General features: G+C 39.7%; 1 protein-coding gene across 1 annotated transcript; it reads right to left on the reverse strand.

Annotated features, from left to right (window-relative positions):
- Positions 1-44,477: 44,477 nt before the first annotated feature.
- Positions 44,478-105,677, reverse strand: LOC121403683 (estradiol 17-beta-dehydrogenase 2-like). Its single transcript, XM_041591493.1, has 6 exons — positions 105,673-105,677; positions 98,203-98,299; positions 54,896-55,109; positions 52,289-52,474; positions 45,770-45,868; positions 44,478-44,572 (listed from the first exon to the last, which is right to left on the reverse strand). Exons 1-6 carry the CDS (start codon positions 105,675-105,677, stop codon positions 44,478-44,480), a joined length of 696 nt encoding a protein of 231 aa, XP_041447427.1.
- Positions 105,678-120,918: the final 15,241 nt, after the last annotated feature.

Below are 120,918 nucleotides of genomic sequence, written 5' to 3' on the forward strand. Positions count from 1 at the left end.
TAACCCATATTCCCTTTTGTAAATATAGGCAGATGTCTACACGTTTAAAACAAATTGCCTATGGGTCCTAAATATGTTTTGGGTTTAATTAGTCAACCAAGACTCTTAATCTCCTCTTTACCCTGAAAATCCATAGCTGTCTCTATAAAACAAAATAAAGAGCACAAAGGAAAGGAAACCCCTATGGCGATGCTTACTGTGATGAAATGGACATCATTGATGCCCCTTATTTTATTGTAAGGGTGTTGCATGGCTAACAGAGTATGGACAACCCAGACATACCAACTTGATTTTTAGCTGACCCTTTGACTCTGTCTAGGGATGTCAAAGAATTGTATTAGTAGTCACCCAGCCCAGCTGCTGCAACAATATTAATGTCTGACCTGGTCCCATAGCATTGCTGTTATCTCATGTAAAGTAACACATAGCAAATGGTCTTTTTAAATATTTTGGCTAAATAGTAGGAGAAAATAAATTGTCACAGTTGACCCAACTGAAAGTCCATTAGACTAAATACATGTGGCTTCCAAATATTTTAGATACTTTAACAAATGATGGATTTGTTTTATGCTACTGTTTCCAATTCTATATTTTCTTTCGTTTTGTTTAAGAGCTGAAGTAATGGGTATGGCATAAATATGACACAAATACTGCCCCACCCCCCACATACACACACACACTTCCTGCCATTGTCCAGTACTACAAGAGGTGAAAACAAGTGCAATCCTAGTAATCCATTGCACCCTGTGTGCATGAAGCTTTAACTAATCTTCTATATATATGTCGGGGGGCCTATCGGCTCCCAGCGGGGTAGTCCAGACCAAGGAAGAAGCTTTAGCACAAAGTCCAAGTTTGCGGTACAGACAAGGGTTCAGGAACAAATGTAGTCAAATCCAGCCAATCATTCAATAGGCAGGCAGATAAATAGCAAGGTCAAGGTACAGGCAGGGTCAAAGACCAGAAATCAGCAATAATCAGCAACGGAATATAGAAACACCCAGGAATGCACAAAACAAATCCTATAGTTGGGCATTGAACCGGCATCCTGGGCGTCCTTTTATTTTGAATTTGGCACCAACACACCGTCGTGACTTCATGCTTTTGTGTGCTGACATCAACGCGCCGATGCCCGAAACCACGCGGCAACCATTGCCGCCACCATTTTGTATTCTCCGTGGACGGGAGCAGGAGTGCTCCGCCACGCTCCTGACAGTATAAAAGCAAGTTGATTATTTGCAGTGCGTCAACAACAAATGTATGCATATTACCATACATCCCGCTGATTCCTCCTCTGCCTGATACATTGCATTTAGGTGCTGATTTTTATCCATCACAAAAACATATTTTTGCCATTTTGAAGTTAAATTAAAAATTGACTTCAAGCGCACGTGGCTATTTCATCTGTTTGTTACATTTATTTTTCATCTTACAGTTGAATAGCTATAAAGTTCTAATTTATAATGCATGCCTTATGGGATCCCATTCACATTTAACATTCACAAGAAGATAAAATTATTCAATTAATTTTGCAGAGAGCAAATGTTTGAATGGGGTTCTTAAATTTTTGAAGAGTTGCATCACATTCTCAGTTGATGTAGGATGCTGCTTCAAGGTTATTTGCCTTCAGCAACTCAATAAAGAATGCTGGCTTTTATTCACTGTATCAACATTTAGCTGCTGAATCGTGCTGCCTTTTACCATTCAGTTTTAACTGCTGACAGTGACATAACTAGATATTACTGGGCCCCACAGCAAATTATTTTTCAGGCCTGTTTTACCAATGTTTAGTCAAACTTCATATGAATTAGGACCTCGAATTGGGGCCCCTATACCTCCTATGCCCCCCTGCAGCCGCATTTGTTTTTAGATGGGGTCAGTGACCCCCATTTGAAAGCTGGAAAAAGTGAGAAGAAGAAGGCAAATAATTGAAAAACAATAACGAAAAAATATCATGACCAATTTAAATGATGCTTAGAAGTGGCCATTCTATAACATACTAAAAGTTTACCGAAAAGTGAACCACCCCTTTAAGTAAGTTTTAAGTGTTAATTATTTGGAACCATTTTTACCGGACATATAAGCTCATGGGCCACAGTAGAGAGAAATTTAACTCACCACACAAAGTATTGTGATGCCATACTGTGCATCTTAATAAAACACATTTTACTGGCCACTACTGGTTTTCTATAGTTGCAGCATTTTAGGGAATAAACAACATGGGAGTTACTTATCAAAATCCAAATTTATTTTCTGACCAAATCCACACTGACTTTCCCCCCTATTTATCAATAAATGTTCACAAAAAACTCTTGTGCAGGAAAAGACTTGATAAAATCATGAAAAAAATCCAAATCATACAATTTTTTCAGAATTTCAATTCAATTCAATGCCTTTTCTGGATTTGACCCCACAAAACCTGTGACTTTTTTCGGTTGTGACGCCCGAATCCAAAAAATCTTTGGATTATTGCACAAAACTCAGATCAGGATATCTTCAAAATGTCAACGGGCCATCTGTCATTGACTTCTACATGAACTCGGCAGGTCTGAGTTGGAGTACTTTTTTATTCTGACTTTTTACACCATCAGAGTTTAATAAATCTTTTTTTTTTTTAAAAGTCAGACCAGAAAACAAATCGGACTTAGAGATCCATGGATGTTATTTTTTACATTTAAGCAGTACACTATCAACAAGATAGCTGCTAATTGTAAAGGCTTGTTGTCCACTCTTATTGCTACTGAAGTGTTAACCATCTTTTTCTTTTGTGTTATGGAAAGTTTCAACACCATTGCAGGATTGTTCTCCTGAAATGAAATACATGTTGTTAACTGAGCGTGACTGCATTTTCTGAGTGCTTCACAACCAGGTCAGAGCTGCCTCTCTTGTGTCTTGGCCCACAGGGACAGTCACAATTGGAATCTAATCATGCATTTCTGCCTGAAGATCTCCAATTCTGGAGTAAATCAGATATTGTCTAGTTATCTTTCAATACATTTTAGCTTGCATAGTTAAAGTAGTTAATCATAGACCAGACAGACTATTACAGACACAACTATATGAAGAATAAACTTGGTGCTTGAAAATGAAGGGGTCATTTCACATGCTCTTTTTTAGAAATGGAACCCCATTACTGCAGATTCTTGTGGGAAGGACGTAAAGCTCCATGTGTACCATTTAATCATAAGCTCTAGGTGTAAAATACGGAGGGTTCAGTTAAAAACTCAAATACAGATAACTAGTTTGGATGCAAAATTGAGCGGTCATTGATGCTATTTTAAAAAGTAATTGAGCTCATGCAAGCATCTCTGCGTTGAGTGCCAATGCACCTCTTCAGCTTCTCTGATTAATTACCTGAGAGTGCATGCAGGGTTGCCTTAATGGGTTGTGTAGAATCTTGGCCCACACACACACACAGAAGGATTTGGTTGTAGTCTTTATTCAACAGACTGCAGAACTGCTTAGCCAGCTCCACATGGAAAGTGTCATAACCATAGAATCCTAGGATACTCTAGGATTCTCCCTGGACTGCTGTAGAGGGTGCCCTCTAGTGTCAGCAGTGCTGCATAGCAATAAACATAGACAAGGCATAATAAACATGTCCTTAGAAGGGCTGTTACTAAACAATACAGGTTGCATCAAAAACCCAAGTGTATTAGATGATAATGGCATTATTATTGCTATGCACCAGAAGTGACAACATCCCAAAACAAATGCAAAGGTAAAGCATGTGATATAACTTACAAGTGATTCCCCAAAGTGCACACTAATTTGCACCCATATTGATCACACGCAAGTTACTGTGGGTGTAGCTTATTGTGAGTGTGATTTGCATTGTAATTCTGGGGGGAAATGCTGCATTGTGGGTACAAAAACATGCCAACTTGTGTTGGATGCAGTTTGGCATGTTTAGATATAAGCTTTAATAAGATATTCTACTTAATAGTTTAGACAATTAAAAATAAAAATCCCCATGTTAAGAGACAAAAAATGCCACCAGAAATAACTGATTCCCCCCCCAAACCTCTGCCATAGATTCTTGGGTTTGTTATCTAATTCAGATACAAAAGCAATTCTCTGTATGAGTATCTATTTAGCTGATATGCTATCAGTGACTTCCAACAGGGTCAACTGAGTTTCTAGACCCACTCATTCATTTCTAGCATCACTCATAAATCACTTCACAGCAACACCATTTCAAAAAGATTATTTGGTAACCTCTTGGATGGTTCAAATAAATCTTAAGGTAAATCATAAATGAATTCTCTAGTGTTGTTGCCCTGTTTCAAAAGAGGAAGCTTTCTGTAACCCTTTGTAAACCTTAGTTTCCACAATTTTGTCATCATTGTTGCCTATTTACGCTCTGTAAAAGAAACCGAATTCGGGGCTGAATATGTTTATTGAGTTCCCTTGTAGGGATGTAGCGAACGTCGGAAAAAAAGTTTGCGAACATATTCGCGAACTTGCGCAAAAATGCGAGCGGTTCGCGAACGGTTCGCGAACCCCATAGACTTCAATGGGAAGGCGAACTTTAACATCTAGAAAAGACATTTCTGGCCAGAAAAATGATTTTAAAGTTGTTTAAAGGGTGCAACGACCTGGACAGTGGCATGCCAGAGGGGGATCAAGGGCAAAAATGTATCTGAAAAATCTGCCTGTGTGTGCTTGGAAGAGATAGTGTAGGGGGAGAGCTGTTAGTGATTTCAGGGACAGATGATAGTAAGTTTGCTGGCTAGTAATCTGCTTGATACTGCTCTGTATTGGAGGGACAGAAGTCTGCAGGGATTTGAGGGACATTTTAGCTTAGGTAGCTTTGCTGGCTAGTAATCTACTGTTCTCTTTAAACAACTGCCATACGTTGACCTTGTAGGCATTGTTTGCCCAGTTTTTTTGGACGCAGCCACTGAAGCACAGTTGCCAGAAAAAATATGCCATATAAATGCTGAAAATAGTCATTTTTCGCCATACGTTGACCTTGTAGACATTGTTTGCCCAGTTTTTTTGGACGCAGCCACTGAAGCACAGTTGCCAGAAAAAATATGCCATATAAATGCTGAAAATAGTAATTTTTCGCCATACGTTGACCTTGTAGACATTGTTTGCCCAGTTTTTTTGGTTGCAGCCACTGAAGCACAGTTGCCAGAAAAAATATGCCACATAAATGCTGAAAATAGTCATTTTTTGCCATATACGTTGAGTCAACGTATGGCAAAAAATGACTATTTTCAGCATTTATATGGCATATTTTTTCTGGCCTCTGTGCTTCAGTGGCTGTGGCCAAAAAAACTGGGCAAACAATGCCTACAAGGTCAACGTATACACTACTACAGCGGTGGATACGGATTACGTAAAATATATGAATGCTGCTTGAAAAAAAGTAACTCAAGTGGTTTTTCTAGAGACGATAATATTATCAATATTTAGACAAAATGTGAACAAGGTCACACAGCTCGATGGCGGGTTGAAGAAAACAGTGTGCAAATAATGCCTACAAGGCCAACGTATACACTACTACAGCGGTGGATACGGATTACGTAAAATATATGAATGCTGCTTGAAAAAAGTGACTCCGGTGTTTTTTCTGGAGACGGTAATATTATGGATATTTAGACAGAATGTGAACAAGGTCACACAGCTCGATGGCGGGTTGAAGAAAACAGTGTGCAAATAATGCCTACAAGGCCAACGTATACACTACTACAGCGGTGGATACGGATTACGTAAAATATATGAATGCTGCTTGAAAAAAGTGACTCCGGTGTTTTTTCTGGAGACGGTAATATTATGGATATTTAGACAGAATGTGAACAAGGTCACACAGCTCGATGGCGGGTTGAAGAAAACAGTGTGCAAATAATGCCTACAGGGCAAATAATGCCTAAAAGGTCAACTTATACACTACTACAGCGGTAGTAAAATAAAAAAAAGTAAAATAAAAAAAAAATGAATATTAAAAAAAAAAATTAAAGTTGGTGCTGCTGAACTACTAGGAGCAGCAGATTAGCACACCAGTCCCACTCCCCAACACTGCTAGACTAATAGCACTGGGCTCTTATAGTAGTAGTAGTAGTAGTAGTAGTAAAACAACAAAAAAATAAATAAAAGCAGTCCTTACAAGGACTACTGTTATTGCAGCAGTCAGCAGATGAGATCAGAAGCAGGACAGCTGCCCACTGCAGCTACATACAGAGCACTGCAGTAGAAGGTAGATTACTAGCCAGCAAAGCTACCTAAGCTTAAATGTCCCTCAAACCCCTGCAGACTTCTGTCCCTCCAATAACAGAGCAGTATCAAAACGATTACTAGCCAGCAAACTTTCAACTGTCCCTGAAATCACTAACAGGCAGCAGCTCTCTCCCTACACTATCTCTTCAGCACACACAGGCAGAGTGAAAAAACGCTGCAGGGCTTCGGTTTTTATAGGGAAGGGGAGTGGTCCAGGGGAGAGCTTCCTGATTGGCTGCCATGTACCTGCTGGTCTGGGGTGAGAGGGCAAAAAAAAGCGCCAACAATGGCGAACCCAAAATGGCGAACGTCGCGCGACGTTCGCGAACTTCCGGCGAGCGCGAACACCCGATGTTCGCGCGAACAAGTTCGCCGGCGAACAGTTCGCGACATCTCTATTCCCTTGTACTGAAAACACTGTTTACTGTGTATCATTCACATCAGATCCCATACAGTCATTATGCAGAAAGTTCCATATTACGGGAAATCCGTCTCCCAATAGAGTCAATTATAAGCAAAAAATTGTCCTTGATGGTTACTAGGTTGGATGAATCCATATCGTGGCAAACAATCATACTGGGTTTATTTAGTGTTTAAATGATTTAAAGCAAACGTATAGTATTGTGATTGAATTTACAGAAAGTTCCCTTATCTGGCAAACCCCAGGTCTCAAGCATTCTGCATAATAGATCCTATACCTGTACTAAAACACAATGCACACATTGTTACTATTGAACTGTATCTGGCTGCGGAACATGCACCCAGAGGCAGGGTTCCAGTAGATAATTACTGCAGCCACTGAAGTTACATAGCCAGGGCTTTTGTTATTACTTATTCAAAGGGCCTTATTTACTAAAGTGTGCAAGGTACAAAGTACTTGGTCCCATTGCAAAATCATTTTAGGTCTCCAAACCTTGTGCAAGATAATCTGTTTCACATATTGTCAGGAGCACTCCGTTGTGGAGAGCTCCACTTAGTGGATTAGATGGTGGCGCCTAGGACTGCGCACCGATGTCATCGTGCTGTGTTTGTGACGTCATCATGAAAACGGCATGACAATTCTTAATAAAAGAAATGCCAAGACATGGGTTCAATGCCCGAAATAGTTTGTTGGCATGCTATATAATTTGTTATTAACTGATTCTTGGACTTTAAATGTTCTGCATTGTTACTGACCACGACTGATTGCCACCTGCATTTGAAACCTTTTGCCTGAATTTCGACTTTGATCTTTCCTGATCCCTTGGCTACCACGTACTGAACATTATACCTAGTGCTTCCTCCTCGGTCCATACTTGTCTGCCTATTGAGCCGTAGGATCCTGACTAGGCAATATGTTGTCTGGATTTGCACTTTTCTGGTAGAATTTTATCAGCCTGCATTTGATGTCATGGGGACAGGGCAGTGATGTCATGGGGCAGGGAATGGGAGGATCAGAGGAAGTCTGTAAAATGTACACAGTGGGAACAGCGATGGATGACTTATTAGGCAGGCTAGGTAGAAGAGCAGCTCAGGAACAGGTGCAAAATATTACAAATTTACCAAGTACATTGCCAGTAAACTGTGAAATATTCACATATGCATATGTAAACTTAATTTCACTCCTGCAAAATTTGGATAAAATATGAATCAAGCTCGACTGATAATGGAGACCATGACAGAGAATGCACATAAGATGAATGAGGATGAGATGAAGTTGTAAGGGGCAAGTTATGTACTGTATACATGTATTAACAAACTCCATGATGGGGAGGAATGGGACATAAAAGTAGAGGCATATGCTTCATGCATCCTGCAATTTGAAGATATCAACACTCACCCAAAATGGGAGCTTTGAAACTATATTTGTACTTGGTGTTTTTATGTATTCCCTGTCTGGGAGCCGTTCAGAATTTATAAACTTGACTTTAAAATATCATTTTCCAAAGCAGCAGGCATGTGTAAATGATACATTCAATCTAGAGCATTCATACAGTATCTAGCAGCATGGGTAAAATTGACTGCAGCCCTTTAATCTATGGCTACCAGCAGTTGACTTTGTCATAATCAATCGGGTATTGTAGAATGATAAAAGCCTGTCTGGTTGCTATGGGTTACTTGCCGGGCTAAATTTTGCTCCTGCTACTTGCACTAATGCACTAAATTTGCACAAGTGCAGTAACCTATAAAAACAGTAATGTATTTTCTTTTAAAGAGGTGATTTAGGATTGGCTGCTGTAGGTGCCTAGACCTAGCAAATGCTGCACCTTTAATTACATAAACCCAATTGACTCCTATAACAGGGTTAAAACTGAATGTGAAGCAGACATTAATGATATTTCTTTGCTTATGTAGTGCTGAAGCATCTCTACTCTGTCCATAGAAGTGCTTAGAACTAATATTTGCATAGTCATGTCTTAAATATAAGCACAAAATCTGTTTCATTAATTATGTGTACCATATTGTCTCATATTAACTAATCATGTTTGTTTTGGCATGATAGATACACGTTGAGGATTCACTTATTTTCACAATAAAATATTAACAGTGTTCTCTCCTCCTGCATCTTAGCAGTATTTACAGTCATGGTGTCAGGAGGTTTCTAGTCTATAAGCAGTATGTGTTTACATAAGGTTATACAGTATAGGCACAGTATTATCATTCAGCTGGCTGTGCAGCCACTGCTAATCCAGTTATCTGCTTATTCAAAAAAATTGAGATCTGAAAGCTACGTGGAGGAAGCAGCTTCAGCATGATTATTTTTTCCCTTTTGTGTGAAAACCAATATCATTTCATGGTGTCCATTCGCTTCTAATTATCTGCTGGCGTGTCAACTGGGCAACTTATGGTCATTCGTTGGAAAGGAAACCATTAATTAAGTGTTGATGCAAAATATAAGCTTGTGTCATTCTCTAGTTGCTGGGAACTCAACCTGTATGATTTCTGATTGTGTGTTCTTTTGTCTATAATTAGCATTCAGGTATTGAATACATTTCAGCAGCCACATTTCACTTCTGGCAGAATTAGCGACTGTTACTAATCTACTTTTGTATTTTTATGATAATTGCCTTTTTTCCCTATTAATTTTATGATATATTCCTGCACATGACTTGTAAATTTATCAATCCAGTCGGAATATTACATTAACATTATTCCAATAAAATAGAATTTACATGTGTACTTTTATTTAGTATTCTGCAGCAAAAAGAGTTTGGTCTTTAGTAGAGGTCACACAAGACTCATAAATATCTTTATTCCATACTGTATGTATTGCTATTATAATTTTTCTAGATAGTACATGCAAGCAGTTGTTTGCTACTTGGGCACCAACATCCAGGAACATCCAACCAGAAGACTGCAAGTAGATTCATACTTTATTTGTGCCATGGTGATATCACTAATATATTGTACACTGGTCCCCAGTGTTATTATAGCATTCATAATAGATGGTTATAGCTGGAGAAATAATCTTGGAATATTAATTTTGTGTTATCAGAAGCTATTGTCAGTTGAAGTCCATTGTATGTATGTATGTATAACTTTATTTGTAAAGCGCTGTTAAGGAGCCGCAGTGCCGTACAATGCATAAAAGTACAATATAAATAAAAGTACAATATATAAAAGTACAATTTAAATAAAAGTACAATATATAAAAGTACAATTTAAATAAAAGTACAATATATACAAGTACAATATAAATAAAAGTACAATATATAAAAGTACAATATAAATAAGCGTACTATATATATATATATATATATATATATATATATATATATATATATATATATATATATATATATATATATATATGTACAATATAAATAAAAGTACTATATATAAAAGTACAATATATAAAAGTACAATTTAAATAAAAGTACAATATATAAAAGTACAATATAAATAAAAGTACAATTATAAAAGTACAATATAAATAAGCGTACTATATATATATATATATGTACAATATAAATAAAAGTACAATATATAAAAGTACACAATACAATAAATATACACAGTACACAGAGCTCATATAAAGACAGAGCGTGGAGCATACAGTCTAAGTGGGTGGGTGGCTAACATACAGGCACAAATTGGAGGGGAAAAAGTGCACAAGGTAAAGGCATTGTACAATAGTTATCAGGACTAGACTAATGTTTCAGTGCTCCAAAAGGTAGACTTTTCGTTTTTTCTTGAAGAGATTGAGAGAGCACTTCTTGAGGAGGAATTCAGAGATGGAATTCCAGAGGCAAGGAACAGCAAGATAGAAAGGTTTGAGACGAGTGGCAATGTATGAATATGTTGTGGAAGAAAAGGTGGCTCTAAGAGGAGCGGAGAAGATGATCAGGAACCTACAGTGGGACAAGTGAAGAAATGTAGTAAGGAGCAGAGTAGTGAAGGGCTTTGAATGTTAGCAGAAGGATTTTATATGCTACCCTTTGCTTAACAGGCTTCACATTGAGTGAATATATTTCAGAGCTTACATGAAAATAGGACAGATCAGAAACAGAGTCAGGAACTAATCATAAGAACAAGATATCATTAGGCATTAAGTCTCCACCAGTGATAAAGTACATTTAAAATCTGATTTGCATTAAAAATATACAAGAAGCAGCTCTGCCACATGTAGCATTTTCCCATTTTTTTTCATCTAGTCAGATTGTATTTAAAACTGACTCCTAAATGAAGGGACCTTTTAGTTTGCAATAAAATCTATTCTTACACCTTTAGATATTGCTATTGCTGAACTGTTGTTATATGGTGATGGCCTTCTTCTGTCTTGGTGCAGTTTTTGTTCTTCAGATTGGTGGTTATTCCAGATCTGGGAAGAAGAAAAAGAAGAAGTGAAATCAAAACACTATAAGTCCATAAACACTCACTTCAAAGCAAACTAGTTCAGTGTGGCGCCTATGTAGTATGATTGGCAAAACTGCCTAAAGTAAAACTTAACTTTTAATAAATTAGGCTAAAAAGAGAGGAGCGCCCACAAAAGACAAACCCACTGCTAAAAGCCCATAAGGCCGCAGTGCAGGAACAATATCCTTAAAAAACATTCATTTAAAAACCAGAAAATGGTGGAAACGGTGGTATCTTAATCAGCCAACAAAAATACTTCGACGGTAGTAGTATAAACCATTGGTTACAGTGCAAGCACTACCCGCTCCCACCCTTCCATTTGTGCCCCAAGATAGTCAGCAAGAACCTGCCTGTCTACGTAGGGACAAAGTGGGAGCTAGGCTGCCACCGTCCACCTATGCCGCCCAACGCGTTTCGCTGACTACATCAGCTTCCTCAGGGGCATAAGTGGTGGGCGCTCATCTTTTCAAAGTTTAAATAGGCATTCGCACCGCGTGTTCGCGCGAGATTATGCTGGGCGCGATTTCCGGGTATTGCGCATGACATCATCAAAGAACGTTGTAGAGACGTTAGTGCGTCTTTTCGCTGGCATATTTTCGCCTTATTATATTGCGCCTGCGCGCCTGACAAATATGCTGGCGTATTTTTGCACAATCATATGGCGCCTGCACGCCTGACAAATATGTGGGCGTTTTTTGATAGGAGGTATATATTTAACCCCCTATAAAACCAACAAAGGGTACCTAGGTGCAAAATCAGTTAAAGGTAAAATAACAACAAAAATCAAACGAATTAGAAACATAAAAAAATTTGAAAACTGTCACTCAATTGCGGGAAAAAGGGGAAAGCTACCAGGCGAATATTACTTGAAATACTTAAAGAAAGGGTTTAAAGGTGAAACCCTCATTGAGACCCGCAGGGGACCGACTGTTGAGCCAGTAGATCCACTTGGCTTCACATTGTAATAATTTGGTGTCAATATCACCCACTCTCGTAGTGGGTTGAAAATGTTCAACAGCAAAAAACTTCATAGTGTTGACATTTCCACCATGAAGTTCATTGACGTGAATGGCTACAGACGTGTTACGTTTGTTTCTAACGTCCCCCACATGTTCTAAAATACGTCTCCTAAATTGTCGTCGAGTTTTACCCACGTAAAGTTTGTTGCAAATACACCTCATAATATATACTACTCCAGGGGTCTTGCAATTCATGAAGTGCCTTAATTTGAATTCTTCTATGTCAGAGCGGCCTCTAATACTGGTAGTTTTTTCAATAAATGGACAGGCTAGACAGTTGCCACATTTGTAGCAACCCTTGGTCAACTCAGAGAGCCATGTGGGTTTGGTGATAGTAGTAAAATGACTATGCGTGAGGCGGTCCATAAGATTTTTACTTCTCCTGAATGTAACTACAGGACGTGCACCTATTACTTCCTTAAGGACCTTATCCTGTTCCAGAATGTGCCAATGTTTGTTAAGAATATTGAAGATCTGATTGTGTTCGGTGCTATAGTCACCAATGATCCTCATTGAGTTGTTAGATTTTTGTTTGTGCCGTTTCTGTTGATTTTTGGGCAACAGGAGAGTTGTCCTGTTGGATGTTAATGCTTTATGGTAGGCCCGTTTTAAACAATTATGACTATAGCCTCTGGCTCTAAACCTATCATACAGCTTCTTTGCTTTAATTTTGAAGTCATCCATGGTGCTGCATATCCTCCTTATCCGGAGATATTGTCCTGTAGGGATCCCTCTGATGGTACTCACAGGATGTTGACTATTTGCCTGTAATAGGCTATTAGTGGCTGTCTCTTTACGATAGACTGTAGTGTGTAAGTTGTGATTTTCACTTCTGTAAATTCGGATGTCAAGGAAGTTAATGCTATCTTTTTGAATTTCTGCTGTGACTTTGAGATTGATGTCATTGATGTTAAGTTTATTAACAAATGCAAAGAAGTCATTCTTGGTACCGGACCAGATTAGTATGACATCATCGATGTACCGCAACCAAAGTGTAATTGCCTGTGTATATTCCAGCAGTATGTCGCTAAAGACAAAATTACGTTCCCACCACCCTAGGTAAAGATTTGCATATGACGGGGCACATGTACTTCCCATCTCGGTCCCTCTTAGCTGGTGATAATATTTATTGTGAAAGGTGAAATAATTATGTGTCAAAATAAATTCCAGAAGTTCAATAACTAACAGGTTATGGGAACCGAACTGTTGGCCTCTCTGACTCAAAGTCTCTCGCACTGCTTGAAGACCCACCTCATGCAAAATGCTGGTATAGAGAGACTCAATATCTAAACATGCCAACCATTGGTCTTCCCCCAGGACGATGCCATCTAGGTGTCGAAGGGCATCACTAGTGTCCTGGATGAAAGAGGGGAGACCAGAGACAAAAGATTGTAAAATGTCATCGACATATATGCTTCATGGTTCTGTGAGACTTCCTATCCCAGACACGATTGGACGACCTGGGGGAGATTGTGTATTTTTATGAATTTTGGGAATAATATAGAAAGTGGGTATGATTGGTGTCTTAACTGCCAGAAAATCAAATTCTTCCTTGCTAAGAAGGTCATTTGCCTTATATTTTTTTAGAATGGTTAGGAGTTCAGTTTGGAAACCAGACGTAGGGTCACATGTTAGCGGTGCATAACAATTTGTGTCATTTAATAGACGTTTGCATTCCTGCACATATGCTGTACTGTCCAGAATGACTATATTGCCCCCTTTGTCACTAGGTTTAATGACTATGTCAGTATTATTTTCCAAGTCTCTTAATCCTTGTCTCTCTTTGTAAGTTAAGTTGCTACCCTTGTGAGTCTTCATATCTCTACTGTTGTCATGTAGGATTTTAAGGTCACGTGTACACCCCTCAATGAAAGTCTCTACTTTGGTGCAGATAGAGTTGGGGGGAGTGAAGGTACTTTTTGGTCTAAAATTAGTAAAAGGCCCTTTCATTTCGCTCCTACCCCTTATATTGTCCTCCAAAAGTTCACACATATCGTGTAAAGCACGTTTCTCTTCAGCCGACCACTGTTCTTGTGTGTCCGCTTTGTAGAAATGTTTTCGTAATAGAAGCTTTCTACCAAAAAGATGCAAATCTTTAATCCAATTAAATAAATTAAATGAGCACGTAGGTGCAAAAGACATGCCCTTTTCGAGGGCGGATGTCTGATGTTTAGTAAGTGTCAGTTTGGATAGATTAAAGATTTGCAGTGCAGCAACTTGTTTTACCGGTTGTACCGGCGACTGTACCCCCACCTCTTCCTGTCCCTCAATCTGTTTTTCGCAGGGCCCTCCATGTGGCGCTGCTCTAAAAAAGAGGAAGAAGTGGAGGAGGTAGGGGTAATCAGGGAAGTAGAAGGAAGCGGCTGTGTAGCCAAATTGTTGTTCCTATTCTGATAGAAAGGTGCCCTATTACTCTTGAAGGGGTCCAGATCTACATCTAAAACCTGTGAGCTCTTTCCATCACAGAGTGCCAAATACACAGATCGTTGTATTGTGCAGATAGAAAGGATGATGGCAGACCACACCTACCACTCTGATCATCGCAGAAACAATTTGTTCAATATACGAATGAATAAATTGAAACGTAGGGGCATTTCAATCATGAAGAAACATGAGAAAATACTTTAAAATTACATAAAGAGCTGTACTTCACCAATGTAAAGTAATAGATAACATTTATCTCTTGTAATGATGAACATAATTATATTTTTCCAGTGTCTGGACACTGGGCCACCAGGGCCCTTCAAAGAATCTGACATTGAGGGGCCACTCTAACGACAATTAGATTTAGAAGCTATGGGGGAAATAACAATGGACTGATGGGTATTGTATTTGGCTGGGACCCACTGAGAGATCATCTGCTATTCAGGCAGGTCTGTCTGACCCTGTATTTTTCCATGCATCCCCTATAATTTTGGTATTGAGCAGTTTGTCTGCTGCAATGATCATGGCATTAGCCAATGCTGCCTTCCTGTTGAGCTGTTAATCTTTGAGATGTTTCTATGAACATGTATTGTTGGTTGGTAATATAAAGTAGCATCAGAATTTTCTGGGGTTTTTCTGCAAATTATATTAACTGCTCAATACTGATCCTGGAAAAGAAAGAATATGTTCAACAGAATTAGACATAAATTAAATAGAAATTAATTAAATTCAACCAGTGCAAAAAAATGAAATAACATTTAATGAAAGAGGTGATATAATGTTTCTAGTTATGAGATAGTTTAGATCTCTTGTTGGCATATATCAACAGAAATCTTGGTATTGTCATAATAATTCCTAATAATATCTATATATCTATATATAGAGAGAGAGAGAGAGAGAGAGAGAGAGAGAGAGAGAGAGAGAGAGAGTCTATAGTGGTGCACTCGCAATACAAGCAACTGCCTGGGTGCTGGTTATAGCATAGTATAATAATCCAAAAAATATAAAACCGCACTCCAAGGTCCTGAAGGTCACTTCAGGAAGTGAAACACAAACAATTTTGGTCTTATGAGTGAAAGTCATGGTTTCTGATTTGCAGGCTATATTTTTAAATGCAGACATGTCAACTCACATAGATTTTTCAGGAGTCATCCTTTGCTGGCTAGGGATGTCGCGGACTGTTCGCCGGCGAACTTGTTCGCGCGAACATCGACTGTTCGCGCTCGCCGAATGTTCGCGAACGTCGCGCGCCGTTCGCCATTTTGGGTTCGCCTTAGCTGGCGCTTTTTTTTGACCTCTCACCCCAGACCAGCAGATACATGGCAGCCAATCAGGAAGCTCTCCCTCCTGGACCACCCCCACACCCCCTGGACCACTCCCCTTCCATATATAAACTGAAGCCCTGCAGCGTTTTTTCATTCTGCCTGTGTGTGCTTGGAAGAGCTAGTGTAGGGAGAGAGCTGTTAGTGATTTGAGGGACAGTTGATAGTAAGTTTGCTGGCTAGTAATCTACTTGATACTGCTCTGTATTGGAGGGACAGAACTCTGCAGGGATTTGAGGGACATTTTAGGTTAGGTAGCTTTGCTGGCTAGTAATCTACCTTCTACTGCAGTGCTCTGTATGTACAGATGAAGCCAGAATTGATTGTACGTTTGTCGCGCTGTAACTAATCCAGATAAACGCGCTGTTCGCATTAAGTGCAGGGAAACACGATGCCCCGTCGGTCAGAGAAGAAGAGAATTAAATTAAAATAGGCGCAATTCCACAATCGGCCACCAGGTGGCGCCTAATATACCGTTCATTTGCAATGCTCTGTAAGCTCTCGTGAGTCGTGACAGTAAGCAAACTACTGTAAACTTAATATTGATAAGACTTTAGAAACGGAGCCAAATGTAACCATTTGGGGCACACACAGTCAATCCAAGTAAATGTTTGGGCATTACATTTTTGACTATAGGCTTTACTTTACATTTTCTTCATTCCATAAACTTGGCCCTGTAGCTAGGTTTAAAAAGTGAATTAATTAATAAATTGGTAAAAATAAATGAATAAATAAAAACTAGCAAATGTTTGTCATTTTCTGTTAAGATTTATAGTATCCTTAGTACATCAATTTTAATTAAGTTTTTAACTGACTCTATCAGCCATAAGAGAACGTTTTGGAGCTAACAGTACATTACTGGCATTGGTAGCCTAGTGGTTAGGGCAGAGGGTTATCATATGGGAATTGTGGGTTTGAATCTACTCAGTTCATTTTTTTTTTTTTTTTTTTTTAGACTACCAGTACTAATGTTACTGTTTAGCTTACAAAACTCCTATAATATATACTGAAGCAGATACATGTTTGAAGGAGGCAGGACAAGATTCTTCTGATCATAGATTTTTACATGTATTCATTTTCTTCCCCTCCTCTTAGTGAGTTAAATGTATACAAGAGATTCCATGTAGAAACTGCTCTTTTAGTAAGGTTGCCACCTTTTCCGGAAAAAAATACCGGCCTTCCTATATATTTATATTTTTTCCCTATTAATAACATTGGGATCACTGACCTTCCTATATATTTTTATTCCCTATTAATAACATTGGGATCACTGACCTTCCTATATATTTATCTTTATTCCCTATTAATAACATTGGGATCACTGACCTTCCTATATATTTATCTTTATTCCCTATTAATAACATTGGGATCACTGACCTTCCTATATATTTATATTTTTTCCCTATTATTAACATTGGGATCAGCCATCATTTTTACTGGCCAGGCCAGTAAAATACCGGCCAGGTGGCAACCCTATCTTTAAGGCACACATACGTTTGTTTGGCACGGTTCATGCCATTGTTTTTAAAAAATCACAGTGTTTACCTGTGGGTCGGGTGGGTTTGGGACGACTGCGCACTGCTCCTGCTCTCCCCGCCCACCAACTTTTTAGTCTCACTTCTGCTCACCCGCCCCTTTTGTGACTTCATTGTGACGTCATCGTCGGGGCAGGTCGGAGCAAGTTTATATAAGGACCCCGGAAGTATGGGTACGGGCAGGCTTGGGCTGGAGCAGGACAGGTTAGGGTCAGGTGCTGGTCAGGAAAACCATGACCCACACATCACTAATGGCCACAGCTGCATATTATTTGAACTACAAAAAATGCTAAATTGCTGTAAGGGCTCTTACAGATGAGCGTTTCTCCATGCGCTCCCCTGCGCTCCGTTTGTCTGTGTTCAGCTGCAGGGGAGCGCAGGTCTAGACGCTGCTAATATCTTTCTATGTGTCTATACTCACACAGGCGCATGTAAGCGATGAACCATTGAAAAACGCAGAAAAATGCAGCATGCTGCATTTTTCCTGCGTTCAGCACTTACATGCGCCTGTGTGAGTACAGGCACATAGAAAGATATTAGCAGCGTCTAGACCAGATTCGTGGAGATTAGTCGCCCGGCGACAAATCTCTTTTTACCGCCGGCTAGAATGTAAATTGCCATCGGGTTGGCACTCCGATCGTTTCTCCCCCCAAATCTGCCTGTGTGTCTCTACCTTAATGTGAGCACCTTCAGCTTTTCTTCTCAGCAGAATCCACAAATCAGTGCATCAGTGCAACCTTTGTTATATTTAAGTAAGCTAGCAAGATCACTTGTACTTTTAACAAGGGCAGACAAAGCTTAAGCTCTGTTACACAAAAGTGGATCTTATTAAACAAAAAATGCCCTTTGCCTTAAAAGGGTTGTTCACCTTTGAATTAACTTTTAGTATGAGGTAGAGAGGGATAGTCTGAGACAATTTGCAATTGGTCCTCATTTTTTATTATTTAAGGTTTTTGAGTAATTTAGTTTTTTATTCAGCAGCTCTTCAATTTGCATTTTAAGCAATCTGGTAGCTAGGGTCCAGGTTACCCTAGCAACCATGCACTGATTTGAATAAGAGACTGGGATCTGAATAGGATCTGAATAGGAGAGGCCTGAGTAAAAAGATAAGTAATAAAAAGTAATAATAACAATACATTTGTAGCCTTACAGAGCGTTTGTTTTTAGATGGAGTCAGTTATGCCCATTTGAAAGCTGGAAAGAGTCAGAAGAAAAAGCCAAATAACTATAAAACTGTAAAAAATAACCAATGGAAAAGTTGCTTAAAACTTCTATAATTAGGGTTGCCACCTTTTCTGGAAAAAAATACCGGCCTTCCTATATATTAATCTTTTTTCCCTATTAATAACATTGGGGTCAACCATTATTTTTACCGGCCAGGCCGGTAAAATACCGGCCAGGTGGCAACCCTATATATAATATACTAAAAGTTACCTTAAAGGAGAACTCAAGGGCTTTAGCGCAAAACTCGCCGCCCCCATCCCCCCATAGGCCCCCCTCCCCCCTCCCCCCTGGCCTACCTCCCCCCTTGGGCAAATGCCGCTAAGTCGATACTTACCTCTCTGCGCAGGTCCTGTCCACGGAGTTCCATTTTCTTGCGTTCGGCCGCAGGGGAGCGCAGGTTGAGACGCATTCAATTCTTTTCAATGTGCCTGTAGTCACACAGGTGCATGTAGGTGCCGGACGCAGGAAAAACAGGGCCGTATTTGCCCTGAGGGCGCCTCGAGGCCGGCATCCTCCGTCACCCCCTCCTTCTGTAAAGAAAGCGCTTATGCGCATCTTGTTTGGTTGCAGAGCACTAGCCGTTCGGCGCTAGTGCTCCGCCAAGAAAACTGCTTGTGCGACTGGGCGGCATGCTGCCCCTCAATTGATGCCACCCTAGGCCAGGGCCTATGTGGCCTTGCCGCAAATCCGGGCCTGAAAATATACATATCCAAAACTAGTAGAACTATATAAAAAAAGCTCTAGACACAGAGCAATTACTATTCATTTTTTAGTATTGACATGTTTTACGCCCAATGCAGCATTTTCCCCACAATTACATCATCTGCCACAATTACATCATCTGTGTTCAAGCACATAGTTGTAATTGTGTGTGTTTTGTTTTGAATTGCACTACAATTGCTATAGAGCAGGGGTCCCCAACCTTTTTCACCCGTGAGCCACATTCATATGTAAAAAGAGTTGGGGAGCAACACAAGCATGAAAAAGTCGCTTGGAGTGCTAAATACAAACTGTGATTGGCTATTTGGTAGCCCCTATATGGATTGGCAGCCTACAGGAGACTCTACTTGGCACCATACTTAGTTTTTATGCAATTAAAAATTTCTTCCAAGCCTGGAATTCAAAAATAAGCTCCTGCTTTGAGGACACTGGGAGCAACATCCAAGGGGTTGGAGAGCAACATGTTGCTCAGGAGCTACTGGTTGGGGATCACTGCTATAGAGAATGTATTGTATGGACTGCATCATTTCCAGCTTGCAGCATTAACCCATTCATTTGTTTCTGTTTTGTTTTGGGCTTATACAATGTCTTTATATAAAACTTTGTTTTCTCATATAATCTCTGGGGTTGTTCTCTCCCAAATTAATCCATGCTACTCCAAGTGGGAAGCAACACCATAGTGCAGGGGTCAGGAACCTTTGTGGCTGAGAGAGCCATAAACATCACATTTTTTAAAATGTAATTCAATACAATATTTTTAAAACTAAATACAAGTATATTGAATATATCCACCAATTTAAGCAAAAAGTTCAATTAAATAGTAATTAGGCAACATAAGCAAATTATAAGAAAATAGTACAGGTATAGTATCTGCTATCAGGCCACCAATGTGGAATTCTAGAGCTTAGTTATATAGTATATATATATATATTTTTTTTTTTATTAAAGATTTAGCAAAGAGCCAGGTGCAACCATAAAAAGAGCCACATCTGGCTCCAGAGCCATAGGTTCCCTAACCCTGCTCCCCTGCCCCTGTAAAAGAGAGGTGCAGAAGGGAACTAAATACTTTAGCTCTAACATGAAAATCATGCCCCTGACTCGCTAGACTACCATTGTGACAAAACAAGGCATTAATCATTAGGCTAGTGCTGCTACTTGCCCCACACCCACCTCTCCACCTTATCACACTGCCTGTGCTATAAATTGGTGTAACAGGATTAGGGAAAACACAGCTGCTGGCTAGCAGCTTTCAGTCAGAGCAATGGGGGGATGGTTTAGAGCTAAGTGATCTCAAGTTACAGTTTCAGACAAGTACCTATAAGGCTAGGGGCACACGGTGCGATTTCGCCGCGATTCTGCGCTGGGCGAGTTGTCGCTGCGTTTTTTAAGCCGAAATAGCTTTGCTAACTTTGGCGCTGGTGTCAATGCAAATCGCGGCGAAATCGCTGCGCTAATTCACACGCGGCGATTCTTTTTCTACTGTCGCCCGGAAACGCCCAGCGAGGCAACTTCGGGCGACAATAGAAAACGAATCGCCGCGTGTGAATTAGCGCAGCGATTTCGCCGCGATTTGCATTGACGCCAGCGCCAAAGTTAACAAAGCTATTTCGGCTTAAAAAACGCAGCGACAACTCGCCCAGCGCAGAATTGCGGCGAAATCGCGCCGTGTGCCCCTACCCTAAAGCTGGTCAGGGGCTGATAAAAGCTGCTGACAGACTGAGTTGGTAGCTTATTGGCCTGTGCACGGGGCACTCTGACAGGCTTCTCTGATCAGCTGGCCGAGAGTTGGACAAATGCCGATCGGGCAGAGTTAGATCACGATCACATGTGTTCGTTAATGTGGTTCCGCAATCCTAATGCCTGCATTATGATCTAATTGTTGGGCTCTAGGGGCCACGATCAGATCAGCCTGATATTGCCCACTTTAATGTAGGCATAGGCATATCAGAAATCTGCTTGTTTGGCAAAATCACAAAACAAGCGGATCTCTACGTGTATGGCCACCTTAAGGGTGGTGGCACATGGTAAGATTAGTCGCAAACTGAGAAATCTCCTTGAGGCAGAGTAGGCACATGCCTAGGGTGCAAAGCTGGGGGGCGCCAGGCATGTACCAGCTCTGTTGCCTACCCCATGTCCAGTCCCCTCACCCATCTTGTTTTTGTGCCTACACGCATGCACACACCAGTTGAACTTGTGCATGTGCAAAGTGACACAGGCGCATATGCACATGCGCTGGCGTCACTTCGCGCATGCACGCTCTCAGCAAGTGCTGCGCCTGGACAGGTTGCCTAGGGCATGTATGTGTGCATCTGCCAACTATGCCACATATACATGGACGCCGGCACATATGCACCGAAGCCGGCACGTATGCGCCATGCACACCGCTGTGCTGGCCCACATATTTTGTTTTTTACATGGGCCTAGCCAAACGGGGAGGGTGTCCCATTCTGGCTCTGGGTGGCGGCTAGGATTGCCACATTTTCTGGAAAAAAATACCGGCCTTCCTATATATTTATCTTTTTTCCCTATTAATAACATTTGGTCTAACCATCATTTTTACTGGCCAGGTGGCAACCCTAGTGGCGGCAACTTGAGGCCAGAAGGGCGTTTAAGAAGCAGCGTTAGGGCTCGTACACACTAGCATTTGGCCGTGCGCTCCCCTGCGTTCCGTTTGGCTGCGTTCAGCCGCAGGGGAGCGCAGGTCTAGACGCTTCTAATTTCTTTCTATGTGTCTGTACTCACACAGGCACATGTAAGCGATGAACCATGGAAAAACGCAGAAAAATGCAGCATGCTGCATTTTTCCTGCGTTCAGCACTTTCATGTGCCTGTGTGAGTACAGACACATAGAAGGAAATTAGAAGCGTCTAGACCTGGTAGCCTAATGGTCTAGGTGTTGGCTTTACATAGCAAAGGTTATGAGTTCAATCCCTTTTTCCTCCACAAGTTTTATTAAGTTCACTGATTGGTATTGGAATGCAAACTTCGTTTAATGGCAGATTAAAGAGTTAAGGAATGAAAAGATATAGTGGTATTAACAAACTGATTATAATTCAGGGGTGGAATTTTATTGGTGGACTAAATGTCTTGAAATTGCCGGAGCTACCCTTGCACTGTTCATGGTGCCACTATTTCTTTTCAGTCTTTATGTGCTTTATTATTATGTGATTGGGCATAATTTGAATTAAAATGAACATTTTACTTTTTAATATAAATTAAAAAAAAAAAAAAAAAAAAAAGTATGTTCGGGGAATTGAACACTTAACAATATGATGAAAGTCTAACACTTAAACCACTAGGCTACAAACACCATACCTGAAGTAAACAGAATAAAATACATCTTTATCTACACTATGCTTAAAGTTGTAGCAAAAAAAAAAAAAACTTTATTCGGGAACAGTCCAAATATCAGTCTCACAGCCCAATATCACATCAAAATCAAACGCTGGGACACACCTATTACCCATCTGACCATGAAGATTTCTGCCTCCCCATGGCTCCACAAATTCTTGTGTGAATGATCATACACAAGCATACAAGTGATCAGCACCTATCTGTGACTGCAGCTACAGGCATTATATCAGCATGCAGACGGCACTGGACAACTAATAGACAGCAAGGAATGGAATGAAGGCAAGACAGTCCAAGTTTTACATAAGGGCAAATAAAATGGTTGCATGTTCTGAGCGTAAGACCCAATAGTTCTTCACAGGTACTTCTACAATTGCATGTAGTCGTTCACAATGCAATGTAAGAGTTTACCCCCTTCTGTAGATGTTAGCAGGAGGCCCCTCCAGTGCCCCATTGAAGCAGCCTTGTATTAAAATTAAGCCAATTCCTTAATCAATATGACATCTCAGCTGTCTGTTAGTTTACTCAGTAGCCAGAAAAATGTTCTTGTTAAATTTGCTGACGATTTCTCTCTCATTAATGCATGTATAATGCTACCTAATGCTTTAGCTAGCGCTTGGCGGCCTCTAGTGGCCACAGCTGGTATTGCATGTTGGTAACTGCAATAAACGCGACGAGGCAACTTGACATATCGCACTTGCTGCTGCTTATCTTGTGTTACAGCGCATTAAACGCACAAAAGAGAGTGGCTCCATCTGTAGCTGCTGTGGCTGGGCACTGATCTCTTCTGATCTCATCTGCTGACTGCTGCCTGTAACCCAATAGTCCTTGTAAGGACTGCTTTTATTTTCTTTTTTGTTTTTTTACTTTGCTACTATAAGAGCCCAGTGCTATTAGTCTAGCTGTGTTGGGGAGTGGGACTGGTGTGCTACTGTGCTGCTCCTAGTAGTTCAGCAGCACCAACCCGAGTATTTTTTTTATTTTAATATACATATATTTTTTTTTTATTTTACTTATCTTACTGTTCTTTAACGTGTCCAGTGCTGTTTGCTGTTCTTCATAGTAGTGCACCAATAGTAGTGGACTTGCAGGCATTATTTGCCCAGTGTGTTCTTCAAACAACTGCCATCTAGCTGTGTGAGCTTTTTCACATTCTGTCTAAATATCAATAATAATACCGTCTCCAGAACCACCACCCGAGTGACGTTTTTCAAGCAGCAATAATATATTCCGTATCCACTGCTGTAGTAGAGTATACGTTGACCTTGTAGGCATTGTTTGCCCAGTGTGTTCTTCAAACCACTGCCATCTAGCTGTGTGAGCTTTTTCACATTCTGTCTAAATATCAATAATAATACCGTCTCCAGAAACACCACCTGAGTGACGTTTTTCAAGCAGCAATAATATATTCCGTAACCACTGCTGTAGTGTATACGTTGACCTTGCAGGCATTGTTTCAATTTGTTTGCCCAGTGTGTTCTTCATTTTCAAACAACTGCCATCTAGCTGTGTGAGCTTTTTCACATTCTGTCTAAATATCAATAATAATACCGTCTCCAGAACCACCACCCGAGTGACGTTTTTCAAGCAGCAATAATATATTCCGTATCCACTGCTGTAGTAGTGTATACGTTGACCTTGTAGGCATTGTTTGCCCAGTGTGTTCTTCAAACCACTGCCATCTAGCTGTGTGAGCTTTTTCACATTCTGTCTAAATATCAATAATAATACCGTCTCCAGAACCACCACCCGAGTGACGTTTTTCAAGCAGCAATAATATATTCCGTATCCACTGCTGTAGTAGTGTATACGTTGACCTTGTAGGCATTGTTTGCCCAGTGTGTTCTTCAAACAACTGCCATCTAGCTGTGTGAGCTTTTTCACATTCTGTCTAAATATCAATAATAATACTGTCTCCAGAACCACCACCCGAGTGACGTTTTTCAAGCAGCAATAATATATTCCGTATCCACTGCTGTAGTGTATACGTTGACCTTGCAGGCATTGTTTCAATTTGTTTGCCCAGTGTGTTCTTCATTTTGAAACAACTGCCATCTAGCTGTGTGAGCTTTTTCACAATCTGTCTAAATATCAATAATAATACCGTCTCCAGAAACACCACCTGAGTTGTTGTTGTTGTTTTAAAAATAATGTCAGGCAAAGGCAGGCCGCCACGCAGAGGCACTAGGGGCCGTGCTGCTATGCTATCCTGTGGTCCTAGGAAATTGCCCAGTTTTAAAAAGGCTATGACCCTGAACTCCCAAAATGCTGAAGAGGTAGTTGACTGGCTTACACAGCACACCCCATCCTCTACCGTTTCTTTACCACAACATCCTCATCCTCCACTGCTATGGGCACCCCACGTAACACTTCCTCCACCACCGGCGCCCCTTCTTCACTGGAGTCAGAGGAGTTATTTTCACATGAGTTTCTTGAACTGAGTGATGCGCAACCATTATTGGCAGAAGAAGATGAAGGAGATGAGGACGTTACACCAGATTTAATTCTGGCAGAGAACACAACAGAGATGGACATAATGAGTGATGAGGAGGTCCCCGCTGCTGCTTCCTTCTGTGAGCTGTTAGAAGAAATTGATGCATCTGAGGAGAATGATGATGAGGAGATTGATGTTTTGTGGGTGCCCAGTAGAAGAGAGCAAGAGGAGGATAGTTCAGATGGAGAGACGGAGAGTCAGAGAGGCAGGAGGAGAATAAGACTTAGAAGAAGCAGGGAGGACAGCTCGCAGGGAACAGTAGGGCAACAACATGTATCGGCACCTGTGGTCAGCCGGCCAACGCACCCTCCATTGCCGCCAACGCTGCCAACTTCTACTGTTACCGCCAGATTGCCAGCTTCAAAAAGGTCAGCAGTGTGGGATTTTTTTAATGTGTGTGCCTCTGACAAAAGCGTTGTAATTTGCAATGAGTGCAGTCAGAAACTGAGTCTTGGGAAGCCCAACAGCCACATAGGTACAACTTCTATGCGAAGGCACATGAATGGCAAGCACAAAGCACTTTGGGAGCAACACCTCAAAGGCAACAGACAAACTAAAAGCCACCCTCCTTCTGGTCCAGCATCTTACTGCTCTACCTCTGCTGTCCTTGACCCGTCTGAACCACCCTCCACTCCGCCTTCCACCTTGACCACCAGTTCCCATTCCCAGTCATCTGCCCCCAGCCAAGTTTCTGTGAGGGCCATGTTTGAGCGTAAGAAGCCAATGTCTGCGAGTCACCCCCTTGCCCGGCGTCTGACAGCTGGCTTGTCTGCACTCTTAGCCCGCCAGCTTTTACCATACCAGCTGGTGGACTCTGAGGCCTTCCGCAAATTTGTAGCAATTGGGACACCACAGTGGAAGGTACCCAGCCGCAATTTTTTTTCAAAAAAGGGAATACCACACCTGTACCACCATGTGCAGAGCCAAGTCACCGCATCTCTGTCACTTAGTGTTGGGCCAAAGGTCCATATGACTACTGACGCATGGTCCTCCAAGCATGGTCAGGGCAGGTATGTCACCTACACTGCCCACTGGGTGAACTTGGCTGGGAAGCAGGGAATGTGTGGCTCAACAACAACAGTGGAGTTGGTGTCACCGCCACGGATTGCACGCGGTTCTGCCACCACCTCTACTCCTCCTTCGCTCTCTACCTCGTCTTCTTCCTCTTCTTCGTCCTTCTTGGGTCCTCCTCCTCCTCCACACCTGTGCACCCCCAGCTCCCCCTAGGCTATTTGACGTGCCAGGTACGCCGTTGTCATGCTTTCTTGGGGATGACGTGCCTGGAAAGCAAAAACCATACCGGATCTGTACTCCTGTCATCTCTGCAGTCACAGGCCGATCGGTGGCTGACCCCACACCAACTGAAGATCGGAAAAGTGGTGTGTGACAATGGAAGCAATCTGTTGGCAGCACTGAGACTGGGCAATTTAACACATGTGCCCTGCATGGCACATGTTCTGAATTTAATAGTACAACGTTTTGTCTCAAAGTACCCAGGATTCCAGGACGTTCTCAGGCAGTCCAGGAAGGTGTCGGCCCATTTCAGACGTTCCTATACAGCCATGGCACGCCTTGCTGACATTCAGCAGCGGTACAACATGCCAGTCAGGCGTTTGATTTGCGACAGCCAGACTCGCTGGAATTCAACGCTCCTCATGTTGGAACGTCTGCTGCAACAACAAAGAGCCGTCAACGAATACCTGTTTGAACTGGGTGGTAGGACTGGATCTGCAGAGCTGGGGATTTTTTTCCCCCGTTACTGGGTGCTTATGCGCGATGCCTGCAGGCTCATGCGCCCTTTTGAAGAGGTTACAAATATGGTCAGTCGCACCGAAGGCACCATCAGCGACCTAATACCCTTTGCTTTCTTCCTGGAGCGTGCCGTGTGACGAGTGACAGATGAGGCTGTAGACCAGCGTGACAAGGAGCAGGAAGCGCACGATTTCTGGTCGGAATCACCAGAACGAGCCCAGGCACCTGCTGCAACGCAGGGAGAGGTGTCAGAAGTGGAGTCAGAGGAGGAAGGTGGCTTTGTGGAGGAGGAGGAACAACAGGAGCAGGCTTCCCAGGGGGCTTGTGGTGACCTTTTGGGGACCCCTGGTCTTGTACGTGGCTGGGGGGAGGAGACCGTGGATGATGTAGTCCTTGATAACGAGGAAGCGGAGATGGATACCTCTGCATCCAACCTTGTGAGAATGGGGTCTTTCATGCTGTCATGCCTGTTGAAGGACCTCCGTATCAAGAGGCTTAAGGAGAAGGACCTGTACTGGGTCGCAACGCTACTAGACCCTCGGTACAAGCATAAAGTGGCAGAAATGTTACCAACGTACCACAAGTCCGAAAGGATGCTGCATTTACAAACCAGCCTGCAAAACATGTTGTACAATGCTTTTAAGGGTGATGTCACTTCAGGAACTCATCAACATTCCAGGGGCAGAGGTGCCAGTAATCCTGCCACGAGCGCACCTGCAAGGACAAAGCACTTTGGCCACTCTGTAACGTCAGACATGCAAATGTTTTTCAGTCCAAGGCAGCGCCAGAACCCTTCGGGATCCACCCTCAAAGAACGCCTCGACCGGCAGGTAGCGGACTACCTGGCATTAACTGCAGATATCGACACTCTGAGGAGCGATGAACCCCTGGACTACTGGGTGCGCAGGCTTGATCTGTGGCCAGAGCTGTCACAATTTGCCATGAACCTCTTGTCTTGCCCCGCCTCAAGTGTCCTCTCAGAAAGAACCTTCAGTGCAGCAGGAGGGATTGTAACTGAGAAGAGAACTCGCCTAGGTCACAAAAGTGTGGATTACCTGACCTTTATTAAAATGAACGAGGCGTGGATCTCGGAGGGTTACTGCACGCCGGAAGACTTGTTCTGACTCCCCATGCAGCTGTCCTTCTCTGCACGCCTCATGACTCCACACACAGCTGTCCTTTAGCGTCCTCCTCCCTCCGCCACCGTTACAAACTAGGGTGCAAACCCTACTGGTTTCATTTGAATCCAGGTAAATCCTGAGTTTTTCTGGCCTCTGTGCTTCAGTGGCTGCAACCAAAAAAATTCATATTTTCAGCATTTATATGGCATATTTTTTCTGGCCTCTGTGCTTCAGTGGCTGCGACAAAAAAAAAAGAATATTTTCAGCATTTATATGGCATATTTTTTCTGGCCTCTGTGCTTCAGTGGCTGCAACAAAATTTTTTTATATTTTCAGCATTTATAAATTAACCTCTGTGCTTCAGTGGCTGCGACCAAAAAAATGACTATTTTCAGCATTTATATGGCATATTTTTTCTGGCCTCTGTGCTTCAGTGGCTGCGACCAAAAAAATGACTATTTTCAGCATTTATATGGCATATTTTTTCTGGCCTCTGTGCTTCAGTGGCTGCGACAAAAAAAATGACTATTTTTAGCATTTATATGGCATATTTTTTCTGGCCTCTGTGCTTCAGTGGCTGCGACCAAAAAAAATTCATATTTTCAGCATTTATATGGCATATTTTTTCTGGCCTCTGTGCTTCAGTGGCTGCGACAAAAAAAAAATTATATTTTTAGCATTCATATGGCATATTTTTTCTGGCCTCTGTGCTTCAGTGGCTGCGACAAAAAAAATGACTATTTTCAGCATTTATATGGCATATTTTTTCTGGCCTCTGTGCTTCAGTGGCTGCGACCAAAAAAATGACTATTTTCAGCATTTATATGGCATATTTTTTCTGGCCTCTGTGCTTTAGTGGCTGCGACCAAAAAAATTACTATTTTCAGCATTTATATGGCATATTTTTTCTGGCCTCTGTGCTTCAGTGGCTGCGACAAAAAAAATGACTATTTTTAGCATTTATATGGCATATTTTTTCTGGCCTCTGTGCTTCAGTGGCTGCGACAAAAAAAAATTATATTTTTAGCATTCATATGGCATATTTTTTCTGGCCTCTGTGCTTCAGTGGCTGCGACAAAAAAAAATTATATTTTAGCATTCATATGGCATATTTTTTCTGGCCTCTGTGCTTCAGTGGCTGCGACAAAAAAAAAATTATATTTTTAGCATTCATATGGCATATTTTTTCTGGCCTCTGTGCTTCAGTGGCTGCGACAAAATTTTTTTATATTATTAGCATTCATATGGCATATTTTTTCTGGCCTCTGTGCTTCAGTGGCTGCGACAAAAAAAACATAATTTTTCAGGAAAGTACACATGCCTAATTTTTCAGGGTTCTGCAACAGTGGCAAAATCGCATCTTTTATGGTCACCGCAGGTGATCAATAAAGTAGACCAAAACTGGGCCCACACTGCAGAATCAGTGTTTTTTGGTTCACTTCACTGTACATTGAATTACCTCTGCCTGACCGTGCACGTGCGCACAAGCACGGTGACTGCTAAACACACCACTACAGAAATATTGCCACCAACAGGATGAACATCCTGGAGGTGACAAGCAACTAGTAATTCAAAACTATTATTTGCTCACTTGACGGTATCATTCATGAAAGCTCTTTGCGTTTTTTTGCGTTGCAGTAAGCACCGCGTTTCGTCTTTGCGTGTGAACAGGCTGTAACCTTTACACGACTTGATTGGCATGTAGACGCCGGACGTTTTAAAGCAGTTTATTACACAGGTTTAGAAATGTAGTGTGATTTCTGCCCTTTACAGCACAAAACGCAGCGCTGTGTCAACAATGTATTTTTCAGATACATTTTTGCCCTTGATCCCCCTCTGGCATGCCACTGTCCAGGTCGTTGCACCCTTTAAACAACTTTAAAATCATTTTTCTGGCCAGAAATGTCTTTTTTAGCTTTTAAAATTCGCCTTCCCATTGAAGTCTATGGGGTTCGCGACGTTCGCGAACCGTTCACATTTTTGACGCAAGTTCGCGAATATGTTCGCAAACTTTTTTTCCGACGTTCGCTACATCCCTATTGCTGGCCCCCCACCTAGCAAGTAAATTGAGACATTTTGTTGCATGATTGTAGTAAAATAACTGCATTTTCTCACCTTTTATAAAAATCATTTTAAGTAATAAGAGTAAACTATAGAGGAGACATGTTCTTCAATCTACATACATTATAAGGCCATGTACTAAAAAGGCCATATATTAATGGGTATATACAGTGAACATACAGAATTACGAAGTAGCCAATGCCTGCTACAAAAGGTGCCCAAAAGAGCTTACAAGCTAATAGGTTGAACTTTATGCAGATTTCATGACCTTTAATATATCTGCCCCTTAAAGGGCACCTGTTGGGTAAAAATGTTATCCCCAACCAAAGGTGTGGGATAGCAGAGCCTGCATTACGGTTGGGGATAACAGTCGTTTTTGTAATAATGCCCTGCGCCAGCGCTAGGATATCTGCACCGGGAGTGAGCTCCTGGTGCAAGCAGCCATGTATTGTCACTCGCATGCACATAACGCGCATGTGAAGTCACGCAAATGCGCATAGTGAGCAATTCGGAGCAGCTTTTCATCATGCGCATACGAGTGACCGGACATGGCTGCTCGCACCGGGAGCTCTTATCCCCAACCGGAATGCGGGCTCTGTTAGCCGGCACCTTTGGTTGGGGATAACATTTTTACCCAACAGGTGCCCTTTAAGGTCTCACGTCACGATAGATGCACCGTTTCTGGATATATGGTAGTCAGTAAATGGAAAAAGAGTATATAAACATTTTGCCACGGTTACTATATAGCAATGCATAATATAATGGTGTTTTATAAATACATGTTATTATTACTAATAATAATAATAGTCAGAGTGAACAAGGCTAATTGCTAGTTCCTCTGCATCATTCTTTAACATCTTAAAAAGGTTGCTGGGCAATCCCATGGATTTGCATTTGTCACAAATGGCAAAGAAACCTTTGGTAGACTGACAGACACTTTTTGGCACATAGGATAAAATGTTTTTTGTCTGCTCAAAGCTGGAAAACATGTTCTGTAAAAAAGTGATGGATTACTTTACTAGTGTTCATTTAGGAAATGAGGCCCATAGATTTAAACTGATGATATTCTGAACAACATTGCCCATATTTCCTTCTGTTACATTAATATTCAGAATAATTGAATCTGAAATGGGACTTAAAATATGAGTTGTTTAATACGTTACACGAAGGGCAACACAGACTCTACAACACTGACATGAAAGTACCAGTATAACAGAGCCATAGATGCTTCATTTCCTTTGATTTGTGCCTCATCGCGTGTACTGGCAACATGTGATACAGATAGATCAAAAGAGCTGCTACAGAAGGTTTGAACTATTCAAAGCACTTGAATCTGATCTGAGACATAAACAAATTATTTTTCCCCTGGATATGCATGTGCACTTGAAATACAACATTGTCATTTGTGGTAGCAGTTTTACTGATTTAAAAAATTTTCATGCATTAACACCAATATAAATTTGATACCAATCAAATACCAACTGTCATAAAGAATTAATAGCTATTGTAATCGTCAGTGGTCAATCCTTCATTCTTATCAGTAATTATTAATAGAGAAAAATGTTAAGAGAGTGAAAACCAGGCACACCAAAAACTCAATTGCTGAGGAAATGCGTGGAATTTACAAGCAATAATATGGGCATGAGGTCAGGGCTGCCATCAGAAATCGTGGGGCCCCGCACAACAATATTTTTTGGGCCCCCTTCCCTACCCATTAGTACAAAGGCTACACAGGCACAAGTCAAAAATTCAAAAATATATTCCCAGTCAATTGATGCTCCGCGGAGGCGGAGCATCAATTGATCAATTGGTCTGTATGCCTACTTTTCAATATATATGATGAATAAAAAGTGATTTTTTAATTTTGAGAATTGACTGGGAATATATTTTTGAATTTTTGATTTGAGTGCCCTTTGGAGTTGGGGGCTATATTCCAGCACTTTTGGCCCTTTTTGACAGGCCTGTATAGACTGCAGCAGTTGAGTAGTAAATTTTTTTGACACAGGCACAAGTGCTAAAACATTTAGGCCCACCTACAAGAAAATAATTGATGGCAACGGAGCACCCCCTACAAGTTATTAAAACATTAGTGGCCAGGACCCCCCTACAAGTTATTAAAAAAACATTAGTGCCTGGGCCCCTACAAATTATAAAAAAAAATAAAAAACAAAGTTATATTAAGAAATTCCTGGGCAAGGCACCTACAAGTTATATTAAAAAAAAAAACTGGTGGCGAGGACACCTATAAGTTATTTAAAATAAAAATTTGTGGCTGGCCCCTACAAGTTATATAGAAAAATAGTGGCATAGGCCCCTACAGGTTACATTAAAAAATGGTGGCCAGGGCCCCTATATGTTCTATAAAAAAATTGGTGGCCAGGGCCCCTATATGTTCTATAAAAAAATTGGTGGCCAGGGCCCCTATATGTTATATAAAAAAATTGGTGGCCAGGGCCCCTATATGTTCTATAAAAAAAATTGGTGACCAGGGCCCCTTTATGTTCTATAAAAAAATTGGTGACCAGGGCCCCAACAAGTTATATTAGAAAAATGGTGCCAGGGTCCCTACAGGTTATATAAAAATTGGTGGCCAGGGCCCCTGTAAGTTATTAAAAAAAAAAAGTGTACTTACTTCAGCTGCAGTTAGAAGATGCAGGCTCCTGCCCACTCTCCCTTCCGAAGTTTCCAGCTCAGTGACAGCGGGGCCAGCTATCCAAGCAGTATGGTCAGGCCCCGCTCAAATCTTAAAACCCTCTGGTCCCGGAACAACACTCCCCCCTGTCTTTCCCTGATGGCGGCCCTGCATGAGGTTACTGAAGATGAAAATTATCTCAGTATACGTATTTCCTTTCCCTCTTGGACACTGCAACAGCCAGTAAATAAAGGATCATTTCTGTGCAGCAGGATTCAACTTCAGTTTTCTATTCATCAGTTTGGGTGAAAAAATGGCACAGTATCCAGCTGATCAGTCTATGAGTTAATAAGTTGGATAATGTGCCATTTTTTCACCCACATTTTTCAATGTTGATAAGGTTATGCACTTTGGCAGAAATAATATAAATGCAAGTTATACACTAAATGGCAGTGTGTTGGGAGTTTCCTTAAATGAGAAGGATCTAGGGGTCTTTGTAGATAACAAGTTGTCTAATTCTGGGCAGTGTCCTTCTGCGGCTACTAAAGCAAATAAAGTTCTGTCTTGTATAAAAAAGGGCATTAACTCAAGGGATGAAAACCTATTTATGCCTCTTTATAGTCCCTGGTAAGGCCTCATCTGGAGTATGCTGTGCAGATTTGGACTCCAGTCCTTAAGAGGGATATAAATGAGCTGGAGAGAGTGCAGAGATGTGCAAATAAACTGGTTACAGGGATGGAAGACTTAATAATAAATATGAGGGTAGACTGTCAAGGTTGGTGTTGTTTTCTCTGGAAAAAAGGCGCTTGTGAGGGGACATGATTACACTTTACAAGTACATTAGAGGACATTATAGACAAATAGCAGGGGACCTTTTTACCCATAAAGTGGATCACCGTACCAGAGGCCACCCCTTTAGACTAGAAGAAAAGAACTTTCATTTGAAGCAACGTAGGGGGTTCTTCACAGTCAGGACAGTGAGGTTGTGGAATGCACTGCCAGGAGATGTTGTGATGGCTGATTCAGTTAATGCCTTTAAGAATGGCTTGGATGATTTTTTGGACAGACATAATATCAAAGGCTATTTTGATACTAAACTCTATAGTTAATATAGATATGGGGATATATAATTCATGTGAAAGTATGGAGGGATGTGTGTATGGATGCTGGGTTTTTATTTGGAGGGGTTGAACTTGACGGACTTTGTATTTTCTCAACCTGATTTAACTATGTAACTACAGTGATGTCACGCTTGCCCTGATGGGTTGATTGGCAATCCTGGGTTTTTTTGTTTGTTGGGTTTCAAATGGCTTTAAGAGTGGATTGGATGTACATGTGTATATATGCTTGTGTGTATATATATATATATATATATATATATATATATATATATATATATAATTTTTATTTATAAGAACAAACAGCAGCGAACAACAAGAATTTGGTTGTCACCATTCCTATTAACAATAGGAATTCTTATGTAGAGATTTTCAGTGTCAGTTTCTATCCATAGCATACAGTATATACAGTATGCATTTGGAACAAGTTTCCCTGTTTTGGAAGAATTGGCAAGTCTGGCCATTGCCTTTGCAATTTTGCCTTTGTGAGTAATTTATAAAGCTGTTTTATGTTCCATTTTTTAATGTTATGCTTATGCTGATGAATACGTTTAGTTTACAGGGATGTGGAGCAAGTGCCTTTAAAATGTAGCAATATCTTGAGGTATAGGATACAGCTGTCAGGGATCTCTCGTATAAGATGCAAAGCTCTAATTGAAAAACCAAGAATGTAACAGGAAAGCAGCAAGAGGAGCTGAAGGATCAGTCCCTACTATATTACATGGGGCTGCATGAGTGCAAGTTACAGTCTCACCAGGAATGAGAAAAGCAGGTCTCACGAGGAGCCCCTTAGAATTACCAGGAGAGGCTGAAAATAGTGTCCAATGGCAGAGCAATGAGAGGAGGAGAGGTGCAATGTAGGCCTACATTTTCTGGCCTCTGTGCTTCAGTGGCTGCGACAAAAATTTTTTATATTATTAGCATTCATATGGCATATTTTTTCTGGCCTCTGTGCTTCAGTGGCTGCGACAAAAAAAACATAATTTTTCAGGAAAGTACACATGCCTAATTTTTCAGGGTTCTGCAACAGTGGCAAAATCGCATCTTTTATGGTCACCGCAGGTGATCAATAAAGTAGACCAAAACTGGGCCCACACTGCAGAATCAGTGTTTTTTGGTTCACTTCACTGTACATTGAATTACCTCTGCCTGACCGTGCACGTGCGCACAAGCACGGTGACTGCTAAACACACCACTACAGAAATATTGCCACCAACAGGATGAACATCCTGGAGGTGACAAGCAACTAGTAATTCAAAACTATTATTTGCTCACTTGACGGTATCATTCATGAAAGCTCTTTGCGTTTTTTTGCGTTGCAGTAAGCACCGCGTTTCGTCTTTGCGTGTGAACAGGCTGTAACCTTTACACGACTTGATTGGCATGTAGACGCCGGACGTTTTAAAGCAGTTTATTACACAGGTTTAGAAATGTAGTGCACACCCTTCATAGACTTTCATAGCCCAAGTGTGCAGTAAGACAAAACTAGACAAAAGGTTCCGCTCTCATGCTGTAACACAAGAAAGACTTTCTCATTCACCTGAACACTTAGAGCATTTTATTTTATTTTGTTTTGCTTTGTTTTTCTTGGGGGTATAAATTATCACCTGTTCCTGACATTTCACTCCACTATATCTCTCATTTTGCAATTGCATTTTATATCTTTATATGTGTATGATAGAATAAGTATTATAATTTTATAATACTGATTCTGTTCATCCACAAAATGTCTAATACAATGATGTAGCTATTAGACAAACCATATTTCACTGCAGAGCAGTGTATTATGAGATCAGTGTTCCGGAAAACAGTGTCATGTAAATCACTATGGGTCTACTGACCATTAAATTGGCAGTTATCTGAACCTTTTATTTATACCAATTAGCAAATAATAGTATATTTCATAAAACAAGCAGATATTCAGCTCTTGTGGATGCCTCAGACTGACTGATAGTGGGCAGGTGTACTGCATACTGCATGGCTATAAACTTTTATGAGGGCATTTTTCTTGGGGATTGAAAACCAATATAACAGGCGGCTGGTGCCAAGCAGAACACTAACAGCGGAATCACAAACTCAGGTTACAACGACCTATTCACCGTACTTAAAAACCACAGTTATTCCATCAGAAATAAACCTGTCAATGACCTTCCAAGACAAATTGCTTTTGCCGCTAGATTTATTCATTTGGCATTGCAACGTTTTAAAAGTCAAAATATTACAGTTATTAATATAGTCTGTACACTGCTTCAAGGTTGACTGAATTCAGTCATTGCTGGTAACGTGGCTTTTATTTCTTGTTGTTTTGTTTTAGACATTACCTAACTCCCAGTATTAATGACAAAGTCGATTTGTCTAGGGCCACGCTGACTTAGTCCTTTTTATGAAAGATGTGGCAGGGAGACGTAATTCTTTCATATACATTAACCAGATAGCAAATGGGAAAATATGAGAGAGGTGACTCTATCTGTGTAGTCTTATGGGTCCCGAGAGAGAGAGAGAGAGAGAGAGAGAGAGAGAGAGAGAGAGAGAGAGAGAGAGAGAGAGAGAGAGAGAGAGAGAGAGAGACACTAAGAGCTGCATAGGTTCAGCAAATGCACTTACCGTATATACTCGCGTATAAGCCGAGTTTTTCAGCACCCAAAATGTGCTGAAAAACTCTACCTCGGCTTATACGCGGGTCAGCTAAAAAAGGTTGCCGCTTACTCACTGATTGAAGTCTGCAGTGACTCCTCCGTGCTGCCCATACTTCTCCCTGCTCGTGGCTTCCTTAGCACTCAGCCGCTCCCCTCTCAGCTCTCGTCACTCAGTACTCAGTACTGTGTGCGCATTACCGTATTGCGCGTAGGAGAGTAGGAGCGCACAAGAGTTTAGAAGAGGAGTGCTCGAGACGTGGATGAGGTGCGCGCTCACTCTGTGATACGAGCACACACCTGTACAGGGAGCGGAGGCGCGCGTCTTCTCCCTTTGTGATGTGCCCTGGGACGCTGCAGCCTCGTAATAGGGGGAAAGGAGGCGGCAGTTTACTTCTCCGTGTAAGTTTGTGAGCTACCATTGTCATTTGAGAGGGAGGACTGATTGACAAGAGCTGAGAGGGGAGGGGCTGGAGCAGAATTGCACACAATTATGTGTGCAGTAGACCATGTGTGTTAGAAAAATAATGTGAATATATAAGAACTAGGTATAATTGAAAGGTTAACAGTTCCAGTAATGGCCTTATTGCATGACATGTAAACCTTTTTCACCTTGACAGCAGCATGGAGGAGTCAGTGCATGCTTCAGATCAGTGAGTAAGCAGCAACGTTAAAGCTTTAAATTGGCCATGTCCTAAAATAATTTCTCACCCCTAGGCTTATACACGAGTCAATAAATTTTTCCAGTTTTCTTAGGTAAATAGGTACCTCGGCTTATACGCGGGTTGGCTTATACACGTGTATATACGATATTAGTTGCATGTAGCCTTTCCTGCACTGCTGCTGTGCTGGCACTTGTTTAAATGCGCAACACTGACAGTTGCAAGGGAGCCCCATTCTCCCTACCTTCTTCAATTTAAGGGACCACTATCTATCATGCATCATCTATCTATTATTCTACCGATCATCTATATATCTATCTATCATGCTATCTATCCATCTATCTATTATCTGTCTAATCATCTATATATACAGCAACGTTAAAGCTTTAAATTGGCCATGTCCTAAAATAATTTCTCACCCCTAGGCTTTTTACACGAGTCAATAAATGTTTCCAGTTTTCTTAGGTAAATAGGTACCTCGGCTTATACGCGGGTTGGCTTATACACGTGTATATACGGTATTAGTTGCATGTAGCCTTTCCTGCACTGCTGCTGTGCTGGCACTTGTTTAAATGCGCAACACTGACAGTTGCAAGGGAGCCCCATTCTCCCTACCTTCTTCAATTTAAGGGACCACTATCTATCATGCATCATCTATCTATTATTCTACCGATCATCTATATATCTATCTATCATGCTATCTATCCATCTATCTATTATCTGTCTATCCATCTATATATACTGTATCTAAAGCTGGCCATAGATGCAAAGATACGATCGTTCAAATCCTCGAACGATCAGACTTCCCCATCTCCCGACCTGCCACTAACCATTCAGATCAAATAGTAGTAAAAGACCAGATCAGCCGATGTTCTGCCCATGACAGCAATCGTACGAAAGTTATGTCCGAACAAAGCTAGTGACAGTCTCGCACTGAAAATCGTACAATCGCCAATACATGCAGAGATATTATCGGCAGCCGACAGAAATCTTTCAACCTGGCCGATCGACAAAACAACCGATCTCCGTGGGACGAAAAATGTCGGGACTCTCCACACACGGTCCAAAAATCAGATCTTTGTGTTTATGGCCAGCTTAACACAAGCATCATTTGCGTTCCAACACACATCAATTCTGACATGCACACGTGTGTCATGATGTAGTTGAGTCACTTTGTCTGTGTCACCAAGTTGGGGCACTTTTTCTAGCTCTTTAAAGGACTGAAACAACAGCCCAACATTGCTTGATTATCAAGCTAACTTGTGCCTGGCATTTTTCCTGTTTGTGCAAACTCTTATTAATGGTCTAAACACAGATGTATTATACTGATCAAGTTAGGGAGGAGTTATTATATTGTTACTTAGCGGACACCCACAGTCTTGGGATTTTCACTTAATGGAACAGCAGAGTCCAGTACTTCAAACTATAGAGTCTTTTTTTTCCATGGTGGTCTTTTATGATGACCCTCATTGAGTTGCTTGAGCCAAAGCAGCACTAAGAAATCTAGACCAAGGCACTCGCCCTGTGGAGGACTACACGGTAAACTTCCGATAATTGTAATCAGCCCTAAAGTACCAATGTCGCCTTGGCTTTTCTTCTGCTTGGAAAGATGAATTGTCAAGGGTTGGGGTTCCAGTTTCATTAGAGGAACTTATTCAGTTGTCTGAGCAGCTGGAACAGGACGAGAAGATTAGAAAAGACGGGGCCACTGCTCAGCATCTGGCCAACTTGTCTCTCTTCTCCACTTAATATTCTCCCTTTCTAAATCACAGTGCCGTTTTACTCCTCTCTTCAACATTTCTCTTTCACTACAGTGGGAGGAGAAGATACTGGTTCTGTTGATTTGGGGTCAAATGGTTATTTCTTGGACTCCAAGATTGCTGACTCTCACAGATTTTCACTCAGAACCAAGTCTTTCTGACATTCAGGTTGTTTCTCCGAAAAAACTCGATTCGAGTTTAGTCAAATTTTATCCGAATTCGATGAGTTTTCGGTTGGTAATATTCATTTGGGTTTTAGATATTTGATTTTTTTATTAAATAACCCCCTAATCGATTATATTCGAATTAATGAATTAATTAGAGTTAAAAATAATTCACATGAATTAAAAATTTGATCTTTGATAAATGTGCCTCCCCATTTTGATGTGGTGACCTCTCCTCTATTACCTGTTATCCTCAGTTTACTTTGGCTATGCAAGCATAATCCTGTATTTGATTGGGGAAATGGCAATATAACATTTTTGTCTAACCTGTTCTCATTGTTTTCTAGCTTCTTCTCTTGATATCCAGAAATTATATTGTGTTTCTTCTGCAAAACACTCTGAGGAATTTCCAGGCTTGTCCTCTGCGTATTATGAGTTCCAGGGCATTTTTTATAAAGTGGGTAACAATGCTTTATTGGGTTTGCAAACTTTTATAGAAAATTTGTCAGAGACTTTTCACAACTTTTTCTTCCCATCACTCAACTTACAAGTCCTAATACTAAGTTCCATTGGTCTCATCAATTGGTCTCATCAAGCTCAAGAAGCTTCGAAAAAATTCACAATTCTTTTTACTTTGGTACCAATTCTTCTGCATCCTGATCCAGCTAGACCTTTCATCATTGAAGTGGATGCTTTAGAATTTGCAGTAGGAGTGGAGATGTCTTTTAGTGGGCTGTCCATGTCCCATACCAATTAACACTGATCATAATAATTTTGAATATCTATATATTTGAAGTTCTATGAACTGTTCATGATTCTATTGGCAGGTCATCCTGGTATCAAGAAGACCATCATTCTGGCTAGAAGATTCTTTTTTTTGGCCAAAATTCACTACTGATTGTGTTAAATCCTTTGACATCTGTGCTAGATCTAAGGACTCTCATTCTAAGCCTATGGAGTTACTCCTTCTACTACCAGTTCCTTCTAGACCCCTAAATTCTCTTTCTTTGGATTTTATATCTGAGTTGCCCATCTTGTGGACAAAGTACTATTTTTGTCATCATTGATTGTTTAAACAAAATGGCCCATTTTGTTCCACTTCTCAAACTTTCTTAGGCCACCTGTACTGCCTGAAAATTTTATCGAGGAAGTTGTTAGAATCCATAGAGTTGTGGATAAAATTACTTCCAATAGGGGAGTTAAATTAACCACTCAAGTCTGAAGATCTTTCTGTCATGCTTTGCAAATCAAAATATCATTCTTCTGTTTATATATTGTTCTGCATTCCATCCTCAATCCAATGTGCAAACAGAGAAAACTGACTAAACTCTTGAACAATATTTAAGATGTTTTATGTCTTATTTTCAGGATGATTGGTTCTCCTTACTACCACTAGCAGGTTTGCTTATTATGATCACTTATCCATTAACTATGGAATGCATCCTGCTATATTTCCTTCACCTTCACAAAATATTGGTGTCTGCAGTTAAAGACAGTTTATTATTCCTAAAAGAAATTTTCAAAACCCAAAACCAAGGCTCAAAAAAAGATTTAGGTGTATGCTGATAAGAAAATGAGTACGGATCCCAAATTTAAAGTTAGCGACAAGGTCTGGCTGAAGCTTGGTCACCATTTTGTGGGTTCTTTTGAAATCAGATGAATCCTGTAGCTTTTCAATTAAAGCTTCCCAATTCTTGATGCATTCACTCAGTTTTTCAATCTGTTCTCCTTAAAACAGTGACTACTATTCCCTTTCCTGGAGTATAACTCCTCCTCTAGGTTAATGGTCAAGAAGAATTCAAAGTTAAAGACATTCATGATCACAGACTTAGGGGAAAACCCCATCAATATCTGGTCAAATGGAAAGGTTGCAGGCCTGAGGAAAATCCTTCAGAGTAATACTCATGTTCCTGAAGTCTTATGGACTTTCCACTGTTAGCATCTTTTCCAGAGTTGTGTTTGCACCCAAAGGCCGCTCCTGGGGGAGCAATGTATGATTTTGTGGGCTCTCCACAGTCCTGATCACGGTGCACAAGCTTAGTCAGGCAGCCGATCAGTCTATCTATCTATCTATAATCTATTATAGATCATTTTATCTATCTAATCTATTTATTTGGTTAATTCTTTTAGATTAATTCTTACCTTAACCCAGTGAATTAACTATGGGGAGGCGGGCCCAGGTGCAGACCGTGCATGCCCACCCACCTGCCACCGGAATTGTTTTTTTGGGGTTATTTCCCTTGCGCAAACTGCCGGTGGACTTGCAGGGGGTGCAGGCCCTGGTACAATTGCACCCCCTGCTCCACTTGTAGTTCCACCACTGCTTTGACCCTGGCCTGTGACCGGCTCCCCATGCCAACCATGGCCCTGCTCCACTTACGACATCATTTCAGTCTATCATTTCTATGTCTGTCTGTTCCTATCTAACTCCAGTTATAGGAAACCATTGTCCCAATGTTAGAGATATCCCCCATAGTAAGTTCACATTTTTCCATAATTAGTTGTCGGGCTGGGTGTGTCTACAGTACATTGTTTGAGCCTTAAAGGCTCCTTAAGTGGGTAAAGAAAACATTCTAATAATATATTAAAAGTTCTCTTAATATTTTCAAATTATTTGTTTAATTAAAACTGTCTGTAGAGGGCATCAGAGAAGTGCAATGCTGCAATAGCTCCACGCCGCAGTTTCACGGATTTAACTGTCAGTTGATGCTTTGTGCTGTGTCAGTATTTTATTGTTACTATTCCTTATAAAATCAAGATTAATTTCCTGAACAAAGCTGAGCATCAAGTAATGACTTGCAGGTTCAGCATCTATGATAATAAGTAAGTATGTAGATACAAATTAATAGGTTTTCAGATTTGAGGTGAGTCCCATGAGATATGAGTGAACAAGCCTGCATAGCCACCTTATCAAAAGGAATTCATTCTTTGTTAATTTGACCTGGAGTAATGGCATATTTTTGATAATTACAAGAACATTAATTACAGAGTCCTTTTCCTAGTCCTGGTTAGGGAAATATCAGTGAATAATTGAAACACAGGAGTTTTTTTTGTTGTTGTTTCGTTTTTTAAACTAAATACATGGAATGTATGTAGTTTAGTATAAAACTGACATTTTGTCACTTTTCATTTTAAGGGAAAAAGAAAGAAAGAAAGAAAGAAAGAAAGAAAGAAAGAAAGAAAGAAAGAAAGAAAGAAAGAAAGAAAGAAAGAAAGAAAGAAAGAAAGAAAGAAAGAAAGAAAGAAAGAAAGAAAATAATACAATGTGAAATGATGTCTAAAAAATGTGTTTTAATCCTAGATAAGAAATTTCATGTGGGTGTCACTCCCCTGGTATACAACTTCTTTCCTTAGACGGAAACTAAATTATATTCTCCCTAATTGTAATAGCACTGTCCACTGAACTATGTATACAATATTTGGGTGGTGGCTTGGTAGATTATTGTTCTTTGAACAAAGCAATGCTTTGGTATATGAACCTTAATAAATCAAAGCACCACTAACTACTTACAAATAACTAAGTACTCAAACATGCTTAATCACACTGCAGATTTTTTACTAATGATATTTTATATCTATACCAAAACTACAAATCAGCATCACTCTGTTGTCAGAGAAGTGTTAAACAAGCTGACAATGTTATTCCTATCTGCTGGCTGTTCCTCAGGGTGGCACAATATTCGAGTCACCTCATTTAATAGGCACCCTAACCCAGTCATTGCACTTCAGGGAAATCGAACTGTAAGCATGTCAGAAATGATGTAATACATACTTAAAGGAGAAGGGAAGGCATTTTCTACTTGGGGGTGACAAAAGTTAGGCACCCTATTAAGCTATTCTAAAAAACAACCAAGTTGTTCCTGTGTACCTTTTCAGATAAAAAAAATCTACAAATCTCATATAGGATTGAATTTGTCCTGAAAATGTGTGTTATTGAATATAAAAGTTTGCTCAAAGTATTCCATAAAGAAGCATAGGCTGGTGCCATGTTTGCCCCCATGATGCAGCCCTGTACATGCAGATACTTGCAGGTAAAGTTACTGTACCATGTTAGCCAGTAAAAACGTTACAGGGCAACCCTTTTGAAATAAGTAATAACAAAAGTGGTATAAAGGTGATACCTGGAAGGGTAGGAGCAAGGGGCACTTGAAGGACATAATAGGATGTAGTAGGAGAGTGTTGCCAGTGTCACCAAAAGATCACCTCGATCGGGTTATTGGCTCCTAGTCTCCAACCACAATAATAATCAGGCCAAAGAGGCCTTTCACATTTTCCAAGCCCCTTATATAAGTTCTAAGCCTTTGGACTTCCTGTTGTGCTGGAAATATCCAGGGGAATATTAACCAAGGTCAGTCCTCCTCTTAAATATATTTGTTTCAGATGCCATGGTCAACCGATATCTGACTGGCCTTGCTTTGGAAGAAAATGAGGTTGGTTTGTGAAAATCTCTCCAATGTACATTTTGTTTACATTTTTCTTTGAAAATCAATGATATTGTTTCAGGCTTTTTTTAAATGGGATTTGCATGTTGGTATTCATATTAGTGATGTCAGTGGTGATACAGATTTCATTGTAGTCAGAGCACTAACTGATTTATAGACCCTATATTGTTTTGCATTGATTATATTTGGTTTTGTCTTTATTTATTTTGCTTTTTTTTGTCCTTGGAATATGAGAACAAATAAGGCGGAGACGGTTTCAGCAAGAGAGAACACACAACCTTATAAATGAAAAAATAGTAGTTAAGGCAGTATCAGAAAATCAATGAATGGAAGTCTTTAACATTCAATGAAAAATGGAGATAAAATAACACAGCTGTAGCTGTATACTAAAAAAGCTTAATGGACAGAACATCTACAAGCTACAATTGTGCATCTTTTTTTGAAGGTAGACAAATTAAACTGGTTCTTATGTAAATCTCTGGCTCTGTTTATATACAGGTATGGAATGTATCATCCAAAATTCTCACAACTTGGTGTTTTCTGGATAAGGGGTCTTTTCATAATTTGCATCACCATACCTTAAGTCTACTAAAATCATTTAAACATTGATTAAACCAAATAGGATTGTTTTGACTCCAATAAGGATTAATTATATCTTAGTTGGGATCAAGTACAAGTTTAGGTCGTTTTTTTGGATTTCATCAATGAAACAGCTCCAGTTAACCAGCTGCATAGGTTTTAGCATTATCCCAGAATTGCCATGAAGGCTCTCAAGTATTGCTTGAGATTTTGAGAAATGAGCACAGCATTTTTGCCACAGAATACTGTGGATAATGTTTCTGAATTAAGTTATCAAAACGATTACACATAATCCAGGGGGGTTACAGGAGGCTTGCACTTGCCAGACTTCCCCATCAGGTAAAAGGTAAGTTTCTTAATTTGCAAAAGTCTGTTAGTCCGTTTATTTCAACCTTTCTAGTTACCGTTATTTGCTGTCAATCCCCTGTTGTTGCTCTTGTTCCTGTTTAAGCTGGCTGCTGGCCTTCTGAGCTCCAGGTAGAAACTCAGTAATGTTTATGCCTGTAATAGAGGCACTCATCTGAGACCTCAAATGCAGCTAGCAGCTGAATATCAAGAGCCTACATAGCCTACAAAATTATCAATACCGAGCGCTGCCCTCAGCTTTACTTTCTAGGTGTTATAGAGTCAGTTCATTGTGAAAAAAAGCTTCATTTCCCACATAGAAACTAATCTCAGTTCAGGAGCTACAGCTCCCTTCTTGCTTGGTTATGGTACTGTCTCATGTAATATTGCAAAATATTCAATAAATGAATTAATAAAATCAGCGCAGGCCTGTGTTTGCAATATAGACCAACAAAACCTCAGAACAGCCGGGCACCAGAACTAAAGAATAAAATTTGTATTTTTTTTTTTTTTGGGCTGCAACAATTTTAATTTTAAAATGTTCTAGTGCAGTGTCTATGCCACTGGATTCTGATACACGCTTGGTAATTACTTGGAGCAAACAAGTAGTTAATGCAGATGACATCACTGCTCTTTTACGACTTTGCTGTTTCCCACCTCTGATCAATAGCCTCTGCCCTGGAGCTGAATATAGCATAGTGTTTATTTCTCTTCACCTGCTCTGACTCCTTGGATGATATGGAAACAGCAAAACTATCTCCACACATCCAAACGAAGCATAGTTTTAGAAATGAAAAGCTTTGTCCTGCTGCAGGGATAGAATCTGTTAAAGAGGCAGAGTTTTCTGTGTGTGTGTGTGTGTGTTCTAACTTTGTTTTATGAAACTAGTGGTTTCTGATAGGTGGGCAGCTTGGGGAATGGTGTTAGGGTTTAATAATGCTGGTGATGATAGGAATATCATTAAACTAATAGTGTTGTCTATTAAGTTAGGAAAGAAAAGTGAAACAGCTTCTACTTCTTTTTGGTTTTACTAATTTACAATACTATAGGACCCTATCAGATGTAATATACTCAGGTAAGGAGCTTGATTATTTTGGTGGCTAGGAAGGGATCAGAGGAAATCTGAGAAACTGAAAATGTATAGTTAGAATATCAGGTCCGGTAACAAATGAAAATCATTAGCGCTTTTGCATCAAAGATATTAATCTATGCCAGACAATAGTATTATGCTTTATTTAAGTTATAGTTAAACACGTGACAATATAGAATAAAATAGTATGTTCTATTTTCCTGTTAATAATAGTTTTCTTCAGATTTTCATTCACCTTATTTGGCCAACTTCAGGTTTAATACCCAGAACACATATAAGGATAAATGGAGTGCCAGCATCAGGTTTAATGTCTCTAGAACACACGGCAGTAAAGTGCAGTCCCAGCGTAAGGTCTATTGTCTCTAGAACACATAACAGGATAAATGCAATGTCAAATTCAAGATTAAAATCCTCTGGACACATGGCATGATAAATGCAGTGCCAACTTTAGGTTTTATGTCCCCAGAACACATGCAGTAGCAGGATAAATGTGTGCCAATTTCAGGTTTAATGTATTTGCAGAGTAACAGTTCTGACAATTTTTTGTAGCTAAAACAATGTCATATAGAAAAAAAATTACTTTGATTTGCAGGACTTTTAAATAAAAATATCACAGAGAACAATATATCAGTGTAAGATTTGTTATGCAGTAAAATGAGAGAATTCACCAAGGGTCTTAGGGACAAATTTACTAAAGTGGCTAACGCTAGCCAAAATTCATCAGCGTGACGTCATTTCCTTACTTCGCCGATTTACTAACGGGCGCTGGTGTAAATTTGCTAGCGAAGTGGACCTACTCTAGAGCTACTTCGCACCCTTACACCAGGCGAAGTTGCGCTATGGCGAAGGGACGTAACTAAACTAATTCACTAACTAATTCATTTTACTGAACGTTACCTCTTGCGCCAGACTTGCCTTCGCCACCTCAGACCAAGCGAAGTGCAATAGAGTAGATAGGGCTTGCTTCAAAAAAAGTTTAAATTTTTTCTAAGTCCCAAAAAACGCTGGCGTCTTTTACTTTTTTAAGGGTGATAGGCTGAAAAAGAACGTAAATTTTTTGGGGGGTACCCTCCTTCCCCCCACAGTTCCTAACATATGGCACCTAAACTATACAGTGGGCACATGTATAGGGCAAAATAACAACTCTATTTTATTATATGAAGCTTTCCCAGGCTTGTTTAGTGAAATGTATTTGCTGCTACATATACGTCCATTGTACTTTAGCTTGGCGCCGTATGCAAATTGATCATTGCTAGCGTAATTTCGCTTTGCTTGACGAATTAACGCTAGCGCAAATTCACTACCTTTCACCTCTCTGAGAGCAGCTTCGGATTTTAGTGAATTAGCGGTGTCCTGGCGAAACTTCGCCTGGCGAAGTGTGGCGAAGCCAACACTGGCGCAACTTCTAATGTAAGTAAAATTGAGTAGTGCTATGCAATCAATCTCACCACGTTTTGTAGCGTCGGGTGCCGGCTGTGACTCTGTCTGCTCAAGTCCAGTTCCAATTCCAATACAAATTTCAGTCGTGAAAAATAATTTATTTGTGCAAGTGAAGCAACGTTTCAGGAATAACCAGCCCTTTATCAAGCTTAAAACCAGTGTAACATTCACTCCTTTAAATATCTCAGTAAGGGGAGGGGGAGACACATTTACTCCTCCCATCTAGTAACTCTTCATATTAACCCTTTGTGGCATGTGTAATGAATAAATACATAATAAATACATATACAAGTGTCTTTTGTTTATATAAAATCCGAAAGTGTCCAGTGTCCACTAAAAATCTGCAACTTGCGGAAATATGGTTTGCTTAACGGTAAACCATTTAACATGTATTAAAATCATTACTCACAATTTGTGTGCTCTATTCCTGGGCAAAAAATGCCTATGTATTGAGGAACACAGCCATTCCCAGAGCATGAGCTGCATTAATCTAAAAACAAAAGGATACAAAACTATGTTACACTTAGCACAAATAATTTTGGATCAATGCAGCTCATGCTCTGGGAATGCTTGTGTTCCTCAATACATAGGCATTTTTTGCCCAGGAATAGAGCACACAAATTGTGAATATGTTGAATATTGAATATGCATGCGTAATAATATAATTACACAGAAAAGCTTCCTTAAATCTGTCAGCACTTGTAATAATCTATTTCATTTAGGTGAAAAGAATTTAGTTCAGGGCTCCCGTATTCTATTCAAAAATGATTATACAATACTTAGCCAATGCAAAAAATAAGAAAAAGATTGCTCTAAACAGCAATGCTTTCCCTTTTCTAAATTTTAATGGTGTTTGAACTTAAAAAGCAGTTGGATATCCAGCAGAGGCTCAAGACTGATCATGGCAGTTTGAGGTGAATAGTATTTTTATTTTACACAAAAGTCAAAACTACTGAAATGTCTTTACAAATGTATTTTGTATAGTGTTGTCACCATTTATAATCAGAGTGGGAGATGCACCATTTCTTATTGTACATGAATGTTATTGTACACATAAGTAATTCTTTGTAATAAGAGTCTTTCAGCCTCTGTATAAAGGCACTGTAGCCTAACCTTCATATACACGTAGGTAGGGACTCTAATGTGACCACTTAAACTGCTTAAAGTATCCTTAAGAATTTCCGATTTCGCACCCATTCTGTTCACTATAATGAAACATTTGAATCAACAATGGCATACATTCTGCAAAGAGCAGAAGTTTGAAGGTTGACCTTCCATAAAATAATAAATAATCTGTGGACACTCACCTTAGGGAGGTCACTTGAATTTCATGTTAGAACTTAAATCTTACCTTTTAGGTGCTGGGAATTTCAAACTCCAGTCCAATCGTGTGGCACCAAAAGGATTATGCAAGAAGTGTACTCAAGGTCAGGACAGGCAGAAGATCAGGCCAAGCATCAGTAAAGCAGAAAGTAAACACAAAATAATAAAGCACCGGGAACTCACCAATATGAGACCAACAAATGGGCAAAGCTACTGGCATAAACTGAGTCACACACCTAGAACACCGGTGGTATTATTTAATGATATCACAATGTGTCACAGGGACAGTGACACATCTAATTTGCACAGACCAGTTCAACCGTACATACAATGTGTATCCACATTTCTGATGCAGTATCATTCAGTGGCCCTATATTACTTTAATCTGCATCTGACTACTACGACTTGCTTGCAGACAATTTTCAGCCAGATATCAGTCAGGTAAGGCACCATACATGGACAGTTAAGCTGCTGAATTGATCTGAGGAGCCCAAATTGGAAACTTAAATGTGCCCGTGTATGGCCACCTTAATGCTATTGGTCTAAATTTTTTTGCAGATGTCAAGTGATTTACCTGTCTTAGGGATATTAGAGATGTGTGCCTGTAGAAATTTGGGCTTAATGTGGTCCATGTCCATTATGTTTTGGAAAAGTACTAAATGGCGTGGGAAAGTTTTTTGTTATATAGATTTGTAAATCCATCTGGGCATGTTGATTTACCAATTTAAGAAGTATGAAAGAAGTAGCCTGTGCTACACAGGGCCGGATTTACAAAGCGGCCACCCCTAGGCCTGCTGCCGTTAGCCATCCCTGTCCTCTCCCCATCATTTGTGCACATGCACAAGTTTTCATCATCAGGAAGGTAGAACTGGGGATTGGTACATTGGAAATTTAAATCTAATCTAATGATCATCCCCAGAGATTCTGAACCAATGTTGGTGTGGATGGCCTTCATGCCACCCCCTAAATCCTGCCGCCCTAGGTAAGGGCCTTGGTGGCCTTTCAACAAATCCGTGCCTGGTGCTACGTCTTCCATGGTGATTGGGCCATTTAGTTTTTCCTTTTGAGTGAGAGTAGATCTTTTACATTGATAGTCTCCAATATGGTCCCTAGTTGTCTTAGGTTCATCTGACTTTGTGGATAAGTTAAAAAGAGGGCTATAATGGTCTGTAATTTTATTAGGATCTGTTTGGACTTGTTTAGCAGTTCATAATCATGTCCATTTAAATATGAAGTTGCTCTTAAAAACATGCTGTGAATGCAAATATTATAAGTCAATGCATATTTCTTGCGCTATTTCTGTGTATTTATTAATTGAAATCTGCCTTCATAATACATTATTGACATTACACTAATGGTACTAATTACAGTTGCATTGCATTGCACAAATGCAATTTGATCTTTTGCTGTCAAATATGAAACAATGGCCATGAATAATTACTTAATTTGGTGGTCAGGATCTTTGCATTCATAGATAAATCTTGTAATGACATGCTAATTTACATGAGTTCAGTAACCCTTGTACACCTGATCTTTGCTTTGTGATGTGGCCACAAGAGAGGTGAGGGGAGAAAAGCTTACCAATCTTTCTTGCATTTTTTTGCATCTGCTAAATTACACATCACTAAACAGTAAGCATTGTGCTCATTACATTTGTTTTCCTTACATTAACCGTATGATTAATGGCGCAGAACAAAAGTTGTGGCTCCACAAGCTTCAATCATTTTGTTCAGTTTAAAGGAAAAGTAACATCCAAAAATGAAAAGTGTTTTAAAATAATGAAAATATATGTACTACTGGCCTGCATTGTTAAAACGTGTGTGTTTGCTTCAGAAACATTGCTATTGTGTACTGTATATACAGTCATATGAAAATGTTTGGGAACCCCTCTCAGCCTGCATAATAATGTACTCCACTTTTAACAAAAAAAGATAACAGTGGTATGTCTTTCATTTCCCAGGAACATCTGAGTACAGGGGTGTTTGCTGAACAAAGATTTTTAGTGAAGCAGTATTCAACTGTATGAAATTAAATCAAATGTGAAAAACTGGCTGTGCAAGAATTTGGGTACCCTGGTAATTTTGCTAATTAGAATGCATGTAACTGCTCAATAATGATAACTGACAACACCAAATTGGTTGGATTAGCTTGTTAAGCCTTGAACTTCATAGGCAGGTGTGTCCAATCATGAGAAAAGGTTTTTTTAAGGTGACCAATTGCAAGTTGTGCTTCTGTTTGACTCTCCTCAAGAGTGACAGCATGGGATCCTCAAAGCAACTCTCAAAAGATCTGAAAACAAAGATTGTTCAGTATCATGGTTTAGGGGAAGGCTACAAAAAGATATCTCAGAGGTTTAAACTGTCACTTTCAACTGTAAGGAATGTAATCAGGAAATGGAAGGCCAAAGGCAGAGTTGATGTAAAACGCCACTCATCAAAGGCTATAGGAGGTGTCTAGAGGCTGTTACATTTGCAAAAGGAGGCCCAACTAAGTATTGATATATAATATCTCTGTTGGGGTGCCCAAATTTATGCGCCTGTCTAATTTTGTTATGATGCATATTGCATATTTTCTGTTAATCCAATAAACTTTACGTCACTGCTGAAATACTACTGTTTCCATAAGGCATGTTATATATTAAAAGGAAGTTGCTACTTTGAAAGCTCAGCCAATCATAAACAAAACTCCGAAGAATTAAGAGGAGTTCCCAAACTTTTTTATATGACTGTACTATAAGGGGCTTTTCGTCCTTGAAATATAAATTGTGTTTATCTGGTGAAAGGTTTTACAAATTCTGCATTAAACTGAACATATACAGTATGGAATTAGTGCATTTGAGAGACAAAAAGCTTTTGAAATCAGAAATATTTTATGTGTATACAAAATATCCATGATATATTTCTCTATATGATAAAACTTATTTAATATTTCTGGAAATACCCCCAAAAAAATGCAGATCTAGGAAGGATTTCTGTGAAAGAAATTCTTGCCTAACTGCATGAAACTCATTCTGCTCCAAACCTCCCACAAGCTTTAAAACAACAAGAGAAAAACATAACTTGTACTTTTTAGCAAAATGTCTTACATTTGTTGTATCTCATTTATAATTGAGTTATTTATGCATGTTAATTTTAAATCACATACAGAACTCATTAAATCATCAAAATGCTAATTACCTGGCCACAGCGAGTACATTTAGACACATTAATGAGTATATTCATTAATGGCAAATATGCAGTTCTTCCTTTAAAAACTCTGATACATCCTTTTATGATTTTATACGTTACTAACTTTGTCCAAACACTGCTGTGATTACTACCCTAGAGAACTAAGCTCCAAAATAAGGCTGCAGCTGTGTGTTTGATTTGAATATGCTGTCAGTCTTTTCTCTCCCACTGAACGTCATATCAGTAGAAAAACAATCCAATTTTTTTTTTAAATTTGACAATAGAGTGCCATATATGTCTCTTGTGTCCCCAATTCTACCACAACTATTTACAGTATATAGGCACAGGCCAGTTCCTGGGTAACAAAGCTTATTCATATTATATATGTATATATATATATACAAGATTGAAGTATTTTTTTTTATGATTTTACTGGGCCTGACAATTTTGTGCCATTTTGAGTTTTAAGTAAAAGAGTTTGCTCACATTTTAAAATGCAAGTTAGAAAAAAACACATTCACAGGTGTATAGGCGAATGAATTGAAATTCACGGCCAGCACCATAAGCAATGTTCATTGAGTTGCTGCCCCAACACTAGCCCCACACAATTTTAGCATTAAAGGATATTTGCGTAGATCTAGGAATATAACCCAGCATCTCTGCTCTGTGCATTGATATATAGCTATCAGTTAGAACAACAGCAATTGCTTTCCACTGAGTACAATATTGGAAACATTATAACAATGGATCAGTTTCAGAAGCCCATTGTCAACCTAAGGCTAAGAAATATGGCAAAGAGTGTTAGCAGAATCCGGCAGTGAAGTGTGTTTGTCATCGGCTTATAAATCTTACGTCCCATGCTGGAAATACTAACTAGCCTTCCCTTGGCTATCCGCAGCAATGGAACAAATGCTTTTGTAACCTGAACTGCACCAATGAAATGTACATCCATGCATTGCTTATATACACTGAAAGGAATTATTTCTCCATCAGCCACGTAACCAAGCAGCCCAGCATTGTGCACAACACCCCACGGTCCTGCAAAACACACAAATGTATGGATTAATCTATTTAACAATGTGTATATATACCACATTACTGAGGAATGGTATGAAGCATGATAAGCAGTGGGAAAAGCCAAGTAATGTGATAGTTAAGCCTAAAGATACAGAGATACTTATTCATAAGAACTGTATGTGATTGCAGCTTACAAGTGGAGTAACCATATACTATAGATATGTGTTTTAGTACTAGAATAGGCAATGTTCACTGGAGTCGTTTGTTGGACTTTTGAAAAAAAAAATTAGATTTTGTTTTTTGGTGAAAAAAACTCGAATCGAAATTCGATTTGAGTTTGCAGCTCGATCCTATTCATCCGTTTTTTTTTTAAATAAATTTTGATTGGTCGTTATTTTCTAATTTTGAGTTTATGGGAGTTGATGGGAGTTTTTGGGGCAAATTCACTAACCTACGAAAATTTGCCGGTGACGGCTTCGCTCACAGCGCAACACTTCGCCAGTCGTAGATTCGCCAGGACAACGCTAATTCACTAAAATCCAAAGTTGCGTCCAGGGTGCTGAACGCTGGTGAAGTTGCGCTAGCGTTTACTGTGCCAATCGAAGTGAAGTTGTGCTAGCATTGCCTAATTTGCATATGGCGGGAAGTTAAAGTTGAATGGACGTATAAGTTGCAGCAAATACATTACACTACAGAAGCCCAGGAAACCATAATAAAATAAAATAAAGTTGTTATAATGCCCTACACATGAGCCCAGTGTATAGTTTATGGGCGATATGTCAGGAAATGTAGGGGGGAAGCCGGGTACCCCCCCAAAAAATTTACGCTCTTTTTCAGCCTATCACCCTGAAAAAAGGAAAAGACGCTTGTGTTTTTTGGGACTTAGAAAAATTTTCAACTATTTTTTAGGAACTCCTATCTACTCTATTGCACTTTGCCTGGTCTGAGGTGGTGAAGGCAAGTATGGTGCAAGAGGTAACGTTCAGTAAAATCCGCATCTTAGTGAATTTGTGTAGTTACGTCCATTCGCCAGAGCGCAAATTCACCTGGCGTTAAGGAGTGAAGTACCACTAGAGTCTATCTCCTTCTCTAGCGAAGTTACTCCAGCAACCGTTAGTAAATCAGCGAAGTTCCAAAATGACATCACGCTGGCGAATTTTTTGCCAGCGTTAATCACTTTGCCCTTTAGTAAATTTGCCCCTTTGAATGCAAGTCTCCTATTCTTTGTAATGGTGGTGTGCCAATTCACCCATTTCCTACAAAAAGTTAGTAGCACCTGATGTACACCATGTTACAACCAGAATTGTTTATCAGCATAAAATAACACAGCAAATACCATTCATTTGAAAAATTCTAAAACAATAGAAGAATGTATGCTGATATGTGACCTGCTGGTTTACAAATATTTGCTAAATTGATGAGCAAATTACTGTGATGTAAATAATCAAACAGAAAAAAACTCTAAGCGTATTTTATGTCTATGTATTATTCCTTGAGCATAACAAAGCATCAGGAACCAATTATCTCCCGGACATGTGACTGGTCTCTTATCAAATGATTAACATGGTGATGAGCACAACATAACACATCTGTTGGGCACTTGCCGGTAATAGAGGTGAATGTCCTATTGATGTGTTATTTTTATCGAGTATTGAATCATTTAGGGGCACATTTACCTGGCGTCGAAGTAAAATCCTTCAACTTCGAATATCGAAGTCGAAGGATTTTGCGATATTCCTACAATCGAACGATCTAAGGAATAATCAGTCGATCGAAAGATTAAATCCTTCGAATCGACTTCGAAGGATTTTAATCCATCAAAGGATATTCCTGTGATCAGGAAATTGTTAGGAAGCCCATGGGGACCTTGCCCATAGGCTAACATTGGCCTTGGTAGGTTTTAGGTGGCGAACTAGGGGGTCGAAGAATTTTTTAAAGAGACAGTACTTCGACTATCGAATGGTTGCATAGTCGAACGATTTTTAGTTCGAATCGTTCGATTCGAAGTCGAAGGTCGTAGTTGAAGGTCGAAGTAGCCCATTCAATGGTCGAAGTAGCCATATTCGACCATTCGAAATTTGAACTTTTTTCCTCTATTCCTTCACTTGAACTAAGTAAATGGACCCCTTACTGTGCAAATATAGAATCCGGTTGATTTTCACCAGAACTGCCACTGTTCAATAAAAGATCACTAAACTGTTGTAGATGTTACAAATAATAAAAAATCTTTTTATTATATTTTCTTACAGTTCATATATTTACACATTTTTTTAACTGGGAGGCAATGACAAATGTAATTGACTTATTCTGGCATTAGCCAGCAATTTCCAATGCACTATTTTATGTAACAAACTTACCATTTTGATTCATTACAAATAAAGATGTTTGCCAAATGCAGATCCAGCTAGTTTGAATTGGTCTTTGGAAGTAAAACAGGATTACCTGCATTCTGCACATAACTGCTGATTTCCTTGTAGGCCTCCCTTATCTCCTCTGAATTGGTGATATTAAGTTGAATTAGGCAAAGATGTGATGAATAAACCCTTTTCAATTCTTTAGCACCAGGCCCTTTCTTATCCAGCTCACCAGCAAAGACATGAACACCCAGTTCATCCAGGTGCTTAGCTAGTGCATGTCCAAACCCAGAATCAGACCCCTAAACAATGAGAAATAAAAGCACAAAAATCAAATCTAACCAAAGTAAACATGACCTCAGGATAAGTTAGAAACCATATACTGCCACGATAACATTTCTGCAAGAAAAAAAGGATTATACAAGAAAAAACTGATTGAATAAAAGTGAAAATATTTGCAACGTCATAGCCTGTAGTAAATTTTAATTGAGTTTCCTAAACTAAAATCTTTGAGATTCTTCAGTCCAAAACCTGTGATTCTACAGAAGTCAATAGGAGGTGTACTTTCAACTTTCAATGTTTTTTTTTTACAATTTTTAAAAAATTAATAGATCAATGCAATTTATGTTGCAATTCACGAATGCCATGAAAGTTATCAAAAGATCCAAATATTTATCCAAGTTTTCAGAAAGTCTAAGTGACTAAAAAAAAAAGTCCAATAGGATCAGTGCAGCTCCCATTGACTTCTATGGGACCTTGGCTACATATTAGAGTTTTTCATGGTTTTTACACTTAAAAAATCAAAATTTTTTAGAATCCACTCTACCTAGTACACAATCTCCAATGGCCACTTCCCATCAGCAAACCAATTGCTGGACAGTTGGAGCAGCACCGCAAATCAGTTGTATTTAAAATGCCTTTACTGCACACTTAGGGTATTACAGCAATGTTTCAGGCAACATTAAAGCAACGTTTCAGGTCATGTGGCCTTTTATCAAGCTTGAAATGTTGTTGTAATTACAGGGGGCTGATTTACTACGGTTCAAATGGTAAATTCTAATTTTTTAATAGTTTTTTTGGTCAAAGCTCACAATTTTGAGTTTTTAACCATCAACTCGAATTCGAATGTGGGATTTATCACACCTCGACCATGTAAACAGCTCTAATTCGATACTTCGCAGCTTTGAACCGGCCTTGTTCATGTAGTAGTCAATGGCAGAGTTCTGTTGAACCATTTGGAGATGTTAATAGCTTTCCTGACATTCAAGTTTTCTTTTTGAAGGGAAACTCACTTTGAAGTCGATTCGAATTTTTCTGGTGGTTCCTATTCGATAGAATTTTAGAATTTCGAGTTTTTTCATAAATAACCTGAGTACATTCGAGTTTATTGGGGCAGATTTATCAAAGGTCGAGGTGAGTTTGAATCGAAAAAATTCAAACATTCGAATATCGAAATATATCATGTACTGTCTCTTTAAAACTTCGACGTTGACCATTCGCCATCAAAAACCTGCCGAATTGCTGTTTTAGCCTATGGGGTACCTCCTAGAACCCATCTGAAGTGAATTAGTTTTTTGTGGAAAAACGTTGAATCGGATTCGATTGAATGCACCCATTCCTTCGATTCGTACTATTCGAATTAGGCAAAATACGGACATATTCGACCCAAAAAAACTTCGACTTAATTTCGGTTGGTCTTTTTGAATTTGAATTTCTACGTTTTTTCAATTCGAGATTCGACCCTTGATTAATATGCCCCTTAATGAGAACGAGCAGCTTTCTGGCAGATGTATTTAGCCTGCCCCACATATACTGTATCCATCAGGCAGGTTAGAAATTCCATGACGTAAGTCCCATTATAATTCAATAGTTTGGCCTGAAGAAAATGCATTAGATGAGCTGGCTTTGGCCCAGGACATTGGTGGCAAAATCAGGCAAAGATCTACTGAGTTAATCTTGCCCAAGGAACTGATCTTTACATGTATACGAAGCTTAAGGCAGGCACACTCTCCCACTGGCTGTGCCCTGGTATCTACTTTACATGAATTTTACAATTTCTTAGGTTCCTTTCTCTTATAAAAGTATATTACCTCTTGCCTTAAGCTTGCAAAATGAACTGGCACTATAACTTTAATTTGTGTTTCACATTGCTCATATTGTGCTCATTTTGATATACACAGTATTTTAACTATACATCAACCTATATATTGATGCCCTGAGACTTATCTAGAGGCACACCTCTGTCCCTTTCCTTTCCCAAAGTCACCAACCAAGCTACCTTTATTTGTACTTCTCCAAAGTGATTTGCAAAGAGCAGTCAGATCACAGATTGTTACTTAACATAGTAACATAGTAACATAGTAAGTAAGGTTGAAAAAAGACACATGTCCATCAAGTTCAACCTTTTTTTTTTTTTTTTTTTGTTTATTAACTAACTATCTGCCAGTTGATCCAGAGGAAGGCAAAAAACCCATCTGAAACCTCTCCAATTTGCCTTAGAGGGGGAAAAATTCCTTCCTGACTCCAAAATGGCAATCAGACTAGTCCCTGGATCAACTTGGACTATGAGCTATTTCCCATAACCCTGTATTCCCTTACTTGCTAAAAAGCCATCCAACCCCTTCTTAAATCTATCTAATGTATCAGCCTGTACAACTGATTCAGGGAGAGAATTCCACATCTTCACAGCTCACTGTAAAAAACCCCTTCCGAATATTTAGGCAGAACCTCTTTTCTTCTAATCGGAATGGGTGACCTCGTGTCAGCTGGAAAGACCTACTGGTAAATAAAGCATTAGAGAGATTGTTATATGATCCCCTTATATATTTATACATAGTCATCATATCACCCCTTAAGCGCCTCTTCTCCAGCGTGAACATCCCCAATTTGGCCAGTCTTTCCTCATAGCTAAGATTTTCAATACCTTTTACCAGCTTAGTTGCCCTTCTCTGTACCCTCTCTAATACAATAATGTCCTGTTTGAGTGATGGAGACCAAAACTGTACGGCATATTCTAGATGGGGCCTTACAAGTGCTCTATACAGTGGAAGAATGACCCCCTCCTCCCGTGACTCTATGCCCCTTTTAATACAGCTCAAGACCTTATTTGCCCTTGATGCTGCTGACTGGCATTGCTTGCTACAGCCAAGTTTATCATCTACAAGGACTCCAAGGTCCTTTTCCATAATGGATTTGCCTAGTGCAGTCCCATTAAGGGTATAAGTGGCTTGGATATTTTTACATCCCAGGTGCATGACTTTACATTTATCAACATTGAATCTCATTTGCCACTTAGCTGCCCAGATTGCCAGTTTGTCAAGATCCTGTTGCAAGGATGCCACATCCTGGATGGAATTAATTGGGCTGGATAATTTTGTGTCATCTGCAAACACTGATACATTACTTACAACACCCTCCCCTAAGTCATTAATGAACAAGTTAAATAAAAGTGGACCCAATACTGAGCCCTGGGGGACCCCACTAAGAACCTTACTCCAAGTAGAGAATGTCCCATTAACAACCACCCTCTGTACCCGATCCTGTAGCCAGTTTCCTATCCACGTGCAAACGACTTCATTAAGCCCAACAGACCTTAGTTAAGAAAGCAGTCGTTTGTGGGGCACAGTATCAAACGCTTTGGCAAAATCCAAATAGATCACATCTACTGCCCCCCCCACTATCCAGAATCTTACTTACCACATCATAAAATGCAATCAAATTCGTCTGACATGACCTATCCTTCATAAAGCCATGCTGATTGTTGCTCATAATGCCATTCATTAGGACAAAATTTTGTATGTGATCCCTTCTACAAGCCTTCAAATAATTTGCCCACCACAGATGTCAAGCTTACTGGCCTATAATTGCCAGGCTGAGATCGTAATCCCTTTTTAAATATTGGAATAACATCAGCTTTTCTCCAATCCATAGGCACCATACCAGATGACAGTGAATCTGAGAAAATCAGAAATAAGGGCTGGTCTAAAACTGAACTAAGCTCTCTTAGAACCCGGGGGTGTATGCCATCAGGCCCTGGAGCCTTGTTTACATTAATTTGTATTAAAGCTTTTTGAATCATATCCTGAGTCAGCCACTGACTAGATTGAGCTGAACCATTCGTGCAGTTATTAAGTGAGCCTGTGAACCCAGACTCCTCTATTGTATACACTGAAGAAAAGAACTGATTTAACACATTTGCCTTATCTGTATCTGTTACAACCATACTGGTACCATTATTTAATGGAGCAACACAACCTGCATCTTTTTACTATTAATATATTTAAAAAACTTTTTAGGGTTAATTTTCACCTCCACCGCAATTAACTCTTCATTTCTTTTCTTAGCCTTCCGGATTGCTGATTTACAACATTTATTACAGTGTTTATATTCATTAAATGCAGCTTCTGTCCCTACAGATTTGTAGTTTTTAAATGCCTTTCTCTTCTTTCCCATTAACATCTTTACCTCTGTATTAAGCCACACAGGATGATTCTTAGAGCTTCTACGTTTAGTCCTTAAGGGAATAAATTGAGAACAGTAATGATTTAATATCATTTTAAAGGACAACCATTTCTGTTCTGTGTTTTTAGCTGAAAACCTAATGCCCCAATCAATGCTCTGTAGGGCAGCCCTCAAGGCACTAAAATTAGCTTTGGCAAAATTCATGGTTTTTGTTGCCCCAGTATATTTTTGTTTTTTGCACCAGACATTAAAAGATATAACATTATGGTCACTATTACCCAGGGGTTCAATGACTTGCACATTTGCTATAAGTTCTGGGTCATTTGAGATCACTAAATCAAGAATAGCATTTTTTCTAGTAGGCTCCTCAACAACCTGTGCTAAAAAATTGTCGTGCAATAAGTTTATAAACTTGTTCCCATTAACTGATCTAGCAGTACCGTTGCTCCAGTCAATATCTGGGTAATTAAAATCCCCCAAATGGTAATGTGCAAAGTGCACATTTTTGGCCAATTGCATTTGTTTAACCCACAATGCAGTGTTTTTCCATAATCCCACCATAATTGCTGTCACGAGGGGAGATGTGGCTGATGCCATTGAAGTGGGTGCATTCAAATAAGCACAAGCTGCACTTGCAGGTCAACGCAAAATGGCCACAGCTTTGCTGAAATCCTGCATTGTGGAAGTGCAAGGAGCAGATTTAGAAGCAAGTACAGGTATAGGATCCCTTATCCGGAAACCCGATATCCAGAAAGCTCCAAATTATAGAATGGCTGTCTCCCATAGACTCCATTTTATCCAAATAATCCAAATTTTTAAAAATGATTTCCTTTCTCTCTGTAATAATAAAACAGTACAGTAGTTGATCCCAACTAAGATATAATTAATCCTTATTGGAAGCAAAAACAGCCTATTTGGGTTGATTTAATGTTTAAATTAATTTCCAGTAGACTTAAGGCATGAAGACCCAAATTACAGAAAGATCCATTATCCAGAAAACCCCAGGTCCTGAACATTCTGGATAACAGGTCCCATACTTGTACATTTAATGAATGGGATTTTGTGCACAATGGCTGTGGGGAAAACAATTTTGAGTAAAAACCAAGTTGTTACTCATTAATGACCCCTTGTAAGTGCGTCTCAGCATTAGATGTTGAAGCTTTATATTATACCGGATACAGCTATAAAAAAAACATCTCGTAAAACGGCACTGAAATTTCCATTATGATTATAAAACACCAGTAACAGTAACTGGTCATAAGTCAATGTATAGATATGAGGAACAAAGTTCATGGCACATACTGAGGATCAAAGATCATAAGCACAAAGTAGGAACTATAAAGCAGTAAGAACTATAAACCAGACACAGAAACAGGCACATAGGAACTATAAACTAGATGCAGAAACAGACACAACAAGGCAGCACAGCCAAAAATGACTATGAATAAAGAATATGCTGTGACTATAAAGAACAACACTAAACTTGTTACACAAACAGATCACATAAATCCGCCTCCGAAATCCAACATAAAAGCTTTCATAAAATATTAAACTCTAAGGGTTGGATTGTTCATTGTTAAGAAGTGCTGAGCACTAACACCCATTGAAGATGAATGTCTTGACTGCTTAAAGCAATCCTTACAAACTCCTGGGAACTCTTTGCCCTAAAATGTTACAGAATGTGTCGTTTACTCTATATAAACTCCCTCCTATAATTAGAAACAGCCTGTGTTTTATATACTATCATAGGTAATGCACAGCAACCATTCAGATAGTTTCTTTAATTATATTATTTATTGTAGACTGGTCAAAACTCTAACTGGTATTTGGTTGATATGGGCAACTGCACTGGACCTGAGAACCGCAGCTATATATGCAATCGAGTTCCATTTTCCTTCCCAGTAACATCCAAAGTAAAGTAAAATAAAAATGTGTGCTGTACACATAACTTGTGGACTAAAGCACAATATATGCTGGGTATGTGCAATAAACACCTCAATGGATTACCACTATATGTAGAAAAGCTAGGTTACATTCCTCCTTAGCTTGTAATCTCTGCTGGACCAGGAATAAATATCAAAGCTGAACATTATTTGTAAAGTTTTGTGTAATATGGGGGCACAATATAATTTAAAATAATTTATTGAAAGCTGAAGGCATTATTCCATCATATGACATAGTATAGCACAGCACACTTTTGCTTGCAACTTGCAGGAACTTTCTAATAAGGGCTAAAGACATTTAACAATTCATAATGGGGACAATTTTTTTCTTAACAACATCTGCACTCATTTAAATCTTTTTCTTATTTTTCAAAGCAATACATGTTTCCCATGCTTGAAGGAATAAATATGTATTCAGAAGTAATTATTGTGCTTGTATTTTTTAATTTGAAACAATTTGGGTCTGAGCAAACCTATAGCTCTCATTTTAATTGTCGGTAAATGTTACGGTGTTCCGTAATGAAAAGCAGTTGCCCGGATATTAAATGGGATGGAATCTGGAAAAATATTGTTTTATAAGCCAGACACAAATGTAGAAAAAAAGTTGGAGAGCAACATAAGCATGCAAAATGTTCCCAGGATGCCAAATATGGCCTGTGATTGGCTCTCTGTAGCCCCTATGTGGACTGGCAGCCTACAGGTGGCTCTGTTTGGCAGCGCATCTGTTTTTTATACAACTAAAGTTTTCCTTTAAATCAGGAATTAAAAAATAATCATCTGCTTTGAGACCATTGTGAGTAACATGTTGCTCACGAGCCACTTGTTGGAGATCACCAGTATAAAAGCATTGGGATCTATCCGTTCAGCTGCAAGGAAACTGCACATCTTTCGATTATCTGACATTTTTAAGTGTTCATAAATATTGTGCCCGTAAAGGTGAAGAAGCGTCAACCATGCCTCATATACCCTTGCTTGTCTTTAAATCCTTCCTTCTGAATTACAAGAGAGAGACAATTTCACTTCCAGATTGTGATGCCAATGCCTCACTTAAAATGAGCTGGTTGCTAAATGATGTAGTTCATCTTTACTTTATCTTCTAAACTTTCCCATATATATAATTCCTATTGATTGATGTATTTAAACAACCCAATTAATGCTTGTACTTTTACACCACTGCCCCAGTGCACTGCAGTATATCATCAGGTTGCACTTTAAGATGTGCATCATCAATACAGTTCTACAGAGCCTGATTGAAATAAAGTTACATAAATATACAGATAATTTCTCAGGTTTTGCATTTTAATTGAGTATCTTTAGATTCGCCTTGAACTCAGTGCACTCTATATGGCAGCGGAAATCTATATGTTTAGACTGTCAAACAGCACTGAGCGTAGATGACAGCCAGCAGATTGCTGGTTCACAAAAGGAGCCTAGGGCTACAGAGCAGCCTGCACTGACAGTATTTCTTCCTCAGCACAGGTGGATTAATTATAGGCTCAGGCATTTTCATTAATTGTTCTTAAACAAGCATGATCTATTAATGGTAACCAAGAGCTGGAACTGCCTAATCCTTTTCTAACATACTGTCAGTGCCACATCCAGGCAACAGGGAAAAGAAATAAACATACATGCTGCCCTCTACAGTAGAGCCAAGGGAAATGTTCTTAATAACAATCATATTGCAGATCTACATTTTGGCACTGGAATTTTTGCTACGTATCCTAACATTCTAGTGCAATGACCCCTGTGGTGTATGTGATTTTTCGTCAGAAAATTGCAGGCCTGCGTTCTTCTATCCAAAGACAATCAGTTAAAGGAAACATTAACCTTTCATAGAAATATTTCTCCACCCACATCCATGGATTAATGCTTGAAGCTGGAATAGAGGCATGCAAATAAAGCCTATTATGAATTAGAATTATTAATGCAAGTGCTCTTGCAATTGAGAAGTAATAACTGCCATGAGGTTAAGCCTGTGGTTTGAATTTCCTATTAAAACACGCTATTTGATAGAGCTCTTCTAACTAATTAAGATGAGCTGTGCCATGTTAGGAACAGGAGCTACATCCTTTTGATGTTTTGAATTAAAAACTTCACTGTTAAATCGCTTCTAAAATGCTTCTGCGACTGCAAAAACTGGTGAGGAAGTTGTACAGCGACACATTGTAGGGCTGTTTCTTTATCAACATGGAATGGCCAATAGAAAAAGGAAAGGAATGGTGGCAGTTTATCTTGCCCACCAATTGTAATGGGCAAACTTGTGGGCCTAATTTTACAGCAGTCACAGGATGCCATGTAATTAAACGTTGTTCCCCTTCATACAACTAGTTGTTTTCAGATAGAGCACCAGAAATAACGACTTTTTCCAATTACTTTCTATTTTCTATGTGTGACCATTTCTCAAATATTGAAGTGTAAAGTGTAATTTTTCACCTTCTAAAGCAGCTCTGGGAGGGGGGTCGCCGACCCTGTATACTGTTCTAAATTGATAATTTAGTTGATACATTTCTTATCTTTGTCCCTGCTGAGTAGTCATGTGAGGGCCAACCTTGCACTCCTCTTTGCCACCTAAAACCTGCCAAGAAGCAGGTTTTAGAAACCTTGTAACCTTGCCTTTTGGGCAGGGCCCTCTTTAACCCTTGTATCGGTTGTTGGTTGTGTTTATATGTAAATCTGTATGTATGCACTTGTTTATTGACTTGAAATCAGAGAGAACAACAGAACCTTTAGGGGCACCAACTGAAAGGTGATGGGATGAAAACTGTATCTTAGCAAATGATACACTAACTAAATTGTAGAAGGGATAGGACAATAACTGATCTAGAGCACATCCACAGATCACAACTGAAGATTGTCTGCCAGTGTGTGGCTCAAAATGTGTAAAGCAGTTGAAAGATCAAACAATGAGTACATCATGGACCTTCTCTCCTTGGTAAAATGTGTGTCATTTGTGAGTATTGTCAAATCAGCTCCAGTTGAGTGTCCACAGCAAAATCCAAGCAAATGGTTGTCAGTCTTTCCCTAAATAGAATGAAGCTTCATAATGTGTATTTATCTTTATAGGATCCACCAGTTTAGGAAAATGGTTTACATTTAGGTTGGGATTCAAAGTTCAGTAAAACCTATGTATGTGGAGCATACTATTAGATTTAAATCGGGTTTATATTGGAGAGAATGTGCAGTTTTTATGGAATGTTGTCTTATTATACGTGTCTTTTAATGTATTCATTATAGTTCACAGCAACTGAGTTATCAATTTACTCTTATCCCAACAAGACCTCAAATTCAGCACTCAAAGGATAAGAAATGAGAACAAAATAGCGAGAAGTTGTAAAGGCATATGGTAAATGACACATTGTTGGGGGGAATAAAGAAAGAAACCACTTCCTCTGTAGAAGCAGAAGAGAAAGATTTTAGGCAGAGCAGGGATTTAAACTTCTGAAATCCACATTCAGATTTAAACTTCTGAAATCAAAATCAACAACATTATTCAGACACCCATTGACTTTAAAGCCGGCATCAAAATTGGTGCGAGTGACTTTTCGGATGTGCGTCACAAATTTTTCGGGAGAAATTCACCCATCACTAGTGATGAATATTCAAGAATAGGTACAAGACCTGTTATCCAGAAAGCTCTGGACTTGAGGTTTTCCGGATAACGGATCTTTCCGTAATATGGATCTTCATACCTCAAGTCTACTAGAAAATCATTTAAACATTAAATAAACCCAATGGGCTACTTGCTTCCAATAAGGATTAATTATATCTAATTTTTGTACAGGGCACTGTTTAATTATTACAGAGAAAAAGGAAATAATTTTAAAAGTCGATTATTTGGATATGAAATAGAGTCTTTAAGAGACAGCATTTCCATAATTCTGAACTTTCTGGATAACGGGTTTCCGGATAAATGGATCCCATTCCTGTATAAAGAAAATTTCACATGAATAAATATAGCAGTTGAATAAAACAGACCGAAGCCATGTTTGTGGATTTTAAAGTGTGGTTATACCTTTCCTTCTTCATTTTTCACTAAAAAAATAATACTGTATTAGGTAACTATTGCATTTCCTCCAAACAGCGAATCAAATGCAGCAAACACTTCCAACTAGGCAGACAATATGGGATCATTTCAGTGGGAAGTGCTTTTGGCTTGCGCATATTTTAACTGCATCCAACTTCCTTTCAACATGTTTTTCATAGGGCCTGTGACAGTGGATGGCAGAACTCCAGCAAAAGAGCCATATTAAAGTGTCTTTTGAATTAGACTGAATTGTGCCATTGAGTAGAATACCAGTCATCTATCCCATATAAATCCCCATAATGGACTGTGTGCAGCTATTGCCAGTCACACTTTTGCATGACCTCATTGTCTCTGTTCAATATATAAATGCAGCGTTATACTTCATCTTAAATGTTATAATTAATATCTAGCATCAGTAAAAAAAATTATTTCATGAACATCATTTACAATGTACTAATAGTTCACTTACAATAAATATTCATAAAAACTCTCTCCACAATTGAGTTGCTCTTTTGCATTGAAGTGTTTATAAGTCATTCACATCAGTCTCAGCCCCAGTGATGCTTTCAGTCTAAGATTCCTATTACATTTACACCAGCAGTGCCCATAATGTAAAGTCTACTTTTGGTCATGACTTCCCATTATGATCTACATCCATAAAAGCTGTGTTAGCATTCTGTTCCATGGAAAATATTACTTAATGGGATACTGTCATGGGAAAACATGTTTTTTCCAAAACACATCAGTTAATAGTGCTGCTCCAGCAAAATTCTGCATTGAAATCCATCTCTCAAGAGAGCAAACAGATTTTTTTATATTTAATTTTCAAATCTGACATGGGGCTAGACATTTTGTCAGTTTCCCAGCTGCCCCAGTCATGTGACTTGTGCCTGCACTTTAGGATGGAACTACTTCTGGCAGGCTGTTATTTCTCCTACTTAATGTAGCTGAATCAGTCTCAGTGGGACTTGGCTTTTACTATTAAGTGCTGTTCTTAGATCTACTAGGTAGCTGTTATCTTGTGTTAGGGAGCTGCTATCTGGTTACCTTCCCATTGTTCTTTTGTTTGGCTGCTGGGGGGGTGATATCACTCCAATTTGCAGTACAGCAGTAAAGAGTGATTGAAGTTTATCAGAGCACAAGTCACATGACTGGGGCAGCTGGGAAATTGACAATATGTCTAGCCCCATGTCAGATTTCAAAATTGAATATAACAAAATCTGTTTGCTGTTTTGAAAAATGGATTCAGTGCAGAATTCTGCTGAAACAGCACTATTAACTGATGTGTTTTGAAAAAAGAGAATGTATATTGCTATATTTAGCAAACAACTATTTTTTATGTAACCTTAACATAATAAATATCCGAATGAAAAGCATGAAACAGGAGAGGGATTTAGACAAACTGTTCTCAGTGGCTTGAGATCTACAGATCACCAGCTAAAGGTCTACTGGTATATCCCAATCTACCTTTTGTGCACCCCAGATTTACACTATACCTTAGGGTCAATATCATCCGTAGCTAATTAACCTGCCTGCATGTTTTTGGTGTGTGGGAGAAAAGCGGACTACGCAGTGGAACAACAAGCAGACACAGGGAGCACATATAGGTGTAAAGGGCCTGCAGGTAGAAACAGTTGCGGTAGAGGCAAAAATGGAGATCATAACTATTTACAAACCTAACAATTCTAAAAACAGACCCTTTCTTAGATGATTTTGTACAAAGAGGTTGCCTTTTTGTTTCCAGAAGGCCCAGAACTCTAAGAAATGTGTTATCTCCCTGTAGAATAGGGAATGCACAGAAACATACATGGTTGGAATATAAGGGTTCCTTCAGATGTGGAGCAAATAGGTGTATTACTTGCAATTTTATTACTATAAGTGATGCCTTTACGTCCCACACTACTGGTAAAAAATACAAAGTGAACCAATACATAAATTGTAATACCCACCATGTTTACTTTATTACATGTCAAAAATGTGGCATACAATACGTGGGTCAAACAAGCAGGACTCTAAAAGAGAGAGCAAGAAGAATAAAATGGACACAAAGGTAGCCACACATTTCTTAGACTGTGTCAGTGGCAATCTCGATTTCTTCTCTATTCAGGGTAGTCAAAGAATACTACCAGATCAGAGAGGAGGGGATCGTACTAAGAAACTATTATACCTGGAAAGAAAATGGATTTTAGTTCTGGCCACTGGATTCCCCATGGGTTTAAATAGCGAGTATGATCTATCCTGTTATTTCTGAGCTCACCTGTACAGTTCCTGTCTTCAGTATATTTCTAAACTTTCTCCTTTGCCTATTTCAAATGTGCACACTGTATTAGCATATTGTTTTATATTACACTTATTTTTTTGTATGTCTATTAATTGTGTTATAGGAGCAAAGTGTAGTTTTAGAAGCTCCTTAATACCATTTAGAGACATCCTCTTTTAAAACTTCAACTGTAGTTTTCTAGCTCAGGCACTCCATCCTGAATTGTTTCTATAAGTACTTTAAATTTATATCCTATTTCTAAGTGTTTTATGTAGATTCATTTTATCCTAATTTAATATATATATATATATATATATATATATATATATATATATATATATATATATATATATATACATGTATATATACAATTTTTTACACCATTGCACTTTTGATGTATTAATATGGCACAGTGTCACTTTAAATGTAGATGAGGTGTACCAATATGTTATCAATTTATATTCAGTTAAGGTGTACCAACATGGCGCCTAAAAAAAAAGAGCAAAGGGTGTACACTTGATCGACACCCACTGAAACTGAATAATGATTGGTGCATCTGGGAAAAGCTTTTTGATTGGTTGATATGTTAATTTAAGTATTGTTTTTGATTGGTGCACATTTGTTTAAATAGTTGAGGCATGGCTCTGTTAAGATAGCCTATGATTAAGGGGCCCATTTACTTAGCTCGAGTGAAGGAATAGAAAAAAAAAAACTTTGAATTTCGAATGGTTTTTTTGGCTACATCGACCATAGAATTGGCTACTTCGACCTTCGACTATGACTTTGACTTCGAATTTAAAAAAAACTTCGAGCCCCTACTTCGCCACCTGAAACCTACCGAACCTCAATGTTAGTTTATGGGGAAGGTCCCCATAGGCTTTCTAAGGTTTTGGTCGTTGAAAAATCGTTAGATAGATTGATTAAAAGGATTTAATCGTTCGATCGAACGACTTTTCGTTCGATCAAACTAATTGCGGTAAATCCTTCGACTTCGATATTCGAAGTTGAAGGATTTACATTCGGCAGTCGAATATCGAGGGTTAATTAACCCTCGATATTCGACCCTATGTAAATCTGCCCCTATGTGTTTGTAACACGAAATGCGTAAGGCTGTGGACACAAACTATTTTTCACTTTAAACTAATTGCCTGGTGGAAGTTTGCCTTCATTGAGTGCCTGCTACAAAGAATTTTCCATTTGTCCGCTCCCCATGCTGAGGGCTCAGGGTGGTGCACCTGGGCCACTTCCTTAATGTGGGGAGTAATCATTTTCTACTTGAAGACCCTAACCTCAGACTTATTATTCACAAGGATAAGCCTAGAGAGACGTCTATGGTTCAGCCAGGAGGACTGGAACACTGGCTAGTCTTTGCATGGCCCCTGTTTCTCAGCAAAATAGGTACTATCACAGAAAGATCATGACATTTTACTAAGGGTAAATAGCTACCATCCACAATCCTCAAATTGTACATTCCATGTCATTTTTTTTAAAATCACCAGAAATCCTGTCTCTCTACATGCAGAATTTGTGCCAAAGTCAGTTATTTTGTTTGATTTTGTCTGTGCTGGAATCAGTTGAATTAACACTAAAACAACTGCTAGGAAAGGGAACCCCCTTCAAGGATATATTAGATCTGTCAATCAAGATCTGACGTCCAACTCCTGCATGAAGAGGAATGAAGAGATAAAGTTGTTAAGAGACATAGTGAAGAGAAACTGGATTGTTTCAGAAGCAGTGCAAAATTTAGAAAGTTTATTTCAGTATGATGAAACTGCTATTTCATTTTCATGTGATTTGTATTCCACTTTAAAGGACATGTCAACCCCTAAATTATTTTTTTTTTTTTTTTTGATTATGAAAAGAAAACACAATTCTTAGCAACTTTACAATATACATTCATTACACATTTCCTATAGTTTTTAAGTTGTGTGTATATGTATTGCTACTGAAAGCAGTGTTTGTCTGTCCCTTTCTATTCTCTGCCCTGATGGTTTTGGCGTTTGAAACAATGTAACATAAACCAACAGATTGACAGACCCATCTTGCTGGAGGAGATTGGCTTTTGCAAAATTGTAAAAAAAAAAAGTAACAACCAGGAGTTGTTCACCTTCCAAACACTTTTTTCAGTTCAGTTGTTTTCAGATTGTTCCCCAGAAATAAAGACTTTTTTCAATTACTTTCCATTGTTTGTTTTTTTACTGTTTTTCCAAAATCTAGATTTAAAGTTGAATGTTACTGTCTCTGTTGTTTGAGTCTGGCAACTCAGTAATTCAGGTGGAGACTCTGAACTGTTACAATTTTCCAGTATTTAGTTGATACATTTCTCAGCAGCATCTCTGGAATATTAGCAACTATTGTATCAATTCTAACAGCTGCCTGTAATGAAACAGAGATTCTGCTCAGCAGGGACAAGGATTAGAAATGTGTCAACTAAATGTATCAATTTAGAACAGTTTACAGGGTCGGCGACCCCCCTCCCAGAGCTGCTTTAGAAGGTGAAAATTTAAACTTTACACTTCAATATTAGAAAAACTGTGCCACATAGAAATAGAAAGTAATTGGAAAAAGTTATTTCTGGTGATCTATCTGAAGGTGAACCACCCATTTACGCAAATGCTGCTTTCAGTAACAATTACATTCACAAATAACTAACAATTTTCAAACCATAGATTCATATTGGATTATTAGACAAAAAAACTTTTTTTTGGGTTGACATGTCCTTTATATACACCCATTTATTGTACACTGTGGAATATGTTGGGTTTCAAAAATTTGGAGTCACCTATGCTTGGAAGTGCCCAAATGGTGAAGGCTTCTAAAACAGATTTTATGATGTTGCATACTCCCAAGTGGGACAGTTATCTCCTCTTCATGGAGTTATTTTAAAGTGGTATTGTGAACAGTGGTTCTGTGTACTACTACTGTAGTAGTGTCCAGATATGGGGCTTTGAATCTCTGCCATGACTATGACATTGTGTTCTTGCATTTTCTTTACATTAGCATTTCCGCTCTTTTATATTTCTTATCATTGCTGTGCTCTCTAATGCCATCGTAGGGCACTAAGCCGTTTGTGTATTTCCACCTTGCCTGGCAGTTCATTCAGTATGACACACTTTTTGTACTTTTGGTGCAGTATCTGAATTGACAGTATCATTAACTTTAATCATTTTATAATCAATTTTTTCCTGTTTTACAGTGCATGCTGGAGATGTGATCTTCATAAATAGAAGACATAGAGGGAATAACCGTAAGAAATGGATGAGAATTACCGATCACAGAAGATTTTTGGAGAGCCTTAGCAACAATGTGCCCCGCGACCCCCCCCCTTATGAAAGTCTGCCTGCTGTTTCTGCTTACCATGTGTAAACTTTAATAGGTATCACTAAAGAGATTAACTGGCCCCTGCCAGTTATTTAAACCTCAAATTCAGACGAATCCCCTGTATTGTTCACACTTATTACTTTCTATTATTCACATCCCTAAAGCCTTGTACTGTTCACATCTGAGACCCAGGGGCAAATTTACTTACCCCCGAAAATTGCACCAGCGGTGGCTTTGCTGACATCGCAATACTTTGCCAGGCGTAGATTTGCCAGGAGAACGCTAATTCACGAAAATCTGAAGTTGCGTCCAGGGTTCCGAATGCTTGCGAAGTTGTACTAGCGATAATACGATAAGCCCACATTGTTCACCTGTTCACACCTTATTCAAAATGATAATGGGGCACCAGCACTGTGTCACTGTATGTAGTACATCTTAGAGTGGTCCTGGTGGGTTTCCCTGTCTCCTGCTCTGTTCTGCCCTATGTTCTCTGTGTGTGTCATACTCTGCCTTCCCTATGCTCGCTGTGTGTGCCATACTCTGCCTGCCATATGCTCCCTGTGTGTGTCATACTCTGCCTGCCCTATTGTCCTTGGGTGTGCCATACTCTGTCTATGTGACAGTCTGCTCCATGCCCTATGCTCCCTGTATGTGCCAATCTCTCCCTTCCCAATGCTCCCTGTGAGTGCCATACTCTGCCTTCCCTATGCTCACTGTGTGTGACATATTCTGCCTGTGTGTGACATATTTTGCCTGTGTGTGCCCTGCTCTGCCTGTGAAACATTAGCCTGGTATTTTTTCTAGGGGTTTGTTAGCATTTCAAAATTATTGTTAGGGTGTTTAATCATGTGCAGGGGGGTTGCTGTGTTATCCATAGGGGAGAAGGAGGCATATGGATTTAAGGGTATGTCTTAATATAACTTTTTTCACATATGAGTGATATCCCTGCAGTGAGCACTTCTGAATTCCCAAAATAAACTTCCTCAGTATAGCATTAAAAGTACCAAAGACTTTAGTAGGAACCCACATCAGGGAGTGCCACACTTGATACAGGACTTTTTGTATAACGTAAGCTGTATCCTACCTACTGGATCAAACCAACCAGATCTCTGCCTCCTAAACATTGGAATTAAAAATGATGTACCAGTGGCACGTGGACCATTGGTCACAAAGGCCCAATTCCATGCTAGGAGTCTGATAACACTGAACTGGAAGAGCCAGGGTCAGACTTGGCTGGCAGGACACCTGTAAAAGCCTGGTGGGCCCCTTGGCTCTTGTGGGCCCCCCAGCCCAGATCCACATCATGTGTTTCTTCTTCCTGTCACAACCTTCCGTCTTCAGGCTGGTTGCGGCAAAAGCACAGTGCACATAAGCGCAGTGCAGCGGGAAGGGCGGTCCTGAGACAGCAGCCCCGGGGGGCCCAAGGCCCCCAGTCCGACCCTGGGAAAATCAGTTCCCCACCCCTACTATTTCAGACTGGCACCAAGCAGTTAGCTTCATATGTTATAAAGAAAAAATTGTATTAACCAAGAAAGGTCAACTCCACAATAGGTGGTGAAGCTGGCAGCTTTGGTTAGATTCACAACTAGAATAAGGTAACATACAATACACCAGACCCCTAAATTAAAACCTCTGTATGATTAGCGATATATGTCCTTAATATATGTGCAAGCTATTCTGACACAATGATAAAGTAAAGTAATGATAATGTAAAAGCAGTGGTTATGTAATTGTAAATTTGTTGTATAATTTGCCATTACAAAACAAATGTGCACTGTTCAGAGTGTAACTGTTCATGTTGTGCAGTTCTCAACAAAACTTAAGCACAAAAAAAGCCTAGGATTGACAGCACCTCAGCCAATCAGAATACAGGTATGGGACATGCTATCCAGAATGCTTGGGATCTGGAGTTTCCTGGATAAGGATTGTTCTGCCTACAATAAGGATTAATTATATATTAGTTGGGTTCAAGTACAAGGTAGTGTTTTATTATTACAGAGAAAAAAGTTATTTTATTAAAATGGAGTCTAAGAGAGAGTGCCTTCCTGTAATTCAAAGCTTGGGTCTGGCCACACAAGCAGATTCGGGGAGAATAGTCGCCCCAGCGACAAATCTCCTCTTCTTCATGGCGACAATCTCCCCGAACTGCCTTCCCCCTGCCCTCCGCCTGTTTAAATGAAAATCGACTTCGGAAAACAAAGTGTTGCGTGTGCCTTCCCCCAGGCTAAGGAGGGCAGGGGGAAGGCAGTTCAGGGAGATTGTTGCCCCGAAGAAGAGAAGATTTGTTGCTGGGGCCACTAATCTCACAAATCTGCTCGTGTGGCCAGACCCTAAAGGGTTTCTGGATAATGGATCATATACCTGTACAAATAGCTCCCTCAAAATAAATATTTAGAATGCTTTTGTTGCGTACTCCCAGAAGGGGCAGTTATCTCCTCTTTATGAAAATTACAGAAGAATGTTTTATCTCACATTTGGGCTTGTGGGAATTAATTCGAAGCAGTACAGTGGAATAGTCTATGTCAGGAGCCGGGTGGGGAGAGTCCCTGAAACTGTACTATAGGAATGGGACCTGTTATCCAGAATGCTTGGGACTTGGGGTATTCTGGATAATGGATCTTTCCATAATTTGGATCTGCATACCTTAAGCCTACTAAGCAAATATTATATAAACCCGATAGGCTGGTTTTACGTCCAATAAATAAGGATTAATTATATCTTAGTTGGGATCAAGTACAAGGTGCTCTTTTATTATTACAGAATAAGGCAATCATTTTTAAACATTTGGATTATTTGGAGAAAATGGAGTCTATCGGAGATACATTTTGTAAATTGGAGCTTTCTGGATAATGGGTTTCTGGATAAGGTAATATAGTACATAGTAATATGTAACTTAATTCTGAAAAATTATAATAAGGACAAGCAAAGTGGGTCTGATTTGAAACCTCTTAGTGAGCCAAACGAAAGCAATGCCCAAAATGATCATCAGTAAATCTGGTGCCGGCCACAGCTATAACTGCTGCTTTAATTTATAATTACAGTGTTTCTTCTTTTGTTGTTTATTCATTGAGAAATACAATATGGACAGTTGTTATGCGAACACAGCATTACAGAGCTTTTGGTTATAAATCCAACATCATGATTTAAATCAGCACTTCATTATTGAAACTTCCATGTGCCAATCTGTTATGCCATCTTTGTGTTTCATTTATTCACGTGACTATATTCCACAAATATACTTAAAGGGGTTGTTCACATTAAAATTAACATTTAGTATGATGTAGAGAGTGATATTCTGAGACCATTTGCAATTGGTTTCCATTTTTTATTATTTGTGGTTTTTGAGTCATTTCGCTTTTTATTCAGCTGCTCTCCAGTTTGCAATTTCAGCAATCTGGTTGCTAGGGTCCAAAAACAGAAAGATGAGTAATAAAAAGTAGCATTAACAATACATTTGCAGCCTTACAGAGCATTTGTTTGTTCAGTGACCCCCCTTTGACAGCTATAAAGAGTCAGAAGAAAAAGGCAAATAATTAAAAAGATATAACAATTAAATAATGAAGATCAATTTAAAAGTTTCTTACAACTGACCATTCTATAAAATGATAAAAGTTTAAGGAAAGGTGAACCATCCCTTTAAAAAAAAAAACTAAAGAAAATAATGAGCAGCCATCTGGTAAAGCCTTTGCATGGAGAAGCAGTTAATTACACCTGGAAGACAGCTTTACCTTTCTAGCATGTCAGCAGCACTCAACGCAGATATCAATTTTTCCATAATTAAAGTCAGACATGCTGCTGACATTCAGATTAATTCCAGGTATTTTGTCTCATACATCTGTCAAAGTACAGGTTCTGGCTTATTTTCCACTTGTTTACCTTGTTTCAGTGTTGTTCATATCTCCGAAATGTAAATTCATTAATGAAATGGTGCTTTCAAGATGACATCTATATTGGGTACCAAGAAAATGCAACAAAATGTTTTGAGGCCAAGACTCGATAAGCAATAAACAGGGTGGCTCAGTAGTTCTAGACTGAAAAGAGGGGCCCTTTGGAGCTGGGGTTTTTGCCAGCTAAGAGGACACAGGATTGGGCAGCTCTAGTGATTTATCAAAAGTGTGAGTGTCCCATTTTCTATTCATTCCCATATGATTTTTAGAAGTGTAGATCTGCTCCTAAGTGTCAATGCAAAAAAAAATGTTGTTGTTTAACACAAGGGGGGGGGGGGGGGGGAAATTGTACTGACATTTTTTCTAAATGTGTCTTCCTAATCAGGTCTGGATTTTGGGCTCCAGCGCCCCTAAGCCACTGGGTCCTAGCGCCCAGTGGCCTCATGAGTGAAACACCCTCCCGGCACATGCGCAGAAGCTCGAGCACGCACATGAATGCTGGGGATTCCCCAGTGCTCCTTAAGTTGCAGCAGGGGAGCATGTTAATTGAGTGTCAAATGCTTGATCCAGGGAATGTTTCTGATCGCCATTGGGGTCAGGAGGAAATTTTTTCCCTCTTGAGGCATAATTGGCACTGGCTTCAGGCTGAGTTTTTTGACTTCCTCTGGATCAAACAATTAGTGGATATATAATAAAGTATTTCAAGTTTTATTTGTCAAAGCAGTGGTAGGACCTTGCAAGAATAATGCACAGGAAATTTTAGAAGAGGGAGAAAGGAGGTTCTCTCCTGTGACTGCATGGTGCGTTCATTGATACAGATACTACTACTGCTTGTACTAGATGACAGTCTACTTGGATTTCCTATTATCGAAACACTGCAGATTCAGGACCAACAGCAGGGCTGCTGAACGTCTCTCATGGTGGGAGATGCAGCTCCTGCTGGTAGCAGAGTTTGGAGCCATCCTTTCTGTAGGAAGAGGCAACCTAATACTCAGTGGTGGATATAATGACACAGTGCTGATCTCAAGTCTTCAGTGAGGAACAGCAGAGAATTTCAAGCTAATTTTTGTGACTTCGACTAGGCATTAATCCAAATTCGATTTGAATTTGAAAATTCGAATCAAAATTTATCAAGTACAATCTTTTTAAAAATTTGACTTCCACCATTCGCCATCTAAAACCTGCTGAATTGCTGTTTTAGCCAATGTTACAACCTGTTCAGCAAACAAAAAAAAATTGATTTTGAAAATTTGAATTTTAAAGTTATGGGAGTTAAAAAAAAACTCCCATTACTTTCGAAATTCGACCCTTCCCCTAAACGTTAACTTAAAGGTGAACCACTCTAATGTATTGAGCATTAAATTAGAAGCCAATGACATAGAAGCAAACAGAATTAAGTTGCAGTGAATAAAGTGACTTCCATCAAAGACTAGTACACATTTACACATAGATTTGTGAATGTTATGGAAAGCAATTTTTATGGTGCCATTAGTTTAGGTTATTTGGCCCTGGAATAGACATATAATGATGTATAATTTTGCTTTTCACCTGCAGATGCATTTTCCATTCTGTAGAATAAACATTTGAAAGCAAACAGTGCTATCTAGTGGTCAGAGCCTCAAAGGAGCACCATCCCATTGTCACAGAGAGATTATGACATTTATATATATAAATGAGGTGGGGGAGAATGGTATAAAGCTTAAAGCTGGCCACAATAGCCAAACTGGCTGCTATCCTGGGTGACAGAGGGCCTCCCTAATCGATATTTGATGTGGCTCAACCAGACACTGATTAAAGAGGTAGCTAGGATTGCCACCTTTTCAAAAAAATGTTACCGGCCTGTGGGTGCGGGAACTAAAGGGACGGGCTGTGCCGCAAAAAGGGGCGGAGCCGCAGGGGTTGTGCAGCAAAAGTGGTGGGGCCACGTCCCCCAAGGGCCAGATGACGAATAAAAGGTAAGTTTCCACCGGATGGCAAGGGTATTACACATTACCAGCTACATTGCTGGTAAATTTTTAATACCAGCACCCGGCCCTGGCAGGTGTTTAACCGGCAAGGCTGGTAAAATACCAGCTGGGTGGCAACCCTAGAGGTAGCCTGCATGAAACCATCACAAGATCATATCATTGCCCTGGAAACCATTTCCCAGATCCAGCTGGTTTTACAAAATCAGAAAGAGTTTTGTTCATTTGTTCTGTTCAAACTAAAATGTTCTGCCCTTGAGCACTTTTGCCCTATAATTTGTGCCTGTAGGTTATCCACCCACTTAAACCGTAAGCTCTACAAGGCAGGGACCTCCTTCCTACTGTGTCTTACTACATGGAACTTAATCTCTGCATAATAATACTTACTTTATTACAGTGATTGCCCTCCATGTATGCACTGTTTATCCATGCAGCACTTTATCCATGCAGCACTTTATCCATGCAGCACTTTATCCATGCAGCACTTTATCCATGCAGCACTTTATCCAAGCAGCTGTAGCTTCTATAGTTATAAACAAGGGCAAGTAATGATATTGATTTAACTAGATCCAACTATGTTGTGCAGTTGGGGTACTAGCTGAGAAAAGTTGTGCATATTTTAACAACACAACAGTGATATTTTTGTAACATCTTGGTGATCTACTTGCTGCAAAAATGCATTGCTTTTAAAATCATGCAAAGTCAATGGCAATGGCAGAGCATCATGCTAGCCAGATATAAAACAGAAAGAAAAGGGTTAAGCTGACTTACTGTACATCGGTAGTTAAGAACAAAGGACATTTGACCACTACATGACATAAAGGAAAGACTTCAGCTTTATAACAAATGAGACAAGAGGTGCTTATTCCCTCTGCATAGGCTCATCGTTCCATGTTCATATTTCTGCCCAATATATGCGTGTGCTGCTTCCATTACGGGAAATGATTGATTTCTGCCTCCCACAAGACAAGGCTGCTCTGTCCAGCACTTGTACATTTGCTCTTATTGTGTCTGCTATAAATCTTGGTGTGCCTTTTCCAAAACCATAAATCTTTGTTTCAGAGTTTATAAGATTTAGAGAAGATAGAAGACTCTTATGGCAGATGGGAGCAGAGAAGATTTACAATAGCTTGTATGCTTTTCTAGAGATCTCCCTTTGCACACCCATGTTAAACTTACTGTTACTGTTAAACTTACTGTTTCTACATCCTATACTGATGTGGTTTTATCATAAAAATGGTCTATTAGACTGGTCAATGAGCTTTAATCAGTCTGAGCAGTGACTAATGATAACAACTGCTGATATACTGAAGAACAGAATTCCGATTGTAAATCATCTGTAAATAAAATTTACCACTATATATTATATTTTACAAGCAAACAGGAAAGAGACATTGCATGGGGCAGAAATAAGCTAGTCAGCAGTTTTATTTTAATTCTACTTTTGTATTATCTTCATCATTATGCTTCCAAATTAACAGTTGTTAAGGATTTTATCCTTGAATTTATTTCATCTTTAATATCCAAAACACTCTCACACTCTCACTTTTGACTCTGGCACTTATTCTCTCCAGGATGGAATACTGTAATCTATTACTAACAGGCCATCAAGAAACAAGGGTAAGTTGTGCTCACCAATAATATCTAAACCATTAAGCGGGGGTGCAATGAGGACGTGACCATAAAATTAATACACACAAATACAAGAGGTCCTCTTCAAACCATTATCAATATATTTAAGATATTGAGACATTTTGTGCCTTGAGCTGCTAAAATGCCTTACCCTTTAAAGGAACAGTTCAGTGAAAAAATATAAACTGGATAAATAGACAGGCTGTGCAAAATAAAAAATGTTTCTAATATTGTGTAATGTATAAAGGCTGGAGTGACTGGATGTCTAACATAATAGCCAGAACACTACTTCCTGCTTTGCAGCTCTCAACTCTGAGTTAGTTATTGGGACATACAGTAACTGTTCAATGAGTTTGCTATTTCCCTAGCATGCAGCTCAGATCCAAAAGCAACAGTTATGATCCATGTGGCCCTCCCTCAAGTCACTGATTGCTTACTGCCTGATAACCAATCAGAGGAAACCAAGAGAGCTGAAAAGCAGGAAGTAGTGTTCTGTTCTGTTATGTTAGACATCCAGTCACTCCAGCTTTTTTTATACGTTACATTTTTGGCTAACTAACTATATTGAAAACATTTTTATTTTGCACAGCCTATCTATTTACCCAGTTTGTATACTGAACAATTCCTTTAAACAAAACAGGGATTGTTTGTCCATATATTGCAATATATTTAAGATGACCAATAACGTCAAAATCATCCCTGGTATGAACATACAATCAACTTTAATCTGCTTCATTGAAAATTCTATTGCTTCATTATACATTTTACACAGGGACTAAGTTTTACCTGAAATTTACTTGCTGCTTTCAAGGTTAAAACTCCCAAACTTGGCTGCCCTTTTATTGGCCACCATTGGGATCACCTGACTATAGTTGGAAACGGTGGGAGCTACAACATGGAGCTGGCCACTGCTCCTGTATAACTATAACAAACAAGGGAAAGTTGTGTTCACCAAAATTTTTTAAACCATTTAGTGGGGTGCAATGAGGTGTGTTGAGTGCAGAGGACTTCTTGGATTTGTCCAACAGGCATTCAAGATTTTTCATCTTGCTTTACTACTAGCAAGCACATTGAACACCCCAGCTCTCCAATCACTGCTGTTGAGTTGAACATGTGGTTAAACAGATTTCATATTCATATTTCATATTCAAGCAGACAGACTTACATAATACAAATTTGTTTCAAGCTGAAAGAATTTCTCCTGCATTCTCGGTTCTTCCTTTAAGGGCTAGTCCACACGGGGAGATAGCGACGCGTTTGCGGTCGCCGCGACCGGCGCAGGCGACAGTTTTGTATGGGCGCCTATGTAAAAACGCCTGTGCTAACCACACGAGGCGATGCGCTTTTCAACAGTCGCCTGAAAATGCCTCGCCAGGCTTTTTCAGGCGACTGTTGAAAAGCGCATCGCCTCGTGTGGTTAGCACAGGCGTTTTTACATAGGCGCCCATACAAAACTGTCGCCTGCGCCGGTCACGGCGACTGTCGCGGCGCTTTGTCGCCGCGACCGCAAACGCGTCGCTATCTCCCCGTGTGGACTAGCCCTAAGGAATCAATAGTAGCTTCTGCAATAAATGAAAAATGGGAACATAATCTCACAAAAACCAATCAATAAAATACAAAGTCACAAATATATAGGTAAAAACATAGATTATGTTTACATTTTGGAACAGTGACATTTGTCACCTAGGGGCGGATTTATCAAGGGTCGAATTTCGAAGTACAAAAAACTTCGAAATTCGACCATCGAATTGAAAACCTTTGAATTCGAATATCGAACGATTTGAATGATTTTAGCGTACGATCTAAGGATTTTTATTCGATGTGTAAAGACTTAGAAAAAGTTTGTAGAAGGTCCCCATAGGCTAACATAACAATTTGGCAGGTTTAATTTGGTGAAGTATTGACGTCAAAGTTTTTTTTTTTTTTTTTAATAGGTAACTTTTTATTAACATTTCCAAAGGAAAAAAAAGTAAAAGGGGATACAGAAAAGAAAAAGGGGGGGGGGGACGTCAAAGTTTTTTTTAAAGAGACAGTACTTCGATTATCGAATGGTTGAATATTCAAACGATTTTTACTTCGAATCGAAGTCGAAGTAAATTCGAAGTCATAGTATCCTATTCGATGGTCGAAGTATCCAAAAAAATTACTTCGAAATTCAAACTTTTTTTCCCGAAAATTCACTCGAACCTTAGTTAATATGCCCCCTAGTGTTTATTGTTTAAAATAGTCCCTGATTGCAAGGCTGAAGTTATGAAAAGTCAAGTGAAAACCAACCCTTTAAACCACTGTATACTTACACACTTTCACTCATGGTGTCACTCCACAAGTACAGATATGAAAATAAAATGAGTAGATTTAGGATATGTGCACACCAAGTCCTTTAAATGATAAGTAATCCTTTAAAATAAGTGAATGTAAAATTTATGAGTGTTATTTTAAGCGAAGTGAAATCGGACATTCGGCGCATGCACAGTAGAGCGTACTGGTAAATGTTCCTACTGCGCATGCGCCAGAAGACGCCGGTCAAAGCAGGAAGAAGACGCGCGTGGGAGAAGATGGCGACTGTGAACTCTGTGGACAGGACCTGCGCAGAGGGGTGGGTAACAAGTTAGGGGCATTTGCCCAGGGGGACAGGTAGGCCAGGGAGGAGGAGGGAGGGGGGGGCAAGACAGGGGAGGGGTTTTGCGCCGAGGGGGTTTCCTACTCCTTTAAGGAGTCCACTCTTGCACTTGCACCCTGGCAACTGTCTTCTAACATCATGGCTGCTTAAAGCCACCAAAAACAGCCCATGTGGCACTACCCACAGTTATCCTGATAAAGGAAATACAGACGAAGAAGAATTTGCTCAGCTTACTGTGGTACCAAAAACTTTAGACCAACACTGAGATTTTTAGTATGAGAGCTCAATAGAAGACCATGGCACACAGAGGAAGACTTCTGGTATACAGGCAGAACACTTAACTTGCCTCTGTATTAGATATGGATCATATATTCAACTTGATCTTTCTCATTTTATACCTCCTGTTAGACACCTCTGGACTGGCATTCCCTCTACTGTCATTCACAAATGCCTCACGACTAGGAAGACTACACTTCTGCTTTTTCGTAAAATATCAAAATATGAATTACGTTACAGTTGAAGTACCCTTTAGAGCAAAGCAATCAAAATGTAATAAGCAACAAAGTAGCTACTAAAAGTCTCCTTACTTTATATTTGCATAACAATTACGTATAAAGTAAAAAATAAATATAAATTACAAATAAAAATGTTCCCAACTGCCCTATTTAAGAACAGTTGTGGAGTATTAGTCTGTCTATGAAGATTCTCATTTATCCAGGTAACAATATACAGTATCTAGTAGAATTAAGTCAAAGGCAACTGGACATTTAAGGGCAAATTCACTAAGATGCGAAGTTGCGCCAGGCGCAACTTCGCTGCACTTCGCACTTAGCGAAGTTACGCTAGCGAAGGCTAATTTGCATACGGCGCGAAATTCAAATTTCAATGGAGGAACACGTATCTGCACTACAAATGCCTAGAAAACCTTCAAATCAGCAAATAAAAATTTTATTTTGCCCTACACATCTGCCCACTGTCTAGGTAAGTTGCCATGAGTCAGGAAATGTAGGGGGGAGGAAGGGGAGCCCCAAAAAAATTTCAATCTTTTTCAGCCTATCACCCATCATGTAGAAAACATGCCAGCGTTTTTTGGGACTTAGAAAAAAAATTGACTTTTTTTTAAACAATCCCTATCTACTCTATTGCGCTTCGCCAGGTCTGAGGTGGCGAAGGAAGTCTAGCGTAAAAGGTAGCGTTCAGTACACTGCGCAAGTTAGTGAATTTGCGTAGTTTCGTCGCTAGCGAAAATCCGCCTGGCGTAAGGTTGCGAAGTAACACTAGCGAAACTACGCCAGCGTTCGTTAGTGAATTTGCGCAGTAGCGAAAATGCCAAACGCTAGCGAATTAACGCTAGCGTTCGGCGCTTCGCGGCTTAGTGAATTTGCCCCTTAGAGTTTTTCTTGAAGACGTTTCAACACTCATCCGAGTGGCTTCTTCAGTTCAACTGAAGTAGTAGGGAATTCCCCCGCATTTAAACCCTTGAGGGAAGTAAAGTCACAGACATCCAATCACAATGGTTCCATTGAACTTCAGTAAGGTGTTGGCTGAAACTCACACATCTGTGATCCAGTCACAATGAGTTATCAAGGAGAGAGGAAACCTGGATATTGAAGTATAGAGGACAACCACCGACACTGATCAATATTTGTTGTTTGAGTCCCATCACCCTCTGGATGATAAGCTGGGGGTTATAAGAACTTTACACCATCAGGCTGAAACAGTGGCAATCAGTGCAGAAGCAAAAAAGAAAGAAAACCAACATATGAAAAGAGCTCTGAAAACTTGTTGTTACCCAGATTGGGCCTTTATCAAAAACAAAATCTAAGCCTGTGGCATGGATCCAATCACATCATCAAACTGTAGTAGGTCTCATCAGCAAGAACAACGAGTCAGCATATAGACAAGAGGTGAAATGGCTAACAGACTGGTGCAAAGTCAACAATCTGTCTATGAATCCAAACAAAACAAAGGAAATATTTGTTGACTTCAGGAGAACATGTGGGGATCATTCTCCACTGTACATTGACGGGTCTCAGGTGGAAATTGTCAAGAGCACCAAATTTCTTGGGGTACATCTGGCGGAGAACCTCTCCTGGTCCCTTAACACCAGCTCTATAGTGAAGAAAGCACAGCAGCATCTCTACTTTCTGCGAAAGCTGAAAAAAGCCCACCTTCCACCACCCATTATCACTATCTTCTACAGAGCATTTTATGCAGCTGCATCACTACCTGGTATGGAAACTGCTCTGTATCAGATCGCAAGATCCTGCAGCGGGTGGTGAGGACAGCGGAAAAGATTATTGGGGTCTCGCTTCCTGCCATTATGGATATTTACCACACCCGCTGTCTCCAGAAGGCTTCCAACATTGTCAGGGATAGCACCCACCCTGCACATGATCTCTTTACCCTCCTGCCATCCTGTAAAAGATACCACAGTATTCGAGCACTGACTTCCAGAATGTGAAACAGTCTATTTCCACAAGCCATCAGGTATCTCAATGCCCAAGGACTGAACTGAATATATTTATAAGGAACTGAAATGTCCACTTTGCCAAGCATGACCGTGTACTAGAGTTGTTGTATAGCACCAGGGGGTTCTGGAGGAACGTCATTTTATTTCTACTATGTACTTTATTTACTGTATATGGCTGAAATGACAATAAAATCCACTTGACTTGACTTTACTTGACTTGACATGAAGAGAAATGTGGTCTATGCTGTCCTTGTAGTGAGGAATGCTCCGATCTATATATTGGGGAGACAAGGCAATAACCCTGTAAAAGAATGGCCCAACATAGCAGGGCTAACTCTTCAGGACTCAACCCAGCAGTCTATTTGCATCTGTTGTCCTCCTTTGAGGACAGTAATGTGTACATTTTGGATAGAGAGGACAGATGATTTGAAAGAAGTGTGAAAGAGACCATATATGCCAAAGTGGAAAAAACCATGCCTGAACAGAAGAGGGGTAAACTGTGAGTACTCTCTCTTTCATTATTTTAGTTTATTTTTGTTTTTGAACTTTAATATACTTTTGGTAGTGCTGATATCTTTTTCATTGGCATTTTGCACCATTCTCTTTCAATAATAGTTTCAGCCAACACCTTACTGACGTTCAATGGAACCAATGTGTTTGGATGTCTGTGACTCTACTTCCCTCAAAGGTTTAAATGCATTGGAATTCCCTACCACTTCAGTTGAACTGAAGAAGCCACTCGGATGAATGGTGAAATGTTTTCAAGAAAAACATTAATATCCAGTTGTCTTTCACTTTATTCTACTAGATACTGAATATTAGTGTCCATTTTCATAGTCTCCTAAATTTGGATACCTACATACTGTATGCTTTCTGAGAAGAGTCTACAGTAACCGTTTTAAGTTTGTGACCCCAAACCAGAATGACTTTATAACCATAACTGCAAGGAGTCCCTGCCGGCTCCTGTTGGTTCTGACTAGGGATGTAGCGAACGGCGGAAAAAATGTTCGCGAACATATTCGCAAACTTGCGTCAAAAATGCGAACGGTTCGCGAACGTCGCGAACCCCATAGACTTCAATGGGAAGGCGAATTTTAAAAGCTAGAAAAGACATTTCTGGCCAGAAAAATGATTTTAAAGTTGTTTAAAGGGTGCAACGACCTGGACAGTGGCATGCCAGAGGGGGATCAAGGGCAAAAATGTATCTGAAAAATACATTGTTGACACAGCGCTGCGTTTTGTGCTGTAAAGGGCAGAAATCACACTACGTCACTCAGGTGATGTTTCTGGACACGGAATGTGAAAAAGCTCACACAGCTAGGTGGCACTTGGTTAAAGACTGGGCAAACAATGCCTGCAAGGGCAACGTATACAGTAGTGGATACGGAATATATTATTGCTGCTGTAAAAACATCACATCACTAGGCGGCAGTTGTTTGAAGAACACACTGGGCAAACAATGCCTGCAAGTGCACTACTATTGGTGCACTACTATGAAGAACAGCAAACAGCACTGGACACGTTAAAGAACAGTAAGATAAGTAAAATAAAAAAATATATATATGTATATTAAAAAAAAAAATTACTCTGGTTGGTGCTGAACTACTAGGAGCAGCACACCAGTCCCACTCCCCAACACAGCTAGACTAATAGCACTGGGCTCTTATAGTAGCAAAGTAAAAAAACAAAAAAGAAAATAAAAGCAGTCCTTACAAGGACTATTGGGTTACAGGCAGCAGTCAGCAGATGAGATCAGAAGAGATCAGTGCCCAGCCACAGCAGCTACATACAGAGCACTGCAGTAGAAGGTAGATTACTAGCCAGCAAAGCTACCTAACCTAAAATGTCCCTCAAATCCCTGCAGAGTTCTGTCCCTACAATACAGAGCAGTATCAAGTAGATTACTAGCCAGCAAAGTTACTATCAACTGTCCCTCAAATCACTCAACAGCTCTCTCCCTACACTAGCTCTTCCAAGCACACACAGGCAGAATGAAAAAACGCTGCAGGGCTTCAGTTTATATATGGAAGGGGAGTGGTCCAGGGGGTGTGGGGGTGGTCCAGGAGGGAGAGCTTCCTGATTGGCTGCCATGTATCTGCTGGTCTGGGGTGAGAGGTCAAAAATAAGCGCCAGCGACGTTCGCAAACATTCGGCGGACGCGAACAGTCGATGTTCGCGCGAATTAGTTCGCGGGCGAACAGTCCGCGACATCCCTAGTTCTGACTACTTTAAAAAAGGAACTATAAAGAATTTTTAAGGAGTAATGTGATTCTTGTCTAGTAACTTATTGCAACCCACCAACAGGGGGAACTCACTATTCCCCAGTATCAATAAAGCAGATATGTATTAAGATTTCTGAGAGCCCCTCCTGTAACAAAAGACCTCTGGCTAAAGATCATACAATTTAGGTTGTTCACATAATTACTTGCAATTATTTCCCTGAAAAACATACACACAAATCACTCTCAATAGTGTAATATGTAGAAATAACTTCTAAGACTGTTTTCATGACTATGGTAAAATAAAACAGATGCAAACAAACAGAGCAATTTAATCAGTTAAAAATAATATTTAAAAGAAAACTCTTATATATAAAGATTTCTATAAAGATTACCCAGTTTTCCGAAGACATACTAAGAAGTGTAATTTAGACTTTGGTTATTGTTTAAAACAGATTTCTGTTATTGAGGCCCACAAAATTCAGTTTTATGGCCAGCTGCGTCCCTTTATGTTTTTGTATTTCTCATCAAAGTGCCTGCAGATGTGATTTTTAGCAAAGCAGACACTATAAAATTATAGAACTTTTGTTGAGGATTTTTCAAGTCACAGAACAGATGGATGGGCTTTGGCTTTTTGTTTTAATTTCACATTTATATTACACTGGTCAGCAGCCTTAATATGGTTTTATCATAACAAATCATGGTTCAGTATAGATGTAGTAACATTAAAAAAAATCACATTCAATTTAACCTTATAGAAAAAATACATATAGAAGGTATATTTTAATAATAACATTTACAAGATTACAGATTGTTGGTCATTGACATGTATTTTTTTTTAATTTTGTTTTTATTCTTGTCATTCAGTCACATATTATGTGACAGAATCAGTAATATCCTATGCAATATGTTTCAACAATGAAGGTGTGCTACAATGCAAAGAAAAGTTTCACATATACTTTTTAATGAATTAAAGGGGCCTGTCACCCAGACATAAAAAGCTGTATAATAAAAGTCCTTTTCAAATTGAACATAAAATCCAAATTCTTTTTTATAAACACATCCATACCTGTAAACGCATCCATACCTGTAAACACATACCTGTTAAAAAGGTATTTAAAAATCTCAGCTGTCAATCATATATTGCAAGCCCCACCACTATACCCGACTTGCTGGTAATTTAACCAGTAGCCTACACACACCACAACCTAACAGCAGTGAGTAAAGGAGGGGAATGCGCAATGGATCCAGAGGATTGTGTAAGGAATTCAGCTGTTTTTTTATTTGTTTTATTTTTTTAACTCTGGATCCAGTAAAATACCAACCAGGGACAGTAGTACAAATTTACCAATAGTATACTTGCTGGTAAATTTGTAATAACTAATCCATCTGCCCCCAACCTGCCTCTGATCTGGCCAAATCTCCACACCTAGCACTAGTCCTACTCATCAAACCTCCTCCCAATTGGATCTTTAGCATCATGTGACCCCTATGTCACATAAGCACCGATCGTATCACTGACCCACTCCCCGTCCTGCTGGAATAATGCTTGTAAAAAGGTGGTATGTTACCCTCTCTGCCTGTCAAGAGGAAATACACAAATACCACCTTATAAAATGCTTTTAAAATCATCTACAGATACTGTATATAGAAAGGTCACAAAGTAAACAGAATAAATTAGATTTGTAGTGTTAATCCTAACCTTCTTGAAATATATATATATATATATATATATATATATATATATACACATACATATATATATATATATATATATATATATATATATATATATATATATATATATATATATATATATATATATATATATATATATATATATATATATATAGTATACAATGCACAAAGATGCCGGCACTCTCGACAACAGCGTTAAATGTGCCTGGGTGCAGAGTCAGAAGAATTCACATAGAGAACAGAAGATGAGCTGCACTCACAGGACTTAAAAAATAATAAATATTGATTTATTTAAAGTATATGACCAATGTTTCGGCCTCCTCCAAGGCCTTTCTCAAGGTACAGAAAATGGTAAAATACGTGCTTTAAATACATAGAATGGCGGGAAAAAAACAGCAACACCCTTAATGACGTATAATTTACATCAATGCCGAGTAACTGTCATTAACATAAATCACATTAGCTGTTAACTATGTATATTACCCACACTGAAGATTAAATATTTAATTACCTCTACCACTATATCACACCTCACGGTTAATCATTATCATGATCATAAAAAGGTTAAAAAAATTAAAAACAGAACAAGAATGTAACTGTAAATTGATATTGTTTTAAATGTTACAAAAATGTCTTAGTTTGAGGAAGTTCCTAGAGTGAAAGCAAGAAATGTGCCTCTCCTATATCACTATACCTATTCTTCCACTTGATGTGTAGCGTATACCTTACATATATCACATACCCGCAACTCTTTATCCTATGGCTGCTCCTCACCGCTCGCTAAAGGTTTGCCCTCAAAAACTATCCTGTGACTCCACTGGGGAATGTTACATGAGACAAAACCCGGGCATCCACATTACAAAAAATAAAAAAAAATAAAAATAAAATTGTGAAAATAGAAACACCATATAACACTCCTGTTAATTGTACACTATTAAGGGGTAAATGAGACACACGTGAGTATTTCCCTTTGGACCATATATACTTATCTCACATAGTAAATGAACTAAAGAAAGAAAGAAAATAATAACATAACATGTAGTGGTCAACGACAGTGTGATCCCTCTCAAAACCTGAATATTAAAGGTTTTGAGAGGGATCACACTGTCTTCTGTGGAAGAATAGGTATAGTGATATAGGAGAGGCACATTTCTTGCTTTCACTCTAGGAACTTCCTCAAACTAAGACATTTTTGTAACATTTAAAACAATATCAATTTGATGAAACAAATGTGTTACATTCTTGTCCTGTTTTTAAATTTTTTAACCTTTTTATGATCATGATAATGATTAACCGTGAGGTGTGATATAGTGGTAGAGGTAATTAAATATTTAATCTTCAGTGTGGGTAATATACATAGTTAACAGCTAATGTGATTTATGTTAATGACAGTTACTCTGCATTGACGTAAATTATACGTCATTAAGGGTGTTGCTGTTTTTTTCCCGCCATTCTATGTATTTAAAGCACGTATTTTACCATTTTCTGTACCTTGAGAAAGGCCTTGGAGGAGGCCGAAACGTTGGTCATATACTTTAAATAAATCAATATTTATTATTTTTTAAGTCCTGTGAGTGCGGCTCATCTTCTGTTCTCCATATATATATATATATATATATATATACACATGTAGAACAGGACAGCTCCCACCTTCAATTAAAGCTACCTTGTAGCTGCCCCTGTGCCCGGAGTAGAATGCAGATATAAAAAGAACAAAAAACCAGCACCAGGGGTCTTTGCAGTGAAGAAAACTTGTATTGTTACATTAGTATGTACATACTAATGTAACAATACAAGTTTTCTTCACTGCAAAGACCCCTGGTGCTGGTTTTTTGTTCTTTTTATATATATATATATATATATATATATATATATATATATATATATATATATATATATATATATATATATATATATATATATATATATATATATATATTAATCTGTATGTATGCATTTTGTATTCATCAGAATGCCTATAATTTGACAGAAGTATTGGGAATGAAAGAATGCCCCATTCATCAAAAGTAAAAAATAGATGTGAAGGAATTGGTCATCCAAATCTTAATTACAGGGACATGGTACATGTTAGAAAGGGTAAACCAAAATACAAAATTAAGCACAAAGAATGCAAATTGAATTCTGAGCAATGTTCAGTATACAGTGGTGCTTATAAATTAGTAAACTCTTGAATTTCCAATAAAATATATGACCTAAAACATGATCTGTTTATTACGCAAGTCCTAAAAGTAAATAATGAAACCAGGATTAAACTAATTAGTGAAAAACACAATACTTGTTCATTTTTTATTGAGAGAATTATTCGAAAGTTCCTTATTTGTGTGTGGGAGGCCTTACCTTATTTCATATGAAAGAAATCTGTATCTTAACACTCTGATCTGATAAGTCTTATCTTAACAACGCATTGATGTTCACCGGGTTAGAAAAGGTTACTACTGTAGTTTATCTGCATCAGAAAAAGCATCACATTCTAATAGTGTGTATGTCAGGGTTGTATTGGGGAAGCCACTAATACCCATAAAGTACATTGCTGGCCAACTATAGTTTGCTAAAGACCTTTTTTATAAGTCCAAAGGTTATTGGAGACCAAAATAGAACTGAAGCTCAAGCAAAAGTCATACAGCAAAAGAAAGAGCTTTGTATTGGCCAAGTCAAAGTCATCCTATCCTATAGAAACATTGTGAAGGGAGCTGAGTCTGGCAGTTCATGCAGGAAAGCCCACCATTGTCTCTGAGTTGAAGCTGTTCTGTATGGAGATATGGGCTAAAGTTCCTCCAGGATAAACAGTTACTGAAATTTTTCTCAGTACTTAAACATTATATTTTTGACTTATTTGTTTAACTGGTTTCTCATTAAATAGTTTGAGAACATTTTTGAAAAACAGATCATGGTTTAGGTCATGTTTATGCAGAAATATTAAAAACACACATTTCAGTGCCTCTAGTATATTCAAAAAACATATCCAATGATCTTCCAGTTAGTTCTAAATGTAACTGCTAATGAAATTAGTGTCTGTCTTCCAGATCAATCTGAATTTAGGTACAGGCTTTCGCACAGCACGTAGACATGACCTACAAGGTGATAATTGCAGTAAAAGTGGCAAGGCAATGTTAATGTACACAAAATCGTCATTGTATAAAAGCAGACATGCAGAACACAAGCAAGCCAGCAATGTGAGTGTCTTCTAGAGACAGAGCAGCCAAACATTTGCAGGAACAGCAAATACAAAAATACAAGGTACTGTTTTATTATTACAGAGAAAAGGGAAATCATTTTTACAAATTTGAATTATTGGATTAAAATAGAGTCAATAGAATTGCTGCAAACCCAGCAATTCCAGAATCAGCACTTGATTCAATTCAATTCTAAAAGAACAGCCGGATTGTGTGCAACATGTAAAAAAAAATGATCTGCGTCCTGTGAGTATAACCGGAATCTGGGCCATCGTAGGAAGGTATTTCACCATTGCAGCTTAATAGTGATAGGCGAAATGGCGTCGGCATCTCATTTTTGACACCGGCGTTTTTTGGACCCCGGCGAAATTTTTTTGGACGCCAGCGAATTTTCGCGGGTGTTTCGCAAATTTATTCGGCGACGGCGAATCGCGCGAATTCGCGCCTGACAAATAAATTTGCCCATCACTACAGCTTCATTCTCCAACAGGTCACAGCACCATTCCGGAGCCCAGTTAGAGTGTTTTACATTTATTTATACATTCAGCATAAATGAATAACAGAATGTGAGTAGGTCTAATAGCATTACGGCTATTTCAATTTAAAAAGGGTAATACACCATTGGCTTTTTTCCTTTTTTAATTTAGGAATCCCAGAGTCTTGGTAAGCGCGCTTGTACTTGAACGAAAGAAAATAAAGCATCATCCCAGTATTTCTTTAGTACAAATAAAACAAGTAATTCTCAATTATGGTGTTTAAGATTCAATGGATGTTGTGATGGATCTGTGTGAAACTTTATTGAAATCCAGCTGGTTTCTTTATGACCAGCTAGTCAAGAGATAAAGGTCCTGATCACACCGACCTCAATGAGGACAATAGGGGTCAGATAAGCAATATCTCCCCACCCCCCCCCCACACACAGGCTCCAGCAGGTCTGAGTACACCAACCTGAGAACCATAGGTATTCGTATTTTTTTGGATTGTTCAGTGCTTTTTTAGGTTGGTATTTTTTATATTTGGATCTTTTCATAAATTTCATAATATTCGTGTTTTTAGAGAAAGTGAGTTTAAAAACCACTAAAATAAGAATGTTGGTAAATAAGCTTCTATGTCCTCCAAATACCATTTCAACATTAAGGGGGGTATTTATTAAAACACACATTTATCTCATAATTTAAAAATAAAAACCACTAAAATGAGAATGTTGGTAAATAAGCTTCTATGTCCTCCAAATACCATTTCAACATTAAGGGGGGTATTTATTAAAACACACATTTATCTCATAATTTAAAAATAAAAATTCAACCTAACTTCCAACAACAATTTAGCTTACTTTACTAAAAATTCTATTGAAAATTGTAAATTCGGGAAAAGTCACAACAAAATTGTGGGACAATTTGAATCATGTGACTTTTTTGAATAAAAGTTGAGGTTCCCCTTTAAAAATGTGGATTTTTCCCTGTAAAAACTTGACCAGAAAAATTTGAGGCTTAATAAATAGGCCCTTAAATAATGGATCACCTACAAGATACTGCTTTGTTATTACAGAGAATTTTTTATTAATTATTTGTATAAATAAAATTTATATTTGCATAAATAAAATGTAGTCTATGGGAGACGGCCTTTTAATAATTCTGAACAGGTTTCCGGATAACAGATCCCATACCTGTATGCTACTTTTGATTCTACATATTAAAACCAAGCACATTTTAAAGGGCATTAATTTTTTTATACATTGTTTACTTAATTGAACAGCTCTAAACATTATTATTATTAGTAGTAGTAGTAGTATTATTATTGATAATAATAACAAAAATAATAATTATGCTAGAGGCACTTTCTTTATAATCTTTTGAGGCTACCAGAAAGTATTTAATTAGGAACCCACAGCTAACAATACAAACAACTTAAATTCTGCCACAGAAGCATGGAAGACAGGGAGAGGAACTGGCTTTGAGAACCCAAGGCATCGTCACAGGAGCCTTGTGGAGAGAAGCTTTCACCCCGGCCACTCAGTTCCCACCAGGGGACACCCCTTTGCAGAAGTCCCCAAGGGGGAACCCGCAGTGGAAGCCCAGGAGGCTTGGGGAGAGAAGCCCTCAGCCCAGCTTCTCAAATCCCAGTATGCTTCTCTCCAGAAGTGTGCAGAGGTGATAGCAGCCGCAGGAACCCAGGATAAGGTCCCAGGTACCCATCAGCAGTCTGACTTGCCGATTGCCGCCAGAGGATGCCCCTTTTCATAAGTCTCCAGGATTAGGAACCAGCTGTGGGAGTCCAGGAGAGAGAAGCAGGAAGCCCAGTCTCTCTGTTTTTACCCCTCTACAGAAGTCCCCAGGGGAGGAACTGGCTGTGAGAACCAAAGCCTGGGTCCCAGAAACCTTGAGATGAGATGCCAGCAGACTGGCTTTTTGGTTAATGCCAGAGGATGCTCCTCTCTGGAAGTCCCCAGGGCAGTGTCCCAGGAGCCTTGGGGAGAGAAGCCATTGTAAGACATTGCCATTCTAGCTTTGACATTATTTTCTTGTATACATGTTTTACATAGGATATATGTTAATGTATACGTAATAGTAAACCAGTTGTTCAGAGAGCTTAAACCATAAAGGTCCCCATTGAAGCAAAGATTTTTCTTTGCCGAACGACCAATTTTAGCAAAGTCCGTCCAATCCGTCAAATTATTGTGAGGTCAGTGGGATTTGAACGTTCGTACATCTTACGATTTTTCTTCCATCTGTCAGAAAATTGACCGGCCAGGTTAAAAATTCTTTATTCGGTCCCAGTGCAATCTATCTATGTTTGCAGGGCCAAGCAGGCAGCTTCCCTTAAGTTTTGCTGGCAATATCGCCTGAAATGGTATATATAGTTGATGAACACATCGTACATTTAAACGATCATCTCAAGATAATCGTGGTCTCACGATGACGAAAAGATCTTTTAAAGATCTTTACATCTATGGCCAGTCAGTTTTCCTTATCAAAAAGTTTGGCTTTCCGTGCTACTGCGCTACTGTCTCAAGCTAAAAGAAGAAGCAGGAAGAGGATCACGCCATAGTGCTCACTCGATCAACAAAGGGCTGGTGCAGTTTTCTGCTAATAGAAGCACCAGCCCCGGGTATCGGGTAGGTAAATACAATCAGTTGGGGGCATCTAACTTTTGGCACCTCCAAGTACAGGGTATAAGGAGCCTTAGAAAGAGATGTCGGCATCCCAGCCTCTCATTTCCCACTAGGAGATGCCCCTCCTGGAAGTCCTCAGGGGAGGTTACCAGGGGCCATGCCCTGTTCAAATCCACAGTGCTAACACTTCACTAGCATAGAAGCCAATGTCACATTGAGGAAAATCAAATACATTCTGGCATGCTCGTTCACAGTTGTTCTTGGCTTTAAAATGTAATTATGCCATTAACCTCACTGGGGACATCTAGTGGTGACCTTTTTGAGTGCAGCTTTGGTTAACTAAATGAGGTATTGTGGGATATTGCAACGGTTGTAACCAAAACCCTTATGGGATAGCTGGCGCTTCATATGTATACCTTCAGCCATATTTTGTGTGAAGACTTAGGGGCAGATTTATCATAGTGTGAGATCAGAGTTCGCAAGAGAAAATAAGCCCACTTTCTATTCATACTTTTTTTTTTTTTATAGATATGTATTCATCAATGGTGAGCTCTAGCTTTCACCCATTGATAAATATGCTTCTAAACATCTAACAGGAAAAGGTTATTTAATAGTGGGTGTCACAGGAATAAGAACACAGTCAAGAATGTTTTTACATGGATACAACAACATGTTCTTATAAAAACTAGAACACCAATAGCACTTTACGTAATAGTAAATACATATTTGCATAGCGTCATCTTCTTCTTTAACAATACTGCCTCTATATTACCACATTACAACCCCAATCATTGGCAGGACTAATAAGAACTGTCTATTCCAGCGAAATCTCCATCATAGTAGAGGCGAGTTACAGTATACTGTAGCTCCACGACAGTCAGACCCTAGCATGACCCTATCTCATGGCTAGGCCAAGCCAACCGGGGCAACTCAACCGGACACCCTGCTCTCACTCAGAGCCCCCCTATTGTTGCACCCTAGACAGGTGCCTCTTCTGCCTATCCCTAGTTCTGGCCCTGTACTATCTGATGTAGTTATCTCTGTTAAGGTTCTGCAATACAATCTTATCTCCCTTATTCAATTTGGCCTTGTACTGTTTTTAAGATCCAATTTTCTGCTTCATTTATTTTACATTTGAAGTGCAAGTAGTCTCTCTTTATTTATTCAATGCTGCTTGATTTGTGCATGTTTTGAAGTTTAAAATGCTTTTGATCTAAAGGCTCAATTGCTTTTTAAAATGTTTGCATTTAGAAATGAATCGTATGCTGACCAATGAATACTGCTGTATGTACTTGAACTGTAAATGAAAGAAACAAACCATAATTGTCAATCATTTATTGAATTATGGCTAGTAAAGCTATGTATAATTCATAAATAACAGTTGGCTCTTCACCTAGCTATACACAGTGGCAATTGGTTTCAAATAAATTGTCACATGGAGTCAAAGCTATCAAACTTTGCTAATCAAAGGTTTGTATTAGAGCTTTGCGTGTGTAAATAAAAATTTACCTCTGCTCCCCTTTTCTGTTCAATCTGTCGGATGTGTTTGTACCACACAAAACACTCTTAGTGTTTCTACGGCAAAATCTACTGTTGGCTCTTCTGGATTCTTGGATTCCAGGGACAAAACAAACTGTTTGCTATATTTTCCATTAAGCAACTTCCCTGCAGAAAATAATATTGATTTATAAAGTACATTTAACCATAATTAATATTGTACATTTCTTAAGTTTTGTCCAGTCTTCCTAGGACAAGTCTTCAAAACAGGACAACAAGAAGAGTCTGACACTTTTTTATCTAGATATATTAAAACATTTATATCCATTAGGCTTTGAAATATTAACTCAGGCCAACGTTACATATGTTTTTCAATAGACCACCCAATTACAAGTAGACACTGGCACACACTGCATATACTTACATTCCCCTCTGCTTAACTTGTTAGTAACTATGTGCCTGCGTCTCCCTGTGCCTCCAGCTGGTCAGAGTCTACCTTCCCTGTTTTTGTATTTTAGCTATAAAAAAAACAACTATGATCCCCTGGAAGACAGGCCCTTATAGGCCTGATCCCACGAATATTATGCCCCTCCAGCCTGATCCAGTGAACAAAGCACCTATTCAGGCTACTTCTTTGCAAGAAGGGTCTGTTTAACCTGAACTGTAAGAATAAACTATGGGAGTTTGTCTGACAGAAACAAAGTAGCTATAGATTCTGAGGCAATTCTCATTTTTGCTACAATGCTATTGTGCAACTGTGAGAGTACATTGTGGCCCACCCAAGTGTATTGTTTGGGTGGGATTTTGGTGCACACAGTTTATAATGAAACTAGGAGGGAAGGTTGGTTGTAGACAACCCATCCATAAATAATATTACCAAGTTTCTGTGATGTTCATATACTTTATAAGCGTAAGTATACACAGTAAAAAATGTTCTAACATGTGAAGGCATGCAATTACTGTATATACTCGAGTATAAGCCGTCCCGAGTATAAGCCGAGGTACCTAATTTTACCTCCAAAAACTGGGAAAGTTTATTGACTCGAGTATAAGCCTAGGGTGAGAAATGCAGCAGCTTCTGGTAAGTTTCAATCCAAAAATTGAGGGTATGTGCTCCCATTGGAGCCGGCGAATATTCTTGGACGCCGGCAAATATTCTTGGAGATTATTCTTGGACGCCAGCGACTATTCTTGGATGACGCCGACAATTCTTAGGCGCCGGCGACTATTCTTAGACGCCGGCGACCGTTTTTTCCGCTTGACCCGAGTATAAGCCGAGGTAGAGTTTTTCAGCATATTTGGGGGGCTGAAAAACTCTTCAATAAGCTGTGCAATTCAAAAGAAGTTCAAAAGGTGAATAAAACTTGAAAATAGGATTGAAGTACAGTCTTTCATCTTTTAGCCTCTACTTTGCAAAATGACACAAAAGCATTTACTGGAATATTACAACACGTTTTAAATGGCACACACAAAATACATATCTATAAAATGCTGCATTTTTAGGGGATGTAAAGGCAAAAAAAAATAAAATCCCATTTTTACTTTCTTTAATGAAAAAGAAACTTATCTTCAATATACTTTAATTAAAAAATGTTTACCATTTTTATAAGAAACCAGACTGTATGCAGTGAGATTCTTCCTTCATTTACTTGCTCTGACTGCTGCGGATAGGAAACTTCAGATGGTCTCTAACTGCCTTGCAGGGAAAGGATCATACTTTCAAACGGCAGGGGGGGGAGGGACTCTTCCCAGAACTTAAGCAGTTTTGTTTGTTTCCCTGTAGAGCAGCTGGTGATTGTGTACAGATTCATTCATCTGCAGCAGTCAGAGCAAGTAAATGAAGGGGGAATTTCACTGCATACAGTCAGGTTTCTTATAAATCTGTACAGATTTTTTAATTAAAGTATATTGGGGATAGGTTTATTTTTCAGTTAATAAAGTAAAATTTGGATTTTATTTTTGCCTTTACATTCTCTTTAATGTTTCCAAATCCAGCAGCAGGGACAAAGATCATGGAACCAGATTTAAACAGATAAACTGGGATTCTATTTGGAGGATTATTTTGCTGCAGCCACTGGTTCTGGAGAGATGTATTAAACAATACAAAAACTATAAAATCCTCATTAGATTACATGACAACACAGGAACCAGTGCAGTCTGCAGATTCTGATTATTAATCAGTCTTGCTGTATCTGCTTTCTATCTGCTATGACAGATATTATTTGACTTGTGCTGTTTTGATAAATTATGATGATCCCTAAGCAGCAGCCCAGACCACACTGAGCATGTGCATGGTCTTGGTCTTGCAAAGATGTTTAATAATGTTACAAGATGGTGACCCCCTGTGGCCAACTTTGAAAGCATAAATCATTTGTTTGATTAGGCTTCTGGTGCAGTAAGTTCATGTTTATGTTTATGTTTAGTATACAAAATACAGCATTTCTAGCATTATACTATTTTAGATTTTATTTTCCCTTTAAATAATGAGGATCAATTAACAACAGGGAAGATATGAAATGGAAATCTTCTTTTAATTGCTGAACTACTGTTGTCAAAAAATTGCCCTAAAATGCAAGGAGTACAAGAAAAAAGAACATAAAAATATATTTTAAGTTTGAGTCAACTATTCTATATTCTAGATACATAAGCTATCTGCTATGCTTCTTTCTAAAATAGTTTTCTTTAATTTCCTATGAGATTTGGCAAAAGTTTAGCAAAACTACATAAAGCTTTACATTTTTCCTGTAGTTATTCCAGGTTATGCCAGGTTATTACCAGTCTTGGCAAAGAATTCCCTGAGGCAAGGAGAGGTTATGACAGCAAAGCTTTCCGTCAATAATAGTCTTATATTTAAGGTACTAAGGTAAGGATCATTAAAAAAAGTTAAACAATACACTCTCGGAGGCACAAGATTCCCATTTCTAAAAAGAAAAAAAGGTAACATTTCAAGATCAACTTTAAGACCATTTCAATCTTCTTCATTGCAGTAATGTCAATACAACACTCTGTGGTCTCTAAGATAAGCCAGTTCCCTTTAGGCATTAAAGTATTATATACATACATCCAACAGAACAAAGAGGAAAAACATACCTGATTTGCAATTGTTTCAGAAGCATTCATTGATATATCCTCCACATAATTTGAGGGGGAAAAATACTGTATCCTGTCTCCATCATATCCTCTCCACCTATAGGAGAAAAAGATGTTAGACAGGCATACATTATATTTAAAGCAAATTTGGAGAAGCCGCACACCTTACAAAACCTGGCAAATTTTTTTTCCTGGTGCCCAGTAACAGAGGAATCGGCCACCTCTTGTCCAAGGTCAGAAGAAATTCACTGGCACACAGGAGTTGCAATTGCAGGGCAAGCCCTTGCGGTTTACTATTGCAGTGGTACAACGTTTTGGGGGCACGCCCCTTTGTCAAGCATAATATGGACGTAGTGCAGACAACAATATAAATGGTGTTCAATTAACATAATTAACATATAGTTAACAACTGATGCAGTGAAGAAAAAAAATTTCAAGGTTCAAAAAAATGCATAGCAAATAGTCCAATTAAGATGGTTTTTAATCCATGAAGAGTGTTCGTGTAGTGTAATATTTTTGTAGCAAAAGTGAAACAAAGTACCTAAAAAACAATAAAAAAAGCAACAAAAAAAGTTGCAAAGTTATTGATAAATAATCAGGAAAACATAAAGGTTAAAAAGTATCAATTACTTAGAGATAAAATAACCCTGCAGTTTAGGGCGGGGGAATGGAAACATTACCTGTCCCTGAAGGGAAATCAAACAGAGATTATTATCTGAAAGGAAAGGAAATACCATTTGCATTTGTTAAGCATACTACAATATTTCATAAAAAGTAGGACATATTGTACTCTTCATTAAGACCCTTAGATGATCTGGTCTGCAACAGCCAGATCCAGTAGCATTCCCTCTGTAAAGGTTGCCTTTTATTATCCTGGCCTTGTTTACTTATAACCTTTTCCAGGACTTGCCAGCGGAGTTGCGCCACCCGATGGCTGTGTGAGAAAAAACATTTAGCTAAAAGGGTTACTTGTTTTGTTTTCACCGACTCTTTTTCCTTATTTGCCTCTTTATTACCAATAGGTGTAAGGGTTGCTGCGGGAGGTTGGCAATTCCTTATTGTAGTTTTATGCTCCTGCAGCCTGGGTTTGATAGGTCTGGATATCTGTCCCACATAAGCACAGGGAAATTTCAAACAATAATTGACATTCTGAGTGTCACAGGTAAAAAAGCCCTTTGTAGGTTGTTTAGAACCTTTCAGTGGGTGTGTAACATGTTCACCAGTAATTATTCCGTTACAATGCCCATAGTTCCTGCATGGGAATGTGCCATGTACTTGGTGGATAACAGATTCTCCAATTTCAATTTTTGCCTGGTTTTAACCAGGTCCCCAACACTTTTCCCCCGTCTACTGACCGTATTTTGAATCAGTAGACAAAAGACCCCAATACTTCAAAATAATTTTCTTGCAAGCCTTCGAGTTTGGATCAAAGCAAGAGATAAAAGGAATCCTAGAAGTTTGTTTCTAGTTTCTAAATCTTTTTTGAAGTCGTTCTTGTCTGGGAATGTGTTGCACCTCCTCCTTTTATCTGTTAAAATGAATCGGTGTCCGAATACTGTTGCCGCGCTGCGATTTTGAGGCAAGTGACTCTTCGGACACGCGCCCAAAATCTTCTGACGCCGGCGCATTTTCACGGGACACAATCAATCCATAAAGGCCTCTGCAGATCCAAGATTTGCTCACAATCAATCAAAAAAAATTTACAAACCACTTTGCCACTTGGATTGAATTATACCTTTGATGTAACTTGTTATACGTAAATACTTAGGACTTTTTATGACTCTATATAACTTATATATTTTTTTACAATACCCTGTAATATGGATTGTGTAATATACAGATCACATGATGTTAACCAACTGAAAAACTAAGCCAATAGCCCGGGTTTGAACAAATCATATATGCAACATGTGTGTTGAACTGTGATTGGTTTTATTGTGGGGCGGAGCCAGTATTTAAGGCTCAGAAGTAACTAACCTGTTAGAGATTGCCTATGACTAAGTACTAGGTAAGCATGAAACGCGTTAGGCCCCATAGGGGGAATGTTTGACTTTTTATAACATGGAATAAACTTGTATCTTTTATCTACAAGCATGTTTTGGGACTATTTTTCAAAAGTTATGAATTTTCATGGGAGATTTGCGAATTTAATTGCCGGTGGCGAAATTTGGAAATTTGCCACTAATTCGTGGCAGGCGAATTTATTCGCCCATCACTAGTGAAAACACAATTTGCATTGAACAGCAATCAGAAGAGCTGTCAAAATACAGATCCCTGTGGCTTTCCCTTTGAAAAGAGAGCTGTCTGCACTCCAGTCAAGAAAGGCAGGTAGGGGAAGACAGGTAAGTGCCAACCCTTCTGTTCAGACCCCATATCCTAACTTGAACACCAGGAAGGGATATACTGTAGTAAATGACCCTTTTATGTTTAAAATAAAATACAGTATGCTCTTTTTTTTCTCTGCAGAATGTGTGGCCTATCACATAGAAAATCAACAAAGCATATAATTTGGCCAGGGGTGCCTAGGCTTTTAAACTCAGCTTTGTAAAGAAGCACAATTAGGTTAATGCAATTCTGTAAGAGAGATTACATTTATGATATGAAATAATTAGAAACATACTGTACTATATCTCTGTAGTAACTCTTCTGTAACTGGATAGCATAGTTTTTGTTTTTCGTTTATGTGGTTAATAGATACGCTGTGCAAAATGAAAAATTTTTTCAATATAGTGAGTTAGCCAAAAATGTAATGTATAAAGGCTGGAGTGACTGGATGTCTAACATAACAGAACACTACTTTGCAGCTCTCTTGGTTTCCACTGATTGGTTACCAGGCAGTAACTAATCAATGACTGGGGGGGGGACATGAGTCATAACTGTTGCTTTTGAATCTGAGCTGAATGCTGAGGATTCATTTCAGACTCACTGAACAGTTATGTCATATTTTGGTCCCCCTTGAAGTTGCAGGAAGTTTTGTTTTGTTATATTAGACATCCGGTTACTCCAGCCTATATAGATTGCATTTTTGGCTAACTAATTCTTTTAGAAACATTTTTTATTTTGTACAGCCTATCTATTTACCCAGTTTATATATTTACACTGAACTGTTCCTTTAAAAATAAATATCATATGGTGATTGTGAATATACAAGCAGTAAGTGGGAGGTCGTTTGAGCTACATTTATGATTCATAAGGTAGCTTGCTATTAGTCTACTCTCAGATATTCTGATGTCATTTAAAGGTAGCATTTACTGTTCGGCTCTTTTAAAAACAAATATCTGATTGGTTGTTACAGGTTACCAGTCATGGGCTAAATGTGTATCTTTTAATAGAGTATCCTGTTAACAGGATGCCAAAAATATTGGCACTTCACAGTAAATCTATCTTTCGTTGTCCTTTCTTTTTACCCAGTCTAGCTCTCCATTTACTGCACCAACCCAGGGGAAACACTAGTTTACAAATGTCTCTCATGCTTCAGTGCTTCTCCTGCATTATCAGACACTTTGCACAGTGGACAGTAGTGATCCTACAGGGGGCGGACCCTGGTGCGTGATGCGCAGCCGGGCCCCGCCCCCCTCCGTACGGCCGTATTTGGCCGCATTTTCAGCGGCGAACGGACTGCCGGGGGGCCCTGAGAGGGTGCCGGGGGGCCCTGGCCCGCTCACACCCCCTGCTCCCCCGGTAGTTCCTCCACTGACAGTGGAACAAAATCAGAAAATGTTGCTTTACTGCACATCAGAAGGAAATTTAGAGCACACTGATTATTTCTATATGGAAGTTTTGAGCAGATTAGGTAAAAACTTAAATAACTCCTGCTATGGAGAAACAAAGGGGCAGATTTACTGAAGGGCAAAGTGGCCGTCGCTAGCAACAATTTGCCAGAAATCTCATCCACAGGGACATTGGCAATTTACTAACAAGCTTAGACAACAATTCGCTAGTGAAAGAGACAGTCGTTAGCACAGTTTCACACTCTATCGCCAGGTGATTTCGCTCAGGCGAATGAACGTTACTCCACAATTTAACTAAAGTGCGAATTTTATTTTACAGAATGTTACCTCTTTCGCCAGAGTTTCCTTCTCCACCTTAGACCAGGTGAACTGATAAAATGTAGCTACATTTTCCTCAATCTTTTGTAATAATATATGGCCACTTCAAGCATTTTAACCAACAGCTCTAATAAAGACGTCTATACGTCCTATATGTACCAGCCCTATTCAAATTGACCTAATGTTAGGAGAACTAATGAAGTTTCGCTAGGCAGAATTGAACGCTAGCGACAGATCGCTAATAAATGTTCGCACTGGCGATTTGAACTAGTCAAACTTCACCGGCATTCGGCTGCTGAAAAGCAACTTCTCATTTAAGTGAATTAGTGTAGTGGTAACTAATTTACGCCTGGTGAAGTGTGGCAGAGCGTTTGCTGGCGAACATTCGCTCTTTAGTGAATTTGCCCTGAAATTCAGTTACACTCATGTTTTATCTACATGAAAGTAATCACATAGGAATCTTGTTCCTCTCTTCCTCTTTGTATTAAAAAAGGCCCCATCCCGAGGGATTCTCATTAACGTATCTTCTGTCTCTCCTCTGCTGAGGTTATCACAGTACCAGCTGAAAGAAAAAAAGAGCACTTTGCATAAATATGGTAGCAAAATAAATGTGACATATATTTTTACATGATGCTGAGCTAGAGCTGCTTTTCTTTACAAACATTCATCCATCAAATTGCCCAAGGTAATCCTATCTATTGATCCTAAGGATGGTGGAAAAAAAGAACCTGTCTCCAATTTTCCTTGACTTCAAATGGACAACTGGACCAGTTCATGGATCAGAATTTTAGTACTCACTAATATAATAATTATAATAGCAGTACCCAGATATTTTACTTGCTGAAAAGGCATACAAACCTTTATTATTTACTGCATATTATGTATATGCTAGAACAACTGCTTCAGGGAGTGAATTTTTTTTCCTATTTATCTTTTACTGTCATAAAAGTTTCACACATTCTTCATAACCATTCTAAAGCTTACACAGATATCAATGGGGAAAAGGATATGACCCTCAGCTCACCACTAGTTATCTCTATAGTTGCATTTCCACAAACCAGTAGCTAGAGATACCGTAACATATTACTTTAGAGTAGTTATTTTTTGACACTCCCTTACAACTAGTTGTTTTTCCACATTCTGAAACATGCTGTTACTATTAGTAAGTGCATAACCCATAATTTGTTCTCATCTCAAAATAATACTTTTAAATGCAATACTGAAAATAAACAGTGGACAATTTTTCCTGATAAACAAACTAATGGCATTCACAGGTGCGATACAGGTTCAAAACACAGCAGCGTTACAAAACAATTTGATGACAGAAGGCCACTCTTTCACAATGCTTGGGGAACAGTGCGGCAGCAACAATATAGAGGAAGGTCCATTTGGCTTTCAATTCTAAGTAACTTTAGGATCACCTGATTCATTGAAATGAAATGCCGTTGTCTTGGCCTTCAGCTAAAGGTTAAGATTTCATTAGTACTCATATCTATAAGCCATAACTACATTTGACTAGTGATGGGTGAATCTGTGCCGCGAAATTCGCGAAACGGTGAAAAATTCACAAAACGGCGCCTCGTTCTTTGGACGCAGATGAAAATTCACCGGCGTCCAAAAAATGAGAAGCTGGCACCATTTCGCAAATTTTCGTGGGAGTTTTGTGAATTCACCGCGAATTCCCACCTGGTGAATAAATTCGCCCATCACTACATTTGACCAATGTAATTTTAAAAATGAAAAAGCCCTCAGCATCTGTGACATGTCTCAGAAACCCAATTCCTTTTACTGCCTAGAGAGTTGGCGACCCCCCTCCTCCCAGAGCTGCTTTAGAAGGTGAAAAATGAAACGTTACATTTCAATATTAGAAAAACGGTCACAAATAGGAAATAGAAAGTAATTGAAAAAGGTATTTAATTCTGGTGAAATAAACCACCAGAACTGAACTGGAAAAAGTGTTTGAAGGTGAACAATCCATTTAAAAGAACAGTAAAAGTAATGAAAATTTTAATGTATTTTGCACTGCACTGGTAAAACTGATCAATTTGCTTCAGAACAATGATTATAGTTTATATAAACAAGATGCTGTGTAGCAATGGTGGAAACTGAAAAGGGCTACATGGCACAGGATATATAGTGGATAACAGATAACACAATTATGTTCTACAGATCTTATCTGCGATCTAACAGCATTTTCACCTTTGAATGGCTGCCCCCATTGTTACACAGCAGCTTCTTTATATATATATATATTAAAACTGGTGGCTAAAACGGAAGGGTGGAAGGGTGGAAGGTTGGTCTGGGCTGTATCGGTACGCTAACACGGCGCATAGCGCTCCGTGTGTTGGACACTTTCTGTCTAGCAGTCCTTTAGAATCACTAAGGAAGGGCGGTGCGGGGTTAAGTCGGCAGTTAAGCTCAATACAGAGACCTGCTCTTCCCTCCCCGACGCTGACAGGCGTATCAAACGGGGATAGTAGGCGACTGCCCAACACGCACGCCAAGTATCCATGTGTAGTTAATTCTGGCAGAATAATATAGCGCTCAAGTAACTACAGACTGCCCTAATCAGACGTGATTTGGGCCCATATATCTTTTCTGGCCCAGATTTCCAGTACCAACCTCACCCTGTGTTACACCCGCTCCATATATACACAGTGGACCGCCAGCATTCCATTACTGTGGGGATAGGTGTGGACAAATTGCCATTATTGGTGTCTAAAAACCCACACTATTCCCACTTTCAAACACTGTTTATAAGCTATTGACCACGAGTCTTGTTTGGCTTCCTCACCTAACCTTGATTTTAATACACACTTAGTTCATTTTGCTCCATATTAATTTTAGAATGTGATTAATAAAAGTTACGCTTTACTTTTTTCGTTTTGGGACTCAGTTAATGGAGGTGGGAAGGTGCAATCATATGGGTCATACTTTTTCCTCCTCTCTCTATGATATCAATTACTCTCATTGACCTTGCACACCACCTTTTCGTTTCAAATCTCTACCAATGGATGGTGCTACCTACCAAAACAATATCTTTATATATACAATAGTAGTGTTTCAGAAGCTGTCAGGGAGCCGGGAGGTCCCTCCAGGGAGGTAGTCAGGATCTAGGAGGAAGCCCTCTTGAGGGAGCAAGGTCGCGGTGTCCAAAGGGTTAATCAAAAGAGTAGTCGGGATCCAGGCAAGAGTTCAAAGGCAGGCAGAATATTAGCAAAGTCCAAAAGTCCAGGCAAGAGGTCAGCAACAAACAGGAACAAGATAAGTCTTCAACAAAGCAGACAGGAAACCCAGGAAACTTCACAGGAATGAATCCTATACTTGGGCGCCATTCTGGCGTCTTGGTAAGGCTTTTATATTTGAATTTGGCGCCATTCTGACGTCATCAGCGTCCTTGCGTCAACGTCGACGCACTGACGTCATCGCGCCAGCGCCCCTACCCATGTGGCGGCCATGGTCGCCGCCATCTTGGGAGCGACGCCAGCAGGGAAGGACGCGCCGCCCGGAGCTCCTGGACCTGCTCCGGGCGGCGATCATGACAGTACCCCCCCTCACGGGGGGCCTCCGGAGCACCAGGACCTGGCTTCTGGGGAAATTTGGAGTGGAACTCCCTCACCAGACGAGGAGCATGGACATCAGAGCGTCCTTCCCAGGAGCATTCTTCAGGGCCAAAGCCTTTCCACTTAATGAGGTACTGAAGAGAGCCCCTGGAGATTCTGGAGTCAAGGATCTTCTCCACCTCATATTCTTGTTGACCATCCACAGAGATGGTAGGAGGGGGAGGCTGGACAACGGAAAAGCGGTTGGAGGTAGCAGGTTTCACCAAGGAGACATGAAACACGTTGGGAATTCGCATCTCATGGGGAAGCTGAAGTCTGACAGCCACAGGGTTGATCACCTCCGAGATGGAGAACGGACCTACGAACCTCGGACCCAACTTAGGAGATGGTACCTTCAACCGAATGTTCCTGGAAGACAACCAGACTTTATCACCGACCTTGTAGGGAGGAGAGGGTCTACGTCTACGATCTGCAAACGTCTTATGAACCAGAGCACTCTTCTCCAGGTTTGACTTGGTTGCAGCCCAAATAGCAGACATGTGGGCTGCATGGTCATCAGCGGCCGGAACATCAGACAACACAAAGTCTTGTGGGAAGGCTTGAGGATGTTGACCATACACCGACATAAATGGGGACCTTCCAGTGGAAGTGTGGCAGGCATTGTTATGAGCAAATTCCGCCCACGGGAGGAGATCAGACCAATCATCTTGACAAAGGGAAACGTGGTTCCTCAAGAACTGTTCCAAGGCTTGGTTCACTCGCTCAGCCGCTCCATTAGTCTGGGGATGATAAGCTGAGGAGAACTGAAGATTAATACCCAGATCTTTGCACAGAGAACGCCAGAACTTTGCCGTGAATTGGGACCCTCTGTCAGAAACGATCTCAGCCGGGAAGCCATGCAGGCGAAAAATGAACTGGATGAACAACTGTGACAACTCCACTGCAGATGGAAGCTTCCGTAGAGGGATGAAGTGGGCCATCTTGCTGAAGCGGTCAATGACAACCCAGATCACGGTGTTCCCACTGGAGGGAGGAAGTTCCACAATGAAGTCCATTGCCAAATGCGTCCAAGGACGAGAGGGAACAGGCAACGGCTGTAGTAACCCACTGGGGCGAGAATGGCTGGACTTGGAAGTGGCACAAACAGTACAGGCAGAAACAAAGTCTTTGACATCTTTACGGATTGTCGGCCACCAGACTAGACGCCGTAAAAGTTCAAGAGTTTTAACAGGACCAGGATGTCCCGCTTGTTTGGAACTATGAGTCTGTTGCAGGATAGGCAGACGAAGCTCAGGAGGTACAAAAGCCATTCCGATGGGGGTATCAGGAGGGGCAGAAGATTGACCAGCCAGGATTTGATCAGCAAACTGAGGGTACAATGAAGCAATGATCTTGACAGGAGGAATAATTGGCTCTTGTCTTTCAGGAGAACGATCCACCGGAGAGAAACTTCGCGACAGAGCATCGGCCTTCCGATTCTTGGAACCAGGGCGAAAAGTCAAGATAAAGTTAAATCGGGAAAAGAAGAGAGCCCACCTTGCCTGCCTGGGGTTCAGCCTCTTGAGAGATTGAATGAATTCGAGATTCTTATGATCGGTGAAGATCGTGACTGGAATCAAGGAACCTTCAAGGAGGTGACGCCACTCTTCTAAGGCGAGCTTGACAGCCAGGAGTTCTCGATTTCCTACATCATAGTTATGTTCAGCAGGAGAGAACTTCTTAGAGAAATATGCACATGGGTGCAGCTTTCCATCAGAGGGATGCCTTTGGGACAAGATAGCTCCAGCTCCAACTTCAGAAGCATCCACCTCAATGAAGAAAGGTAACCCCGGATCAGGATGGCGGAGAACCGAAGCGGAAGTGAAGGCATCCTTCAGGGACTGAAAGGCTTCAATGGCAGATGGAGGCCAGGAACTGGGTTTACCCCCTTTTCGGATGAGGGCCAGGATAGGAGCTATACAAGAAGAGAACCCCTTAATGAATTGCCGGTAGTAATTGGCAAAACCAATGAATCTCTGGATCGCCTTGGTGCTCAGCGGAAGGGGCCACTCTTGGATTGCGGACACTTTAACGGGATCCATCTCGAAACCCTCTGGGGAGATGATATAGCCCAGAAAAGGAATCTTGGACACTTCAAATACATATTTCTCCAGCTTGGCAAAGAGAGAGTTCTTCCTCAAACGAGAGAGTACTTCCTTCACCTGGGAGCGATGGCTTGCAAGGTCCTTGGAGAAAATCAGGATGTCGTCTAAGTATATGACCACAAACTTCCCCAAGAGATCCCGGAAAATGTCGTTCACGAATTCCTGAAAGACAGCGGGGGCATTGCAGAGACCAAAGGGCATTACGAGGTACTCATAGTGCCCATCACGAGTGTTGAATGCTGTCTTCCATTCGTCACCTTCCCGGATGCGGATAAGGTTGTACACCCCACGGAGATCCAACTTAGAGAAGATTTTAGCCCCCTTCAGTTGGTCGAAAAGTTCTGTGATCAGAGGCAAGGGATACCGGTTCTTAACAGTGATTTTGTTTAGACCCCGGTAGTCAAAACAAGGACGTAGGCCTCCATCCTTCTTCTCCACGAAGAAGAATCCAGCCCCTGCAGGAGAAGTGGAAGGGCGAATAAACCCTCGCTGTAGATTTTCTTGAATATATTCTTTCATGGCAGAGGTCTCTGCTGGGGAGAGAGGATAAGTGCAACCTCTAGGAGGCATGGTTCCAGGCAGGAGATCAACTGGGCAATCGTAGAGACGATGAGGAGGGAGAAATTCTGCAGACTTTTTACAGAAGACATCAGCGAACTCTTTGTAGAAGGAGGGAAGCGTCTTCAAATCTGACGAAGAAATATTCACCCTCTGGATGGGTTCAGCAGGAAGGCAGTGCTGTTGACAGTAAGGACTCCAATGGGAAACCTGCCCCGAGGACCAATCAATAATAGGGTTGTGCAGGCTTAACCAAGGAAGCCCCAAGACGACTGGAACAGAAGGACAGGAAATAATCAGGAACGATAACTTTTCTTTGTGTAAAGTCCCAACCTGTACAGGCAATTCCCCAGTCGTCATAGAGATAAACTCGGATTCAAGGGGTCGATCATCAATGGCGGTTACACGAAGTGGAGGAGTCAATGGAAACAGTGGAACATTCATGTGCTTGGCAAAGAGAGCGTCCATGAAATTGCCGGCAGCTCCAGAGTCAATAAAAGCAGAGCCAACAATGGTCTTAGAGGACAAACGGATCTGTAAAGGCAGAAGAAACCTATGAGAGTTCTCTTGTGACTTGGGAGTAACACCCCCTACATGAGTCTTTGCAAGGTTACCTTGAAGAGGGGAACTCTGAGGCTTCACAGGACAGGAGTTGGCAAAGTGGGATTGACCCCCACAGTAGAGACAAAGTCCCGCCATACGTCTCCGGAGTTTCTCCTGTTCAGAGAGACGAGCTCTTCCGACTTGCATAGGTTCCTCCGGAGGAATAACAGAAGGCTGCTGGGAGATAGGAGGTAATAGAGGTCTTTGAAAGCGAGGAGCCAACATGGGTTGAAATTTCTTGACTCTGTCCCTATCAGCTTGATGTTCTCTCTGACGAGTGTCCACCTTGACCGACAAAGCAATGAGGTCTTCAACCTGTGTGGGTAATTCACGGGAGACCAGGTCATCTTTGAGGCGGATAGAGAGTCCATTGTAGAAGGCAGCATAATAGGCATCATTGTTCCAGCAAGTCTCTGCAGCGAGGGTACGGAACTCAATGGCATATTCCGCTACACTGCGATTTCCTTGGCGGATCTGGAACAGACGAGAATCAGCGGTCGCCACCCGACCGGGAGCATCGAACACAGTCCGGAATTCATGAAGGAAGGCTATGGAATCGTCAATTAACGGAGACTCCTTCTCCCAGTGCGGAGATGCCCACTCGAGCGCTTTCCCAGCCAGACGAGTAATTACGAAACCAACCTTTGCTCGTTCAGAGTTAAATTCCGCAGGTTGCAGGGCGAACCGAATCTGGCACTGGTTCACAAAACCACGACAGGCTTGAGGGTCGCCACTGTAGAGAGGCGGTGCAGGAATTCGCGGACCATAAGTGGAGGATTGTGTAGCCATATCGGCAGCAGCTAGCGTGGGCGTTGTCGGCGTTGGAGTAGTCGGCGTGAGCATGGATAACTTTTCCAAGATCGACTCCAGTGTGCGTCCGACGTAATTTTGCCGTAAATCTGGCTGAGCTTCCTCAGTGGGATCCATGGCTCAAGTATAATGTCAGGGAGCCGGGTGGTCCCTCCAGGGAGGTAGTCAGGATCTAGGAGGAAGCCCTCTTGAGGGAGCAAGGTCGCGGTGTCCAAAGGGTTAATCAAAAGAGTAGTCTGGATCCAGGCAAGAGTTCAAAGGCAGGCAGAATATTAGCAAAGTCCAAAAGTCCAGGCAAGAGGTCAGCAACAAACAGGAACAAGATAAGTCTTCAACAAAGCAGACAGGAAACCCAGGAAACTTCACAGGAATGAATCCTATACTTGGGCGCCATTCTGGCGTCTTGGTAAGGCTTTTATATTTGAATTTGGTGCCATTCTGACGTCATCGGCGTCCTTGCATCGACGTCGACGCACTGACGTCATCGCGCCGGCGCCGCTACCCACGTGGCGGCCATGGGCGCCGCCATCTTGGGAGCGACGCCAGCAGGGAAGGACGCACCGCCCGGAGCTCCTGGACCTGCTCCGGGCGGCGATCATGACAGAAGCAAACACAGCAACACTGCATATCACTTTAAAACACTTGCATTCTTTGATATTACTGTTCCATTAATGCTCCTGATGAACCCTCATATATCTTTGGGAAACACGCTGACTTAGCCAACCTAAACTTTGGAAATTTCAATTTAAATATCTTGAAACTGCTCATCGGTCAATGTCCTATAGGGCCCTATACCTCCAGTGTGCCCCAGCATTTATGGGTTCTGCTTTCAATGTAATTATACAACTGCCTCTATGTCTGTCAGAGCCAGACCACTGAGGCTGTAGCTGCTGGATATTATAAATCACTATTTTCCTTTTTTGCTTTGAATCTTCACAGTTCAATGTGCCTTGAGGTGGTTGATATAAACTTGAAACTACAGAAGAAGCTTATTCTGTCTGTGTCCTCTAGTCTGCCCAAGGCCTCTATCGTATTAGAGATATGAATCTGCAGACTGTCAAAACATTTAGGGAACCGATCTGATATTTTTTAGCCTAGGGTAGGCACTGATGACATGGAAAGATGGAAAGCATTAGGGATACAGTTATATTACTGTAATAAATTAAAAAAAAATATTCTGTAGATAGTATTTGTCAAACTATTTTCTCTCCAGATGTATAAAATGGCATGCTCAGATAACTATTTTATATATAAATTGAGAGTATCAATCTATCTATCAACTATATATCCATCTAAACTGAGAGTATCTATCATCTATCTATCTATCTATCTATCTATGGTATCACGTCTATTTATTTATCTTTCTATCTGAAGAATAAAGCAGAGATTGACCCTTAACTTGAAACCAACCCCTACAGAATCCTTGAAACCCAGATTCTGGATTCTTAAAGGGCACCTATCACAGCCAAAATCAAACACATATTAACATCTGACCAGTACAAACTAAACACGTTTGCAAACTACATATATAGTTTTTTTTGTTTTTTTTTAAACTGCAGGTTTTAAAAAATCCCTTACTTTGTCAAATGGGTTCTTTTACTGAGAGAGTCCATACTGAGACTATAACAGAGACTATAACAAGCAAATTTCAAGAGCATGCTCAGATTGTAGCACTGCCTTGAGAATTCTACCCAGAATGTCTTGTTTTAGTAAACTCCTCCAGTAGAAGTATCATGTGATTTCCCTATCTTGTCCCCTGCTGGTGATGTTATTATGCAAATGAAGGGCACACACTAAGGGGCAAATTCACTAACCTCCGAAAATTCGCCAGTGACGGCTTCGCTCACAGCACAATACTTCGCCAGGCGTAGATTCACCAGGACAACGCTAATTCACTAAAATCCAAAGTTGCGTCCAGGGCGCCGAAAGCTGGCGAAGTTGCTCTAGTGTTGGCTTTTTTGCCAAAGTTCAATGGACGTATATGTTGCAGCAAATACATTACATTACACAAGCCCGAGAAACCTTAATAAAATAAAATAAAGTTGTTTTAATGCCCTACACATGAGCCCAGTGTATAGTTTATGTGCCATATGTTAGAAAATGTAGGGGGAAACAGGTTACCCCAAAAAAAATGTACGTTCTTTTTCAGCCTATCACCCTGAAAAAGGAAAAGACACTAGCATTTTTTGTGACTTAGAAAAATGTTCAACTATTTTTTAGGAACTCCTATCTACTCATATTGCACTTCGCCTGGTCTGAGGTGGCGAAGGCAAGTCTGGCGGTAACATTCAGTAAAATCTGCATCTTAGTGAATTTGCGTAGTTACGTCCATTCGCCAGAGCGCAAATTCAACAGGCGTTAGGGAGTGAAGTACCAAAAGAATCTGTCTCCTTCTCTAGCGAAGTTATGCCAGCAACCGTACCGATATGATGTCACTCTGGAGAATTTTGCCCGCGTTAGACACTTCGCCCTTTAGTAAATTTGCCCCTAACTTCCAGAACAGCAGCTAAAGCAGAGGTTTCGCTGATATAAAAATTGCTTAGAAGGGTTGATAAGCAACCAAGGAATTTCAACTGAGCATGTGCGAGATTTCAGAGCTGCAGTTGGCTGGGAAGATATAGGTAGGAGGAGCCAGTGAAATCCAAGATGTCTGCCTCAGCTACAACTGCAGTGGAGATAGGGGAGATCTTGTAGAAGGTACAGTGAGCTGATGATTTACATTATACAAACAATTCTAACTGTTTTAAAAATCAGATTTCTTGAACTTTCACATAGTGTATTTAATTAGTAAATGATTTCAGTTATGATTGGTGCCCTTTAACTATCTGTCCGTCTATGTTCCATTTCAGTATGTTATTTCAGGTGGATGAAATATTTAGCAATGTTCTTTTTAACACGAAGGACATGTTTAGCTGAAAAGCTGGGAAGTTTCCTCCAGGCTTTAAGATGCAGGCCAAGGATGCCACCAGCTGGGCCTCTTTTGCAATAGCAATTTTCTTTCTCTGAAGGTGCTTGTTCTGTTACAGTTGTACATGTATTCCACACACACACACAAAATAAATCACATTAGCAGTTTATCTAGACTGCTGCTCCATAGTATTACCACAAACAAATGTTAAAACAACATCAAACGCCTCCAAGACACACCACACAAAGCATAGCTGATAACCATTGCTTATATTCTATTATTTCACATGACAAATGGATTGACTGCATCTACAAAATTCTGGACACACTTCTTATTATATTAGTTTGTGAATTGCTCCTTGTACGGACTCTTCCATGTTGTGTCTGACTTTCTCCCAATCTCTCTGCCTTCAAAAGGTACATATTTCTTTATAGAAGTTTGCCTCATTTAATTTAGAATGGCTTCAGTGTGTTGTGTATGCTGCTAAATGCGGTGTTCGGTTCCATATGTCCCACCTGATGTTGCCCATCCCTATACCGTGTGTATATTCCTTTTAGATTGTACTTCTAATACTGAACCAGCCTAAAGGTTCAGCATCTCTATATTATTAATTCTCCAGGTCCTCAAATAAGCAGCAGCTATACTTAGGGGTTATTGTAAAGGATCATGCAGAAAATGAGGTTTGCCTGTAATATTAAGTTTATGCTACATAGATTATTATATTCTGATGCTAATTGTGCTGGTCATTCCAATAATCTTTATACTCCCATATATAAACTATATACACTAACATCTATTTCGAAAAAAAAGAAAACTGATAAACCAGTGGCATACTTTTTTTTTTAATATATGGCATCCTTATTTAACCAATATACAATCAGTATATGGCTCGATTGGGGCAATGATGAGGCACCAATTCACAAAATACTACACTCACTTGATGTTTAAAGGGATACTGTCATGGGAAAAAACATTTTTTTCAAAATGAATCAGTTAATAGTGCTGCTCCAGCAGAATTCTGCACTGAAATCCATTTCTTGAAAGAGCAAACAGATTTTTTTATATTCAATTTTGAAATCTGAAATGGGGCTAGACATATTGTCAATTTCCCAGCTGCCCCAAGTCATGTGACTTGTGTTCTGATAAACTTCAATCACTCTTTACTGCTGTACTGCAAGTTGGAGTGATATCACCCCCTCCCTTTTCCCCCCTAGCAGCCAAACAAAAGAACAATGGGAAGGTAACCAGATAGCAGCTCCCTAACACAAGATAACAGCTGCCTGGTAGATCTAAGAACAACACTAAATAGTAAAAACCCATGTCCCACTGAGACTCCTTCAGTTACATTGAGAAGGAAAAACAGCAGCCTGCCAGAAAGCATTTCTCTCCTAAAGTGCAGGCACAAGTCACATGACATAGGGCAGTTGGGAAATTGACAAAATGTCTAGCCCCATGTCAGATTTTAAAATTGAATATAAAAAAATCTGTTTGCTCTTTTGAGAAATGGATTTCAGTGCAGAAGTCTGGTGGAGTAGCACTATAAGTTGGCCAGGGTGCTTTAGCCCCGAGTCCTGCACAAGTGGAGGAGAACATGGCCAAGTTCTAGTCTCTATTTAAATGAAGTGGTTGCTCACAAAAGTCTTGTAATGGTCTGGGTGTAAAATGCCCGGACCCATAGCAGGGATAGAAATATGTTCTTCCAATATATAGAAGCTGAAGTCTTGAGGCAATCAGGGTGCAAAAAGCTCCGATCTCATAGCAAATGGAAAAATGCAATCTCAATGTAGACAGGAGCCTGCACACCAGATGCAATTGCAAGTCTTTATTCCATAAACAACATTATTCCATAAACAACATTACAAAATTCTTTTTTATGGCTCTCATATCCTAATATTTACCTATAACCTCCTTTCTTCTAATGGGTGGCCACCTGTCAACTGGAAGTACCTATTGGTAAATAAAGCATTAGAGAGCTTATTATATGATCCCCTTATATATTTATACATAGTTATCATATCACTCCTTAAGTACCTCTTCTCCAGCGTGAACATCCCCAATTTGGCCAGGATTCCTCATAGCTATGATTTCCCATAAACTTCACCAGCTTAGCTGCCCTTCTCTGGACCCTCTCTAATGCTATACTGTCCCGTTTGTTCACTGGAGACCAAAACTGTACTGTATTCTAGATGGGGCATTACCAGTGCTCTATACAGTGGAAGAATAACCCCCATCTCCCTTGAATCTATGCCCCTTTTAATTCAGATCAAGACCTTATTTTCCCTTGATGCTGCTGACTGGCATTGCTTGCTACAGCCAAGTTTATTTTCCATTATGGATTTGCCTAGTGCAGTCCCAATGATAAGGATAAAGGTTGTTTGCATATTTTTACATCCCAGGTGCATGACTATATATTTATGAACATTGAATTTCATCTGCCACTTAGCCGCCCACATTACCAGTTTTCCATTCTGGATGGAATTAATTTACTCTCCCCTAAGACATTTATGAACAAGTCAAATAAAAGTGGACCCAATACAAATCCCTGAGCAGCTCCACTAAGAACCTTAGAGAATATACCATTAGCCACCACGCTCTGTACCGATCCTGTAGCCAGTGTCACGGTCGGCACCCAACACCAGAACAAATGCCAAGCACCCTGGTCTCGGCTCGTGCTTCACCTGTAGTGTGACCACCATTGGCCTCGGGAGGAGCCCTCAGCTACTTGGATGCCACCAGGACTTAAACGAGAGGTGCAAGGCGAGAGGTTCTGGATAAGCAGAGGGGCACGACTGTTAGAAAGGCTTTGGACTGAAGGTCGTGGTGCAAGGTGTTAGACGGGATCGTAGTCGAAACTGGCCGGGTCGAGGCAGGCAGAAAGTGAGTGTAAACAAATCAGGACGGGACTGGGCAGGCATCGTTCAAAGCGAGGTCAGGCAGGCAAGGGTCAAAAGCAGGAGATAAATCAGAGGGATACGGCAGAAGAGGTAGTCAAAATTCAGGCAATGGATCAGGATACAGAGGTCAGAATCATCAGGAACAGGCAGGGGTCACAACAGGTAGTCAGAACAAGTTCAGAATCAGAATAGCTAACAGCTAAAGGCACCAGGAACAAACCTAAAACAGGCAATGAGAAACTGCAGAATGGCATTTTAAATATTTGAGTTTTCGCGCCGTTGCACGCTGACGTAATGAAACCAGCAGAAGCGCGCCATGCATGCCTTATTAGACTGGCGCCTGGGAAGAAAGAAGACACGGCGGGTGTCCCTGCCGGCAGGACCGCCATCAAAAAATCGCAGGGCCCCATACGACAAAATTTCCTGGGCCCCCTGGGCTGCTCCCACTGCGAGCCCCACCTACAGGTCCACCCCCACCCCACAGGTCCGCCCCCACCACACAGTAAAAAAAAAAAAAAAAAAAATATTGGTGGCTAGGGTTCCCACATGTTAATAAAAAATAAAAAGATATTGGTGGTCAGGGCCCCCCATAAAAAAACATTTGTGGCCAGGGCCCCCCATTAAAAAATATTGGTGGCTAGGACCCCACATGAGAAAAAAAAATTGGTGGCCAGGGCCCCCTCCCCCACATTATGAGAAAATTGGTGGCCAGGGCCCCTTAAACGTTCATGCCTTCCCGAAGTCAGCAGCTCTCAGAAAGATGGGGGGCCGGCTAATCAAGTAAGTGTGGCCTGGTCTGGCCCCCCTTACCCTCGGGCCCCCTACAACTCTCCCCCCTGTCCCCCCCTGATGGCTGCCCTGCCCGCCGGGGCGGCAGGCGTCCCTGCCATCCCCCCACTAGACCACCAGGGTAAGCTCTTACAGCCAGTTTCCTATCCATGTACAAACTTCTTAATTAAGCCCAACAGACCTTAGTTTAAAAAGCGGTCATTTGTTGGGCACTGTACCAAACTCTTTGGCAAAATGTAAATAGTTTGCATGTACTGCTCCCCCGCAGCCTTTTCTATTTGCATTTTCAGTCTCCTCCTTTTCACTTACATTAGGGGGTCTATAAGATACTCCTGCAATTAATTTGCTGAACACTTTACAATCATACATACCCCTTCTCCTTTTCTATTGCCTCTGCCCCCTGTGTATAATAAAATACACACTTTATTCACATAACATTAAGGTTCACTTTTGAATATAATTTAATCAACATTTATAGTTGATTTTTTTGTATTCTATATTTAATTATATCTTTTTAATGGCCATCCTATTATGCTGCTTTCTGGACTGAACTTTAAAATGCTATCATCTGGTTGTTGGGGTCCCTTTAAAAACTGTGAGACTTCAATGTAATCTTTATTTTAATGTATCGTTTTCTATACTTATGGTCTGGTTTCCAATTTGTTTAGCTGCTAGGGTTAATTTTAAAGTGAACAAACAGACAAATTCTGAAATGTGTAAATATTACAAACTGTTGTTCAAATTATTAGAATTCCATGTCATTAGATGTGAAAAGGAATTATTGTCAAGGCCCGAAGGCGCAGTTTGCAGCGTGGACCAGGAAGGAAGCGGTATAGGAGGAACACAGTTCGCGGTACAGGAGGATTAGGCAGAAGAATCGTCAGTTCAGGCAAAGGTCGGTATTGAGAAGGGATACATGAAAAACATTCAAAATCTTCATCTCTGGAGATAACTGAAGATGAACGGCCACAGGATTAATGAGTTCAATTATAGGAAAAGGCCCAGTGAATTTGGGACCTAACTTGGCGGATGGAAGCTTGAGGTGAATGTTTTTAGTAGAGAGCCAAACTTTATCACCCAAAGCATACTGAGGAGGAGGTGAACGCTTCTTGACGGCATAAGTGTTCTGAGCAGAGGAACTCTTCTCCAGGTTGACCTTTGTAGCTTGCCAGATGGCGGACATATGGAATACTTGATCATTGACAGCTAGTACATTGGAAAGGAGTAAATCCTGTGGAAATGCCAAAGGATGTTGCCTGTATACACAAAAAAAGGAGATCTGTCAGAGGAGGCATGAAGAGAATTATTGTGGGCAAATTTGGCCCAAGGAAGTAAATCAGCTCAATCGATGGTGGGATTGTGTAGTTGAAGCCAGGGCAACCCCAGGACAACAGGTGTGGAAGGGCAATTAATAATAAGAAACATGCAATGCCCCAATCATAACAAAAAGTTCCGGTGTAGCATGTGAGATATAGGTCGTGGATAACGGACGGTCGTCTATCGCCAATACACGAAGAGGAGTTGGCAAGGGATGCAGAGGTATATTGTGAAGGGTAGCAAACATCTACCCTGTCTATGTTTTAGGCTGAATCCAGAGGCTGGATATAATATGATACAAAATTGAAGAAAGAGAAAAATATATATATATAGTATTAACAACCTCAACCCTTTCGGACATTGCTTCAGACGTGTGTTAAATGATTTATTGCGTCCCCTCCCATATACAATAGGATAAAAAGATAATGTTGTGATGTAACATTTGAAATTTATTTATGTCTCACGTGTGTCAGAAATGAGTAACCTATATAGGTTATATATATATATACCGTAGCAACCTTAAATCTATTAAGATATTAATTATAATGAAATTGATGCAGCGATATACATATATATACCTTTTTTAACATCTGTCCTACAACATAGTGTGTGACAAAGGTGTCCTTTATTTACTACATTGATTAATTGGAATCTCTATATATATATAGCGTATAGTTTATATTGGGATCGAATCAATTAATTTATATGTACTGTCAGTAAATAAAGTTATTGGAAATACAGGGTATTAGTCTAATATGCGTATTATAATTTATAAAATGGTTTTATACACAATTGGTATTATATAAATATATGCATTTACTGAAAAGTTTTCTATATTTCAATTTTTCATAATCGTTTTATAATCGCTTTTATATAATCACTTTTACACTCACTTTTCAATTAATTTTTATAACCTGTATGGTAATATATTGAAAGAGATTGATGGAATTCACTCTGTATTATAATTCAGTATTCACAAGTATCCAATGGAATGTCTGATGTAATTGAATGGAATGGATTTATGTTAATTTATAGATACAGGTGTTTTGTTAATTATATGCACCAGATACTCTATATAATGGGTTAACACGTGACTCACTTTGAACTCTGATGAAGTGCCAATAGAAAGGGCACGAAACGCGTTAGTTTGCACCACTTACCCACTGCCTGTTATCACTTATGGAATCTGAATAAAGCCGTTGTCTCAAAGAAAATGTGTAGCGAATCTTGATGTGGAGGATGGGCGATACAGCGATACACAGAGATTGCCTAGCAAACGTCTGGTCCAGGAAGTTTCCTGCAGCACCGGAATCCAGAAATGATTGTGTCATGATTTGCTTGGCGGTGACTCGAAGTTACATAGGGAGTTACAGTTGCTAAGAGGGCTCATTTATAATGTGATTAGCTCCCAAAGCCACAAGCAGCACTGTATACATGAGGGGCAGCGGGGGGAGTGAGGCTGGTGTCCTGTCCTGCCTACTAACTGCATCATTAAGGCACTTAAGTTAGGGAGCAAGAGCAGACACAGGACGCAGGGGAAACCTAAACTTACTACCTGCCCTATGGAAGCCATTCAGTATAGGGCTGTATTGCACCCACACTTGCTTCAAGGGATTTGGTAATTAAACCTTAGATATAAGATCAAATAATATGAACTTCTATACATTTTTTGGTCTAAAAGTCCAGGAAGAGAAAGTTTTATTTTACTGCAGTGATTCCAGACTGTCACAAGATGGCAGAATTTCTTTATTATACTATTCTCCCTGTCTAAAGTAGGATGACAAGAAGAAGCTATACTTGATTTTTAAGAAAATACGTAATAAAGACAATATATCACTTGAAAACTAGAATGAGACTTTTTATCATGAATATTGTTTTTTGTTTGCATATAAAAATTGTGCAATGTAACCTTGACATATAACAAGGCCCAGTGATTATGTATGTATGGATATTTTTATTTGTATAGCACTCCTTCAGAGCTTCACTGTACAGCAGAACAATACATTAATCATATAATTCATTACAATAATAAGTAAAGATAAGTATAAAATACAATACACACACACACACACACATATATATATATATATATATATATATATATATATATATATATATATATATATATATATATGTGGTAACAATACATATTACGTGCTTATTGTCAAGGAGACAAAAAGGATGGAGGTCCCTGCCCAGTAGAACTTACAGTCTAAATGGGAGGGTAACATACAGACACAAATCGGAGAAGGCTGGTTGCTCCAGTCAGTATCTGAGTAATAAAAATCCCCCATCATCATTACTTTCCCCAAACTAGTAGCTTTTTCTGTTTGCATCAGGAGCTCAGCCTCCTCCTCTTTACTTACATTAGGGGGGTCTAATCTAGTTTAAGAGCCAACCAGATTATACAAAATACATGCACACACCCCCTACCTGAAACTGCTACACTCAGCACAATGCCAGGCTTATTTGCACAGGCAAACTGTTGCTCCCCTCCTTCTCACACACACACATACTTTCTCTCCTACTAGTGTGTCTGTCTGCCAGTTGGAACTCACCCTAGGCATGTGCCTACCCCATGTAGGAGTGTTGTTTGAACAGAAACCTAGCACAATTTCCCATAATCCATTAGCCTGTATTTCTAATTGGGTGGTAGCTACTCAGTTTTACATACAAGTATATATTTAATCCATTCTGGAGGCAAAACAGTCCTACTGGGTTTAATCAAGGTGTAAATAATTATATAGTAGAACAAAGGTATGGTGATCCAAATAATGGAAAACCCATTATCTGGAAAACCCCAGGTCCCAAGCTGTAACGTATGGTATCCCAAAACCCAGAGAAAACCCCAAGGTCCCAGTCTTGGCTCTCACTTCTGCCTTTAGCTGGTTCAACTCCAGGCAGGTTATCACACAAGCATTCTGCACAACAGGTCCCATACCATCACATTCATGGTGGCAATAGATCCAGCGTCTCCTAGCACAATGTGGGGTCTACTTTTAGCAAATTTATCAGGTATCACGTATTATCACGTATCACGTTTACCATGTATTCATGACCATTGAAAGTGTTTGATCTAAA

This window comes from Xenopus laevis, chromosome 4S, assembly GCF_017654675.1.
Source record: "Xenopus laevis strain J_2021 chromosome 4S, Xenopus_laevis_v10.1, whole genome shotgun sequence".
NCBI classification, from domain to species: domain Eukaryota; kingdom Metazoa; phylum Chordata; class Amphibia; order Anura; family Pipidae; genus Xenopus; species Xenopus laevis.

Excerpts from the sequence above, each read along its gene's own strand:
- LOC121403683 (XM_041591493.1), bottom strand. Across the intron at positions 55,110-98,202 it reads CTGAAACAATTGCAAATCAG|GGGTCTGATTCTGGGTTTGG; the intron begins GTATGTTTTTCC and ends CTCATTGTTTAG. Across the intron at positions 44,573-45,769 it reads TATCCTTATATGTGTTCTGG|GCATAAACATTACTGAGTTT; the intron begins GTATTAAACCTG and ends CCTCTATTACAG.